This window comes from Heterocephalus glaber, unplaced genomic scaffold (assembly GCF_053883595.1).
Source record: "Heterocephalus glaber isolate CG9 unplaced genomic scaffold, H.glaber_assembly_v1.0 deba00001537, whole genome shotgun sequence".
NCBI classification, from domain to species: domain Eukaryota; kingdom Metazoa; phylum Chordata; class Mammalia; order Rodentia; family Bathyergidae; genus Heterocephalus; species Heterocephalus glaber.
This window is the reverse complement of record NW_028258332.1, coordinates 4,522,770-4,666,948: the sequence shown is the minus strand read 5'-3', so window position 1 is coordinate 4,666,948 and position 144,179 is coordinate 4,522,770. Positions and strand designations below refer to the sequence as shown.

The following is a 144,179-nucleotide window of genomic DNA, read 5'->3' as shown; positions in this document are numbered from 1 at the left end:
GTCAGTGACTTGATTCTTCAGAGACTGTTGTGGATGACACTGGCATGTGCTCACCCCTGAGACCAGGGCTCTCTGTGAACATACACCCACCACAGCGGTGCCGTCCACAGCAGCAGACAGGCCAGCACCTGCCCGAGTCCAGAACTGAAGAAAGAAGGAAACATCTGGTCTTGTCTTGCTTACTTTCCATCCCGCACTGGAATATGTCCTTCCCTTCCAGAAAGCCCATTTTTGTGAATGGGTGTCTGCAAAGAGCCAGCTTTGTAGGCACAATTTAAGCAAAAGGAGCAAAAGTGACCGTGGTGCACAAATCCACTAAATCAAAATCCTATATGATATCTGCTCGAATAATTAAACTCAAGAAACCCATAAGGAGGTGTCCAAATAATAGATTCGGCTAAACACAGACAGCAAAGTGCACAGATGGGAACCTTGCGAAGGAAACTGACCTCTTTGGTACTGAGTTTAAATGCAACCTCAGTGCACATAGCAACAGCCAAATAATCGACAAGAGAACAGTGATTTTAGGAAAAGGTGAGGATTACACACATAAAAGGCTGCTCGGACAGTTCTATCATGGAGGGCCAGACCCACCCACTCAAAGGGGAACGCCCTTTCCATTTTCTGAGCTGCTGTCGATAATAAATTACCCTGCTGAGGCATTCAACCAAGTAAAAACGTTCCATGGTGATAAAAATTATAAAATACTCCAGAACTAGGTAAGCAAGAGATAGGCGGGACTTTTCTGAAAAAAGCAAAGACTAAGCAAATGTTTCCTCCAGAAAATAAAGATTATGTGAATGTATGAAGCCTAGTGATAGGCAGGATAACCATTATGAAGTTATTTTTTTCTTTAAAATTAAAATTTCAATAGTATATTTTTATACCATCACAAAACAAGCTTGAGGGGTTTTTGGAAAAATATACAAAATAAATAATTAAGAAGACCCTGCAAGATTAATGAAGGAATTTTCCTTACTATATACTAATACTGAATGTAGAACTACACTAAACAGAGTGCAGTGGAACTAGCAAAACATCAAAGCAAGTTATTCATGAGAGACTCATTTAGGGTATTTTGGGTTTATATTTTCCATTTTTCTGTGACTTTTGTGTCACCAGGAAGTTCTGTCATAATTAGACTCAGACAACATTTTAAAAATAATAATCTCCATTTGCCTCTCTATCTGTATTTGTTTCACAGTTTGTATGTATTTTTTAATTCTTACAACACATCAATTTTATTTTTCTCTGTTGGTTTATTTTCATTCTTTCAAAAACATCTTCTTATCTTTAAAACATCTTTCCCTGACCCTCATACCAACCTCCAGCCCCCTCTCCCCTCAGCTGCATGTTTCTTCTAAAAAAGAACAAAAAGCAAGGGAAAGGACGGAGGGAAGGGAAAGGGGAAGAAAAGGAGTTCGGGTGTGTTATGTACACGTACCCACTCCACACAGGAAATGGAAACATTGTGTACCAAACACATGTACTATTATAATAAATTTTTTTAAAGTTGATCATCATCATCTCCAAACACTGGAGCCCATTCCCCCGGTCCCATTCCAACAGCTCTGCTGCCCATCGCTTGGCTGCACTGTCGTTACACTGCACGTGGGAGGCCACCAGTGACCCCACATGACTCCATCCGGGGGCTCCATCTCTGTCTTCATTTCCCTCCACCTCTCAGCAGCATCATCTGTGGTGACCAGTTCCTCTTCCTTGCAGCATTTCCCATCTGGACTTCTATGTGTCTTTACAACCTTTATTTTATCATTCAGTGTATTATTCAGGTCATTATAAAAAATGATCTCTTTCTCTGTATGTCTACCCATGATCCTATGAGTTCTAGAACAGAGCACAAATAACACCACCACTCCTTTTACTTCCAAAGATAAAGGTGTTATAAAAACTACTTGTGATATGTCTGGCATGGATTTGGAGTGCCATTAGGGGACAGAGGAAGATTATGCAATGTGCCTCTTGCCAGCATAGGAAAGAGCCAGAATTAAAATTAGTGATATGTCTAGCAAGCAGTACACCATGCACCATGATATATGATCAAGGTCTAAGATGGGTGGCAAGAATATTAAGTATATAATTATATCTCATTTTTGTAGTAAAGATATCTTTCATAAAATCGTAGAGTATCTGATTTGGAAGGGATAATGCATATCACCTAGAGCTGCTTAATTTTACCTGATCACTTCAACAGGTTTGATTGTATCACATGGAATTTATAATCCATTTTTATTGACAGTAACCCTTTGGTCTTTGGTCTGATGAGATGTTTCTTGGGTATGTATTATTATTGCTGTCATCTGGTTCTCTTTCTAGACTATACAAGCTGCTGCTTTTTATTGTGCCATATGTTGCAATTAAGCACATATCTCAATATATTTTAGTTGTGAATTACTCTTCTGAGTGAGAATGGAGAGAAATCCTACATCTTTGAGGAAACGGGAAGCATATTCTACTTACAGCAGTCAGAAAAGCTGTGTGGGAGATTTATGGATTATTTGCATTCCAAGCATAGAATCACATGAGACTCTCTTCTCCCAGGCACTTCTGGAAGATGATTAGCAAACACGACAGAGGAGACCAAAGGTCTTCCATCTCTGCATAGCATCTTCTTGGAGTTGTAAGCAACCAGGAAGTACTTCTTTGAAAAATAAGAATCCATATAATGTCCATGCATTCTGAATACCTCCTAGAAACGCCCGCTGTTTGGAATCAGGTGAAACAAACTTCATTAGTTCTCTCTAAGTGGAATAGCAATACCTGAGCTGGTGAAAGGGAAGTGCAGCTATCCAACCTCCTCTCACCTGTATTGTAGTCTACAGGGGTGGAGGCAGTCACAGCGGAGTTTCAGGCCATTCATAGTGTTGTGGAGACAGGTCAGGTAATGGGCAAGAATCCCTTGGCTTTAGAATATTTCTAAAAAGTATTGAGGAAGCTCATTAACATAGAATGATGCAGACCCCATAAAATTTATGGATAACAAGGTCAAACTTGGCCAATTCATCTCCTAGCATCTCACTGGTACATAAATAGAAATAGCCAGAGGTTTGGTGAAAAACTTCCATATGTTGAAACTCAAGGGAAGCAAAGAAATAGCCTGACTCTTTGCAGCGATGTTGGTTCACTGCTATGCCCTGCTGTGGATTTTGGTGGGTGTCGGGTAAAGACTTTGGCTGTTGGACAGCACTGTGCAATGACAGTTTTGCCTGCTGTGTGACAGCCAAGTACCCTCGCTCACCGGGTGGCCATGCACCCAGCTCTCAGCATGGCAGGAAAGGCACCTGGTGCCCTGTGGTGGGTTTGGCCCCCATCCAGGTCCACCTATGAGCAGGGAAGCAATGTTACAAAGCATAACAGTTTGCTGTCAGGTGTATTAAACTTGAATCAATGAACAAATTACCTTAATAAACCACTCCACTGAGCAGAGCTTCAAAGCTTGTGTCCAGTGTTTAATAAAATAAAGGATAAAAACAACAACAAAACCATTCTCTGTAGAACATTTTATGCATTACTTTGAATGATTCCAACTTGCAGCCAGGGTAATCTAATATCGGGCCACTGAGATCTCTCTGCATGGTGGTCCACCCTCACTCGGCAGGGGGTACTTCTTGGCCCAAACTCATGCTGCAGAGCCTGTTTCTTTTCCTACCTTTAATAAAACTTTGCTACCATTTAAAAAAGAATGGGATACCAATGAATCCATCAGTGAATGGGTACCCTGGGGACAAGCCCAGGGTCTGGGCTATGCTGGACAGTGGACACCAGGGAAGACATGAGAGGTACTGTCCCAGTGCCCGGACTCACACCAGCTGGGGACTGGGGACTGGGCGCTTTTCTTCTCTAACCTCCATTACTTCATCTGCACAGTGAGGTTAGCCAGACTGGCTACTGTACACAGATACTACTACAATTAAACCAGTCAATCTGATAATAAATCCTTAGAAGAGTTTGTTGTGCTAGTACTGATGATGACAGAGTTGAAGAAGGGAAACAACAATAATACAAAAAAGTCCCAGAGGAGGGAAGATGAATGTTGCCTGGGAGCATTAGCAGGACCTTCTTCCTGCTTCCCCTTTAGTCAAAGCTCCTCTCACAGAGAAGAAATGAAGATCAGAAGTCTGCAAAGATAATGAGCATGATGAAAAGGTGATTTGTAAGAAACAAAATGTGTATGTTGGTGTTTAAAGCAGTGTGTGTGTGTGTGTGTGTGTGTGTGTGTGTGTGTGTGTAGCTGAACAGTGTGGGGTACGGAGCGGATGGGGAGTCGTACAGTCAAAAGAGCATACAGCTATGTACGTATATCGGCAAAATGTGATGTGATCCAGATATTAACTGAAACCATCAAGACTTTGAGAAGAAGGTGAATTTTCTGGAAAGTCTAATGACTTCCACAGGATTTTGGCCCATTGCCCTGCACTAAATGTTTTCATGAAGATATTTTAGTCTAAATTCCTACTCATCCCCATTCTCCCTTCTTAGTCCTGTCCTTCTTATCCTTCCTGTTAGAAAAATCAGTAACAACAACCATCCTTTATAGATCAAATGAGACATGAAGCTAACCTCTTCTGCCTTGGTTTATCCAAAATCCTCAAACACAGATAAAGTAAAGAGAACTCCTACAAAGATGTTGCAGAATGATCCCATAAGAGAATAACTGCAGCTGTAAAACAATGGGATGATATTTTACAAGAGAAGTATTCATGCAGAATTCAGAATTAACGAGGAGCTTTTTAAAAATGAGAGTTGCACAGCTGCAGCAGGAATTCGGAGGACCAAGAGCAAGAGAAGAGGTGACGTGGCAGGCAGCTGGCTGAGAAGGCCAAAGCAAGCTCCCAGCACACCAGGTAGAAAGGATGTGACAAAGGAATGCAGAGCAGCAAAACACTCGAAAATAAGATGACTAATTTGTTAAGTTTAGAATCTAAAAAATAGGATTTCTAAAAGGAAAAGAAAGGAATTGTCAAATAAATTGTATAAATATAATTTCATAAAATTAAAGAACAGTATTTCACAAGGGCTCACAAAATGTCCAAACCAATCCAAGAATTTTTTAAATGACACACACCTAGATTTAATCCCTTTGTGGCAAAGGAAAAATGAAAAGACACACCAAACCACATAACTGAAATTGCAGAACACCAGGGATCCTCAAACCTGAAAAGACAATCAGGAATCATGATAGTGGTAATTTTCTCAGTAGGAATATTGTCAGACGTCAGTGGATATAATCTTCAAATACTACTAATGAAGTAACAAGGCAATCTGTAAGTACAGTGCCTGCTCTTTAAATTAGCTGCTCCTCCACCATCCACTCAGCTCCTGGCCATGCTCTAGTTGTGCCACCACCTACAAAATTCACACAGTGCAAGTGTGCTCTTGGTAAACTGGCACTGAAGAGCTGTGTAAATGAGAAAAACAAGAACTCGATTGCTGATTCGAACAGTAAGGAAAATTGTTTGCTTGTTTTATTTAGCAAACTTCCAATAACTAAAAACAACAGTGTGGATGAATATCGATTAAGTGATGAAATTCTTTCTGTATTTCAGTTATTTTTAAAAAATCAGTCTATGCCTCCTAAGCAAAAGGAAGATCGAATGTAAAGACTTACGTGTAAAGATCAATGCATGATTTTCAGATATGTCAGTGACTGTAATCAGTATAATTCTGTTCATTTTATTTAGTTGATACACAATTAATGTACACATTCTGATGAGTCTGGGCCTAGCCATGTGCCCACGATACCATAACCACAACCAAGTGCTAAGTACTTCCTGTGCCTCCAAAGGTTTTCTTGTGAGTGGGTTGTTTGTTTGTTTTGTGATTTTCTGGTTGCTTAGTTGGTAAGATCATTTAGCGTGAGCTCTTTCCTTGACATTAAAAATGCTCAGTAATGTACTCTTAACTATGAGCACTATGGTATACAACGGCTGTCTAGAACTTATTCATCATGCATAACAGAAACTTTATACTCATTAAAGAACAGTTCTTCATTTCTCCTTTCCTTCAAACTAGCATTTGAAAGCACAAAGTTAGGAGACATTGTCCGATTGATAGTTAAAATAAAAACTTAAAAGCTCTGTATGAATGATCAACTTATCCATAGACAATAATAGAGCCATCTCTAGAATATCAAATACTCAGATTTTTTAGACAAGAAATTTCTTTGGTATGATTTGTACTCAGCATGTTCAGATTATAAAACTCCTTCTCATCTGAAAACTGGAAGTAATACTAGTGAAAAATATTGAGAATCCAGGGTTAAACATTGTATCAAATAGTTTTTCTCACATCAAAAAGATGCTTTCAAGATGATGACAGCAATGAGAAAAATGAGAAAAATGTCCTTGTTTTCATTAGAAACCTAGTTCCCAGGACTATATTTTCAATCTGTAAGGAAAGTGTTAACATTTTAACAAAATTGAATCTGTTCTAATTTAAAATATGAAGACTAACAATCATTTCACCCTTTGTGTAATTGGAGCCTTGGATTTAAACAAAAGTATACAAAGTATGCTTGACACAATCTATTAGAATTTTAACCCCATGTTTGTTAGGACAAAGGACAATATTCCAGCCTTTCTCTCACATACTGCCAAACACTTTTACCCCCACCTACTCTGGACCAGCGACCATGGAATGTGGCCGTGACTTATCATGAGGGGTCTTGGGAAGGACAGAAGTAAATAGAAGTGCAGCAGTTGGCTTGGGCGAAGGGAGAGTTTTGTGTTCTGAATTTTCTGAGTTTTTACCAAGTGGCTGATGCTCTGTGTTGCACTTACAAGTGTCTGGGAGTTTCAAGCAAGCACGGCCTCTGGGCCACAGAGGAAGAACGTTCTCCTGATGAATTCAGAAAGCCCTTTTCTGCTTGGAAACTGAAATTTCCACCAGAATGGGTAGAAATTCATTTCTCCAACCTCCTCCACTGATTTTCCTACTGGACTGAGCCTCATTAAATGGAGCCAAGACAGAAGCATCCCTAGTGGAAAGCGCAAAAGTTCTCCAATTAGGAGAAAATGGGGGCTGTGACCCACAGAATACCTCCTCGAGATTTGCTTTATTTCTTCTCTTAGATCAGGTTTAATGACTAGATACCAGTTTGCTGACTAAAATCTGGATTAATTTAGTTCAGGGAAGAAAAATTCCAGCATGGAGAAATTCACTGCTCATCACAACTGAACATGGGAATGGTTATTGTGCTAATTGCGTGATAATGACCAGAATACAACAGGAAACAGAGTTCAGGGTCAAAGGCCCAGGGATAATTGCGCTACCAGCCAGGATGGGGACAAGGACTCAGGTGGACCCTGAATTCTCCAGCAACTCCATAGATGTTACCGACAATTCCTGCTTTCCACTAAGTGGAAAGGCAGCTGAAAAACATGCATTAGAGTGCTGACTTGCAGGATCTCAGGAAGACTCTCATCTACTTAGATCTCAAAGAGAACCTAGGGGAGCTCATCAGCTGTCCCCAGTGTGCTTGGTGACCAATAAACACTTTTGTTTGTTACACAAAATGGAGTGAAAGTCTCAGACTCCACATAGCCCCATGCCAGGGATGAGACACTGAGCATCAGAACCCTGTTCAGCATCTGCTTCCTCTCTCGAGGTGTGCAATTGGGTCAGAAGAGGAATTGACCTGCATACTTCTTTTCCTTTCTCCACCAGTCATCACTAGGAGAGAAATTAGATACCTTCCCTAAACCCTCAGACAAATTAAAGGGCAGATTCAGTACTCAGTCAGTCATTTGGAAGGCAGAGCTGTAAAAGATGGGGTGTAGCTGCTCTGAGCAACGGATGCCAGGAAACAGACACAGGCAAAGGATTGTTAGGGCAGATGCCTCTGAAGGAGGAAAGAGGACCCAAGAGAGCCCTCCACCTGCAGCACAGGCTCATACCTGTGCCAAGAAGGGACGAAGGCAGGATGGGGAGAAAATGCCTCAGACTGTGGTGCAGACTGCAAAAGCCCTGCCCAGGCAGAGGCAGGGTCCTGGAACCAACTCCACCCAGGACTGGCTGGCTCTGCAGTTCCTACCACACTCGCCATCAGCCGGGGAAGCCCAAAGGGAGTGCAGGGGCCCAGGGCTTCCCGAGACAGTCAATCAGCCATGTCTGCAAAGCAGGTGGTCCAAAGGGGAGACTTAGTGGAATCCCAAAATGTCCAGTCTCCCCTCCCTCTCCTTAATTCACACCCCCCACCATGAGAGGCGTCTGGTGGTTTTACAGCTCAGCATCAATATCCCTGCATTCTGGTCATAGTACCCAGAGTTTCCCTGGAGAAACCACAAATATGTTCTGGTCCATCTGGCTGGGGTAAAAGTCACTCTCGGCTTCCCTCTCCCCATGCAGCTGTGCTTGGATGACCCAGGGGATGAGAACCTGACTGCCCACCCCCCAGTAGGGAGGAAGGATTCGAAAATCAGCCAGAGCCATGGCGGAGCTTGTGCTGCAGAGGCTGCAGTGCTCTCTCTGCTGGGTCATTGGCAGAACAAGAATAAGCCTGGAGCAGCTGGCTGCAAACCTGGCTTCACAAGGAAAAGGCCAAGAGGAAGAGAAGCCTAGATAGGAACTGGAGAAGACACAGGTAGAGCACTAGGATTGAGGCTGAGCCTCTTGATCTGGCTGTGCTTGAAGGCAGGACTTTATCCCCTTCCCCTGGGCCCCCAGATGCATTAGATTGGTGACGGTGGAAATATTATTAGACATCTAAAGCAGTAGCTTTTTCTCTCAGTGACTAATCTTCATGTTCTGATGTCTGAGGAAGATGAGCTCTAGCTCTGACTTGCCCTCTCTTGCTAACTCATTCAGTTAATGAGTCAATCCACCCCCTTTTCGGTTTAGATCCAATTTTCTGCCACTTGCCACATGAGCTTTGATTGATGCACTACATTCACCAACAGCTTTGAACCATATTCTGGTTCTTTTGAATCCATTCAAGAGTCTAATGTTGGACACTTTTTAAAACTCTATATGTTCATTATCCATTGAATTTGGGAGGTCTGATCTTTTTAAGTTCTTTATAGATTTGAGATAGTAGACCTTTGTCTGAGGAAGAGCCGGTGAAGATATTTTCCCTACATTGTGTGTTGTCTCTTCACACTGCTGGTGGTTTCTCTTGCTGTGCAGAAGCCTTTTAATAAGAAGAGATCCCACTTGTTGATTGTTTGTGCTAGTTCAGGGGCAACTGAGGTTTTGTTCATAAAATCTTTTCCTACACCAATGTCTTCAAGGGTTCTACCTAACCTCTGTTCCAACTGGTTCAGAGTTTCTATTTTAATATTTAGATCATTAAGCCATTTTGATTTTAGTTTAGTGCATGGTGAGAGATATAGGTCTAGTTTTAATCTTTGGCAAGTTGAAGTCCAATTTTTCCAGCACCATTTATTAAAGAGGCTATCTTTCCTCCAGTGAGGCTGTTTGGCTCCTTTATCGAAGATGAGATGGCTGAGTGTATCTGGCATTGTTTCTGCATCTTCTAATCTGTTCCACTGGTCCTCAGGTCTGTTTCTTTGCCAGCACCATGCTGTTTTTATCACAGTAGCTTTGTGGTATAGTTGCAGGTTGGGGACTGTGATACCCCCTGCCATGTCTCTGTTACCTAGAATTGCTTTTGCTATTCTGGGTCTCTTCTTCTTCCAAATGAATTTTTGGATTGTTTTCTCAAGGTCCGTGAAGTATGTTGTTGGGATCTCAATTGGAATTGCATTAAATCTATATAGCAGTTTTGGAAGTATGGCCATTTTCACTATATTAATCCTTCCTACCCAGGATCAGGGGATGTCTGTCCATAAAATTGATGACATAGAATTTGAGTTTGAGTTGTCATTGATCTCACTCAGAGCATAGAAACCACACCAGTTAGTGTAACACAGGATTTAATGTACAAACTCACTCACTAGGTATAAGGGTCTGCTAAGTAGGTAGCTGAAAACACAGAAAAAGAATCCTGAGCAACCCTGGAGGAAGCAGTGATCATGACTAGGGTGGAGGGGGAATGGGAGTTAAGAATTATTAAAACTTGGAATCCTGGCAAATTGTCTTATGGATTCATTTGTGTTGTTGCAAATGACAGGATGTCCTTCCTGTTGAAGGGTAAACAGCACTCCATTGTGTGTGAATCACATTTTGTTCATCCACTTATCTGTCGGTGGGCACCTAGGTTGCTAGGGATTGTGCTGCAATGGATGTGGAGGGTAGATATCCTTTCAGCAGGCTGACTCCATTTCCCTGGACATGTTCCTGGGGTGGGGGGGATGCTGAATCCCTTGGCAGTGCAGATTTGAATTCTTGAGGAACATCCATACCACTTTCCATATGGCTGTACTCGTGAACATCCACCAATAGTACACAATAGTTTCATTTCCTGCGCATCCCCACCAACATGTATCTTTTCTCTTTTTGATAATGGCCATTCTGACAGGTACAAAGTGACATCTCACCGTGGTTTTATTGTGTTTGGTGTTTGGGGGGTTTTTTGGTACCAGGGATCGAACACAGGTTCTTGCACCTGTGAGGCAGGTGGTGCGACCACTGAGCTAAATCCCTGGCCCAACACCATGGTTTTATTTTGCATTTCTGTGATGGTCGGTGATGATGACCATTTTTCACACATCTGCTGGCCATTTGTATGTTTTCCTTTGAGAAATATCTGTTTTGGCCCTTTGTACATTATGCTAAAAGAAATAAGCCAGACTCAAAAAGACAAACACATAATCTCACCTATATATAAAATCTGAAAAAGACAAACTCATAGAGTAGGAAGGCAGGTACAAGAGGCTGGGAGTGGGTGGGGAAAGATGTGGATAACACATACAAACTTTCAGTTAAACGCATAAGCATTCCTAATTTGTGGTACATAAAGGGAACTATAATCAATAATAATGCATTGTCTACTTTAAAATTGCTAAAAGAGTAGATTTTAAATGTTTTCACCACACAAATTAACAAATATGTCAGGTGGTGGATCTGTTAGTCAGCTTGACGTAATAATTCCACATTATAAGCATACATCAAAACATCATGCTGCAACCCCCAAATCTATACTATATCCCATTATTTTTGGCAAAGCTTTTTGAAACTTAGAGGAAGAACCTCACAAAAATGAAACTGAGACCCCAGATGAGAGGACCTGTGAACTTGGAGAAGGGGCCCCATGGACCTGGGGCCCAACCCTCTGGGGGAAAGAGCAGCTGCTAGTGGCCTTGAAGTCCCTGTACAATAAGGCTTACTCAACAAAGCTTGGGAGATGGCCATCAGCTGGACACCACTCTTTCTGGGGACAGATTACCACTGCTAGGCTGAAGACATGGGCTGAGTTGAAAATGGTAAGAATGAAACCAACAAATCGATATGAGTCCCATTTTCCTCTTCCCAGCTCAGGTTCTTCTCTAGAAAGTTCCATTGGTGTGGCTGACAAAGGCCCATCATGGCTTCCAGGGTGCAGAGCAGAAACTTGGCTTGGAACTGAGCATCCATGATTTCATACCCAGAACAGCACCAACCACCCTGAGACTCCAGCAATTCCAGGACAGAAATCAGGCACAGGAAAAAGATAAATGAGGATAGGGGAACCAGAGACCCTCAGGTATTGACATCCAGAAAAGTGACCTCATGCAGGACCATGCAGGAAAGCCCCAGCAAGACCATTTCATGCCATGCAATGCTTTTGTGTGTCTGGAGAAATAGATGTTGAGTTAGCAGAAACTTAAATCACTGCACAGGAAAAGAAGCAAAAACATTAGATATTTTATTAGTGTGAACTAATAATGCTCTGCTAGTAGGTTCAAAAATAAAGTGGAATGAGTATGCTCATCTTTTTTAAATAAAACAACATATATATTTAATTTTTTTAATCTTTAAGCCCCTGTTAACTCAAGCAGAATACAATAATGCATCACATCTCTTAGTTTATTGTTTTTGTATTCAATAAAAAGCCCGAAATAGAAGGGATTTCTCAATGTTTTGTTTTGTGTTGGGTACTTCAAAAGGTCCATTTACCATACTTCTGGAAGGCAGTCATGACAGAGCACAGCACACATGGGATTTGGTTGTTTAAATATCTAAGCCTGTGCTGTTCAGTCTAGAATGATTTTGTAAAAATCCAGCCAAATTTAGCAATTGAATTCTTGCTGATGGACTTCATTGGGGCTGAACTTTTGCTGTCAGTAACAGGACAACAATCAGGACACAATCTGCCACTCATGTGGATGAACTGGGTACCAAGTGGGGACCTCGTGCCAATGAATGCATGTTCACTCTGGGACCGGGGCTTGGAGCTGCTTCTGACTGAAGACCTGGTTAAAGTCCCTCCATAGCAGCCCCTGTCCCCTGGTTCTACAAATGCATGAGATCGGTGAAGGTAAAATATTAGACAACTAAAGCAATAACATTTCTGTTGATGACTAATTTTCCATGTTCAAGTATCTTTACAGAGACACTGAGCCACAACTTTAAGTCATACTCTTTTGGTAATTCAGGGACCCAGTTGTGGCTAGGACGGCAGTGATCTAAACACATTATCTGAAGAGCTCTGTTGACTTTCATTTCAATCACAGTAGGTGTCAAAAAATTGCTTTCCATGGTAGCCAGGAATTTGGTCTCTAAACACTGCAATTGTGTTTCAAAGAACATACAGGGTTAGGAACTTTACTCTAATCTCCTACTGCAGACAAACTGATAACACAGCTTCTTTCCTATAATGCTAAGACTGCTTGTTCAGAGCTATGGGGATGTTAAACTTATTTGCCTCCCAGTGTCTCAAGATATTGGAGTTTTCATTCTGATTTTCTCCAAGCTCAAATGTCATCTCTCGATTTAAAAATTGTAAGATTCCTTAGGATTTCAGCCGTGTTGCTGGAAAGTCAGTCAAATACATTCCGAAACAAAGAAATCATAACTTTGAATGCATCATTAACAACCAGAATCTATTCACTCCACATTTCAAATAGGACACTGAGCTAAATTCTGGAGACTCAAGTTACGTGACTCAGTTCCCACCACTGAAGACAAAACCATCCAGTTAATAACCTGAGATAAAATATTTCAGTCTTTAAAAAAGCCATAAACTCAGCCCAAGAGCTTCTGCGCTAACCAAAGGATGACATCTAGAAAAGGGTATCTTGGAAATAGATCTGCTCTCTGTCTTCAAAAATTCCCAACAGCTAGTTGCTGGAGTGGACGTTGAACAAGATGCATTTCCTGAGAAGACATTATCTTGTGACTTAAACACAAGGTCATCTTTATTGTATCAAATGATTACAAATTACCTGAGGGCAGAAATAGCAGAGTGAGTGGGAGATAGAGAGAGAGGGGAGGGAGGGACTTTTGGAGGAGGGTCCAGGAATGAAGGCAACTTGTCTCTAGCCACATACTCCTTGCTGTCTGGACTTCAGCATCATGAGAGTCTCCAATTTCTCCCATTGATCTGGAAATCTTCACCAAGATCCATGGGTTCTGTGATTTTTTTTTTTTGTCATTGTGGGCTTAGTGAGGGAAATAGACCTCAGAGCCTAAGAGAGAGAAAAGAAGAAAGATAAGCGACTACATATCGATGAACCCAATCACCACGCACAAGGTTACCCGCCGTTCCACATAGTATCTCCAGATGTCCGATCTCTACAGCCTGTGAATTCCTACATTCCTAAAGACAGGAATGTTATCACGGATTTCTTATGGCACACCAGCCATTCATTAGTATCATATGTCCACATTGGATCAAGTTCATTAAAGTTACAATCTAAAATCTAAATCTATAATCTAAATTGAGTTATAATCTTAAAATATGCCTTCTCTTAAATTTTGGGAAATGTCACTCTGGAAGCTTGTTCTTACCTGAAATCTTCCACAAAATGAGTTAACTTTATTCACTGGAGATGTGAAATGAAATCAGCTTCCGTGTTTGAGTCAGTGGCAGCCAGGCACTGAGAAAGCAAATCTGTAAGTGCATTGGTGATGTACTTATATTTTCTCTTCCTTGGCATTGCAACACTGGATGAACCAATTTAAGAAACTGTAGCTCTGTCCCAAACCATAAGTCATCAGTAACTTCTCAGTGTGCAACCTCTTTAGAAACTTAAACAGAGAAGAATCTGCTTCCCTGGAGATACTCACATGACTAGGGCTGGCCACAAAGTCCTTTTGGATCATGTGCAAATGGGAATGAAGCCATTTAGTCATGCTCAGCTGGACATCTCGTCAACCAAAAACCAGACTGAAACAGCTTCCACTTGAACCTCATCAGGAGGCCAGGCCCAGTAGCCCCAGCTGAAATACAGTGTTCCACTGCTTAGAAAACAACCTGTACTCCTCCCCTGACCTATTTTTGATGGGAAAAGAGTTAAAGACCAAATGTCACCAAGAGCATATGGAACAGGGCTGTCTTCCCAGCCACTTGTGTCTGGGTAGAGTTTAAGTGCCTTGTGCCATCCCTGTGGTCGCTTTCCATGCCTGTATGGGACTCTACACACCAACTTGCCCCCTTGTGTAACCCCAAACCAATCTTCCCTCTCCCGAAAGTCATGTGGCATGAGGATAGACTGTACATAGCTTGCAGAGTCAGAAAGTATTTGGTTTGAATCCTGGTCCATTTTCTCTCTAAGGTACTTTAGTAAAGTTGCTAATGCAATTGAACCTCAGCTTCTTCATGTGAAAAACAGAAACATCATCATTCCTTCCAGATGGATTTTGGACACTACATATACATATAGCACACAGAAAGAGGTGCTCAATAAATGCAGTCCAGCAGCTACTTACAAGGCACCTTCTATATCCTAAGCTCCCTGACAAATGCTTTCTCCTTGTTTGCTATCTTATTCCTCCAAATGAAATTTGGGAAATTATCTTTGTCCTGTGTTGGCTGATGAGAAATGGAAGGGAGACCCTACCCAGGTCCGAGTCACATGGAACATGCCAAATCAGCCCGCTGCAGACAGGCAGCCACCTGGTCCACACTACAAAGACACAGAGGACACTGGATCATCAGACCACGGTAATGAGTCCTGCTGCTCGAGGCCCAGAGGTAGGGGCTTCTGAGCCACCATCCCACTGCTCCTGGTCCAGAGGAAAGGGCTTCCTGGCCACCATCCATCCCCTCTCCCAGCCCAGAGGAAAGGGCTTTTGAGCCACCTTCTGTCCTGCTGCTCCTGGCCCAGAGGAAGGGGCTTCCAGGCCACCATCCCCTCCACCTCTCCCGGCCCACAGGGAGGGGCGTCTGAGCCACCATCCCACTGCTCCTGGACCAGAGGAAGGGGCTTCCTGGCCACCATCCCTCCAGCTGCTCCCAGCCCACAGGAAAGGGCTTTTGGACCAACATCCCTACCTCTGCTCCCAGCCCCTGTCCCACCTCTCCCAGCTCAGAGGAGGTAATCCGTGCAGCCACCAACAGCCCTCCCCCAGTCAAAATGAGAAAACATGGAAATAAGTCTCAAAACCAGACTTCCAGATCACCTGCAGCAACCCCAAAGGGAAATGAGATGGGACACTCTGATACTCAACCACCTGGACCCACTGAACTGGCAATAAAAGGGAATCTGGAAAAAATGAAATCAGAAATAATTTCTCAGGTAACAGGAGAAATTGTGCCCCTAGTGCAAGACATGATTAATAAATCTAGAGAGAAGCTCAGGAACGTGATGGAATGCCAACATAGGAAACAAATGGAATCCATAAAACAGGTGCAAATAGATTTCCAGGAAATGAAAAACTCCACTGAAAGTCTACACAGCAGAATGAGCCAATGTGAGGACAGAATTTCAGATATAGAAGATAAAATTGCAATTAGTGACCAGGAAAAGAAAAATTGCTTCAAAATTATAAGGGAACATGAGAAATCAATCCAGCAGCTGCTAGGTGATGCAAAGAAGAATAACATGAGACTGATTGGAGTCAATGAAGAAACAGGAGAGAATGCAAACGACACAAAAAAATCTCTTGACAGGAATAATGGCAGAAAACATCCCAAGCAGGAGAAAAGAGCTTGACATACAGATAAGTGAGGCATATAGGACTCCAAATAGCCTTGATCAAAAAAAATCTACACATAGGCATATAATTGTTAAGGTTCCAGAAACTCAACAGAAGAACAAAGTTCTACAAGCAGTTAGAGAAAAGAAACAAATCACATACAAAGGAAAGCCAATCAGAATCACAGCAGACTTCTCAACACAAACCATCAAGGCAAGAAGAGCTTGGAGGGACATATTCCAAGCCCTAAAAGAAAACAGCCTCCAACCCAGATTGATGTACCCTGCAAAACTACCTTTCAAAATGGATGGAGAAATAAGATACTTTCATGACAAAGAGCACCTTAGGAACTTCATGAATACCAAACCGGCACTCCAAAGAATTTTACACAATATCCTAGGAACAGACATTGAGGATCACAACCCCAGGAAGCAAAGCAGAATGAACCCATCTGGCATGACAAGAAATTAAATGTAAAGGGGGAGAACCCAACAAAAAGAAAAAGTCATGGCAATGACAAGTCAATACGTTTCAGTTAGAACCATCAATGTTAATGGTCTCAATTCACCAATCAAAAGAAATAGACTGGCAGAATGGGTCAAGAAGCAAAATCCAACAATATGCTGCATACAAGAAACACATTTAATTCAAAAGGAAACTCGTAGACGGAAAGTTAAAGGGTGGAAAACAATACTCCATGTGACAGGAACCCGAAAAAAAACAGGAGTAGCTATCCTCTTGGCAGATCAAGTAGATTTCAAACCAACACTGATTAAGAGAAACAAAGAAGGACACTACATCCTTGTAAAGGGAAGAATCCAAGAGGAAGAGATGACAATCATAAATATCTATGCACCAAACACTAGTGCACCCAACTATATAAAACAAATACTAACAGACATGAAAAGTCATATATGCACTAATACAATTGTAGTGGGGGACCTCAACACCCCACTGTCACAAATAGATAGATCAACTAGACAAAAAATAAGTAATGAAATACTAGAACTCAATCAAACTCTTGAACAAATGAACTTAACAGATGTTTACACAGTCTTCCACCCCACAAAATCAGAATACACATTCTTCTCAGCTGCACATGGGTCATTCTCAAAAATACACCACATACTCACACATAGAACATGTTTAAGTAAGTGAAAAGGAATTGAAGTTATCTCCTGTATATTATCAGACCATAGTGTGATGAAATTGGAGATCCATAGCAAAAGAAACTTGAAAAATTTCACAAACACATGGAAATTGAACAACACACTTCTGAATAACCAGTGGGTCACAGAGGAAATTAAAGAAGAAATCAGACAGTTCCTTCCATTAAATGACAATGCCAATACAACATATCAGAATCTATGGGACACAATGAAAGCAGTCTTACGAGGGAAATACATAGAGTGAATATGCATATTAGGAAAACACAGAGAGCCCAATTAAACAACCTTATGCTGAACCTCAAACTTCTAGAAAAAGAAGAACAGGACAACCCCAGAGCCCAAACAAGGGAGGAAATTATAAAGATCAGAGGAGAAATCAATGCAATGGAGACTAAGAGAATGATACAAAAAATCAATGAAGCCAAGACTTGGTTCTCCAAAAGAATCAACAAAATTGACAAACCCTTAGCCAACCTTGTCAGAAAAAGGAAAGAAAAGACCCAAATCCATGCAATTAGGAATGAAAAGGGTGAAATGACAACAGACCCAGCAGAAATCCAGAGGATCATCAATACCTACTTCCAGAACCTATACGCCAATAAGATGGACAACACAGAAGAAATGGACAGATTCCTAGATACATATGAATTGCCAAAGTTGAACCAAGAAGACCTAAAAATTCTGAACAACCCAATATCAACCAATGAAATGGAAAATGTAATTAAAAACTTATCAACTAAGAAAAGCCCAGGCCGTGATGGCTTCACTGCTGAATTCTACAAGACATTTAGAGAGGAACTGCTGCCACTACTGTTTAAACTCTTCAATGAAATTGAAAGGGAAGCAATACTCCCAAATTCATTCCTGGAAGCAAGCATCACCTTGATCCCCAAAGCAGAGAAAGACCCAACCGAAAAAGAGAATTACAGGCCAATCTCACTAATGAACATAGATGCAAAAATCCTTAATAAGATAATGGCAAACAGAATACAGAAGATCATCAAGAAGAGCATACACCCTGATCAAGTGGGATTCATCCCAGGGATGCAGGGATGGTTCGATATATGCAAATCAATCAATGTAATACACTATATCAATAGAGCCAAGGACAAAAACCATATGATTATCTCCACAGAAGCACAAAAAGCATTTGACAAAATATAACATGCATTTATGATAAAAACCCTACAAAAAATTGGAATAGATGGTCTCTACCTCAAACTGATAGAAGCCATCTATGAAAAGCCAACAGCCAATATCATACTGAATGGGCAAAAACTGAAATCCTTCCCACTAAAATCAGGAACAAGACAAGGATGTCCACTATCACCACTCTTGTTCAATGTAGTTCTGGAAACATTAGCCACGGCAATTAGACAAGAGAAAGAAATAAAAGGAATAAAGATTGGAAATGAAGAAGTCAAATTGTCATTTTTTGCAGATGACATGATACTCTATATAGAAGACCCCAAGAACTCCACCAAAAGTCTTCTAGACTTAATAAGCAAATTCAGTCAAGTAGCTGGATACAAGGTCAACACACAAAAATCAATAGCTTTCCTCTACACAAATGACAGACTCACTGAGAGAGAAATAGGGAAAATAATTCCTTTCACAATAGCATCCAAAAAACTGAAATACCTAGGAATCAACCTAACAAAAGAAATCAAAGACCTCTTCTCTGAAAACTATGGCACTCTGAAAAGAGAGATTGAAGATGATATCAGAAAATGGACAGACATCCCCTGCTCCTGGGCAGGAAGGATTAATATAGTGAAAATGGCCATACTTCCAAAACTGCTATATAGATTTAATGCAATTCCAATTGAGATCCCAGCAGCATACTTCATGGACCTTGAGAAAACAATCCAAAAATTCATTTGGAAGAAGAAGAGACCCAGAATAGCAAAAACAATTCTAGGTAACAGAGACATGGCAGGGGGTATCACAGTCCCCAACCTGCAACTATACCACAAAGCTACTGTGATAAAAACAGCATGGTACTGGCAAAGAAACAGACCTGAGGACCAGTGGAACAGATTAGAAGATGCAGAAACAATGCCAGACACACTCAGCCATCTCATCTTCGATAAAGGAGCCAAACAGCCTCACTGGAGGAAAGATAGCCTCTTTAATAAATGGTGCTGGAAAAATTGGACTTCAACTTGCCAAAGATTAAAACTAGACCTATATCTCTCACCATGCACTAAACTAAAATCAAAATAGATTAAAGATCTAAATATTAAAATAGAAACTCTGAACCAGTTGGAACAGCGGTTTGGTAGAACCCTTGAAGACATCAGTGTAGGACAAGATTTTATGAACAAAACCTCAGTTGCCCATGAACTAGCACAAACAATCAACAAGTGGGATCTCTTCTTATTAAAAGGCTTCTGCACAGCAAGAGAAACCACTAGCAGTGTGAAGAGACAACTCACAATGTGGGAAAAAAATCTTCACCTGCTCTTCCTCAGACAAAGGTCTACTATCTCAAATCTATAAAGAACTTAAAAAGATCAGACCTCCCAAATTTAAAGACCCAATCCGAAAATGGGCATCTGAAATGAACAGACATTTCTCAGACAAAGAAGTAGAAATAGCAAATAAATACATGAAAAAATGTTCAACATCACTGGTCATTTGAAAGATGCAAATGTAAACAACGCTGAGATTCCACTTCACCCCAGAAAGAATGGCTGCTATCATGAAATCAACCAATAACAAATGCTGGTGGGGCTATGGGGAAAGAGGGGCCCAGCTCCACTGCTGGTGGGAGTGTAGACTGGTGCAACCACTGTGGAAATCAGTATGGAGATACCTCAAAGAACTAGGACTGGAAGTCCCATTTGATCCCACTATTCCACTGCTGGGGATCTTCCTCCAAAGAATTAAAAGAATCATACCACAGTGATATATGTGCACCCATGTTCATAGCAGCACAGTTTGTGATAGCTAAAACTTGGAAACAGCCCAAATGTCCATCAAGTGGAGACTGGATAAAGAAAATGTGGTTTTTTTATAAAATGGAGTACTACTCAGCCATAAAAAATGAGAAATTAGAGACATTTATAGCTAAGTGGATGCACATTGAGGCAATACTCTTAAGTGAAATAAATAGGACACACATGTATGAATACCAAACAGTTTCTCTGGTGTGAGAAACTGAAAGTGTAAATAAGGACTAAATGTATAATAGGTAATGTGAAATAGGAAGAAAAGGGGCAAAGGGGAAGGAAGTGGGAGGGCTAGGGGAAAGGACAGAAGGGAATGGGATTAATATGAGAAAATGGAAAAATAGGAACAAAATGTTTGTAAATAGGGAGGACTGGAGGGGTTGAAGGGAGGGCTGGGCAAGGGTGAATAATAAGAACCAAGGGAGACTATGTAAAGGTGCAAATTTCCAATGATGAATGTCATTATATTGTATACCTAAAATGTACCCATGATTAGAATGAATAATCAATAATATAAAATAAGAAGAAAAGGTCCAAAGGGGTAGGGGTAGTGGGAGGGGCAGGGGAAAGGAAAGAAGGGAAAGGAAAGATGATGAGAAATGGAAAAAATGGAAATAAAGTCTTTGTAAATAGGGAAGGGTGGAGGGCGTGAAGGGAGGGCTAGGAATGAGGAAAAAATAAGAACCAAGATGCATTATGTAAAGGTACAATTCCCAATGAGAAATGCAATTGTGTTGTATCCCTACAATGTACCAATTAAAGAACTTAATAAAGTTAAAAAAAAGTGAAATGGAAGGGATTACAGCTCCAAAGTCACACATCTGGTGAAAGGAAAATCCTAACTGGAACCCCACACCCACCTCACAGGGACATGCTCCCTATGCTACACTCCGCAATCCTGCAACTCATCCTCTGGTTTTATAGAGAGCTGAGGGATTAAAGAAAGATTTTTGAACTTAGGGTTAAACTGGTTCTACTTCTAGATCATGTGTGTAAACTTAAAAAAGGCTTCTTCCTCTGGGGAAACTGCATTATAAGAAGAAATGTCTTAAGCGTGAACATCCTAGAATAAAAATGGAAGCTACATAGTCCACTGTGACCAAGCTTTGGATGTTGCAAAGTATCACTTCCACTGCATTCTGTTGGTCACAAGGGTCATGAGATTCCCTTCGTCTCAAATTCAGAGGGAGAGAAAAAATCATTCCACCTCTCAAAGGGAAGAGTATCAAAAATTGTGTGGCCACCTCTAGTCTCCATATCATCCTTTCTAATGAACATCCAAGTATGGCTGCCACAGTCTACTCAAAGATTATGTTTTTGCATAAATGACATAGATTTAGGATCCTTCAAAGGCTGCGAGGCCCCAGTTTTATTTGTGAGAATGAATGTCTACCATGCCCAGATCGTCCCTGCTGATGCCAGTAGGAATGGACCTGCTTTCTTGCTGGGAAGTCCATTCCTTCTAAGATGCTGCTCCCCTCCATAATCCCCATGTACTTCCAATACTTGCCATTTCCAATACACAGTGGGTCTGAGTCCCTTACTTGAGCCAACACTGAGCCTCAAGACACAGCTTCTAGGAGGAGATTCGGAGAGCACTGTCCATCCTTCAGATGGGCCCCAGGAGGAAAAGGAGAAAGGAGCTTAAGCATTTTGGGGCCTGTATAGGGATTACATATTAAACCAGCTCAAAGTCATCCTAAAAAGATTTAGTACCTATCATTTAAATATCAGACTTTCAATAAGGCCAACTTGGTCCAGATACAAGAAAGGAGCCATTGGAGAGCAGCATGCAGTTCCACCCACAGACAGAGACGGGAGCAGGGGTGTAGGCTCTCTGCAGGGCCTCAGGGAGGAGGAGCCTGTGATCAGGCTCTGGGATCAGGCTCTGGTGGGCGGAGGAATGCTCGTCTCAGGTGGGTTACTTGGATTCTGATGATTCTGCGATGAGACTGCAGATCTTGCATCCTAGAAACTTCTCAATCCTGACTCTTCCTCCCACAACAATTGGAACGGTGCTCATTTATACACCGGCTGGGCGGTTGTAAGAACTAAGAGTTAGCATGCATTAAAACACCTCAGGCCTGGCAAACGTCAGATTAATCTGCCTTTTACTGTCAGCCTGTTCTTTTGGCCACTGCCTGCCCCGTCCCTGGTACCACTGCCCTCTGTGGCCCGTTGAGTGCAGTGAACCCCTCCCAGGCTCACTCTGATCATAACCTTCCCTTCCACACATTTCTCCCATCCTGAATCCTCCAGCCCATCTGTCAAGTTGCTGCTGATCTCCATCATATCCACAATTCTTCTCATCAGAACCACTCAACACAGGTGACTTCGACTCATCCCATGGAAAATACGAAAGCCACAATGACCAATGCCAGGCAGGGCTGGGCACTTCCCTGGTGAGTGCACAGGTGTCCTTCCTAAATAACTGGATATCATTCTCAAATAATAAGAGATTCTCTCAAAATTCATGGTCAATACTGACATCATTTTTGGACAGACAGCAGTATCTTTACCTTTACAAAGTTACTGTAGAAATTAGTTCTACTTTTATAGAAACTGCAGCCATTAGGCATTTCCTGAACCGCACTGACTTGTACACAATATTCTAGTTTTGTTATTCATTCAACTGCTTCTACACAATCATGAGCATGCACTTTAAAACAGATGTGGTTTTAGTAATACATGTATCATCGTCCTATGCTCCCTCTGAATAGCTATGGCTTAATCAGTGCTTCCTAGCTTTTTATTTATTTATTTTTTATTTCATGCAGGCCTGCAGTTCCAGCACCTCCAGGAGAAAAGGGGAGCATATGAGTCTGTGTAAACACAAAGATTGGGAGTTGTGCTTTGGCAAATGCCCCCAGGTAGTGATGACCACATAAATGCATGTGTGTTGGACCCTGTGCCACCTACACAGGACACAGGCTCGCTGTGGGAAAGACAGCCACCCTTCAGGTGTGCTCAGTATCACTGCAGACACTTGCATGATCACAGCCAGGTGAAATAAACGAATGAAAAGCCTTAAAGGAGCTTACTACACAGCCCAGATCAGTCTACACAACAGGAGGGTGATGGGCGCCAGAAGTAGGAGGACTCAGGGAGGCTGCAGGCACAGAGGCGGGACTTGGCAAGATCTTAGACAGGAAAGGAAAACCCCAGTGAACACGGCGGGAAGATTCCAGGTGAAGATGGCAGCATTCATGAAGATGAGGAGGTGGAATTGCCATGACCTGAGACTTCTCTGTAGGACAGTGAAGAGGTACTTGGACAGATACTTGATGAGACTGTGAGGTTCCTTGGCAACATGCAAAGCATCTATCAATACAAGCCATTAAGGGCACTTTTCTTACAGTGTCAGAGGTGATAAGTTCTAGTGAGCACTGAAATTAACCCAAGAATGGTTCTCACCCCATCTTTTCCACCCTGTAGTGTATAATTCTACACAGACCACCACAGTCTCAGTCTCCATGGGCGTGTAAGGCTCTGCGTGGAGTGGGCCTTCTGTGTAGCATATTTTCCTTGATGCTTGGAGGTGCTAACTGATGCTATTGAGCCCTGATCCTGCTTCTTATACCATTGCTGTGTCTTTCATCTCCCACTGTGTCAGGCTGGGGTTTCAGGTACGGGGTGGAGGGACAGCGTCATTTGAAATCCCAGGGTTCTGTCTGCTCCCAGGTGTCCCGGCTGAGTTTCCACGCCTCACTCTGGGTCAGCATGAAGCCAGACTGACCTGTCCATGCTGGGAAGAGCACTAGGCATGAGCTGGACTCCTGAGGGCTCGTGGGCAGCTCACTGAGGGATTCGTTCAGCTGGGTGTCCGGGCTTTGCTGATGACTGGCGCACAAGTTCCTCCAGCTTCCTTTGGGATCCAGGAAGCTTAAGGAAACCAGCACACAGCCTGTGATACACTGTGGAAATAAATGGGCCAGGCAAATCAGAGCTGGATAGATAACAAACCTCTCCCCTGCTTTCATGGAGAAGTTCTCTATAAAACTGTACTAAACTGGAAATACAGAGGGCAGAAGACAGCCTTGACTTAGTAAGCAGTTATAGAATATAAAGTCTACCTTCTGTTACAAAATGCTTTGCTTTCCTGTGAAATGTAATTTGAGGTTTTTAAAAATCAAAGTTCACTCTAACAACTTTGAAACATTTTTTTCCAAATCTAGGAGTAATACCAACTTTCCTGTTTTAACTATATTCATTTAATAATATTTTGCCTCCCATATTGAGTTTTCTCAAAACATAACTCACTTGAATTTCTAAATATTTTAGTTTTTGAAATACTGTGAAAATTTTTCCTCAGCTTTCATAACAAGGAAAAGCTCGTGCCTTCTGACAGTTAATGGGAAAATGAGACAATGTAATGAGACAATGACAGCAAACTGACACCTGAACTTGACGTAAAGCGGTCACTCGATACCTCTACATGTATTAACACTGCCCGCAAACCCAGGCCCTTCAGCCTCCAGTGCTGGGCAAACCACACCTCTGCATCCAGAAGACTAGAATCTGACCTGCACCCCTCTCCTTGTACAAAAAACAACTCAAAATGGGTCAAAGACATGAGGATAAGACCTTAAACTCTGAAAACCCTAGATGAACATGTAGGGAAATCACATTGAGACATTGGTACAGTCACCTTGACATGAAGCCTAAAATGGACCAATGGGGCTACATTAAACTATCAGCTTCTGCAGGCAAAGGAGGGGATTAACAGAGAGAAAGGACAACCTACAGAACGGAGACAGTGCTGCCAGTTCCCCATCTGATGAAGGATCAGTATCAACAATACATAAAGAACTTACAAAACTAAGAAACAAGTAGTCTAATTTTTCAAATGGGTGAATGATCCGAATAAACACTTCTCAAACAAAGAAATACAAAGGGCCAACAAATATATTTAAAATGTTTAATCATTAGAAAGTTCAATCATTCAATCATTAGATCAGAGAAATGCAAATAAAAATTACAGTAAGATGTCATCTCAGTCTCGTTAGAATGGGTATTTTAAAAACCTAAGAAATGTTGGCAAAAACACGGGGAAAAGGGAACTCTTACACACTGTTGGTGGGAAGGTAAATTAGTACAGGCTCTATGGAAAACACTATGGAAGTTCCTCAGAAACTAAAAGCAGATCTATTACGTGATCTAACTATCCCATTTCTGGATACACAACTAAAAGTAGTGAGATCAGCATATCAAAGAGATGCCTGCATTCCACGTTTATTTCAGCATTACTCAAAATAGCTAAGAAAGGGTGACCATCAACAGATGAGTGCATAAAGAAAATATAGTATTGTACATATACACATGGAGTATTATTCAGCCATTAAAAAGATTTAAGCCCTATCATTTGCAGAAAAATCGATGAAACTGGAGAATATTATATTGAGTGAAATAAGCCAGACCAGACACAAAAAGACAAGTATAGCATGATCTCTCTCATATATAGAAGCTAAAATTTGAATGGTGATTAATAGAGGCTGAGAAGGAGGAAAGTTGGGGAGAAAAGTAGGTTGGATAACAGGTACCAAAAAAAGAATGAATGCGTTTTGGTTTCCAGACCACAGTGGGCTGACTTAGCTCACCGTGATCTGTGATGTTTTCATGAAGATCTGAAAGAGAAGAGCTCAAAGGCTCCAAACATAAAGAAATGACGTGGAGAAGGAGGTGCTAACTACTTTCATTTGCTCAATATATGATATATACATATACTGAAATCTCACACCGAACCATTAACATGTTCAACTGAGAGATGTTAATCAAAAAATTAAAGCAAATTAAAAAGAATGAGAAATTTTATCTTTATAGTCACGTATATCTTTCTGAGCCAACATTCGAAATACCTACGAAAGAAAATTTATGAGCTTATTCATGCAAAAAAATGACCATTTGCCTGAATTTTTCCGTGTGCATACTTTTAGCAAAATTTCACTCTGCCTTAAAACATTCTAAAGAGTTGTTCAATAATGATGCACATTTGAAAGTACCTTAAGGCACTGACCTATCGAATTTAGGGATGGGGGGAATTTTACTTATGCACAAGAATTCAGCACAGAATTTATAAGAACTCCAGCATTCTGGGATTGTACACCTGGCTCACTGCTCTTGGATTTTGTGAACAGAGCTGCAAGCCAGAGAGGTTAGGGGAGGTTTCACTAGAGGTGGGAGCAGGGCTGGAAGGGGTCAGGCCTGGAGGCTGCAGCTGAGAGAAACCCAGGGGAACACCTCCCACTGACCCTCCAGCCTCAGAGCTTGGTGCCCAGCGGGGACTCAGCACAGCACCTAGTGCTCCCTAACCAGCTGCACAGCCAGCATCCAGCAGAGCCCATTTACACTGGACTGAGTTCAGTCATTCAGAGGAAACGATGCCACAAAACATGAAACTCACTGTCTAGCAAAAAAGCAGATATTTCAAAAAGGAGATTCAACAGAGTAAATGGCAAACCGTTTGTGTTCCGGAGAATGCAAGGGAGAAGGCAGCATGGTGTCAAGTTGAGCTCTGCAGATGTTGGATAATTTTGGATCTCGTTTATTTACAGAGAAAACAAAGTGCGGCCCTGTTACAGTCAACAGGGGGTTATTTGAGGCCAGTAGCTATTTGCCTTGAGTAAACACATACACAGAGTGTGCATAAATACGGAGGCGAGGCCAAGGCAAAAGTAAAAACTCTCTGGCAACTGACCTGCTCAGGGAGAAGTGGGTGATCCCTAGATAAAACCCCCCTGAGCTAGCACCCCGCCTGGTGGGCAGAAACAGGAGCAGTTGCTGTGGACATGGAGCAGTGCCTGGACCCTTAGCCCAACAGGAAGCTGGCTGGCAAAAGCAGCTGTGTCACAGACACACACAGAGTAGTTTGTGAGGACCAGGGAGAAGCTGACCATTCACAGGTCTCAGCTACTGCTGCAGGGCCCAAGAGTCCGCATGGAGAGAGGCAGTGACCTTGTAAAGCTCATGACGCCCCAGAGGACCCACCGGACAGGTTCACAGCATTGCCAGCATCCACCGTGTGCCCCCACGCAGCCCTCCAAGCTGGGTACCTTTACATTTCATCTCTGCCCCTGACCCTGGCTGTGGAATTCATCCTCACTTTCAACACGGCCTTGAGCAGGTTAGCTAATGCTCAACTTCCTGGCAGGGACAGCATCTTCCCTTCCTTACAGAATTCCATAGAGGAGAAAATGAGCAAATGCACTAGCAGAGCTGGACAAACGCTGCAAAGAATGTAGATGGCAGCCTCTGTTTCTAGCTCGCAAATTCGCACCCCCTGGAAAGGAAAAAGCCTGGCCCTGGAGGTGACAGAGACAAGGAAAACCCTGAGTACACGGGCCTCACCCAGCTGACCACCCCCCAGCCCTCTGCACTGACCACTGTCCTCCCTCCCTGCCACCGTGTCCTGACAGGTGCCAGATGTCCAATTAAATATCAAAGAGCGGATGCCTTCCTCTGCCATTGTCTTACCTGCCGGTCTCTGTCCCCTCCATCCGCTCAAGAAAAGTGTCAGAAATGAGAAGAAGTGCTGAGAAACCAACCTGGCTCCCAGCTTCCAGAGACAGAGGCTGCCAGGCCTGGGTATTTTTCCTGAGCCCAACAGGAAAAGCAGGAAGAAAGATAAAGACAGAAGTGACCACCCGTAGGGCACGGCCTTTCTCTGTGGCCCTGGAGCTCCTGGTGTGGAGCCGACCCTGGGCTCAGCAGCAACTTCCCCTGGCAGGAAAAGACGGGTTGCGCTCAGTGCAGTCACGGACAGCCCTGTCCCCACGGCCCAGGCAGAGAAACAGCCTCAAGCCAGTGCCCTGGGAAGCATCGAGCCAGAGAGGGAAGATTCCAGCTTGGTGGCTCCAAACGCGTGCCTTTCTCTTTTTCAGTACTGGGGATGAACCCAAGGCTTTCACGTTGAGCTACATCCACACCCCACTTTAAAAAAAAAGAAATTTTTTTATTTTGAAACTAGGCGTGGTGGTGCATGCTTATAACCCCAACATTCAGGAGGGTGAGCTAGGAGCACTGCCGAGAGTTCAAGGTCAGCCTGAGCTACATAGTCAGGCTCTGTTTCAAATAAATAAATACGTTTTTAAATTTTGAGACAGGGTTTCACTACATTGCTGTTTCCCCAAGCTGGATTTGAACTTGCAATCTTCCTGCCTCGGCCTTGCAGAGACCCCCCACTGACCACTTCCTTTCATTCACCCTGCTCTCTTTCCCCCCTGCTGGCTACCCACTTCTGCAGGCTGGGCTCACAGTGCAGTCGGGCTGTTGAGTCTGAGGTCAAATTCCAGTCTCTAAGGCCAGGTAGAGGGAGGGTTCCAACACCATGAGAGAGCAGAGACCGGTTCATTCTGCCTCTGTTCCTCCCCCTTCCTTTTTCTCTCTTCTCTTTTTCCCTACCCCAGTGAATCTCCTCTTCCAAAGGACTGTCCTCTGCCTAGTGCACACAGGACACAGGGCTGGAAATGCTGAGTTGGGTCAGGAAGACCAAAGGGCTGTGCAGGTGGACAGCAGCACTTTCCTAGGTTTTTATCACAGATAAAACCCTGAATAGAAGCATATGTTGTATTCAGGGAGGGAGGGAGAGAGGGAGACAAATGATGGAAGAGAGCAGGAAAGAAAAGGCAAAGGAAAAGAAAAGAGAAGAGGAAATGAAGGGAAAAGGAAGAGAGGAAGGGGAAGAGAAGGCAATTAAAAGAGAACCCTATGGTGTCCTGGGCAAGATTTTTTATTTAGCGCTTACAAAATTTCTAGCACACGGTTAAGAATTTCAAAAAAGAGCAAATGTGGGCATGGCCAGGAAGCACCAGGCAGAGTAGCCCCCAGGTCTGTGGATGCTAGGCTGCACCCACCCAGAAGAGCGCTCGGTGCACGTCAGACAATCAGTGTCTGTTAGCGAGTGAGCATCGTCGCAGTAGCATCGTCTCACACAAATTCTTGCAGGAACAGAGAGAGCCAAGTCTCAGAAGTCCTTTAAAAATACCTCACAGCTATTTCATCTTCCCGCATCCCAGGTGCAACGCCAACAAGCACAGTTGGAACAAATAGGTCAATAAAACCAAGCCAGATGGCCAGCCATTAATTTTGCTGCCTCTCTGAAGCTGTTGCAGATTTATCTTTTAAAGTCTTGCACTAATCAGACTGTGAATTCCCTTGGAGCTCTTCGGTGCCTTGGTAAGTGAGTCAGAGCCGTGATTTCTGAGATGCTGAACCGCGTTAGTCACCATAGACGTCCCTCATCCTGTGAGAGGTCATGAAAAGTCTGCTAGCTTCAAAACATCGTCCCAACGGCAGAAAGCCAGGGACTTGGGGTCCTCCTGCGACGCTGTCTTCTTTCATTCATCTTGACCCGTCTCACCTGAAAGGTGTGGCCTGAAAGTGTGTGGCCGTTAGTGTGCGATGCCCTGGGGCTAGCTCTGTAAAGGGGATGAGCTTGTGGCCAGGTGGGGTGGGAAGCTCACACCTAGACCTCCCGGGACTGCCCTGCACTGCCTCGGAGCACACAGCGATGGTGGAGAACATGCAACTGAGGGGATGAGGGGACAGGACCAAGGACAGACACCGTCATAGACCAGGAGAGAGGCAGGAACTCAAGGGGATGTGGAGCCTGGCCCGGCCTTGCTGACCTCTGGCTCTGAAGGCACACAGAGACAGCGCCGTCTACAGTGCCAAGGGGACCAAAGGCAAACTCAGCTGGAGCTCACTGGGGTCAGATTCTACCTCCCAGGAAGGAAGGAACAGAGCCAGGGGAGACGCAGGCTGGCTCATGGGAGCTGCTTACCCAGGGAGGCAGGAGGAAGCAGACCTGGAGGCACAGGAGCCCAAGGCTGCCCGGGGAGCTCAGGGACTTCTGCAGCGGGCTGTGGATGCAGCTGGTCCTGAAGCATGAGCCCTGGAACCAAGCAGAGGAGGCCTCGGTGTGACTGGGAGGACCAGCTCTGAGGGGAGAGGGGTGGGACAACGTGGAGCGAGAGGATGAAGGTCAACAGCAGCGGTGGGAGGCACAGATGCTGAGAGCGATACCTGATAGATTCAACGGTCAGGAAGTACGATGACCCCACGGGGAACAAAAACAACTTAAATATTTGAAAAGTGGCTTTAAAATGAGGATTATTTTTTTGCAACTCAGAGATTAAAATAAGAAACGGCATCCATGTTTTTTAAAAAAGACATCCTGAAACAAAACCAATAATACCTACTTTTTAAAGGGTCAATGAAAAATTCTGGAGAACTGGACACGGGAGACATTGCCTAGGATGCACAAGGCCTGGGTGCAAGGCCCAGGACTGCACAAAATAAATAAACGCATTAGCAGACAACACATTTTAAAGACCTAGAAGACTTTTTAAAGTTTATCCAGAATATGAAACAGACATAAAAAGTTTAAATATGAAAATATGGAGAGAAAATATGCGCTCTCAAATCTCAATATTAAAAAAACTCATTAAAAACTGGAGAAACTTTTCCAACAAATATACGGATGAAAAATAACCACATTAGTCATTAGAGACATACAATTTAAAACCTCAAGAAATCATTAAACATTTGTTAGAAGTGCTAGTGTTTAATACTGAAAAATAATTTTAAACGGACAATGCACTGCTGGCAAGGATGTCAAACAAGTGGAATTCTCATATCTAGGTCGTAAAATGTAAAAGAACCACAATACCTTGGGAAAAGTTTGGCGGTTTCTCATAAAGTGAAGCGTGCACTCACCTTACAGAGCAGTAGCCCATGTCTAGCTATCTACGCGAGTGAAATAAAAACTGATGTTCACAATAAGGTGCATAAAACGACCCAAATGATTGTACGAATGGGTAAACATATGTTGGGCCCTCCCCAAAATTGAAAACTACTCAAAAACAAAATGAAGTAACCACTAATACATGCAAGTCCTGTGGGTGAATCTCAGGCGTTATGCTAAGTGACAGAAACAAAATGCAAGACACTGTGGACTACAGCTCTCCATTTACAGACTTTCAAGGGAGACGACAGAAAAGACCAAACTACAGGGAAATTAAGGGGACCGGGGATGCTGGGCTTGGGGCTGGGCAGAGCGCTGAGGAACAGGGCCTGACAATGCATTTTGGGTGAACCCCGGATATCCAAACTACAGCATCAGCTGTAAGACTCTACATGTTTATACACACCGACCACACTGTGGGTAAATAGTACTCAAGCAATCATTTAATTTAGAAGTACTTTTCTATTTTATGAAAAAATAAAATTAGTATAAAATAATAAAAGAATAATAATAGTTAATACACTGTGTTTTGTATCTTCAAAGTAGTTACACAGAGACAAAAAGATTTTTACAAAGAAGAAACATAATAGCACAAAATTTTCTTTTCAATGAACTAAGAGAAACTAGCAGTATGAGTGAAATAAACTAGCATATTTATTAAACTATTTTTGTTAAGTGGAATCAGGAATTTTGGGGATTATTTGAACTTCTATTTCCTATTTATCTGTCTTCTATTTTGCTCCTTATTTGTTTCTCATATAAGAGAAAGCATGTAATATTTAAGCTTGTGTGTCTGATTTGTTTCACTGACCATTATGTTCTCAAGTTGCATCCAGTTACCTATGAATACCTCAAATACATCTTTCTTTGTGGCACAGTGGTACTCCATTGTGTATAAATACCACACTTTCCTTATCCATTCATCTGTTGATGGACACATAGGCCACTTCCATGTCTAGCTATTATAAAGTGTGCTGCTATAAATATGGATATGCCTGTGTCCCTAAAATATGATGATTTTAACTCTTTGGGGAACATACCCAGAGGGGAATAGCTGGGTCAAATAGAATTTCTAGTTTTAGTTTTTGAGCAATCTCCACACTGATTTCCATAGTGGTTGCACTAGTTTACATGCACACTGACAATGTAGAAGGGTTCCTTTCTCCCCACATTCTCATCAGCATTTGTAATTGTTAGATTTCTTGATGATGGCCATTTTTCCTGGGGTAAGATAGTATCTCATTGTATTTTTAATTTGCATTTCTCTAATAATCAGTGACATTAAACATTTTTTTACATATTTATTGGTCATTAGTATTTATTTTTCTGAGAAGTGTCTATTAATTTTGGTTGCCATTTTTCGTCTTTTATGTTGGGAAGTCTAAGACTTTCTGAACAGAACCCCAATAGCACAAGAAATAATACTGAGAACCAACAAATAGAATTATATCACATCGCAATGCTTCTGCACAGTGAAGGAAACAACCAACAGAGTAAAGAGACAGAATGGGGAAACCATCTTTCCCAGCTACTCCTTGGACAGAGTTCCAACATCTAAAATATATAAAGAACTCAAAACATTAATTAAAAGATCTTGGAGCTTTTCTTACTTTGGGGTATAAACCCGAAAGAACACATGTTCCTACATCTGAGCATGTATGAGCAAACTCCCTAAGAAGCATAAATAATTGACTTGGGGACAGAGTTTGAAGATAGGAATTTCCAAGTCCAAAGACAAGTTCCTATGGGAAGGCCATGGGAGGCAGAGCCAGAAGCAACAAGGTCGGGGAGGACAGAGGCAGTGACTCTTCTGTTGGATATCGAATAGGAAAGATGCTAGAGAGGACACAGTCTCCTTGGGCTGGCCTGCACTTGGAAAACGCAGCAGAAGGATCTGTAATAATTGCTCAGTGGCTCAAAGAAGGAAAGTGAGGGAATGGAATTAATAGGAGAAAATGAAACAATAGAAACAAAGTCTTTGTAAATAGAGAGGGATGGAGGGGTTGAGGGGAGGGCAGGGGAAGGGGAAATAATAAGAACCGAGAGTGATTATGTAAAGGTGCAAATTTCCATTGATGAATGTCATTGTATTATATACCTAAAATGCACCAATAAAATTATTTTTTTTAAAAAAGAAGGAAAGTGAATCTAAGAGAGTCTAAAGGGTCCCATGCTGGTTCCTCTTCATAATAAGCTTAAATCAATTAAATTCCAGAAATACTGTGAGGTTTGATTGGGAGCCAGCTCTGCGGAGAATCCCATGCATGCTTGGTTTCCCTCCAGAAGTCGCCCAGCTAGTTGCAAGCTCTCAAGAAACTGCATCCTTTGCAGACCTGGCCCGCTGGCTGGTTGCCCCAGGAGTGACCCAAGAACAGAGCGACCAAACACATCACCACCCTGGATCGAGGTGACTTATACTCGCTCACAGGGCCCAACGCTTCCTGTGAGCATACTCCTTAAACTGGTTCAAACTACATGCCTTTCTTAGAAGCAGGAAGAGTACATATAACAGGTATTACCTAGGAGATAGAATGCAAGAATGCCTCCCAATAAAGTTGGGTTGCTCTGAGAATCTCAGCAAATATGTAAGGAAGTCCTGCAAGGTCGTTGGTACTGGGCAAAAAGATGTGCTTCCAAGTAGGCGAAAGGCCCTGTCATGGTCTCTCCTCCATCCTCTCAGGCCCGTCTCTGGTGATCAGAATGTGTTACCAGAGCCCGTTCTGTACGTATTTTAGAATGCCACGAGCATGTCCACCCGGAAACCAGCACACAGGGTTTACAGCATGTTACTCATAATTGCCTGAACTGGACACACCCAAGATGCCCGTAGGAGGAGAATGGAAAAATGAACTGTGGTATTTCCAGACAATGGAGTGCTAGTGCTAAAAAGAAAAAGACATTGAGTCATGAAAACACAGGGAGGAACCTTCTGTGCCTATCATTAAATGAAAGAAATCAACCTACAAAGCCCGCACACTGTGGAGATTCCAACTTCATGACACACAAAAAATACGCACAATGGAGATGGCACAAAATCTGTGGGTGGCAGCAGTGGAGGGGCAGGTGGAGCACTGGGGGCCAGGGGGTAGTGAACTACTCTGCTTGGTACTGTGACAGTGATACATCTCCGTGTACTTTTGTGCAAACCCACAGCATGTCGGGCCCCAAGACTGACCCCTGACAGAGCTCAGCCTCCAGGTGACAAGGATGGATCAGTGCAGCTTCCTCAGCTATGGTGAAGGCGCACTCCTGGGGAGGCGGTGTGGGAGTGGGGAGGCCATGCATGTGTGGGCCAGCATTTACGGAAAATCCCTTTGCCCTTTATAGGATTTTTCTGTGAACTTAAAATTTCTTAAAAATACATTCATGTATATATGAAGACCCAAGCATTGAACCAGAGAAACTGAATGGTCCTCAGGGAGCAGTGAAATAATTACAGATAAAAAATAAGGAAAAAGACTTCATATTTTGTACTGATCATTTAATAAAGCTAAACTCTCTAAGTCCATACACAGAAACCAGCAATTCTGTATGTAATAGGTGACTTTTGCCACTAAAAGTCTATTAATGTTAGTGAGAGAGAGCATTTCTCATTTCTGTGCAAAACAAGTATGGAAAAGAACCTCTTACTAAAATATTCACAAAAAGTACTTTACTAAAGTGGAAGATATTAAAGAATTTTAAAATATACAATATAAATGAAAATGGGAAAGTCACTTTGTAGCCCACCAGGTACTGACTTCTTTGCAAAGTGTGAAAAGGAAGCAGGAGAACAAAAATCTTAATAGCAAATATTCTTTATTAACTGGAAACTTGTGGGGTTGCAATCATACAGCGTGAGTCTTCCTTTCTTTTTGGCACTTATTTCCATTTAGATGAAGCAACAGGAACTAGAGAAGATCAGCAAACCAGATCGCTTCCTAAATTACCCATACATTATCAAGTATTGGGTGATGAGAACACAGAGCGACAGTCAGGGCAGAGCTGAAGGTCATGGGAATGCAGGGCTACTGCTGATGCTAGTGGATCTGACCAGGATGGGAAGCAGACCAAAACGCCAAACCACCTAAAAAACACCAAAACACTGGACTCAAGGTGAGCATTCCCGAACTCCGCATGGCCCTGATAGGACACACAGCTGCTCGCTGGCCTCTGAGAAATGCCTGGGTCCCACCAGAATTTCTCTGGGGTGAATCCTGCTCTGAAATTCCATCGTGTGTCCGCAGATGGATGTCATAGACTCCAAGTTAGACCCGGAAATGTAAGTTAGTATGACAGAAGTTGTTTCTGGGTTTCCACAAAGTTTATTTATTATGTATCTTCCGGATATGTACAAAGAAAGAGAGAGGAGAGAGAAAGGAAGGAAAGCGAAAGTGGGAGAGAAGTGAGGAAAGGAAGTAAGAAAAAAGAAAGGGAGAGAGAGAGAGATTTATTTCAGAAGCACCACCTTTCTGCTAAAGTGTACCGCATATGTTATTTCCATGTTTGTGACATTGTGGTGAGAATCACCCAACACATACACACCTGGGCTGAAGTGGCCTCTAAATTTGCTTCATTCTCATTTCTGAGCAGAATTTGCAGTGAAACCAGCAAAAGAAATGGCATGTGTGAAAACCTAGCAAGTGTTGCACGTGGCCCCACCAGACCAGCAGTGGGGACTTGTACCAGGTGCCAAAGCCCACCAAGTTGAAGACAACAGAAACCCAACTGCTCACCTGTCCACAGACCACCTGCCACATCTGCAGGTTAAAAGTAGGGATGTCCTCCAGGGTAGGCTGGGCTGTCCAACCTCATGCCCACCCCAGTCATGGGGGAAGAGAGTGAGGGGATCATCACCATGTGTGGATGCTCTGCATGCTTCTGTTCCCCATCTTTCTTCTTTGCACAGCAGCCCACATACCTTCTGCCTTCTCGGGTTTCTCATAAATTTTATTTCATTTTCTTACCAAGGTTTTCTGTTCTTTACCCTCTTCCTCTGGCTCCTGGATGAGTGTCTGAGGGGGAAGCCATGATCCAAGCTTAGTTATCTTTATCCATAATTAACATGAATAATCTCTGGGAAAACTGGGTAAATACTGACACTCACAGTGAAAATAATAATGAAAATACTAGTGGTAATTTAACAACCATCATTTAAGCTGTAGAACAAATGAGTTGTTTGATCAAATACAAACACACCCACCTACTGAGTTGCCAATAACCTGTGCTGGCACCCGAATGGCAGTGGGCACCACGATGACATCTCTGAGGATGACTTCCCTACATTTACCCCAGGGCATCTGCAGGAGTGGCATTTTGTCACTCAGAGAGTGAGAACATAAACATCGCTGTAGTCTGCTAGGTCTGCGAAAGTGTGCCTCATTCTAGCAAGATTCCAAATTGCCGTATTTCTGTCGATAATAGCTTTATTTCTCTCTTCAAATTTTTTTTAAATGAGAAGAGAAAATACAAGGGCTCAAAACACTGAAACATGGAAGCCCTGCTGAAGGGCATGGCATGCCTAGAGGTCTGGGGACTTGTACACTCCATGGAAACTGAGTCTGGCTCTTAAGTGGGCTTTGGGACTCTCCAGAAGAGGTCTTGGGCATGCGGTTAAGCACTTCTTGAACTCTAGTGTGTTGAAAGTGTTTGTGACATAAACATTATAGCAGTGACAGTAACAGTGTGATTCTCTAGTTGCAATAGATTGCTTTTCAACTTTCTATAGATAATGAATACAGTAAAAGTAACTTTCTACATCCTTTTCTCACTTTCTATTATGCCATGAAATTTTTTCCATTTGCAGATCTCATGGTTATCTTTTCCATCTTGCTTAATATTCAGTCAAATAAATGTACTGCATTTTGCTTTCCAATTCCACATTTTGGTTTATGTTTTGTTTTTAGCATTTTAATAGCATTGGAAGATCACTTTTTGCTATTATTTTCTCTATTCTCTTGAATTCATCCCTAAGAATGTACAGGTAGGTTTTGCTGGAAACACTCAATTTTGTTCCATAAAGAATCAACCAATTTACACTGCCAGTAGCAATGATGGAAATAGATTTACTAATATTTCATTAGAATTCATCATTAGTCACTTTTAACTTCAGACAAATTAATAAGGGCAAAATAGTTTGCAAACCACTTCCTAAATCTAGAAGTTATGACCTATTCTGAGTCAGACACAGAGAGAGAAAGATGTTGCAGAGAATTTACTCTTCTTGAGCTTCTGGACACATCTGTAAAAGCTGACCCAAATAGGTCATCTTGCTGCATCTTGTTCCAAAGATACGGACTCAGCTCAGAAGTCTGATCGGCTTCTGGACTTATAGGCTAGAATTTGAAGCAGAGACATTTCATGAGAATAATTTCAAATCCCGTCACCTTACCTTCATGAATGCCAGTGCTAGTGCCGTCCTTCCAGGGGCCCTTCTACCTTGGGGAGCCCATTTCTCTTGTCCTGTTAAAAGCCAGTTGCTTTTAAAGATTGGTTTGGAGTCTCAAGTGTTGAGTCTTTTATAATTCCACAAGAGGGGATGATTTAAAAACAAAAAGCATTTGCCTGGGAGATTACCATCAAGCTGCCCACTGAGAAGAAGAATGTACCTACCTGGGCCTAGAGATTCACCTGCCACCCACCAAGCAGTGAACCACAGTGCTGGGACCACCACTGCTATTATTTGAACATTATGTAACTCTTAAATGGAAAACACAGCAGTGCATGTGAATTCCTCCAAATCTCAACTCATCCCTAAAATGCTAGGAATACATGGATGTGAAATGTAGAACTGTTACACTATGCTTTGTTGTACTTCTGAAATCATAGTAATGTAGATACGAGAACCACTGGCTCTACTCCCTACAGAGACCTTAGTATTGGCCACCTTCCTGGTTATCAATTTAAGCAAATTAGAAGCCCATCACTGACGCCACTTCTACATCATCAGTCCTGGTCAACCAGTGTTACAGCTTGTGTCTAGCTGTTCCCCCAAAGCCTCATGCAATCATAGGTGGCCAGGGATTTTCACAGGTAGCTGGATCTAGAGTGTGTGATGCTGGGATGTGTGCCTACTAAATTAGTCCACTGATTGGGTTTGTCACAGTGCTGAGTCTGGATAATGGGAAGGCCCACCCTGGGTGTGAGTGCTACCCACCCTAAGGACAGGTAGCCTGGTTGGAACATAGGGGACAGAAAGAGGGATGATATCATCACTTGCTGCTTCGTTACTTCACTGCTTGCTGCCTTGCTGCCTTCTTCCTTCTGCCTGCCATGAACTGTTTCTCCTCTCTGCTGCCCCTCTGCCAGGCCACACGGCCTTGGAACCAGCCAACTATGGACTGAAACCTCTACAAATTGTGAGCTGAAATAAACCTTTCCTCCTTTAATTTTGGGTGTTGGGTATTTAGTCTCAGCAAGAAGAAAAGAGTAATTAAGACAACCAGGAAAAGGCTGTAAATAGGGTACGGACTTTGTCCAGCTCCACAGAGCTTCCTCTGGCCCTTTCCCTTCCCTCTCAGACCTGCTCCTTCCTCTCTTGACAGAGCTCTGTAGGAACCAAAGGTCATATGTCGTTTAAGACTCTACTAAACTTATTTACTTGAAGACGCAAAGCCTGGGGTGGAATGTACATGGAAAGAAGGGAAATCTGAAATCTGATGCTTTGAAGTTGGGGCCCAGTTCAACAGCATCTTAGCAGAAAGAGGCTTTGTCAGGCATTCAACTTACCTGGGTGTCTACATGAAAAATACTGCCCATCTGTGGCCCTGGTTACTGTTTGGAGCAAGTAATAAAATATAAAAGTACTTTGTAAATTGAAAGTCTTCGCGGTTTTCATGATCATCGTAACCAACACCTGCTAGCATGCACTCCCAGGAACAGTCTGAATTCTCTGGTAAAAGGAAGGGCTCTGCAGGCTGCCTGGGTTCCAGCTCTACCCCCGCCACTCGCTGCCACTTTGGGTAGTGAGTGAACCCATCATGCCTCAGTCCCCCCATCTAATAGATGGAGATCATGAGAATTCTTACCTCCTTATCATCACCAAGATCGAGTCATTTAAATAAGCTGGCATGACAGCAGACAGGTTGATATAAATCTAATGATCTATCTATACATGTCCTCTATTATCATTATTACTCCTTTTATTGGATTTCAGGCATTTCTGTAGGAAAGATTCACCTGGACTTTGGGCTATCTTTAGAAAACTCCAGTCATGTCCCATAAAAGTTCCTACTCTGCCTTATTAAGATGACATGGCAAGAAAATTGCATGTCATCCTTAATCACAGGTTATTATGAAAATAGTTCTTGTAGAAAGGAAGGAAATTGCTGTACTACAGTAGTAACCAAGAAACACCAGCTGATCTCCACGGTTCTCGCTGTCTGTCTGCAGCAGAACGTCTCTGAGAGGGGGGATGCGTCAGCAGTCGTGGAGGTGTGGGGACAACAGGTGTACAGAACATTGCTTTCCCACGGCGGACACATCATCACCCAGAGGCCAGCTTGGTCTGCAGGGTCTCTCCAGGGACACATGGCCAGGCTGTCACCCCAAACCGAAGCAGACAGTTCACCACCTCCTGACCCCTCTCTTCCTGCCTTTCCTCCAGAGGTGGCTGGCAGCATTCCCTCCACACAACCTGCCGAGACCTCACCTTGTCCCACTGTCCATCCCTTTACATATGAGAGCCAGCATATGCTGCATAGGCATGAATCCCCCAGCCCTCACCTTCCCTCTTGTAGAGTTTTTCGCCCCTTCTCTGCACAGCGGCTGTTTCTGAACCTGTCACCCCTTCTCATCTGCAAAAGCAACCTCTGGGACGTGTTTCACTCCCAAGCTCAGCATCACACGCGGCAGGTAGCAGATGCTCAGTGAATACTCAACAAGTGAATTGAGCCAAGGGCCTCTTGCTGGAAGCGATGCAAACATAGTTTGGCTTTTTCTTGCCTGATGCTTGACCCTCAAACTTGAATGCTCCATGTCAGGCACACCACGAAATTCACCACTACAGCACCTGTTCAGGCCCATGTTCTTCACTTTCCAACACAAAATCTTTAAAAACCAACCACCTCTCTGAACTCCGGCCAGTGTCTGTTGTTCTGAGAGCAGACGATATTTGGGTGGAAGAAGACATTTTCTGGGAGAGACATGATCCAGCAGGATATGCAGTTAACAGGCTGTTGGATTTCCAGACAGATCCAAGAAAACTCAGGACCCTGGAGAGACCACAGCAAAAGTGTCTGTTGCGCTGGTTCCACAGACACCATATGCTTGTTTCAGAGAGGAAAAGCGATGATAATGAGCACAGGAACTTTGCAGATGGAATGAGGGAGCACAAGACAGGCCTCATCCAACGTGCCCTGAATTCTTAGATCACTTAGAATCACTGATGGCTGTGTCTAAGGCGAACAAGCACAGAAAATTTACTTTCAGTTTAGGCAGCTGAGCTATGGGAGAGCACCTCTGCTGTCCCTTGCACAACGCACACCAGGTACCATGTTCTCCCTGACATATACCCAGCTAATAACCTAGTTCTCCAGAGAGAAGATGAGTCTGGCTTCACACATTGTTTGTTAGCTTAAAGGTTCTAGGGGCTCAAGGAAATGCTTTCTAATCTAAGGCACAGTGCCCGAAGGTCACAATAGCAACAAAAATCAAACCTGGCAAAATGGCTCAAAGGGACTAGTCTTCTGCCAAGAGTGTGCTCATCTCTCTCTTCCAGGGAAGGATGCATACTACACTGAGATGGTTTTGTGGGCTCAGTTCTCCGCAATGCTACAAAAATTCTCAAACAACCCTGTGAGTTGACAACACAAATGCTGCACATCACTTCCGGGGAGGCAAGCAGACAGGGTTCGGGACAAATTTTATGTCAGCTTCTGTGTTTCTTCCAGGGAGAAGGTCGGGAGTGTCCTGAGATTTTCATATTTTGTGATCCAAAAGCAGCTTGGGAATTGTTGCTCTGAAAGTAACGTTGGTCAAACTAAATTGAGGAATAGCAAACTGATGGAGGGACACTGAGCAAAGGTGGGAAGCCGGAGTAATTGGGAAGGAGGCCACACACTGCCTCCCTGAGAAGCGAGGAGGAGAGAGAGTCTGCCGGTGACAGACAGCCGGAGACGGGTCCTTCCACAGCAGCACGCAAACCAGGGCTGCCTAGTCTCAGCAATAGGCAGCTGTGGAAATTCTCTGCATTTCAGTCATTCTGGAAAACACTGCAGGTGTGGAGGCTGGAGAGCAGAGCCTGCCTACGTGTTTGCCCCAGACCTCGCCTCTGGGCAAACTCCCAGCCCCCAGCCCAGTTTGACCAATGCCAACCTCATTCCACCAATGGTGACTTTTTCTCATTTTTTATAAACCTTTCTGTAAAATGTATCTTTGTCATGGGCCTCCTAAGTCACTCCCACCCACTTATCTTTGAAATAAGAGGGGGAAAAGTGAAAAGGAAAAGTGAACGTCTACGCCAAACTTAAAATGATTGAAAAAGACGGTGACAAATTGCACACAGCAAGCTTCCACCAGGGACCAGACAGAGGCTGCCGCTGTCCACTGTCCACTCACGAGACCCAGGGCCTCTCCGAGCCCCAGGCTTCTCCCAGCCACTCCCAGGACCTCTAGAGAATGTCAGAGTGGGTGGAAACCAAGTCCCAGAGCAGGAGATGCTGCAGCTCCTCCTGCTTTGTTTGGAGGTCTGCAGGGTGACGAATCAGGGCTGAGTCCTGGAGATCAGAAAATGCTCCTCCATGGAAGCCCCCGGCAGGAGACCGACAGAGCAGGCCAGTTGTGGGCTGCACCAGTTGTGTCAGCACTGTGCTCTTGGGGAAAAGCAGGCGACAGTGGCTGAGCTCAGGCTCATCAGTAGGTCCCCGATACAGCACAGCCATGTGACATAGCGTGCTGTGAGTCCCCTCATTCCCCCACCAAGGCGTGGAGATGGGGAAGCCAGCTGCTCTGTCATCTGTGTCTGCCTCCTTCCCAGGCCCTACCACCTGCCCTGCTCTGCAAGGGACGATTCTGAAGCCCCAAGTCATTTTCAAGCAATCTTCCACCAGCCACACTGTTAGAAAGACAACCTTCTGCCTAACCTAACAAGAGGTCCAATGGCATCTCTGAAGATGCTGAGAGGGTAATGCGTGCTTGGATGATAAAGACGCCAGACTGGGCTAAGAGTCTACTTCTGTTTGGATCCAGTTTGTGGACTGGATTCACAAATCCTCAGATTTCTTCACTTTTGATATTTTTAAGAGCCAAAGAAGTGCAAACATAGTAAAAAAAAAAAAAAAAAAAAAAAAGGAGGAGGAGGAGAAGAGGAGGAGGAGGAAGAGGAAGAGGATGAAGAGGAAGAGGAGGAGGAAGAAGAAGGAGGAGGAGGAGGAGGAAGGGAGAAAGGGAGAAAGGAAGAAAGGAAATGAACTGTGAAAATCTGAATGGTAACAAGAGGAAATGCCAGCCTCTTTCTTCCTGACAGAGGGCACCGTCATGCTGTGGTACAGGGCGGCTTTCTGCTGTGCCAGGCTGGTGACTTGATGGCCCTCGGTACTGACCTAAGAACCCGAGTCCTCACCTGCCAGAGAAACAGTGGCAAATCAAAGGACATCCTGGAGTAGGAGAGGCAGACATCAAAGTAAACATTTGTGACACGGTGTGAAAATAATGCAAATTCCTGTCAAAGGAGAACCACTGTGGGAGCAGAAATGACTGTCTTGGGGAAGGGAAAATCCTGTCTGCAGAGGGATAACTATTCTACCAAGAGCACCCTCTGACAGACAGGAGTCCCAAGCAAGACAAAATGCCCGTGGTAGAGAGCTGCTTACAGGAAGAGAAACTGCGGGTGGGAAGGGGTCTGGAGGACAGCAGGACTGCCCATGGGAGCAGAGCGTGACGTGACCCAGCCCGAGGCCCCCTGAGCATCTTTCCCGTCTGCTCCCAGTGTCCGGTGCACCCTGAGCACAGAGGGGTCCCTGCAGCTGGGGCAGCTTCGACATCAGAATGGAGGGAGCCCCTCCAATGCCCTCTCGCTCCCCTGACCTCTGCAAGCAGCCAGTCTGGGGTTCACGGGAGCCTGAGGCCATGTCCCTCCAGTGTGATTGTGCAACAGCCAGGGGACAGGGAAGCACGGGGCTCAGGAAGAGTCTGGTCACAGAGCAGGGGTTGAATCAACACCCTTCAGTTTGAGTGTCCCTGTCACCCAGTCGGGGAGAGCCGAGAGCGTGGGGCGGCCCCATAGCTACAGACCATGCTGGACGGTGAGACGCATCTTCAGACAGCAGGACCTGCCCTCCCCTGCCACCACACCCAGCTCCAGCTTTGATTTCCTGTTATCCTGAGACACATTGCAAGCAAAGTCCTGCCCGGAACTGTGGACACTCGCTGTGGTGGTTCCCACGAAGGTCCCTTTTGTGTGGTGTCTCGGGGCATCAAACACACAGCATGGCTGCCTTGGCTGTGACTGTAGAATGCTGTCCTCATACCTCAGGAGAAGGATGCCTCTCCACGGTGACGGAACGACCACTGTGCCAACCCAGGCACGCAACACACAGTGCATCCCACCTGTGCTGCCTCCCTGAGAGGCTGTGACTTGTCCCTGGCTGCTCCAGGGAAGACTGATGCTGCTGCTGATGCTGCAGACGTGGGCACAGGACCCACCTGGGGATCCAGGGCTGGGTCCCTGGGCACTGAACCCACGGGACGGATCTGCCCCTGCCACCTTGAGCGGCCATTGCCCGAGTTGCCCCTTGCTGCTGGTTTTCTCCCATCTGTACCTCTCATTGCTGGGCAGAAGCCAGAGCTGAGGCACTGCAATTAAGGGGAAGTCGATCAACACAGCCTGGTGCCTGGTAGAGACCGATCCCCTGGGGCTCTCTGGTGGGGGGCCTCCAGCCTGGGGCGCCAGCCTGGCCACACTGAAAAGGGGGCAGAGGCAGAGTGTGGGGGAAGAGATGGCTCCACTGCACTTGGACACCGCCTCATGCTGCCTTCAAACTTGATCTTAGCCAAAAGGCCGAGAAGCGATACCTCATGCTGTCTTTAAACCCAAATGTACTGGCGCTCACTGAACTCAAGCATCTGTGTTTGAGAAAACTAAAGCACGTGTGTGGTCACTCTCGGTTAGGAAATTTTAACATTACAGAATGTCCTTTTCTTTAAGTGTTTTCTGTGGTCACTGATAAGAAAATGGTAGCTGTTCCTGCCTGATAATTTTTACACTGTGTTGTGCCTTGGGGAAGGAGGTATGTGACTAGCTCTACCCCAAATAGTGAGTGTTCGAGCCTGTGTAAATAATTGCTTACCACTTATTAACCACTCGTAAACAGCCTCAGCCCCAAGACACACGCACATGCACCCCACACAGACATGTGCTCAGCCATCCCAAGCCACTGAGCCCCGCACACACTTCTGTAGTAAAAATGTTCTTGTTCCGTAGCAACCGATATAAAACCTCCTCCCAACTTTGAGAGTCTTTGTTAACAGAGACACCGTGTTGTGACTGCTAGGCAAAAAATTCCACTTCAGAGACAATGTGAGCTGAAGTTTGGAGGATCTGAGTACTTTAATGGACTCAGTGAAGACATATAGTCTCTCCTGTGAGGTATTTTGAAATAGTAAATGCATATCTCTAAATGTTCTCATCTGAAAAACACAAGATTGTCACCCATAGCAAGACCAAGAGGACCTCAGCCTCGATGACAATGTTTCCTACAGCACGAAGATGCCCAGGCTGCGTGGTACAGTGGGACTGATGATGACAGACATAGTGCACCAGCTCAGGACCTGGCACCACATCCTGCCCATGATTGGGGAGCTCCTTGTTCCCCAGGGGCAGCCCCTCCAGCCACCCTCCTATGCTCTAGCTCTGTCCTCTTGAACCTCTGGTTCCCAGCCCTGGCCCACGATCAGCTCCATCCAGTCCCCAGGATTCTCCACTGTGTCCCCTACACCAGCCCCTGATGCTGAGGCCAGGTCTCGCTTGGCTACAGAGAATGGCTGTCCCTTGTGACATGTCCTCCAATGTCACCTATTGCGATGAGGTCTCTTCTTCACTTTCCAAGGCAGATGTGACCAGTCTGTGGCCACGGAAGCCACTTTGGAGAAGGAAACGACCCTCCAGGATGTTGGTGCCCATGGGGCAGGGTGGCAGCCACCCCACCACCCTCTTGTCGCAGCTTACTCCACCCCACCTCTCCTACACCCTGTTTGCAAAAGCATCTTACATGTTTACCCTAGACCGATCAGGAGATAAAGGAGTGGCCCCAGTATCAAGACCCCCCAAACAGTGCACCAGACACTCAGATGCAGCTGCAGGTCTCTATGCCCCCTCTTCATATCCTCCAGGTAGATAGATTTCCCCACAGCGTGGACTGTGTTCACCACCCAGCACTGCAGGCTGAAGTGCTTAATTTCACCTCAGCCCCTCCGGCGCCCTCTTTCCAGATCGTCCCTCCTTGCAGAGCTCTAGGTCCGCTGACACCAACCTCAGCTCTGGCTCTTCCCCAAGGGGCATCTCCCCCATCGGGGTAACAGCGTCATCTGTACGTGTGTCTGGGGAGTCAGTCCTGGAAATCACCCTCGTGGGTAACACACCATCCAAATGGCCACCTGCTGCGATTCCACGGCCATGAAGAGAAGCTGTCCAGCACCCTGTGAACTGCTCCCCTCCTCTGAGGACTGGTGGAAGCCCTGCCACCCGAAGCTGGCCTGTGTGTCCTCACAGCTGCAGCATGTGTTCAATGATGACATGGGCCATCCTCACGACACGGGGCACTGTGGCACTCTTGGGGGCCAGCTCCGCTCCTCCATGGTGTGGCGGTCACATGAGGCAGTGGCACTGCCAACATCCCTTTCCCTGCTGAGGGAAGACAGGCAGAGACCCTCCCAGGCCAGCCCCCGCTGCATGAGCAGAAGGAGCCACTGTGGCCTCACCTCGCAGGTTGGCCTGGTGGAGCTGGGCTGTCAGCTGCAGCATCCAGAGCATCAGTGGCAGGGTGGTGACTGCTGCTGGTTTCCTTTAGCTTGGAGATATTTTTATTTTGTCTAACACATGCTCTGATAAAAATAACAGCAAATCATGAGCTAGAGAAAACCAACAATAACTAATTCCACCTAAGATTCTAAAAATCTCGTGGATTCATTTTTTCATTCCTAGTGATGAGCAGTCCCTAACTAACAATGATCTTTCAGCCCTGTGATGTTGTGAAGTGGCATACATTCAGGAGAAACCGTACCTCCAGCCTTGGACTTTGATCCTCTCCAGGGTTAGCAATGTGTGGTGTGACATTTGGTCTCCTGTGGTCGGCCTGCAGCTGTGAGGGGACACAAGTGATGCTCTGCAGGCAGTGATGTTGGTGGCCAGGAGCTGGGTGTACTAAATGCATATTTGACTTAGCACCTCTTCAACTTGCAGTGGTTCATCAGGCTCCATCATTAGTCAAGGAGGACCTGTTTCCTTTGAAGCAAATGTCTACTTTGGGTCCTGCTGTCTGCTCTACAGATGTCCTATCCACGGTCTCAGCTGAGTTCTCCATCACTCGGGCCAGGTGAGGGACAAGTACCAGCCAAAGGAGTAGCTGGCAGAGCCCAGCAAAGTGGCCTTGGCTCGCAAAGTGGGTGTGGTTAAGCCTGGGAGTGGCACGATACTGGGACCTCTTGTGAGTGATAGGTCTGGCTTGTCCCATCCGTGGGCAGCTAAGTCCTCAGAATACTGTTCCTTTCTGTTCTTCTTCTTTTTATGATTCCAGAATCATCTCTAAATCCCTGTGTCCACATGCTTTTATATGCCATGTCCCATTTCATCCCTTTCTAGTGATGTTGGAAAGAAAGTACAAAAGTATAATAGTCTCCACTTATGCAAGACCGACATTTCAAGACACCCAGTGCTGCCTGAAATCACAGGTACTACTACATGCAGGCTGTTTTTCCTATGCATATATACCTATGATAAGGCTTAACGACAATGACTAATCCTAAAATAGAACTGGTGTAACAATATACTGTAATTAAAGTTACAAGGCATGGTAGTATTGAAAACTATGCGGAATACTGCCATAAAAATAAACTTGAGGTATTCATAGGTAAATTGATTCAATTCAAGACCATAATATTAAGCAAAATATTAAGTGAAATAATTCAGACACCCAAGCTTAAATAGAGCATGGCTTCTCTTATATGAGAAGTGAAAGAGAGAGAGAGACAGAGAGACAGTGACAGAGAAAGGGGGAAGCAAAACAGAAGATAAAGAGGAAATACAGAGATCTTTTTTTTCAAATGGATGAAGGACCAAGAGATGGAGTAGGGAGGGAGGGAAGGGAACGTGGATGGGAAAAAAAGAATCAAAGTAGAAAATACAGAAAATAGAGCTTTTTCAAAAGGGAAGAGGATGAAGAGTTGGAAGGAACAGGGAGTGAGGGGAAGAGTAGGGAATAAAAAAGAAGCAAGAGAAAAAGAGAATTAAGATGTATTATACACATGTGCCCACGATGATTGTAAGCATTGTGTATTGCAAACATATAGTAATAAAATTTTTAAAAGAAAAAACAGAAAATTACCAATTCTTGAAAAAGCTTAGTGCAGTACACATTACCATTCATTCCCTTCAAAATCCTCTCCATAGCATCACATACAATTATCCCATCCTTCTCTCCACTTTCTAACACAGCTCTGGAGGCCCTCTTTCATTAAGGATCTTTAGTTGCCCTGTCATGGATGCCTGAAAGCTCTGAATTGATTCAAACATTTGCCTTTTGTGGTCATTTTGACTTTGAGGAAGAGCCAAAATATGTATGGTGCCATATTTGGTAAATAAGGAGGATGAGGACACACTGTTGCATTTTTACAAGCCTGCCTTTCTGTTGGATGGCACTCAGAAGCAGTATTCACCAAATTTTTTATCACACCTCATAAAAACACTCATGAAGACTTCTGGGACCTTAACAGTGAGTGGTGAACGGCAGAGAAACAGCCTTTCCAAGATTTGGTAGTCAGACCCTAGAATATAGCAACATGAGGAAGAGAAGAAGGAGGGAAATGGTTGCTGGGACCCAGCAAAAATCTGAAGCAAGAATTGAAGCCCAAGGGGAGAGAAGGAGAGGGACCTCAGTGAAAAAGAAGGAGGTGGAAAGTGGGGCTTTCTCCCTCAGCCCTGGCTTGCTGCATGGGAGGGGCGGCTCAAACCTGCAGGTGCACAGCGACTACTGGCAACCCCAGAGTCCTCCACGGAGAAACACAACAGTGGAACAGAGCAGTGGATGCAGTGCACTGCAGGGACTACTGAGTTATTCAGGGTCAGTAGTAGGCTATTGGCCTACTACTTCTACCCCAGTAGAAGGCTTTGCCCCATAACCATCTTGGAGTAGGGTTAACTGAGCTTGGAACTTGGGACAGCTGCAGGCTGGCTCCATCTAGTGGTTCCCAGTGTTGGGATGAGGCAGGATGTGTCAGAGTTCAAGCCAGCAGGAGGCACAAGGAATGCTCCAGGCTGAACAAATCCAGTTCCAGCCTCACAGTCAGAAACCAGCCTGAACTTAAGTGGAACTAAAGGTGCAGGTTTGCTGGTATTATCTACTACCTCTCTGTGAATCTATGACTGGCTTGCTGGGATTAATCAACATGGATCTGGGCTCTGTCTGCCCATTCTGTCTACCAGTGAGGGCAGAGATATGCCCTGAAGTGAACATTATTTTTTTCTTCTTTTCTTTTTCTTTTTCTTTTTTTTTTTTTTTTTTTTGGTTTTTGGGGGCTTTTTTGTTTCTTTTTCTTGATTGTTTTTGTTTTTATATGAATGTAAACAGTTTCTAGTTTTTTATTGATATTGTTCTGTTCTGTTCTTGTTTTTATTTCTTCCTTCTCTCTTTGCCTCCTATCTTCTTCATCAGTTTCCCAAAGTTCATATAATCTTCCTTTGCCCTCCAGCCTCGCTTCTGATGTTTTTCTCTTCTTATATTTCTCTATTTTTCCCCTTACCCCTTTTTAAATTTTCTTCCCTGAGGGTCAAATCATATCAAGGGCACATTTACTGTATAAAATTTTCTGGTTTGTTTTAGATTTTATTATATAACCACAAATCTAGTTCATACATTTAAAGGTGGCAAATTAATAGTTACCACAGCTTGTCTTTTTCTAAGCTATTGTTATTACTGATTGTACTGTTTTAGCCAAGATGAGATAATTGTTCTAATCAGTTGTTCTTCCTGGAATGCCAAGACTGAGATTGCCTGAGGGTCATAAATAATACTATAGCCCAGTACCAAAGAAGCAGGAGCTAGACCAAATAGTCAGCAACTTCACATCCCAAATAAATTGAAGAGATAGGACCTTGCAAAATACTTAAAACCCCAGACCACTAACATCTGGAAGACATCTCTGAGAAGTAGAACTATAGGTCAATCTCACTAACGAGCATAGACACAAAAATCCTTAATAAGATACTGGCAAACAGTGCAACAAATCATCAAGAATATTGTACACCATGACCAAGTAGGATTCATCCCAGGGATATAGGGATGGTTCAATATATGCAAATCAATAAATGTAATACACCATATTGACAGAGCCAAGGACAAAAACCATATGATCATCTCAATAGATGCAGAAAAAGCACTTGAAATAGTCCAGCACTCATTCATGACAAAAACCCTACAGAAAATTGGAATGGATGATCTTTATCGCAATCTAGTAAAAGCCATTTTTGACAAAGCAACACCCAGCATCATACTAAATGGACAAAAATTGAAAGCTTTCGTTCTAAAATCAGGAACAAGACAAGGATGTCCACTATCACTTCTTACTTAATATAGTTCTGGAAACACTAGCCAGAGCAATTAGACAAGAGACAGTAATAAAAGGAATAAGGATAGGAAAGACAGAAGTTAAATTATTATTATTATTTGCAGATGACATGATACTCAACATAAAAGCCCCAAAAACTCTACTAAAAGACATTTAGATTTAATAACCAAATTCAGTAGCATAGCTGGATACAAAGTCAACACTTAAAAATCAATAGCATTCCTGTACACAAATAACAAACTTACTGAGAGAAAAATTAGGGAAATAACATCTTTCACAATAGTATCCAAAAAAGGAAACACCTTGGAATCAATCTAACAAAGGAAGTAAAAGACCATTGCATTGAAAACTATGCTGCTCTAAAAAGAGAGATCAAAGAGGATATCAGAAAATGGAAAGATATCCCTTGTTCTTGGGTAGGAAGAACCAATACAGTGAAAATGGCCATACATCCAAAATTGTTAGACAGATTTAATACAATCCTGATCAAAATACCAGTACCATATCTCATAGAATTAGAGAAAACAATCCTAAAATTCATTTGGGAGCAGAAGAGACCTAGAATAGTAAAAGCAATTCTGAGCAACAAAGGCAAGGCAGGGGGCATCACAATCCCTGACTTCAAAATATGTTACAAATCTACTGTGATAAAAACAACATGGTACTGGCAAAAAAAAAAAATAGACCCAAGGATCAATGGAATGGATTAGAAGATGCAGAGAGAACTCCAAACACACTCAGGCACCTATCTTTGATGAAGGGCCCAAATACCTTCACTGGAAGAAAGATAGCCTCTTTAATAAATGGTGCTGGGAAAACTGGCTTTCCTCATGATAAAGATTAAAACTAGACCCCTATCTTTCAACATAAAATAAACTAAAATCAAAATGGATCAAAGATCTAAATATTAAAACAGACACACTTAATTTGCTGGAAGATAGAATAGGTAGAACTCTTGAAGACATTGGTTTAGGCAAAGACTTTTTGAATGAAACCCCGATCACACAGGAAATATCATAAAGAATCAACAACTTATTAAAAAGCTTTTGCACACCAAAAGAAACAACCAGTAGAGTGAAGAGACTAACCATAATGCTGGAAAAAAATTTTGCCAGCTGTTCCTCAGACAAAGGACTAATATCTAGAATATATAAAGAACTCAAAAAACATCAGGTCTCCCAAAATTTAAAGAACCAATCCAAAAATGGATATCTGAAATGAAGAGCCACTTCTCAGATGAAGAAGTAGAAATGGCAAATAAATATATGAAAAAATGTTCAATGTCACTGGTCATTCGAGACATGCAAATTAAAACAGCACTGAGACTCCATCTCACTCCAGAAAGAATGGCTAATGTCAAGAAATCAACCAGTAACAAATTCTGGCGGGGCTGTGGGGAAAAAGGAACCCTGCTCCACTGTTGGTGGGAGTGCAGACTGGTGCAACCACTACGGAAATCAGTGTAGAGATTCCTCAAAAAACTAAAACCTGAGGTTCCGTGACCCAGGTATTCCCCTTCTTGGTAAGAATTTAAAGCATCATGCCACAGCAATTTATGCACATCCATGTTTATAGTTTGAATTGCTAAATCTTGGAAACAGCCCAAATGCCCAAACTACTCTATTGTCAAGGGGGATAAGCTTGAGTCATTTCTAGCTAAATGGATGCACCCTGAGACCATACTCTAATATGAAATAAATTGGACACATATGTTCAAATATCTCATGGTTTCTCTGGTGTGAGAAATCAAAAGTGTAAATAAGGACCAAAATGTATAATACATACTGAGAAATGAGCAGAAAATGTTCAAATAGGAAGGGAAACGAGGGAGGGAGGGATAAAAGAAGAAAGGGAGAAGAAAAAAGAGAATAGAAGGAAAAAATAGAAGCAAAGCTTTTGTAAATAAGGAAGAGTTGAAAAGAGGGGAGGAGAAGGGGAAAAAAGAAGCAAGCTGTATCATCTACAGGTACAAATTCCCAGCAATGAATGTTAACATTAGGTATATCTAAAAAGCACCAATAAAAACTTAGTAAAAATAAAAAAGACACTTATGAAAGAGGACTTCCAGAACTGCTTCCAAAAGTGGGGATAACAGTGGGGTATGTGTGTTTGAAGGGAGGAGGGTATTTTGAGTGGGATTAATGGCAATGTGATGTGTCTTTTACTGTAATAAATATTTTAATTAAATATTTCTTGTATATTTTGATCCCACTGTGTGTGTGAATGCGTTTACACTCTCTAAAATCTTGCAGCAGTGCATTCACCCTTATTCTTGATGGCCTTGGGCAACCGATGCCACAGAAAGCAAATCCAGGTAAGTAAAATCAAAAGCCAGCAGAAGACACCGATAATACTTCCACATGTCTCTTCTCCTCATGGTTATAGTTCTAAAGTTCATGTGATATTTAACATGATATGCAAATTTAGGACCACAGAATAATAGCTCATAAATGTTGCCAGCTGTAGACTTATATGTGTGGTTTGTAAGTTTCTTTTTCCTGCTGGTATGTTGCAGATATTACCCACACCGATGGCTGCAGCCCAGAAAATAAGTTTTCTGCAAGCAGAAAAATGTCTTAGTTTTTCTCTTACAAAATTTATTTTAATAAACCCTCCAAGATTGGATTAAGGAAAGAGGACTAAATAAATAATAAATTTCTAAGGGACACACTACTTCTGCAAGGAAGAGACTGCTTCTAGTAAGATACAGGGTGGACTCTGCTTCTGCCTGCATCAGACGAGGTCAGTGATATCCAAATATTCACCCAGCCTTGTTTTGTCTTTAGTAGGCCGAATCAGGTCGTTTTATTTTTAAGTATCTTATATTTTTAAGTATTCACCCTTCGTTTCAAATTCGGTAGACTGGGGAAGAGGGAGAATGCCTCAAATAGATTCGTTTATGGGTGAAATGTAAAGCTCTGTTAGAACCTTCACAGGGCTCAGCGGAGGAACCAGCTAGGTTATAATTTAACCACATTCAGATGAAAAGCAAACAATGGCCCTTAAAGAACAAGGTCTCCTGTTTTAGCCTCCTCGTCTCCTTGAAAAGTGTGACTCACAGGCAGGGACTTCCTACGTGGACTCTGGAAAGGAACACAGCCACTTTACGTTGCTGTCTCTCTCTTACTCCCCCAGATCAATAAGCAAAACAGTGTTTCCTTTGCCGTGTTTGATTGTTGCGGGGAAAGAGGGCCCATGGTATGGAAAAGGGGTGCCATACATTAGAAAGGTGGGTTCACTTTTGAGAGAAAAAGGCTGTTTCCTGAGGACATCACATTGCAGACAAACAAGTACTTCCGTGGGGCTCTCCCCAATCCCCTGCCAATGACGGACAATCCAAATGCCCACCTGCCCTCCTCCCGTCCCTGCCGCCCCAGAACAAGGGCACTCCTCTGCCTTTGGGCCTCGGGGGCCAGCACCCCAAGGACCCAGCTGCACAGCCATGCGGCCCTAACACAAAATGCCATGTGGCTGGAGACAGAAGTTCCAGAACAGGGAGCTGTGGTGGCTGAACAGCCCTGAGCTTGAAGTTAATGTCGCTGACTCAAAGTGGTCACGATGACAAAACCGATGTTAAATAGCAGTACATGTGGTGTTATCTATAACCACCGTAAACAGTTCTTTCAAACAGGCCACGGTGAAAGGCCAGCCTCTCAGGCAAAGTGAGAAAGTTTACCAACACTGACAAGGTAACCCGGAAATGACCCGCCCTCCTCCGAGAAAGGCGCTGCCTTTGTGAAAACAGCACATCTCCTGCCAGCGCAACAAAAAGAGCATGAAGGAGACATCAAACCGACAGCAATAAAAATGAATAAACAAGACAGTTTTCTAATAAGGTTTTGCTCCCCTGAGAGCCATCAGAGCTTTCAGCATTTCTCAAGATGACAAATCTTTTTCCCCTTAATTAGCTCTTCTGCAGACAAACTGCCCCAAACAGATGGCTATAAAGCCAGCTCCATACATCTTTTTGCAAAAAAATAAATTGAAGGAACAATAGCAGCAGTAAGACTTGAGCCTATTAAATTGCTTTAGATTTTATTTCAAGTTGAACTGGTATTTTATTCTCTAACCTCAAAACATTTGCATAACCTCCCACATCAGAAAGAAGCCGAGTTGAAAAATGTGCTTGTTCGCAGCTAATGCCTACTGCCTTCCGTGATGGCCCCTGTTTTGCAAAAGCCATGGGGTCAACACTTAGCATTTGGTTTCCTAGTTTTTCTGTTTAGCTGATTCTACTACAAAAGAATCAGGGCTCTTCTTTCTAAGCATTCATCGATAATAGTTTTCTGCAACTTGATATCCAGCAATTTACCCTATTTACTTGTAAGAAGTCAGATAATTATTTCAAAGTATATCATAATATTCAATGTGATGATCTAGTCTCAGCCAGAAGGTTATAGAACAGAGATTGCTTTAAATAAGTGGATGCTTCAGAGAACCCTGTGTCTAGTGGCGGTTTCCATGCAGTGCTGATGGCAGACATCCAGGACAGGTGACCAGCAGCCAGGCACCGTGAACCGGACTGCATGTGCATAGACTCAGGACGTTCACCCCAGTCCTGATGCGTGGGTGACCTTATACCCCCACACTCACCACTAAAACGGGGCCACTGCAGCTCCTGCTCAGGGTCACAAGGCCAGGAAGTGGGAGCAGGTCTGGAGGCCTGCAGTCTCACTTTTTTTCCTTAAATTCCTTTATTGGTACATTTTAGGTATACAACATGTTTACATTTATCACAGGGTGCTTGTACCTGGACATGATGTATCTTGGTTCTTATTTTTTCCCCATTCCCTGTGCACCCTTCACCCCCTCCACCCTTCCCTATTTACACAGACTTCGTTTCCATTTCTTTTCTTTTCTTATAACTTTTTCTTTCCCTTCTTTCCTTTCCCCTTCCCCTCCCACTACCCCTACCCCTTTGGAGCTATTCCCCTACTGGGTATCTTCCCAAAACCATTAAAATAATCATACCACAGCGATATATGTGCACCCATGTTTATAGCAGCACAGTTTGCAATAGCTAAGGTTTGGAAACAGCCAAAGTGCCCATCAACTGGAGACTGGATAAAGAAAATGTGGGTTTTTTATAAAATGGAGTACTACTCAGCCATAAAGAAAGAGAAACTACAGACATTTATAGCTAAATGGATGCACACTGAGGCCATCCTCTTAAGTGAAATAAATAGGACACATATGTGTAAATACCGAATAGTTTCTCCAGTGTGAGAAACTGAAAGTGTAAATAAAGGTTAAAATGAATAATTGATAATTTGAAATAGGAGGAAAAGGCTCAAGGTCTGACTTTGAATGGCTCTGGACCTCCCCTGGGCCACCTGTGTCAGTAAAAGCCAGGCTCTGGATGCGCTGTCCAGAGGACAGAGGGACAGCCTGCAGGTTCCAGAACCTTCCACGACTTACTCAGGGCCCTGACATCCACTAAGGCTTTTGCCTCCTAGAGGTATTTGTTTTCATTATATGATACATCACAATACAATATGTAATAACAGAATATGCACTATTCTATAATGGATGTTATATACTACATATATACAGCACATTACATTATAACAAAAAATGTATTTTATTTTATGAACATAATGTATAGACTGTATAAATATAACTCATTATATTTATTTTTGGTTGTGCTCCAACATGATCAAAGAAAACCCTCATTTACTTACTACTTCAAAAGTGCTGATACAGAACGAGAAACTAGAGACATTTATAGCTAAATGGATGCACACTGAGGCCATCCTCTTAAGTGAAATAATAGGACACACACGTGTAAACACCGAATAGTTTCTCCAATGTGAGAAACTGAAAGTGTAAATAAGGATTAAAATGATTAAGATGAATAATTGGTATTTTGAAATAGGAAGAAAAGGTCCAAAGGTACAGGGGTGAAGGGAGGGGAAGGGGAAAGGGAAGAAAGGAAAGAAAAAATTATGAGAAAAGGAAAAAATGGAAACGAAGTCTATGTAAATAGGGAAGGGTGGCAGGGGTGAAAGGCACACAGGTAATGGGGAAAAAATAAGAACCAAGATACATCATGTCCAGGTACAAGCACCCAATGATAAATGTAAACATATTGTATACCTAAAATGTACCAGTAAAAGAATTTTTTTAAAAAGTGCTGGTTAAGATTTTTCCATTTGTTTAATTGTTTTTCTTCCACCATAAAAGATCAGATTATTAGCATCATACCTCTGCTCAAAGTATCTATGATTTCACTTAGCTTTATTCTAGACCATGCTCTGTAAAATATTTTCGTGGGCTGGTGTGCAGCTCAGGGGCAAAGTCTCCAACCAGGATGCACGTACCCTTGGGTTCACCTCCAGCACAGGAGAAACGAGGTCATCCAGACCCGTGAGTGCCTCATGTGGGAACCCTGAGTTTGCCCAAGGACAGCCCTGGATCTCCCCACCTGCTTCCTTGGCCCCCCAGCTGTGTCCTGGAGGTGATGTTTGATGCACAGGACGGGGATGGTACCATTGCTGACTCTTCTGAAACAACAGTCAGGAAGCCCCGGTGCATCTCCCCTCTGAGCTCCCGGGTCCGCTGCTCTTTACACAGCCACTTGTGCAGCTGCTGCTACAGTCGGTGAGGAGCAGAGGGGTGCGCTGGGCCGTCCTCCGCTCCCCTACAAGGCCTTCTGATTGTCCGTGCTGTGGAGGGCCCGTGAGTCCGCCTCACTGGAGGCCAGTGTGGAAAGATGCCCTCGGCTTTATTAAACCGAACACCAGGCCTGCCCTGCGCTACTCCCACCACCTGCTCAGGGTCCCTGGGCTATAGCCCAGCCCCTGGAGCCCTGAGCATCAGCTGGCAAAGGCCCCAGGTGAGTTTGCCCTGCTCTACCCAACGGGGCTGTGCCAAACTCCCCTGCTCCAACTTGCCCGCTGGCCACATCTGTCCAAGTGCAGGCTGGGATCCTGGGGCTCCATGGGGCCCCTCCCAGATCTTCTTCCCTGCTAGACTCCAGGGTGCAGTGTCCCTGTGGCCAGTGAGGATGCCTCCCCAGGGCCAGGCTTGCTCCCCAGAAATCCCGCCAGTGCTCAGGGCTGAGGCGGTTTGGACGAAAAGAGTTCCTTTGCTAATCTCTGCGCTGGGTGCTCATGCTAGCCCCAGGACCCTTGCACGCAGTCGTGGCTAGCTTGAAAAACAGCTGTCTATACTACTCTGACTGTCAGGAGTCCAAACCTGAGACACTATGTCCCCCAGACATGTGATGTTGTCCTGTGTCAATCAATAACTCCAAAGTAAATGTTTGAGAAGACAGAAATGTTAACTTTCCTGATTTGGTCATTACGCGCTGTGTACAGGCATGTATTCAATTATCACACTGTACTTCATGAATGTGTACAATTAAAATAATCATAAAAATAATAAAATGCCAAAAGAGGAAAACCTAGAGATCAGCATCCTTCCCAATGCTGCCTCGGTTTCCAAGAAGTTCTGAGTCGGCGCTGTCGTCTGAGGGTAGAAACTGCACCACCCTGTATTTGTGATGTCCTCCTCACTGCCAGTCCTGGCACATGACCTTGAACTCACCCTCCTGACTCAGCTTCCCTTCTTGGTTCTCATCAACAGCCTCAAAGAGCTGGGGAGGGGTCGAGTAGAGAAAGGGAAGGGAAACATTTACAGTGGTCTGAGACCGAAAGCTCTTTCAGGGCTCAGGAGTGAATTGCAGTCTGCACCACACGGCCCAGTTGATTTTCGTGGCAGGGCAGAGCCTGAGGGAGTTTGAGACTGAAATGAGCACAGCAGGTCCGAATGGCAGCCCTTCCTTCCCTCTGGAGAAAAGAGCAAGACCCGGGGCTCCTCTGGGGAAGGCCTGCGGCGGGCGGCCTGAGGGTTGATTTCCCTGGCTCTGACCCTGCAGCTGGCTCCTCACTTATGTCTTCATCCATCCACTCGGTGCTCTTACTATTTATGTCTTCAATCGGGAAGAGAAAGTGCTAGCAGACTTTGGAACAGAACCCTGGAGGAGCATGGCGAATGGGTGTAGACAGGGATTTCGACTGCACAACAGAAGCCGGCCAGAAACAACCAAGGAGGAAGCAGAGGCTGTGTGAATGGAGCAGGGACTGAAGGCAGGAGGCCCCTGAGCTCCGCACTCTGAGCCCCAGGCCCCAGGCCCACAGCGGAAAGCTCTGCCTTCACCATCTTGCAGTTTTTTTAGGAGCCACTGGCCCTGCCTTTCCACCCTCACCAGGCCTCAGAAAGCATGCAGCAGGTCCTGAAGATCTGAGAGAGGGGGAAAAGCCCGAGGGTGGGGAGAGCCAGCCCTTGGGCAGCTTCCTTCCTTCCTAGGCACTTGGGTAATGGGGCCGGGGGCATCCGAGAGCCTCTCTCCCACAGCCGGCCTTCTGCTCCCTGAAACCGACCCCGGGCTCCGGCTGCCCAGCCCGGAAAAGGCCGCCCCGCAGCTGGTGGGCTGTGAGCGGCAGGCCCTGTCCCCCTCCCCAGGCCAGGCCCTCGGCCTGCAGCAGGGCAGACAAGGGGAAATCGGGTCCTCCCCCTAACACGCTCCCTCTCTGTGCCCACTCACCCCTAGATGCCCCACTGCTGCAGCTAGAGGCGTCCTCAGCGTTGTCCTCACCCAGCACCCCAGGCCTCCCTCGAGGCAGCGTTTCCCCCTTTCAGGGTCCCCTCATCGGCTGCACACTGCTGGGGCCTCTCACTTGCCTCTCGCCCTCTCTTTCTGAACTTCAGCTTCTCCCTCTCTTCTGTAACCTCTTGCAGGAGGCAACAGGCAAACCCGCTTGCTCTCATTTCCGCCAAGACGCACATCTACAATCCACAAGCGCTGGTCCCTGACAACTTCCTCAGGCCTCCCTGCTCTCCAAACCCCAAAGCTGTGGATTGGACATGTGCTGCCTGTGTCTTCCCCGTGGCTCCTTTTGTGCGGAATTCTCTCCCCACAGACATCACTTGGCTACTTCTCCTGCTTTCTGCAGACCCTGCCCAGGAATCACCTTGTCTCCCGGGTGTGGTGGCTCGCACTTGTGGTCTCAGATTCGGGAGGCTGAGGCAGGAGGATCATCAGGGCCAGCCTGGGCTACATAGTGAGTTCAAGACCACTCTGAACTACATACTGAGACTGTCTCAAAAAACAACAAGAATAACAATGCAAAAGAATCACCTTGTCCAACTGTGTGTCTACAGCCAGGATTCAAACTCGATTCTGACTCCAAAGCCAAAGAGGAGAGACCAAACCAAGGCACTGGGCAGCTGAGCAGTCCTTGCCTGCCTCCTTTTCTGCCTGCCTCAGCAGTCTCTTTGTCTATTAGATCATATTGTCCAGCAAGTATCATCCTCCAGCTAGGGGTGGGGGTCAGTGGTAGAGTGTTTGTCCAGCATGCACAATGCCCCGAGCTCCATGCTCAGCACTGCAGATGATCATGATGGTGCTGATGATGATGGTGGTGAAGATGATAAAGATAGTGCTGGTCAGACTGAAGCAGAACCAAACCCAAAACAGCCTAGCCCGGTATGGTCCAGCCAACCCACAGACCCTTAGGGAGGAAAAATCATTTGCTCTTGTAAGCTACAGCAACGGCCAGCTAGTATACTCTACCATGTGTGCATGGACCCGGCAAAGAACAAAATACCAGGTGTGATCAAAAAGAACTGTAAATGTTTAAACATTTTTAATTTATTGTAATAAAAGGCACATTGGCATTAATCCCCCTCAAAATACTCCCTCTTGCTTTGAACACACTTATCCCATGTCCTCCCCGCTTCCTGAGGCAGTTCTGTAAGTCCCTTTTTGTGTCTCGTTGCACTGACCTGACTGCCTTAATGTCCTTATTCAAGTCCAAAAAAATTACCTTTTTCCATCTTTGGGGAAGAGCCAGAAGTCACACAGGGCCAGATCTGTTGAACAGGGCAGATGAGGACACACAGCCGTGTTTTCCTGAGCTGCTGTGGACAGCACTTGGCAGCAGCATTCACCGTATTTTTGGTCACACCTAGGAAGAGGACTTCCAGAGCTGCTTCAGAAAGCGGCAAGAACGAAGGGTCAAGGTGTGCCAAGCAAGCAGAGTGTTGTGGAGGATAAACGGCAACGTGTCTTTTCTGTACCAATTTTTAAATTTAAACATTCTCTGTGTATTTAGATCACACCTTCGACACCCAGGAGGCCTCTTTTAAGAGGATGACAAAGAGAAAATGCAAAGGTCCTAGGGCATGACGGAGTGGATTAAGTCAACTCTAGTTAAATCTGTGTTTATGGACAAAAGCTTCCAAATCTGCTTTCTAAAAACTGCAAAGGCTCTCTAAGCTGCGACCGGACAGGAGAGACAAGCAGCTTGGAGCTCCGCCGTGGTCCCGGGGCCACGCCCACGCCACGGTGAGGTCCGCTTAGCCCGGCGGACGCCTCCAAGGTCCATTCACCCTCCCCACGCCTCTGGCCTTCTGGCTTTTCTGCTACCTGATCCCACACTACAGAGGCACAGGAGGGTTTTTTTTCGGTACCAGGGATCAAACTCAGGACCTTGTGCTTGCGAAGCAGGAACGGCACCGCTGAGCTAAATCCCCAGCCTTTCAATCTTCATTTTAATGCATACATTTTTATCTCCAGGCTAAATGTGATATATAAAATGTGGTTTTGAATTTGCCCATAAATTGTTATTTATTTCATAATTAATTTAAGGTTAATTCAATAGTAGGAAACACTTACCTAATGTAAGTCAGATTTGTCTTTTTTGATATGTATTGCCGATGTTATTAAAGACCAATACATTTAACTGAGAAGATAAGCTTGAATTGTAATATACTGATATGAGTAATGTATTTTACGACAATAACATTTTTATTTTGTATTATGGAAAAATATGCCATGAAAAATCATTTTCAAAATTTTAAGGATTCTTGTTACATGGTACTATGGATGTAGTTTTAAAATTAAGAGAGAGAGAAAGCAAGATTGATTGGACCAATCTAACAAGATGAGATTCTTAACACCCTTTAAGTCACCTTGTTTCTGACTTGTATGCTATTTTTTTCCCCCATTAACTTTATTGGTACATTTCTGGTATAAAATACAGTTACATTCATCATTGGGATCTTGTACCATTACATGAGTCTCTTGGTTCTTATTTGTTTTCCCCTTCCCTTGCCCTCCCTTCACCCCCTCCACCCTTCCCTATTTGCAAAGACTTTGTTTCCATTTTTTTTCCTCTTCTCATATTTTTTCCTTTCCCTTTTTTCCCTTCTCCTACCCCTCCCACTTCCCCTGCTCTTTTAGACCTTTTCTTCCTGTTACATAATATCAGTTATACATTTTTTAAATTACAATATTAAGACCTAGGAGACATTACCACAGATTTTACAGAATTTAAAAGGATATAGAAAGCATATTACAAAAATCTTTTTTGAAATTAATTGGACAACTTCTAAGAAGTACCTTGGAAGACAAATTAATGAACCTAACTCTGGAGGAAATATAAAATTTGAATAGCACCTATTAAAGAAAGTATATTCCTAGCTTGAAAACCTACCTATATGACAACAGCAGGCTCATAAACATTTTAACTGATAAATTATATCAAACAATTAAAGCAGAAAAAAGAAGGAACATTTCTTCCCTCATTTTAGGAACTCAACATTGTGCTAATCCTAAAACTGGATAAAGATAATAGAAGAAAAAAGTATGAACATAGATAGAAATTTGTTTAACGAAACAACTATTAGAAGTCAGATCTGGCAGGATGTAGAAAGTGGTTTTGTTATAGGGATGGCAGTGTTAATTCAGCATTGGAAGATCCACCCCCAAAAGTCATCATTTTAACAGAGGAAAGGTAAAAGCCATATGATCCTGTCACTAGTTGGAGAAAAAGTATTGGACCAAATTCTACAGCTGTTCATGGTAAAAGCTATCAGGAGACTAGAAGTAGAACAGAACCTTCTCAACAGATCAAAGACATGTACTCCATACTTCCAGCGAGAATGCCTTATATGAATGGAGAAGATACAATGCTTTCTCTTTAAGGTGGGGTACAAGGGCAGATATGCTCACTCTTTATCTGCCCATTAAACTTTGAAACCTAGTCCCCATCAAAACAGTCTGGCAATAAAATGACACAACTAGGATAGGATTGGCATGGCAGAAGCAAAATCTTTATATGTAGATGAAATGATCATCTACAGAGAAAATACTAAGAAATCTCTAGGAGCCCCTAGAACTTGTACTTGAATTTAGCAGGATTAGAAAACACAAGGTATATATAAAAATTCAGGTCTGTGTACACTTGCTGTAAATGAAGAATTGGATATTGAAATTTAAAAGTTATGTAGGAGTGCAAAGGACATAGAAAAGTTAAAAACAAAAACAAAAACAAAAATAGTGTTAGAAGATGTTTAGTACCTAATTTTAAGACTTCTTCTAAAGCTACAGTAATCAAGGCAGTGTTGGTGTAAGGAAAGACATATAGATCATTGGAATAAAACAGAGAATCTAGAAATAGAACCACACATCTTTGGTCCACTGAGTTTTGAAAGATTATTTAACATTATCATTTTATGGAATATAAACTCAATTCAAGAGCCGAGGAAGAGATAGTGTTTTCAGCAAACGACACTAGAACACCTGGTATCCATATATAAAAAATTAACCTCAACCATTTTTTTCCATACATGAAAATAACTTGAAGGGGTCTATGAACTTAAATAAGAAAGCCTAAAAGTAAAAAACTTTAAGAAGAAATTATAAGGGAAAATATTTATGAATTCAGGGTAGGCAAGAACTACCTAGGATACAACAGACATGATGTATAAAAGAAAAAAATTGATAAATGAGATTCCATCTAAATTTAGAACTTTAAATGACATCATTAAAATGAAAAGTAGTCCTTAAACAGATCATATTTACAATGCATATGACCTATGACCAGGATATATAAAGAATTCTTAGAACTCATTAATAGACAACCCAATTAAAATGTATACATAAGAAAATGGTAAATAGCCAGTATAGCACAAGGAATGGTGTACAACTCTAGAATCAGAAAAATACTAATCAGTACAATAATAAGATTGAATTATACACTTATTAGGGAGATGAAGTCAAAAGTTTTAAAAGCCTTGTCATGACTTTTTCTTTTTGTTGGATTCTCCCCCTTTGCATTTAATTTGCCACGCCCAATGGATTCATTCTGCTGTTTCCTGGGGTTGTGATCCACATTGTCTTTTCCTAGGGTATTGTCTAAAATTTTTTGGAGTGCTGGTTTACTATTCATGAAGTTCCTGAGGTGCTCTGTATCATGAAAGTGTCTTATTTCTCCATCAATTTTGAAAGATAATTTTGCAGGGTACATCAATCTGGATTGGAGGCTGTTTTCCTTTAGGGCATGAAATATATCACTCCAAGCTCTTCTTGCCTTGAGGGTTTGCATTGAGAAGTCTGCTGTGATTCTGATGGGCTTTCCTTTGTACGTGATTTGTTTCTTTTCTCTCACTGCTTGTAGAACTTTGTTCTTCTGTTGGATTTCTGGAATCCTAACTATTATATGCCTATGTGCAGATTTTTTTTTCATTAAGGCTAGCTGGAGTCCTATATGCCTCACTTATCTGTATGTCAAGTTCTTTTCCCCTGCTTGGGAAGTTTTCTACCATCATTTCTGTGAACAGTTTTTTTACGTCATCTGCACTCTCTCCTCTTTCTTCATTGACTCCAATCAGTCTTATGTTATTCTTTGCCTCATCTAGCAGCTGCTGGATTGATTTCTCATGTTCCCTTATAATTTTGAAGCAATTTTTCTTTTCCTGGTCACTAATTGCAATCTTATCTTCTATATCTGAAATTCTGTCCTCACATTGGTTCATTCTGCTGTGTAGACTTTCGATGGAGTTTTTAATCTCTTGGAAATCTGTTTGTATCTGTCTTATGGTTTCCATTTGTTTCCTATGTTGAGATTCCATCATGTTCCTCAGATCCTCTATTTTTTTAATCTGTGTCCTCTCTAGATTTATTAATCATGTCTTGCACTAGGGGCACAATTTCTCCTGTTATCTGAGTAATTATTTCTGATTTCATTTTTCCCAGGTCCTCTTTTGTTGCCAGTTCAGAGAGTCCAGGTGGTTGAGTATTAGATTGTTCCATCTTGTTTCCCTTTGGGGTTGCTGTAGGTGATCTGGAAGTCTGTTTTTGAGGCTTGTTTATGTGTCTTCTCATTTCCGTAGGGGGGTGGTGCTTCTGGTGCCCACACAGCTCACCTTCTCTGCCCTAGGAGCTTGGGATGGCAGCAGGGGAGCTTCCTTCCGGTGCTGGGACCAGCTGAGCTTCTCTGCCCTAGGAGCCTGGGATGGAGGCAGGGAGCTTCCTTCTGGGTACTGGGACCAGCTGAGCTTCTCTGCCCTAGGAGCCTGGGATGGAGGCAGGGAGTTTCCTTTCAGGTGCTGGGACCAGCTCACCTTCTCTGCCCTAGGAGCCTAGGATGGCAGCGGGGGAGCTTCCTTCCAGGTGCTAGGACTGGCTGAGCTTCTCTGCCCTAGGATCCTGGGATGGAGGTGGGGAAGCATAGGAGATTATAAAGACCCTTGTCCTGAACACCACAAGATAGAGCAGAAGTTAGTAACAGAAAGAGGGCTTCACAGGCTCAATGAAAACTGAAGCTCAGCAAAAAAGTAAAGAGAATCTCTACAATAAAGGCACATCAGACCACTGTACTTGGCCTGCTGCTGGCTTGCTGAGACTCATTGACTTGTATATGCACACGGATTCCTACGTTGCCTACTGTGACAGCAGAGACATGCCCTGAAGGAGGCCCATAATTTCTATTGCTATTTGCAAAAAAGAAAAAAAATTTTTTCTCTTATTTTTCATTCTTAATTTTTACTTTTTTTCTACTCTATAAAGTTTTGCTTTTCTTTCTTTTCTTTCTTTTATATTTTCTTTCTTTCCCTCTCACTCATTCTCTCACTGTCCCACATTGCTCCTCATCTCCCCATTTGTTCCTTTCTGCACTGAATTTGGATATCTCCCTTATTGTTTTTTTTCTTCTCTTTTTCCTTCTCTTGATTATCATTAGGTTTGAAGGAAAGTAAATTTGGTATCTAGCCTCCCTGTTGCTGTTAGGTGATTCTATTCACATCTTTGTTCTTTCATTCTGCCTTTCTCTGTTGCCTTTAACAACTTCTTAGAGTTTGTGTGATCTTTCTGTGTCTTCTGGCCTCATCGCTAATCTTACCTGTTCTTTCTACCTGTCCCTCCCTCACCAACTCCTTTTAACTCCCCACCCTGAAGGGGAAAGATCCTATATTGAAGAGTTTATTCATTATAAACATGTTGGGTTGGTCCTTGGTTTTAATTTAACTCACATAGTTAAAAGTGATAGATGAATAACTACAACAAATTGTCATTTTCTAAGTTGTGCTTGATGCTATGGTATTGCTGACTAAGTCATTTGGGCTAACATGTTGTGATTGATCTAACTAGTTTTCCTTCTGAGTATAAGAAAAATAAAATAGCTTCAGAGTCATTAGAGTCTCACAACCCAAACACAAGCTATATCTGGAAGACACCTCTGAAAAGCAATCATTCCACAAGGGTTTTAAACACAAGCAACAAAGATACCTGCATTAAGCAATATCAACCCAGGAATTGAACCAAGACCAAAAAAAAAAAGGGAAGACACTTAAGCAAGGCACAAACACAGGCTTCCACACCAGAAAAAGGAAATTCTGGGGGAAATGAGGTAGAAAAGTCTGATAAGTAACCACTTGGCACCCTGAACTGATAGCACAGGAAGTAACAAAGCAGATGCATGAGGCTCTAGAAAATTTCAAAACAGAAATAATCTCCCAGATAAATACAGATATGGTGAGCCGAGTGAAAGACATGATTAGAAGCTCTAGAGCAGAAACAGATAAGAAAATAGATGAGCTCAGAAACATGCTGGAAGCCATGAATTCCCAGGATAAGAGAAAAATGGAAAATATGATCACCCAACATAAGAAAGAAATGGAATCCATAAAACAGATTCAAACAGATATTCAGGGGATTAAAAACTCCACTGAAAGCATGCAGAGCAGACTAAGAGAATCTGAAGACTGAATATCAGATATAGAAGACAGGATTGCAGTTAAGGACCATGAAAACAGAGATTTCTTAAAGATAGTAAGGGACCATGAGAAATCAATCCAACAGCTGCTAGATGATGCAAAGAAGAATAACATAAGACTCATAGGAGTCCATGAAAAAACAGTAAAAAATACAACTGACAAAAAAACCTGTTCACAGAATTAATAGTAGAAAACTTCCCAGACAGAGGTAGAGAACTGGACATACAGATAAGTGAGAAATATAGAACTCCAACTAGCCATGACCAAAAAAAATCTACACCTAAACATATAATAGTCAAGATCCCAGAAACCCAATAGTAAAACAAAATTCTACAGGCAGTTAGAGAAAAGAAACAAATCACTTACAAAGGAAAGCCCATCAGAATCATGGCAGATTTCTCAACACAAACTCTCAAATCAAGGAGCACCTGGAGTGAAGTGTTTCAAGCCCTAAAAGAAAATAACTTCCAACCTAGACTGTTGTATCTAGCAAAATTATCTTTCAAAATCAATAGGGAAATTAGATACTTCCATGACAAAGAATACCTGAGAAATTTCGTGAACACCAAACCAGCACTCCAAACAATTTTAAGCAATATAATAGATAAAGACAATGAAGGTCACAACTCCATGAGGCCCAGCAGAGAGAAGACACCACACAAGGTAAGACACTAAAGCGAAAGGGGGGAAAATAAGAAATAAAAGAGCCAATGAGAGTAAAACATCATGACAAGGATGAGTCAATATCTGTCAATTGTAGCTATCAATGTTAATGGCCTCAATTCACCAATCAAAAGAAATAGACTGACAGAATGGATTAAGAAGCAAAACCCAGCAATATGCTGTATACAAGAAACACACCTAACTCAAAAGGAAATCCATAGACTGAAAGTAAAAAGATGGAAAGCAGTTCTCCACATGACAGGAACCCAGAAAAAAGCAGGCGTAGCAATCTTATTTGCAGACAAATTAGATTTCAAACTAAAACTAATTAAGAGAGACAAAGATGGTCACTACATCCTTGTGAAAGGAACAATCCAAGAGGAAAAGATGACAATCCTAAATATATATGCACCAAATACAAATGCCCCCAACTATACAAAACAAATATTAATGGACATGAAAAACCAAATAAGCACTAATACAATTGTAGTGGGGGAACTCAAACCCCTCTATCACAAATAGACAGATCAACTAGAAAAAAAATTAACAATGAAATTCTATAACTGAACCAAGCTATTGAACAAATGGATTTAATAGATGTTTACAGAGTGTTTCACCCCACAACATCAGAATACACATTGTTTTCAGCTATGCACAGGTCATTCTCATAATAGATCACATGCTAGCTCATAAGACATATCTAAGTAAATGTAAAAGAATCTAAGTTATCCCCTGTATATTATCAGACCATAGTGCAATACAATTGGAAATCAATAACATGAGAAACCACAAAACTCCCACAAACACATGGAAATTGAACAACACCCTCCGGAACAATCAATGGGTGACAGAGGAAATTAAAGAAGAAACTAGACAGTTTCTACAAGTAAATGATAATGCCAGTACAACATACAGAAACCTGTGGGACACACTGAAAGCAGTTCTATGCAGGAAATTCATAGCAGTGAATGCCCATATTAGAACAACAGAGAGAACTCAGTTAAATAGCCTAATGCAGAACCTCAAGCTCCTAGAAAAAGAAGAGCATAACAAACCCAAAGCTCATACAAAAATGTAAATTATAAAGATCTGAGCAGAAATCAATGCAATGGAAACTAAGAGAACAATAGAAAAAATCAATGAATCAAAGAGTTGGTTTTTTGAAAGACGAAATAAAATTGATAAACCTTTAGCCAACCTTATCAAAAAAAAAGGAAAGAAAAGGCTCAAATCTATGCAATTAAGAATGAAAAAGGGGAAGCCAAAACAAATCCAGCAGAAATCCAGAGAATCATCAATACCTACTTTGAGAACCTTTACCCTAATAAAATGGAAAACACAGAAGAAATGGACAGATTCCTAGATACATACAAATTGCCAAAATTGAATGAGGAAGATATAGAAATTCTAAACACCCCAATAACAATGAGTGAAATAGAAAATGTAATAAAAAGTTTACCATCAAAGAAATGTCCAGGTCCTGAAGGGTTCACTGCTGAATTCTACAAGACATTTAAAGAAGAACTATTGCCATTACTCTTTAAACTCATCAAGGAAATTGAAAGGGGAGCAATGCTTCCAAATTCATTCCTGGAAGCAAGTGTTACTTTGATCCCAAAACCAGGGAAAGACACAACCCAAAAAGAGAACTACAAACCAATCTCCTTAATGAACATAGATGCAAAAATCCTCAACAAGATACTGGCAAACAGAATACAGAGTGTCATAAAGAAGATCATACACCCTGACCAAGTTGGATTTATCCCAGGGATGCAAGGATGGTTCAACATCTGTAAATCAATAAATGTAACACACTATATTAACAGAGTCAAGGACAAAAACCATATGATCATCTCAATAGATGCAGAAAAGGCATTTGACAAAATCCAACACCCATTCATGATAAAAATGCTACAGAAAATTGAAATAGAAGATCTTTATCTCAACCTGATTAAGGCTGTCTATGAAAATCCAACAGCTAACATCATATTAAATGGTCAAAAACTGAAAATTTGCATGCTAAAATCAGGAACAAGACAAGGATGCCCACTGTCACCACACCTGTTCAATATCATTCTGGAAACATTAGCCATAGCAATTAGACAAGAGAAAGAAATAAAATGAATAAAGATAGGAAAGGAAGAAGTGAAACTGTCATTATTTGCTGATGATATAATACTTTACATAGAAAACTCAAAAAACTCCATCAAAAGTCATCTAGACCTAATTGACAGATTCAGTAGAGTAGCTGGATACAAAGTCAACACTCAAAAGGCAATAGCCTTCTTATATGCAAATAGCAGACCCATTGATAGAGAAATTCAGGAAGTAACTCCTTTTACAATAGCATCTAAAAAAATGAAATATTGAGGAATCAACCTAACAGGAAGCAAAAGACCTCTACACTGAAAACTATAGCACTCCGAAGAAGGAGATTGAAGAGAATATAAGAAAACGGAAAGATATCCCTTGTTCTTGGGTAGGAAGAACCAATATAGTAAAAATGCCCATACTTCCAAAACTACTATATAGATTCAAAGCAATGCCAATTGAAATTCCAACAATATACTTCACAGAACTAGAGAAAATAATACAAAAATTCATTTGGAAGCAGAAGAAACCTAGAATAGCAAAAGCAATTCTAGGCAACAGAGACATGGCTGTGGGTATCACAATCCCCAACTTGAAACTATACTACAAAGCTACTGTGATAAAAACAGCATGGTACTGGCAAAGAAACAGACCTGAAGATCAGTGGAATAGATTAGAAGATGCAGAAACAACTCCAGACATACTCAGCCACCTCATCTTTGACAAAGGAGCCAGCCACCCTCATTGGAGGAAAGATAGCCTATTTAATAAATGGTGTTGGAAAAACTTGATTTCAACCTGTCAGAGATTAAAACTAGACTCATACCTATCACCATGCACTAAACCAAGATCAAAGTGGATTAAATATCTAAATATTAAGTCAGAAACACTAAACTTGCTGGAAGATAAGTTAGGTAGAGCTCTTGATGACATTGTCATAGGAAAAGACTTTATGAACAAATCTTCAATAGCACAGGAGCTAGCACAAAGAATCAACAACTGGGATCTCATCATATTAAAAAGCTTCTGCACTGCAAGAGGAACTACCAACAGAGCTAAGAGACAACCTAAAATGTGGGAAGAATTATTTAGCAGCTGTAGCTCAGACAAAGGACTACTATCAAGAATATATAAAGAACTGAAAAAAAATCAGACCCCCCCAAATTCAAGGACCCAGTTCCAAAATGGGCATCCAAAATGAACAGACATTTCTCAAAGAAGTAAAAATAGCAAATAAATATATGAAAAAATGTTCAACATCACTGGTCATTCAAGAGATGCAGATAAAAACAACACTGAGATTCCACCTCACCCCACAAAGAACAGCTGCTATCAAGAAATCAACCAATAAAAAATGCTGATGGGGGTGTGGAGAGAAAAGAACCCTTCTCCATTGCTGGTGGGAGTGCAGACTGGTGCAAACACTGTGGAAATCAGTATGGCGATAACCTCAAAGAACTAGGACTGGAAGTCCCATTTGACCCAGCTATTCCCCTGCTGGGTATCTTCCCCCAAGAATTAAAAGAATCATACCACAGCGATATATGTGCACCTATGTTTATAGCGGCACAATTTGTAATAGCTAAAGCTTGGAAACAGCCCAAGTGCCCATCGACTGGAAACTGGATAAAGAAGATATGGGTTTTTTTATAAAATGGAGTACTACTCAGCCATAAAGAATGAGAAACTAGAGACATTTATAGCTAACTGGATGCATATTGAGGCCATAGTCTTAAGTGAAATAAATAGGACACACAAGTGTAAATACCGAATAGTTTCTCCAGTGTGAGAAATTGAAAGTGTAAATAAGGATGAAAATGATTAAATGAATAATTGATAATTTGAAATAAGGAAAGGTCCAATGGTTTAGGGATGGTGGGAGGGGAAGGGGAAAGGGAAGAAGGGAAAGGAAAAATTATGAGACAAAAAAAATGAATCAAACTCTGTGTAAATAGGGAAGGGTGGAGGGGGTGAAGGGTGCACAGGTAATGGGAGAAAAAATAAGAACTAAGATGCATCATGTTCTGGTACAAACACCCAATGATAAATGTAAATGTATTTTATACCTAAAATGTACCAATAAATATATATATATAAATATTAACTTTTAAATAAGCAAAAAAAAACTACAAAGGCTTACTGGTTCCTGAACCCTCTTCTGAAGCTGGCAGACCCTGTACTACCCTTCACCTGTGCTTTCTTAGGGAGGAGCCCCCTGGGAGGGCCACACCTGGCCCTTCACCCCACTCCAGCCAGGCGAGTGGCAGTGCACTCTCTCTGGGTGAAGTAGTCAGCAGAGCCTGGTCAGGACGGAATGGTACCTTCCATGCCGTCATTCTTTACAAATGGCGTGAACCAACCCACTCCTCAGCATCCCGGAAGGGCCTTTCCTGACTAGATGAGTGGATTCCAAGTAAAGGGTATGGAAGCAAGCATGCTTCCTTACAGGCTTCACTGCATTTTGCTCTCCACCAAAATAATGTAGGACAATATTCATGAAGTTTGGTGTCCAGTGCTTAACACCTATTTTCTTTCTCAGCTGATTCCTAGTTCAGACAGGAGAGAAAAGGATTTTCACTATTGACCCTTAAAACTTCATGCTAAAATACTTGCTGTAGCACAGTTTAGAGTGATATAAACCTCATGTAATGAAGAGAAGAAATTACTGAGCTGAGATTTGAGATTAATCTGATGTTAGCGAGAGCTGCCAGGTGCAGGGACAGTGTGGAGGTCTCCTGCTTAGAGACCCTTCACGTGGGATGTGAAAGGTGTGAACTGGGCTAAGTAAGCTCTAGAAGATGATGTAAACAACTAAATTAGTGGCAGATTTGTCCCTTCATGTTAGAACAATGATCAACGCTAGCATAACTAATGGTTTGGACCTGGAAGAGAACTGTTGACAACTCTTGAATATTAATGAGGCTGAACTCCTGCCAGAAATAAAAACTCACTGCCATTCATACCCACTCAGAGCATTCTGATCTCTCTTGCTGAGAGGTCTACTGGCAGGAAGAACCATGGGAGCTTCCCGAGCTGGCACACGAAAGCAGTTGATAATTGAGGTGGTAGGGACCTTAATTAATGAATTGCTAGTTGTGACTCCCAATTTTCCAGGCTTGCTCCACAGCTCCCATCTCACACAATGTACAGCAGCCCTGGCAGAACGAGGGCTTTGAAAAGAGGGGGTCTCCAGTTTGAAAGCATCTCCTAACAAGACCTTGCTGGAGTACCTCACACCGCCTCTGCAGAGAGGCTCACACTACAGGGCCTCAACCTTCACGCCCTGTGGAACCCACTGTTAGTCCCCTAGGTGTCGTACAGGTAATGAAAAGGTGAATAAAACTTTACGAAGTGATGATAAATTGTTCCCCCACTTGTATTTGTCATACATAAATACCAAGTCCCTGATCTATGTAAAAAACATTTAAGTATCAAATTACTGTAATCCTAGCAGCCATGAAATCAAATTTTCATACGGTCCATGGTTCCATCAGAGTAAAAGTGTTTTCGTTCATGGAAAACATGATTAAATTTTTCAAAACCCCCTTCACTATGGTCTCTGACCCTAGGAGTCTGTGGGCCAATTAGTATCCACTGATGTAACAATTCCTACAACTGGACACCCTACCAAGGTCCCAAGTCACACAGAACACGCCGAATCAGCCCACTGTAGACAGGCAGGTCTGCGCACTCCTATCGAGGTCCCGAGTCACACTGAACACCCCAAATCAGACCGTGCCCTGGCAACAATCCATCAGACCCCCCCCCCACGCCGCTCCTCTGTACAGCCACCTGGTTCCACACAACAAAGATGCAGAGGACACCAGACCACCAAACCACAGTACTGAGTCCCGCTGCTCCCAGCCCAGAGGTAGGGGCTTCTGAGCCACCGTCCCACTGCTCCTGGTCCAGAGGAAAGGGCTTCCCGGCCACCATCTCTCCTACTGCTCCCAGCCCAGAGGAAAGGGCTTTTGGGCCACCTTCTGTCCTGCTGCTCCTGGTCCAGAGGAAGGGGCTTCCAGGCCACCATCCCTCCCACTGCTCCCGGGCCTGAGGTAGGGGCTTCTGAGCCACAATCCCACTGCTCCTGGACCAGAGGAAGGGGCTTCCCAGCCACCATACCTCCCACTGTTCCCAGCCCACAGGAAAGGGCTTTTGGGCCAACATCCCTACCGCTGCTCCCAGCCCCTGTCCCATCTCTCCCAGCTCAGAGGAGGTAATCCGTGCAGCCACCAACAGCCCTCCCCCAGTCAAAATGAGAAAACATGTAAATAAGTCTCAAAACAAGACTTCTAGATCACCTACAACAACCCCAAAGGGAAATGAGATGGAACACTCTGATACTCAACCACCTGGGCCCACTGAACTGGCAACAAAAGGGGATCTGGAAAAAATGAAATCAGAAATAATTTCCCAGATAACAGGAGAAATTGTGCCCCTAGTGCAAGACATGATTAATGAATCTAGAGAGGAGCTCAGGAACGTGATGGAATGCCAACAGAGGAAACAAATGGAATCCATAAAACAGATGCAAATAGACTTCCAGGAGATGAAAAACTCCACTGAAAGTCTACACAGCAGAATGACCCAATGTGAGGACAGAATTTCAGATATAGAAGATAAGATTGCAATTAGGGACCAGGAAAAGAAAAATTGCTTTAAAATTATAAGGAAACATGAGAAATCAATCCAGCAGCTGCTAGATGATGCAAAGAAGAATAACATAAGACTGATTGGAGTCAATGAAGAAAGAGGAGAGAGTGCAGATGACATAAAAAATTTCTTCACAGAAATAATGGGAGAAAAGTTCCCAACCAGGGGAAAAGAGCCTGACATACAGATAAGTGAGGCATATAGGACTCCAAATAGCCTTGATCAAAAGAAATCTACACATAGGCATATAATTGTTAAGATTCCAGAAACTCAACAGAAGAACAAAGTTCTACAAGCAGTTAGAGAAAAGAAACACATCACATACAAAGGAAAGCCAATCAGAATCACAGCAGACTTCTCAACACAAACCATCAAGGCAAGAAGAGTGTGGAGTGACATATTCCAAGCCCTAAAAGAAAACAGCCTCCAACCCAGGTTGATGTACCCTGCAAAACTATCTTTCAAAATGGATGGAGAAATAAGATACTTTCATGACAAAGAGCACCTTAGGAACTTCGTGAATACCAAACCAGCACTCCAAAGAATTTTACACAATACCCTAGGAACAGACATTGAGGATCACAACTCCAGGAAGCAAAGCAGAATGAACCCATCTGGCATGACAAGAAAGTAAATGGAAAGGGGGAGAACCCAACAAAAAGAAAAAGTCATGGCAATGACAAGTCAATATATTTCAGTTAGAACCATCAATGTTAATGGTCTCAATTCACCAATCAAAAGAAATAGACTGGCAGAATGGGTCAAGAAGCAAAATCCAACAATATGCTGCATACAAGAAACACACTTAATTCAAAAGGAAACTCATAGACTGAAAGTTAAAGGGTGGAAAACAATTCTCCATGTGACAGGAACCCGAAAAAAAACAGGAGTAGCTATCCTCTTGGCAGATCAAGTAGATTTCAAACCAACACTGATGAAGAGAGACAAAGAAGGACACTACATCCTTGTAAAGGGAAGAATCCAAGAGGAAGAGATGGCAATCATAAATATCTATGCAGCAAATGCTAGTGCACCCAACTATATAAAACAAATACTAACAGACATGAAAAGTCATATATGCACTAATACAATTCCACTGGGGGACCACAACACCCCACTGTCACAAATAGGTAGATCAACTAGACTAAAAATAAGTAATGAAATACTAGAACTCAATTGAACTCTTGAACAAATGAACTTAACAGATGTTTACAGAGTCTTCCACCCCACAAAATCAGAATATACATTCTTCTCAGCTGCACATGGGTCATTCTCAAAAATACACCACATACTCACACATAGAACATGTTTAAGTAAGTGAAAAGGAATTGAAGTTATCCCCTGTATATTATCAGACCATAGTGTGATGAAATTGGAGATCCATAGCAAAAGAAACTGGAAAAATTTCATAAACATGTGGAAATTGAACAACACACTTCTGAATAACCAGTGGAACACAGAGGAAATTAAAGAAGAAATCAGACCGTTCCTTCCATTAAATGACAATGCCAATACAACATATCAGAATCTATGGGACACAATGAAAGCAGTCTTATGAGGGAAATTCATAGCAGTGAATACGCATATTAGGAAAACATAATGAGCCCAATTAAACAACTAAGAACAGGACAACCCCAGAGTTCAAACAAGGGAGGAAATTATAAAGATCAGAGGAGAAATCAATGCAATGGAGACTAAGAGAATGATACAAAAAATCAATGAAGCCAAGAGTTGGTTCTCCAAAAGAATCAACAAAATTGACAAACTCTTAGCCAACCTTGTCAGAAAAAGGAAAGAAAAGGCCCAAATCCATGCAATTAGGAATGAAAAGGGTGAAATTACAACAGACCCAGCAGAAATCCAGAGGATCATCAATACCTACTTCCAGAACCTATACGCCAATAAGATGGACAACACAGAAGAAATGGACAGATTCCTAGATACATATGAATTACCAAAGTTGAACCAAGAAGATCTAAAAATTCTGAACAACCCAATATCAACCAATGAAATTGAAAATGTAATTAAAAACTTACCAACTAAGAAAAGCCCGGGCCCTGATGGCTTCACTGCTGAATTCTACAAGACATTTAGAGAGGAACTGCTGCCACTACTGTTTAAACTCTTCAATGAAATTGAAAGGGAAGCAATACTCCCAAATTCATTCCTAGAAGCAAGCATCACCTTGAACCCCAAAGCAGAGAAAGACCCAACCGAAAAAGAGAACTATAGGTCAATCTCACTAATGAACATAGATGCAAAAATCCTTAAAAAGATACTGGCAAACAGAATGCAGAAGATCATCAAGAAGATCATATACCCTGATCAAGTGGGATTCATCCCAAGGATGCAGGGATGGTTCAATATATGCAAATCAACCAATGTAATACACTATATCAATAGAGCCAAGGACAAAAACCATATGATTATCTCCACAGACGCACAAAAAGCACTTGACAAAATCTAACATGCATTTATGATAAAAACCCTACAAAAAATTGGAATAGATGGTCTCTACCTCAAACTGATAGAAACCATCTATGAAAAACCAACAGCCAATATCATACTGAATGGGCAAAAACTGAAATCCTTCACACTAAAATCAAGAACAAGACAAGGATGTCCACTATCACCACTCTTGTTCAATATAGTTCTGGAAACATTAGCCACAGCAATTAGACAAGAGAAAGAAATAAAAGGAATAAAGATTGGAAATGAAGAAGTCAAATTGTCATTTTTTGCAGATGACATGATACTCTATATAGAAGACCCCAAGAACTCCACCAAAAGTCTTCTAGACTTAATAAGCAAATTCAGTCAAGTAGCTGGATACAAGGTCAACACACAAAAATCAATAGCTTTCCTCTACACAAATGACAGACTCACTGAGAGAGAAATAGGGAAAATAATTCCTTTCACAATAGCATCCAAAAAACTGAAATACCTAGAAATCATCCTAACAAAAGAAATCAAAGACCTCTTCTCTGAAAACTATGGCACTCTGAAAAGAGAGATTGAAGATGATATCAGAAAATGGACAGACATCCCCTGCTCCTGGGCAGGAAGGATTAATATAGTGAAAATGGCCATACTTCCAAAACTGCTATATAGATTGAATGCAATTCCAATTGAGATCCCAGCAGCATACTTCATGGACCTTGATAAAACAATCCAAAAATTCTTTTGGAAGAAGTAGAGACCCAGAATAGCAAAAGCAATTCTAGGTAACAGAGACATGGCAGGGGGTATCACAGTCCCCAAGCTGCAACTATACTACAAAGATACTGTGATAAAAACAGCATGGTACTGGCAAAGAAACAGACCTGAGGACCAGTGGAACAGATTAGAAGAGGTAGAAACAACTCCAGACACATTCAGCCATCTCATCTTTGATAAAGGAGCCAAACAGCCTCACTGGAGGAAAGATAGCCTCTTTAATAAATGGTGCTGGAAAAATTGGACTTCAACTTGCCAAAGATTAAAACTAGACCTATATCTCTCACCATGCACTAAACTAAAATCAAAATGGATTAAAGATCTAAATATTAAAATAGAAACTCTGAACCAGTTGGAACAGAGGTTAGGTAGAACCCTTGAAGACATCAGTGTAGGAAAAGATTTTATGAACAAAACCTCAGTTGCCCATGAACTAGCACAAACAATCAACAAGTGGGATCTCTTCTTATTAAAAGGCTTCTGCACAGCAAGAGAAACCACCAGCGGTGTGAAGAGACAACCCACAATGTGGGAAAAAATCTTCACCTGCTCTTCCTCAGACAAAGGTCTACTATCTCAAATCTATAAAGAACTTAAAAAGATCAGACCTCCCAAATTTAAAGTCCCAATCTGAAAATGGGCATCTGAAATGAACAGACATTTCTCATACAAAGAAGTAAAAATAGCAAATAAATACATGAAAAAATGTTCAACATCACTGGTCATTCGAGAGATGCAAATGAAAACAATGCTGAGATTCCACTTCACTCCAGAAAGAACAGCTGCTATCATGAAATCAACCAATAACAAGTGCTGGCGGGGCTGTGGGGAAAGAGGAACCCTGCTCCACTGCTGGTGGAAGTGTAGACTGGTGCAAGCACTGTGAAAATCAGTATGGAGATACCTCAAAGAACTAGGACTGGAAGTCCCATTTGACCCTGCTATTCCACTGCTGGGAATCTTCCCCAAAGAATTAAAAGAATCATACCACAGTGATATATGTGCACCCATGTTCATAGCAGCACAGTTTGTGATAGCTAAAACTTGGAAACAGCCCAAATGCCCATCAACTGGAGACTGGATAAAGAAAATGTGGTTATTTTTATAAAATGGAGTACTACTCAGCCATAAAAAATGAGAAATTAGAGACATTTATAGCTAAGTGGATGCACATTGAGGCAATACTCTTAAGTGAAATAAATAGGACACACATGTATAAATACTGAATAGTTTCTCTGGTGTGAGAAACTGAAAGTGTAAATAAGGACTAAAATGTATAATAGGTAATGTGAAATAGGAAGAAAAGGGGCAAAGGGGAAGGAAGTGGGAGGGCTAGGGGAAAGGATAGAAGGGAATGGGATTAATATAAGAAAATGGAAAAATAGGAACAAAATCTTTGTAAATAGGGAGAAATGGAGGGGTTGAAGGGAGGGCTGGGCAAGGGTGAAAAATAAGAACCATGAGAGACTATGTAAAGGTGCAAATTTCCAATGATGAATGTTATTATATTATATACCTAAAATGTACCCATGATTAGAATGAATAATCGATAATGCAAAATAGGAAGAAAAGGTCCAAAGGGGTAGGGGTAGTGGGAGGGGCAGGGGAAAGGAAAGAAGGGAAAGGAAAGATGATGAGAAATGGAAAAAATGGAAATAAAGTCTTTGTAAATAGGGAAGGGTGGAGGGGGTAAAGGGAGGGCTAGGAATGGGGAAAAAATGAGAACCAAGATGCATTATGTAAAGGTACAGTTCCCAATGAGAAATGTAATTGTGTTGTATACCTACAATGTACCAATGAAAGAATTTAATAAAAAAAAAAAAAAAAAAAAGAATTCCTGCAACTCAGATCCAGTCTGAACAGAGCTGGGAAGGCAAAGATTAAAATGTGTCATGTGCAGTCAGCCTCTGGCTTCAGGAGAAGACACCTATCACTATGTAAAGTTTCCAGAATGGGGCAAACTAAACAAATCTTACTCACTAAACTGAGTTCCTTTATACTCCCAATGGTCACCTTGGAAAATTACAAGCAGGTAGTGAAGGAATAGACCAGAGAGATGGAGGTTAATGGAAACCAAAATAGGGAAACTGCTCAACGAGTGAACTTAAGTGAGAATCCACACCTCTGGGGGTGCAGGGATTAGCGGGTGACTCAGCAAACCTGGGAAGGGGGTGTGAGAAGAAAAAGCAGCTCCAGTCTTCCTTGGACCTCTAGTGGGGATTCCACAAATCACACCATTCAGTGAGTTAATTCTCTCATAATCCCATACTAGTAATCAATTGACGATAAATAATCAAACATGTTCCCAGTGGATTTGATAACCAGGAGGCTCTGTGTAGATGAAAAGGATGGTGAAGGGGGGTTCTTCGTTCATGGGGGGAAAAGTGAGGAGGCCGGGATGCTTTTCGTCCCTTTGTACTACATTACTGAAAACTAAATTCTGAAAAGAAGAGAGGGAAACAGGGAGAATGAAAAGAGAGAGGTGAGATTCTGTTGTTGGGAGTGTAAATCGAAATAATTGTAAGACTTGATCTAGTAAGCCTATTTTTAGGAATATCTCTGAAGGAAAAAATCATAAATCTTAACAGAGCCTTTAAATCTCTTAACTATAACACTAAGGGATTAGTTAGTAAAGGTTTACAGTGCAGCAGATGAGAACTTCTATTTCAAAGAACATATGGTGAAACTTTTAGGAAATTCAAAGGGACAGAACTAGGAACATTATTTTAGCTGTGAAGATAATACGGATTTTAATGGAAAATATAGTAGTAATGATAAAATTATCAGTGGTTCTTATCTCTCTCCGTGTGGTTTTCTGTATTTTTCCAAATATTAGCCAGTGAATAAACACTACTCTCCCTGTTACATATGTGGGAGAATTCTAAGATGGTTATCAAGATTCTCTATCCTTGTGCCTAGGGTTGTGGATGCAATAGGTACTATGCCTATCATTATGTCATGTAGGTAGCAAAGGATACTTTGCAGATGTAATTAAGGTTACTAATGAATTGACTTTGAGTTACTTGGGAAAAACTTTTTACAATTAGGTCTAATCTACTCACATGAGCCCTACCAAAAGAATTTGACCTAGCTGGTGGTAGAAGGAGAACACAGAGAATATGGAAGGAAAAGGTTTCTATGAATGGCTGCTGTCTTTGAAGATGGAGGTGCATTAGCCAAGTTTTTAGTTTTCTGATGTTTTCACATCTGAGGTTTGGTGGCCCCAAAGAGTCTATTCCTCCTAGGGCTGACCAGTTCCTAATGAAGCAAACATCCTGCCTAGAGGAAAACTTGTAAATGAAAACTAACTAATCCAGAACCCATAGCCCAAGCACACTCCAGCCCATTGTGCATCTGCCTTAACCATCCCAGGGTCAGTACCAGATACCGAGGGTAGCCTCCATGCCCAGAGCCTCCTGAAGTTATTCAAAGCAGCCAATCTGAAGCCAACACCCTGCCTCACCTGCTCCTTCTGATGGAAATCACAGTAAATGGCCCTGCCCATACTTCTGACCAGCCATGGTGCTTCTGTGTGCTCCCGGTGCTGCAGCCAGCCCACTCCACTGAGAGCAAAACACTTTCTTCCTGTCGGCCAGCTTCTGAATGGTTGGCATCACCCAATCTCAAATTTCCATTAATACAATAGACCTCTGGCCCCCGTCTCATTATGTAAAATGTATTTAGTCCATTTCTAAGAATTGCCAAAGTCCTAACAGTTCCAGCATTGCTGAAAAGTTCAAGTTCAAAGTCACCTATGAGACTCAAGGTAAACTCTTTGCTGTGAGGCTTGGTGAAAATCAAAAAGAAAGTTAAATACTTTTATCATACAATACTACAATGTAAACATTCCCATTCTAAAAGGAAAGAATAGGGAGATAGAAAAGAATTGGACTAAAGCAAGACCAAAACCCAGCAGGGCAAACATTAAATCCTATAGTTTTATGCCTGGTAACTGGGGCAGGACAGCAGAGGTGAACTCCAAGAGCTTTGGCGGCCTCACCCCTATATCCTTGCCAGTGGCCACCCACATGGTCCCTCTCTCCAACTGGCTCCATTTATTGTCTCTGGCCTCCCTTGGTAGATGCTCTGGCTTTGGGCATCTTTAACTTTCTGGGGTTTCCACTGCACCTTTGTTTTTATTCTCATATATTTATGCATCATCCACTTGGGGGTACATTGTCTCCCTTCCAAGCTTTCATTTGAAATCTGAGTGGAAGCCTCCAGACCTTGCAATTTTTGTATTTTTTTCATGCCTGCAAACCTAGCACCTCGTGGATGAGGCCAAGGTCTGCTCTAGCTAAAGCAGTGGTCTGGTCCCCTTGGACAATGGCTGCAGTGGCCTCAGAATGCCTGAATACTTGAATTTGGGGAAACACTTTCCTAGACATCCCTGAATAAGTAAGCTACCCTAAGGCTCTCTTTCCAGAGCAAAGTCTTTTAATAGTGTTATGCTTTTATATCCTCAAGCCTGTGAAAGATGGAGTCTGGCCAATACCTGAGATCTTCATTATGAAGCCATCTTTATGATTGTCTTGGTACAATGTACTTGAGTATTTTAATGCTAATCTTTTTAGCAACTATGCTCTCCTTGGCCCCAGCTTTGCAGACACTTCCTTTTTGGTGAAACTGAACTTTTAAAATCATTTACCTCTGTCTTTTCCTCTGATATTCACTGTAAATTTGACTAAAAGTGGTCAGCAGTATCCATACCACAGTACCCATTGAGCTGCCTTGAAATTTCTTCCACCAGATCAATTAGTCCACTACCTTTAAATTTAGCCTCACACGAAGTCTTAGGATATGGACAAAATGTAAACAAATTCCTTGTCATAATGAAATATGCATGCCTCCTATTTGAGTTTTGATTATAGTCCTGATTTCTATCTGAATTTTCAGGAGTGTGGCCTTTACTGCCCACATTCTTATCAGCATATGGTTTTTTTGAGCTCTGACAAGAATTGTCCATCAAGCTCTGCTAACATCATTTTAAAGCTTTTTCTGACTAATCTCCAACACTTTTAAAACTCCTCCTGAAGATCAGTTTTAAAGACTTTTAAACCACATATTTAAGTGCAGTCACAGAAACAACCCTACTCTCAGTAACAATTTTCTGTATTGGTCATGATCCTGATACTGGGACAAAATACCCAACATCTGCAACTTAAAAAAAGAGAAGCATAATTTGACTCATAGTTTTGGCCCATGGTTGGCTACTTTGAAAGAAAAATGGCATGATGGAAGAGCATAGTGGAGAAAAGCTCCTCATCTCATGGCAGTGAAGAAGTAGGAAGAGAAGGGAGGATCTGGGGGCAAAATACACCCCTCCAGGTCAGGCCTCTGGTGACCTACCTCCAACAGGCATCACCTCTTAATCATACATTTAACTATGAACTTACCAGTTGATTAATCCTTAGGGTGTTTTACTCAAAAGCCCCGTCTCTTAACACATAAGGCTTTTGGGGACCATTTTAGATCTAAACCATAAGAATTATATTTCAGAACAGGGCCACCTACAAGACTTAGCAAACAGCCTCTATCTAGTACCTGAGGGAAACTGTGGAGCTGAGAGGACCCCCTGACCAAATACCCAACTTTGGTCCAGCAACTACAAGGAATCAAATTGACCAGCAACCTGAAAGACCCCAGTGACCTTCATGCAGCTCCAGATAAGAGTCTTGTAGGGTCAACTCCTTGATTCCAGCTCTGTGAGACCCTGCACAGAGAACCCTGCCTAGCCTGTGTCAGGGAGCTGGGAGGTGATAATTGGCTATTGGTTTAAACCACTTAGTTTAGGTATTGCGCTGCATAGAAAACTAATAAAAATCTATAAAGACCATATTGCTCATTCATTTCTGATATGTAGACTGCTTTTAATTTCCTTCCATCTGGATAAATGACATCATCTTGTTTCTGTTTTCAGCACATGAGAAGCATTTTCATTCTGGCTTCTGATAGAATCTGAAGTTAGAAGCAACAAGTCACCAAAGCTCTGAGCACAGGTCAGCCTCCTGCAGCTGGTGCATTATGGGGCTACAGCCAGCTGCAATTGCCTGTGGGGTTCTTGGATCAGGAGCGTTCACCTCCTACAATTGCTGTGCCAGGTGGAAATATGAGGAGGCTCTGATTGAATGATCTCAACTCATTGTCCCAGGTCAGACTTAGAGGAACACAGCATGCTCCACACACCACAGGGCCCTTCAACGTACCAAGCCTGTCTTTCAGAGCTCTGTGTGTGGCTCTTGGCTGCTACAGAGCCCCATGTTCTGCTGCGATTGCTGCGGGGTGCATCACTCTGCAGGTGGCCCGGCATCCTGGCCGGATATGCCCAATGTGCCAGCCTATACTCCGGACAGAGAACAGAAGGACTAGAGCTGAAACCCCCCCTCTAACAACCTGCACTCACTTCCCTGAGCCTGAAAGGCCCATCTGGGCCGGGGAACCCAAGCTCCAATGGCCTCAGATCTGCTGGGGCAGGGACAATGGGACATGGAGCCCCAGGGGTGTGCAGTCTCACAGCCACACCGCATTGCCTGTGCTGCTTTCTTCACAGCTTGTTCTTTGCTGGGAGGAGTGAGTTGGAGGTCATGTAATTAGAGAACAGCCAAAAGCAGAGATCAGGGTCTAAGAAGTGCGTGAAATCCATAAAGGGTCCATTGACCACTGAGGTCACAGTGACAGTGATCACACAGTCTTCGCACAGCTGCACAGTGGCCTCGCTGCCTGGCTCATCATGTGGGACCGGCCTTCCAGATATCAACCCTGGGTGGCTACACTATCCCAAACTTTCAAAGTGTAAGGAAGGAAAAATATTATTCTTTTACAAATAAAAATGTTCTGTTCTCAAATAACCAAATCAATTCTTCATCAATAACTGCAAAACTACAATTCAATCTCAAAATTTCATTTCAGCTTTATCAAGTATTTTTGTCTGGCAAGAACTAAAGTTAACCAGAGAGGGCACAAGAAGACACAGTCAGATCTCGCCACGCACACGTTGTCGGCTATCCTGTCTCACGGAAGTCCTGACTCCGCCCTCTAAGGCCCTGTGAACTTGGCTCCTATCAGCTCCCAGACTTCATCTCCACTCCCTCGCTCTCTGCTTCAGTGAAATGATTCATCAAGTGCCTGCCTCTGGCCTGCACAGCCTCTGCCCTAGCTTGGAGTGCTCTTCCCAGCCCCGCACAGGGTCCTCGCCCTTCGCTCCTTCGAGGCCCCACTCCGTGGTCGCTTTCTCTGGGGCTTCCCAAGGTACCCTGCCTGACACTGTGCCCTGCTGCTGCTGCCCTCGCTTCCCTTCCCCGTTCAGGATGGGGAAGGGGGGCTGGAGGGTCACAGGTGCAGAGGGGCGTGGATCTGACTGGTGCCATCTGACGCCAGTCACTGACCCTGAAGTGGTCCCTCCCCCGGGCCTTGGGCCCCTGGAGCTCTGACCTCCCCTCCCCTCCTGGCCCCATCCCACCCACCCGGCCGCAAGGAACGCTTTCCCCAGGTCTTCAGGGAGACCCCTTCCTCCCAGAGCAAGGCACCATGGGAACGGGACCTTGCTGTCCGATGCTGCGTCCCCAGTGCCCGGCTCAGCAAGGCTGCCTGGCTCAGTGAGCACTGAGAACTCAGTGGCCCGGAGCTGGGGAGGAAGCTCCGGTGAAGACACCACAGGAAACATGCGCGTCCTCACCCCAGGGCAAGAAGGACCGCCTGGCCAGAGCTGCCCCAGGCTTGGTGACACGCAGACACAGGGACCAGACGCTCCCTCGAAGAGCCCTTGGGGAAGTGTGGACACTTGACCCCCAGGAGCGCTTAGAAGCCACACGCAATTTTAATCCCAGAAGGGTCCCGTGGCCCTCGAAGAAGCTGACGCACTAGTACTTGGAGGTAGAGGTGGCAACAGCCCAACAATGTGTCTTTCTTGCTCGTCTGTTGGTAACAGAATCCTTACTTTCCTGGCACAGCAGTATTCCCAGCTCAAAGACTACATTTCCCATCACCCCTTGCAACAAGGCCTGGCCACAGGACTGAGCCGTGCTCCGAATATGGAAGATTTCAGGGACATTTTCTTAAAAAGGGTTGATAAAATTGAGACTAGCATCCTTCTCCCCTTCTCCCTATTCCCCTTCTTGCTGTACAGCATATAGAGTTGATGGCTGGCACTGTAGCAGCCTCTTGGACCATGAGTTGCTCTTGGTGGTAAGAGCCACATACTGACTGTGGCCAAGCAGTGGTCCTTGAAGTCCTCCAGGCTCCACCGTTATGGCTGAGGTCACTGTTGTGTGAGGGCTTTCTGTGAAGTGCTGTCAGTATCTCCAGCCAAGGGTCACCATGAACACACCTGTGGCCAAACAGGTTATTTGTTACTCTTACAGCAGGGGACCATGATCATCTCGGGAGGAGGGTGCGGCAAAGTATTTGGTCTTTGCGTCTAGTGAAATTTGACGCTGCAGAAACATGAATTGAAAGAATAAAATACCATTAGCACATAATGCAGCTCTTTCATAGCTGACAAATTAAAATTATTTTTTATCTTAACGAGAGTTAATAAATTGCTAGTGTTGCTCAGTCTGCTGGTCAGATTTTAAAACCCTGTTTTGTTCTAACATATACATTTTTTAAATGTTACATTACTTGAAGTTCTTCATTTGAACATAACCAAAATTCAGATTTTGATAGATCAGTGGATGTGACTCAATTAGTGCCAACTGGGATTAGATGAAGTTTATTTCGTTTTTTTCTGCATAGAACAATCCACACTGGCTCTGAGTTACACTAGGAAAAAGTCATAATTGGGTGATACTTGAAGTAGTTTGGGCATGCACTAAGGAATCTATTTTGAGTTCATCTTTTATAGGTGAAATATAATTGCTTTGTACCTGAGGCAAAAATCCAATGGGGAAAAAACAGGCTGCTGTGTAACTGTCACCTACTATAAATGCCACAGAATGAAAAAAATCAAATTGGCCCAAAGTGTGAGGGAAAAACAATATTCAAATCTAAATTGGCTTAACTATTAAAGGAAACAAGGACAATCGCTAGAGGTGGCCAGAAAGAAATCACTGTGCTTTGAATGGTTTCCAGTGCACTGGATTTTTTTTAATCTGTTTTCAATAGGATTCTGGGAATGTCCTAGGAGGCCACAACACAAGCTACACAATGCAGTGACTGCTCAGAAACAGTCGGCCACACAAGCATCCATCCATTTATTCAACAAATATTTACTGGCCATACGGAATGGACTTGCTCTGTGCCAAGAAGCTAAAGATGAAGACCTTGATGTCAGGGAGTTTACAATCTTCTGGAAAAGAAAAATAAATTTACTCCAAAAAATTATTCAAACTTCTACACTGCTGGTGGGAATATAAATTAGTACAACCACTGTGGAAATTAACATGGACTTTGCCCAAAAGAATAAAAACAAAACTACCATGTGATCCAAGGATACCACTCCTTGTACCCCTATAGCCAAAAGAACCTGAGCCCACCTACCTCGGGGACACATGCGTGTCATGTTTGTTGCAGCACAGTGTACAGTAGCCCCAACATGGCGTGACCCTGAGTGCCCATCAAAAGATGAATAGTGAAAATGTCGTATATTATACAGTGGAGTATTATTCGGCCATAAAGAGAATGAAATGTTGTCAATTGCAGAGAATTGAATGGATCTAGATGATCATGTTGAGCAAAATAAACCAAACTCCGAGAGGCAAACATGATATCTTCTCCCTGTGATATATAGAATCTTAAAAAAATGACAAGAAAGTGGAAGGGAGGCTATTATTAGACAAGAGGAACAGAAGAAGGGGGAAGATGGGTGACAGTGGCAGTACAAGGCCAAATGCATTATGCGCATGAAGCCCCCCAAAATATTTGAAACTAGGAGGGGCCGAGGCAAGGGAGCCTGGGCAGGGGAACAAATAAAATGTGTTATGTTATCTGCAAGTTTGCCAGGGTGAAATCTGTACAACCAGATTTTAATCTGCATAGCCAGTATGCACTAAGAAGAAACGTGGGAGGGAAAACTAAAAAGAAATAGGAAAAACAAGTGTGCAGAGAGCAGTGACAGCAGTGTGAAAGGGCAGGAGCCGGGGACACCTGGCCAGCCACACTCCGAGGCTGCCGGGCCTGCAGTCTCAGGAACCCCCAGGTGCAGGGGGTGAAAGTCTTTCTGTGCACAGACCCGGGCATCCGGGGAAGCATGAGGGAAGGAAGCCACTTCCAGCACACAGGCAACCATCGAGTGGCAAAGTGGGATGCAGCATGAGAGGAAGGCTGAAGACTGGGGAGGGTGGGTCTGCACAGGGAGCAGAGCCTGGACATGCCCCTTGCCACCTGTGCGAGGGGAGCCACAATCTCCTTGGTTCTCACAGTCTCCCTGCATCTGGTTTCTATTCCTCTGCATGAGTCCTGGGGTCTTGCAGGGATAGAGGATGGAAGAGTATATGCTGCTGCCCCAGTGGTGATGGACTCCATGGGGCTCTCTCTGGCCAATAGAAGTGGACAGAATTTGTGGTAGCCAGTTCCAGACAACACCTTCAAGAGGCATCTCACGTTCTCATTACTCCCATCTACTCTAGTCATCTTGATAGCAAGTAGATTCTAACCCCAACTGCAGTTTAGAGCCCAGCCCAGCAGTCTTGCAGCCTGAACCACAGTCAACCAACAGTCAAGTGAATATCAGAACAAAGGCTTGTCACTGCAAAGCACTATATTTGGGGATGTTTGTTACTGAGTATTACTGTGACATTAGCTGACTAATACATACCATATTAATAAACTTAAATGTCATTCTGAAGCAGATGGAGAGTCCCACTGAAAGATTCTAGTAGAAGAAGAACCAGAGAGGATTGACATTTTAGAAAATTCTTATCTGGCATTTGTGGAATGATTGTGATACAGAAAGAAAAGAATTGGAGCAGGGAAATTAAGAGGCTACTGGATAAGAAGCTGAACTGTGGCAATGGCACCAGAGGTGAAGAAGGGACAAGCTCAAGAGCTCCTGAGAAGGTGACATGGAGAACCCTCTTTGGGATGAGTATATCAGTCAGAGCTCACTAGAGGAACAGATTTAGTATAAAATGTATATAAGATTATATACAGGATTTGCTATGTAAGCTTAAAATGGCTGCCTACAGACTCGGTGGGAGAAAGAATGCAAAATGCCAATCTGTGTGCTGGAGAACCCAAGGATCCAGTCCAACATCAAAGGTCTGGAGCTCACTGCAGTGCCAGTGATGTGAGTCTCTGTTGCAAAGTGTGTTGGAGGGCTGAAGAGTCAGCACTGGAAATCTGAAGGAAATGGAGACAAACATCCAGAAACAATGGTGAAGACCAGAGCTGCTCCAAAGAAGCAAAAGGGAAGACTTCCTTCTTTCCCTTTTTATTCCCATGTCTGGGGTGGGTCTCCCCTCCTCAATTTGCTGGCCTACCTGTCAATCATCCAAAACATCCAAAGCTTTACTAATCTGCTAGTCAGTTCTTACTCTAGTCAAGCTGACATAACACAGTGAACAATCACAATGAGAGAATGAAGAGAGTTTTGGAGAACTCCTATTTTCTGGCTCCACGGCATTCCCTAACTGAGGGAATCTTAAGGAGAGTTTTAGAGGGGAACAAAATGATTCCGTTTGAATCCACTGCATCTGAGGTTCTGGAGTCCACCTTGATGGAATGACCACTCTGATCAAGAGCGCAGCATAATGATCTGCACTGGACCAGAGGCTAGGGAAGCTCTGCCAGAACTTGGGCAGTACTGATACTGACCAAAAGACCAGGGAGACGTGCAGCATGAAAACGAGAATGGGTTACTGAGAATGGAAAACAGGGGCTCCCTGATGAAAAATAAAAGCCAAAGTACAAGGAAAAGATTACAAAAAGAGAAAAACAAAGCCATGACTGCAAAAAGTGCTGCAAAAGTTGGGAGTTCAGAGCCCCTAGAGTATCATGGATCATGGAACTGGTGGTGGAAAGAACATCTCATAAAAACACCAGCACGCTGACCTGGGCTCAGCGTCTTCCTGGAGAGAGAGCCGGAAGAAGGAACAGGAAGAATGGGAAGTGATGCTTCTGCTCCTAACATGCAGTCTGGGGCTGAGAGCTGAGGGCCTAGCAGGGACAGCAAGACCAGAAAGACAGATTGTGAGTTCTTTGCATCACAGCAATGGTCAAAGCCATAAAAAGTGATGAAGGGCCAGAGGGAACTGGAGAAAGGAAGAGAACAGGATGGATGACAGTTAGGTGTAAGACTATGACACATGATCTAAACTCTCAAAGGAGGCAGAGTCATCAGTGAGCTGTCACAGAAGCAAACCTGGGGGAGGTGCATCTGAGAGCTAGAGCAGATGCTACCATCAGGCTGAGCAGAATTAAAGACCTGTGACCTGCAGCAGCTGCATTGCAGAGTTCCAATGGCACAGAGGGAACAAAGCCAGATTTTTCTGTGAGGAATGAAAAGAAATGGGGCCCTGGAGGAGGATCGTGCGTTTGTTCTTCGCAGAACTGTGGTCAGGAGAGAAGTGAGTATGGCAGGCTGGGAACATTCTCTGCAATAAAGAGATGCCGCCATCTTTGTCACTGGAAGAAGGGCCATGGGACAGAGGAAGTGGCTTCTGATGCAGGAAGAGCCACAGAGGAAGTTGGCAGAGTGAGACAGAGCCCCAGATGGAGCACAAGGCTCAGGCACAAAACAGACCTGCTCTGGAAGGTGGGGAGGAAGAAAGAAGCCTGAATAAGAATGCAAGTACGTGGAGGCCAGGTACCTGGAGGCCAGGGAGGACCTGGTGTTGAGCTCACAGGGCTGTCTGACCTTTTGGTGGGTGCATAGCAGAGACAGACTTGATAACTTGGGCAAGGAGGAAGCACTTAGGGTTAGAAGCTGCTTAAAAACGGATCGTGGAAAGTCCTAGGGTGTTGGCTGTCAGCTGAGGTGAGGTAATTTCTCTTCTTTCCACAGGACCAGTTACAGGGTCATGATTTCTTAAGACAAAACAAACAGCAAAAGGTGTGCATTCATGCAGGGAAATAAAAATAGAGCACAAGGTCAACTCTTTGCCAGTGAGAGCACTGACCAGAAAAAGGCTGGTGTCAGCAGTACTAACACTCATCTGGCAGCGGCTGGCTAGAGGGGCAGCTCAGTGTCCCGAGGGAGCTGTAGGGCTGAGCGCCTCCTTCAGTTTGTCATGACACGCTCAAAACAAGCTCTGGAGGAAAGCAGGAAGAAGATGGGAAAATGTGAAAGCAGAGGTCCGGATGCAGAAAACGTCACGTTTGGAAAGAGCCAATTAACAACGGTACAAGAGGAAGAACTTGCCTTTAGGAGAGGAGGTCGAGACTGTAGCCTTAGACATGAAAGATTGTAAGTGACGGCCGAGCCCTGTGTGTGCAGAAGGAAGGCGCCAGAGGACAGGGTCACTGGAGCTGGGAAGGGCTCAGTCAGGGCCCACTGGTGGCCACCATCCCCAGGTCACCCAAAGGGGCACGTTTCCCTTGGGGTGGCCCAAGGAAAGGCAAGTGAATGTCTCAGGGTTCACAAAATGCAGACTAGGAAACAGGTGCAGACTAGGAATGGGTTGGGAAATGCACGTCCTCCATCTAATCACAAGGAAATGTCAGGCAATCTCATAATTGAGGGCGTTTTTAAAGTACCTGACCAGTACTCTAGAAAGTGCCAAGAGCGTCTCTGATGAGGAGAGACTGGGCTGTCAGCTGAAGACACCAAGGAGCAGGACAGCTGTGTGCAGGGTGGACCGCAGGCCGTCCCGGAACAGGGAGGACACCAGTAGAAAAACCACGGAATCCAGCAAGGTCTGGAGCTGAGCCCCCAGGGCAGCTTCTTCGTTTTGGTCGTTGCTGGAGGTTGCACAAGAGGGAAGCAGGGCGACAGCGTGTGTGCTGTCCGTGCAACCTCACTGCCAATCGCGTTGTTTAAAATTTAACTGAAAAACAGGAGATGAGTGTCAAGTGTACGTGTCATAGAGAAATGCAGGCGCCTCTGGCCCTTCTCTTCCTAAAGGAGCTCGTTCAGGTCCACGCCGAAGCCTCCGATGCAGGCCATTGCAGACAGGCCCCGGCAGCATCAGCTCGGGCTCCCCTCCAGAAACGTCAGGGAGGCCTGCTCTGGAGACTCCTCCACACCTCCCGCCTCTGCCACGCTTCACAACTGCGCCCTGGAGAGGAGCGGCCCACCATCGCCGGCCTCCAGGAGGGAGGAAGAGGCCATGAGCCAAGCACGCAGGCCGGAAAAGCAAGCGGGATTTCTGGGTAGGGAACACAGCCATGACCTCAACGGAATTTACTGTGGAATTAACAGTAACTACCAACAGCCTAAATAAAACACCGTCGGAGACTTTTTTTTTGTACCGGGGATCAAACTCGGGTCCTTGCGCTTACCCTGCAGGCAGCAAAACCACCGAGCTAAATCGCCAGCCCAACCAGTGGGGAGTTTTAAACATCTTCTTAAACAATTCCTGGGTAAATGAATATATAAAAGTTAATTTTTAGAATGGCTGCCATTTTCATTAGGGCCATAGCCCTGCCAAACTGGGGTGTAGGAGCAGTGCTGTATTTAAAAGCAAATTTCATTTATATAAATGCTTTCTTTCCCCCTTTTTCATGACTATATGTGTGTGATACACAATAAATACACTCACCATGGGAAATGGGTGTACTTACATATTGCATCTTAGTTCTTTATATTCCCCCTTTCCCTCCTCTCTCTCCTGCCTCTCCCCTGCCCCAAATTCCTCTTCCCATTTCCAAAAGATATGAACTAAACAATTACTTTTGAAATTTCCTAAACTTACAAAAGTGGAATAGTGCAGTTTTCCCCAAAGAAAGCAGGAGGAAGAAAATAAATCAAAATTTAATGAAAGAAGAAATATAATTGCTAAACTAATCCAAAAACAGATTTTAATAACAGCTGGAAATAATTTAGAAATAAGACTTTTAAAGTTCTTTGTATAAGAACATGCTGATTAAATTTAAAATTTCAGAACAATTGATGGCTTTCCAGGAAATTTTAAATCATCTAAATCTGCTTGAGGAAAGATAGAAAATATTTGTCTCCAAAAATTACTTTCAAAAATAGACCACAAATCTAATACCCAGCTCTTGATTTCTAATATCATTCTACAATAAAAAGGAACCAGTTCTCCTCAGACAAATGGCTAATCCTAGGACAACGTGCACCTGGAGCATTTTATACTGACAGAAAACAAGAGAATGCTCAAAAAAAAAGAAAGAAAACCCACAAAGTCAAAAGGACATAGAGCCAACTGAAAATGCTTTCAGTAGCCAGAACTGGAACAATAGGAGCAACAAAATACAGTCATATTTTGAATCAGAGCCCAAAATATAAAATCAATATCCAGGAGTCCACACTGATATAAATAAATGGGGATGAGGAGGCAAGTATCCCACATGAAGCATGTAGCTACTCTGCCCTCAAGGGGACAGAGCATAACTTTCACCCCAGAAGTCTGGACTCCCCTGGGTGACTTTCTCTCTGAGTCCTGCGGACGGGTGCAGTTTCACAATGCAGACACCCAGCTGGCACCACTTGAGCCAGGTGAGAAGGTCAGCATCAACAGTGATGCACTGTATTCATAGTACAGACTGTGATACAATGTGATAAAAATGTTGTTTGCCTCTGGTTCCTTCTTCCAGGCACAAAACTCCAGTCCAGTCATGAGAGAACCCTCAGGTGAATCTGTACAGAGAGACAGACATTCAACAAAATCCCCAACCAGTTCTCCTTGAAACTGCCAAGGTTATCAGAAAAAGGGGAAATCTGAGTAGCTGTGATGGTCAAAAAGAGCCTAAGGGATCCTGGATGGGAATATGGAATGAAAGGGGCCACTGGGTGTTATGATTGGGATCCAAAATACATATTCTGAGGGCCGGGGATTTAGCTCAGTGGTTCCACCGCCTGCCTCGAAAGCGCAAGGTTCCGAATTCGATCCCTGGTACGAAAAAAAAAAAAAAAAAATACCTATTCTGAAGAAAGGCTCATTGTGTTGAAGGTGTGGTTGCTGGTAAGAGCTTGAAAGTGATTGTATCAGGAGAGCTCTTACTTTACCATTTGATTGATCTACTGATGAGATCATAATTTGCTAGCATTAGTACAGGTGAGCTAGACTTAATTGGGTCTCGTTGAGGGAGTGGGTCATGGGAGCGTGTCCTCGGGCACCCTATCTGGTGCCTGGTCCCTTCTTTTCTGGCTCTGCTTCCCAGCTGCCATGAGGTGAGCAGCTTTTTGCTACCACACCCTTCCGCCATGAAGTTTCAGCCTCACCACAGTTCAAAAAGTAATGGAGCCAGCCAGCCATGGACTGAACCCTCTGAGATCAGGAGCCAAAATAAACATTTCCTCCTTTAGATTGCTTTTCTCGAAAATTTGGTCACAACAATGAAAAGCTGGCTAAAACCTTAGATAAAAACTGAAGAGATCTAAATCAAGAATGAAATTTAGCTAATGGAAGGTATTAATGCTGGTTCATTAATTGTAACAAATGTACCATTCTAATGGGAGCTGTCAACATTGAAGGAAACCAGGTGTGGGATCCATGGGAATACTGTTATCTTTGTAACTCTTCTGTAAATCCAAAACTGTTGCAAAACACAAAATTGATTTTGAAAAAGATCACAAGTTAATATTAATAAATTTCTAAGTAATTTTGTTATAGCATCAAGGAATGATCATTAATGGCATGTTAGAGAGCACAGAAAAGTACAAGAAAATTTATTCCTTATAATTATTTAATATAAACTAATACCCACATTTGACAGAGACAAATACATGTAAGATAGGCAGACAGCTGGATCCTAAAATATTTGCAAATTGGATTAAACAGTGCATTAAAAGGAAAATGCAGGGCTGGGGATTTAGCTCAGTGGTTCTGTCGCCTGCCTCGCAAGCGCAAGGTCCCGAGTTCAATCCCTGGTACCAAAAAAAATGCATATTAAAAGAAAAATTCATTCCAACAAAATATAATGTGCAATTTAATATTAAAATATCTATTGTTAAAATAATAACTTCTCACTTCAAAAAATCAAATACAACAAAGTTTAAATATGCTTGAAAGGTCTTTGATGTGTTTTAACACTTATTACAGATGAAAATTCTAAACAACACGGAAATTTTGGGCAGAGGATTTAGCTCAGCGGTTTCGCTATCTGCTGCGCAAGCACAAGGACCCAAGTTCAATCCCTGGTACCAAAAAAAAAAGAATTTGTCACTTAACAACACAGAAATTTTAAAATTTGGTTAACATGATAAAGAATATCTATCTCAAATCAATAGGCAGCCTACCTAAAACTCAAGCAGTGTTCTCAAAGAAGTTAGTCATAAGACCATGGTGACCTGAAAATTCTCGAGCATTTACCGTGCTTCTGGAAACTGAACATAAGATATTATGTGGCACGGACCAGGCGTGCTGGTGCACACCTGTAATCCCAGCACTCAGAGAGGCTGAGAGACTGAAAGTTCAGGCCCAGCCTGAGTAAGGGCTGGGGATGCAGCTTAGTGCAAAGGCCCTGGGTTCAATCTGGCAGAGAGCGTGGCAAAGAAGGGAGGGAGGAAGAGAGGAAGAGCGGGAGAGAGGGAGGGAGGGAGGGGAGACTATTGAGGTGGCCAGAGAGGCTCAAGGGCCATGAAAGAGGAGCTCAGTATGAGTTAGGAAAAGATCCAAGACCCGGGGGAACGCCAGGAGGGAATCCCAAATGACCGGGACGGCAGAAATGTCAACGGTGGTGAGCAGGGAGCTGCTGAGCTGTGCCGCTGCCCTCTGGACTACCCAGAGCTTACCAGGGTGTCTGCGACCACACGCATGAGTCACTGAAGAGAACAACATACTGAACCCTAAACACGCCTTGCACCGCACCCAGCTTTGAGGCACACACACGCCTACACTTTGGCCACTTCGACCTGAAGGTGCAGGTCTTCAGAAGAAGAGCGAAACCAGCCTCGGAGGGAATCTCAGTCTCTGCCCCATGGGCCCCTTGGGTGGAGGAAGAGCAACAGAACCAGGCAGACAGCTCTGGCTGCGAGGACCTGGGCTGTAAGTCCAGTAACTGCAGCCCCCAGTGACCGGGTCTTGGCTGGCAAGCTCGAGAAATCTGGTTTGTCAAAACCGTATTTGCAAAAAGAAAAATGCTCTGGTCAACACCGTACCCAAAGTCAAGTAACAAAAGTGAGGCCCTTTGTTCTTCACTGTGAGTAATACTTGCTTAATTCCAAATTCAAAGTGTTGAAAAATAGCTGTTGAACCATTAATACACTTACTGTAGAAAAGAAGAATCAAAGGAGACAACAAACATGATGTGGGGTTTGTGAGTCTCCTGTGTAATCACTAACTTTGAACTGCTTTCCTAAAATGCAGCCAAAATCAGTACTAATAATTGCTGTGCACACACACGCATGCACACGCACGCGTGCATAAAATCCACTGCTTGGAATCTGAAACCTTGGACTTTGGCTCCGGATCTACAAAATCATCTGTTTGTGCCTCAGGTTTTAATCATTTACAGGTAAAACTAATATTTAAAAACTCATAAGTGAATAACATGTAGAATTTAAGACTTGACTCAAGTTTGAGATACTTGGATTCAAATTCCTCAGATTAAGTCACTTACCTCTCTGATCCTGATTTTTTTCATATTCTCAAGCCGAGAATGTGTGTAAATGTAGCTCAGAGCTCAACACAGTCTACCTTTGTGTAGCTGGGAAACACAATGCCACCAGCCCGCCTCTTCCTCCCAGCAGAGCAATAATGGTATGAAACTCCAGAAGAAAAGTATTTTGAGCCATTGTTAGAAGCAGAAAAAGGACATACGTATGAGGTAATTGTTATATAGAGCCCAAATATCCACACTAGTAGCCAAGCTTTCTGCAAAGAAAGTGAAATTTCTATCCAACTCGTGTCTATAGTATTGTAAGATGTAAATCTTTTATCTAAATTTAATTTTGTTGGAGAACAAACTGACTTCTTTCAGATGAAGAAATGCAATCATTTGAAGTGCAATCATTTTTCCCAAAAACGGAAGAGTAAAGAGGGCAAACTGAAGCAGATGCGAGCTGCATCACATGCCTCGGGCCTGCAACCCCCACCTCATCCAGAGGCACTGCGGAGGTGGGGGCTGAAGAGAGAGGCAGGGACAGACCCCCCTGGGCCAGCACCTTGCTCACCTGCACAAGGACACCTGTGTTCTTGGGGCTGTGCAAACTGGGGTTTGTAAAGTGGGGTTTGAGCTGGCATAGAAAAATTTAAAGCACTGCTTGACAGCAAAGCTGGAGGTGACAGGAAACAGAACCAAAGGACCTGCCTGACCGGGCCACCAAGGAGAACAGGAGCCTTTGGACCTCAAGTACTGGGGACCCTACAACAAGGGCAGAAGGCCAGAAACACCACGGCTGGAGACTTTGGTTCAATCAAAAAGAGGCTTAGAAAGGAGCGTGGATTTCTGAAAAGAAGAGGAAGAACACAGTCGTAGCAAAAGAGAGGAAGAGAATCAGCTGGCCATGCATGTGCGGATTTACTCCTGGGCCCTGCATCCTGCTGTCTTCATCCACGTGTCTGTTTTCATGCCAAGACCGTGCTGTCCTGATTACCTGGCTCATAGATTTTGAACTCAGGAAGTCTGATGTCACCAGTTTTTGTTTATATTTGGTCATTTGGCTGTTTGCTTGTTTTTTGCTCAAATTGCTTTGGTGATTTGAGGACTTTTATGGTTTCATAGGAATTTTAGGATTGTTTATTTCCCATTTCTGTGAATAATCACATTGGAATTTTGGTATGGATTGCATTGAATCTGTAGATGGCAAACTGATTTTCAACTAAGATGCTAAGAAGGAAGAAGACAGTCTCTTCAGGAAATGGTCCTGGGAAAACTGGATATCTACATGCAGAATGATAAAATTAGAATCTGATCTCATACCATTTATAAAATCAACCCAAAATGGATTAAAAATGTCACAGTAAGAAATGAAGTTATAAAACTTCCAAACAATGACATAGGAGAAATAGAACCAACATTGGTCTGGGTAAAGGTTTATTAGATATGATCCCAGAAGCAAGGGCAATAAAAGTGAAACTAGACAAATAGAAGGCATCAAACCAAAATCATCTGCACAACAAAGGAAACAACAGATTACAGTGACAATCCCAGAGATTGGGAAAAGAATTGCAAAGCATATATCTGATAAGCTGCTAATACCCAAAATAGACAAGGAATTCAACTCAATATCCAGAAAATAAACAACCCAATCAAAATGGGCAAAACAGGTAATGAGACAGTTCTGAGAAGAAGATAAAAATGACAACAGATACACAAAATCACTCCTCTTCCCTGACCATCAGGGAAATGGAATCTCACACCTGTTTGGGGGCCTTGAGCAAGAAGATGAAAGATAATGCGGATAAGGATGTGGACAAAAGAAACTCTTGGCAGCAGTTGGTGAGAATGGAAATTAACATAGCTATTGTGGCCAGGTGCATGGAGATTCCTCAGAGAACTTCAACTAGAACACCTGTATGATCTAGTAAACCCAGTCCTGGGCATCGATCTGAAGGAACTGAAATCAGTATGCCGAGGAAATATCTACACTCCCATGCTCATGGGAGTATGACTCACAATAGCTATGATGAGTAGTCAACCTAAGTTGATGAATCAGTTAAGAAGAAAGAAAATGGGAGATATATAGATAGATAGATAGATAGATAGATACACACACACGCACACGCAGTATGTAGAGAAAATACAGTGTAATACACACACACACTCACACACAATACATGTATCCATGGAAAATCATTTAGCCTGCAAAAGACTGACATCCTGTCACTTGTGACAACATGGATGAAAGCAGAGGACATTCTGTTAAATGAAACCAGCCAGACACAAGAAGACAAGCACTGTACTGCTCTTACTTACCTGTGGAGATTTTAGAAGTTGAACTCGTAGGAACGGAGCAGGTGGTGTTTCCCAGGGGCTGAGGGAAAGGGGGAAGCTGAGCACAGGGTGTACAGTTCCAGTCAGCGAAAGAAGCTTTCTTAGTAAGCGTTCCTGACTTACTGCACAGAGTGGTGACCAGGACAAAGAGCAATGCACTGTACTTTTCAAAATTGCTAGAACAGTAGCTTTTAAATGTTTTCACCATAGAAAGATAAGTGTGCCGGGTGATGAACTTGTTCATTTTCTTGATTTAATCATTCTGCAGTGTAAACATATAGCAAAACAATACATGGAACTCTTTACATACATACAGTTACAATCTGTCAATTGAAGACAACATTTTTAAAGTTTTTTTAGAAGAAAGGAAGAGAGAACGAGAGCGGGAGAAAGCAGGGCAGCAAGGGGGCCGGGAGCATACCTTTTGTGCGGGGAGAAAATGTTTGTGGAAACCTGGGAATGGAGTAAGAGCTGGGGCCCCAGGTCAACCCCACATCTTTGAGCACAAGAAACCTGTAGAGCAAAGTAAGTGACCGCCACATGCTCCTGTCACCTCTGGACACTGTGTTTCCAGTGTGGGTCTTTGCACACAAGTCCTGCACAGTGACCCACATCTGGGACCTCACTGGAGGCCCGGGGCGTCAGCCCCTGGCACTCCCGCCAGCTCTAGTCAGAGTGGAGCGGAGGGGCCTCCGGGTTGCCCTCACGGTGTAAGCTGGATGCCTGCCCAGGCTGCTCTGCACAATCTTGTCTAGCCTTCCTGTTAGGTGTGCACACCATTTAGCTTTTCCATGATATTTGTGGCCCAAATCAAGGTAGAAGACGGCAAAGCCTCTGTAGTAGGAATGAAAGGAAGGGTAGAAGGCAGCGAAATGTCTGTTGTGGTCTGAGTGAGCCCACAAATGTTCAGAATACCTAACCAAAGCACAGTGGGGCCCTCTAACAATTTCTGCTTTTTCCTCAAAACTGGTCATCAACAAATATGTCTTTTTCAAAGCATGATGTAAACTCACTGTGGGGAACGAAAGCACTGTTGAGCCCACTGTCTCTCCCAGACCGAGATAAAATGACTAACTCTTTGTTGGGTTCATCTGCCAGTGCCGGCACTGGTTACCTTCTGCACAGCTGGGTCCCCCTCTCCCACCACAGCCCAGCATGCTGGTTTGCTCTTCTGCCTGCCGCCCCTGGAACATGAGAAGGTGGGGTGCTAAGTCCATCCTAGGGGCCACCCTCAGCCAGTCCGCGACCCGGAAGACCACAGCCCCACAGCCAGGACTGGGGCAGGTGCTCATGACCTGCAGAAAGAAAGACAGCCACCTGCCCCGCACCCTGAGACTTCAAGTATGAAGTTAGCAACACCTCAAATTGGCAACAAAAAGACAACAATAATATATGTGCATGCACACACACACACACACACACACACACACACACACCTACACCTACACCTACACCTACACCGTGAGTCTGACATAGGACAATCTTGCCGTCATCAGAGGAGTCAGAACTCAGCGTGGCCATAGCAAATGTTCTTGCACCGCCAGTCAAAAGTAGGATTCGAGCGGCTGCCTGGTTGCAGCAGCCTGGGCTGGTTGGCAATCAGTCATCAGAACTGGGTCAGCTCAGCTCAGCCAAGAGCACTGCGCCAGCCAAGCTGCCAGCCATAGTGCAGAGTCTGGAAGTGGGGCGGCCCCGGGGCAGGGACAGCGGAGCCACGAGCAGTCAGCAGTCCCCAGGGAGAATCAGGGTGGGCAAAGAGATGCTTCCAGCTTGGAGACTCCTAGAACCAAGATGAACTCCCTGCACCACTGCTGCTATACCCGCAATTCACTTCCCAATTTTTCTGCAAAACAGAATAAAACTGAAAGCAAGAGGCCTGTGCTAGATCCTGAAGGAGCTACTTGCATGTTGCAAGAAGGCAGCAAGGTTAGCAGCACTTCACAACCCGAGCAGAGCCAGAGAGCAGGCTTCACACACACACACACACACACACACAGCACACTCATACACAGTGACAGGTACACACATACCTAGGCACATGCAGACACACTCCCTCACACACGTGCAAGCACGCATACCCTCGGGCGTGTACACACATATCCATATGCACAAGTGTCCACCCCTATGTATCCACATGCACTAACATAAGCATAGCCATGTGTACACACTCACATACACTCACATACGTAACCCCAGGCACACACACACCCAAGGCTGGGCAGCACATTTGCATACTTATGCACAAACACACTCACACAAGCCCACACACAGAATGCTGACACACTCACATCTCCCTCACTCCGGTGCTTTCCGAGTGCCAGGGCGTGAGCCAGCCTCCTGCAGACCAATCAGAGTCTGACACGAACTCAGAAACCCGACTTCTCAGCAGCCTCCCCGTGAGTCTGGATGGATTTGCAGACAACTGGCAGCTGCTGGGATCAGAGGGAAATGAAGTCGGAAGTGAGCAGCGAAGCAGGGAGAGAACTCAGGGGCCAGTGCTCCCCGCCAGACCAGGGCAGTACCCTCCTCAGGAGCCCACAGCCTCTTACCCGCTGCAGGCACATACTGAGTGCCATCTGTGCACCAGGCACTGTGAGAGGCACAAGCAACACAGCTCCACCTGTGTCGCTCAAGGAAACAGGTGTGGCTGAAGGAGATGACATCCAGGAAGCCACTTGTCCTCCAAGGAGGAGCACACACCCCGCTGGCAAGCGGCTCTGCTTTTGGCATCCCCTCTCCTTCCACCCTGGAACATGCTCAGTAGCATCTTAAGAACAGGAAGAAGAAAGCTAATCTGAGGACAGATTGGCAGAAGGACCAAGGAGCTGGCCAGGCACCTCCCTCCAGCCTTCGTGGTACAGGAGGAACATGCCACCCTCTGGCTGAGGGTGACATTCGGCGATCTGCCTCATGAATCCAGTTGGCCCTGAGAGCTGCAGGACACAGATGACTGCACAAAAGGCATTCAGTACCTCTGCCCATGGCCACACACAGCCAGATGGACAGAGACTGAGATGCCAAATACAGAGGAAGTGTCCATTCTGCTAGGAGGGAAAGTTGCCCCCACCAGCATGGCAAGGGTCCAGTGGAACCAGCCTGCCAGCCACCAAGTGAGTGACTGAGTCATCAGAGTCATGCCCCTTGGACATGCTCTGAGAGCTTACACAGAAGGGTAGGAACACACTTGCTCTATCAGAGAAGATCCAGGAGTCGAGGGGGGCAGGGGGACAAGACACAGGGCGCAAGCTCTCCCACTGCGTGTGAAAACTGCTCTCAGCACCACGGAGGAGTCCGCACAGCACGTGGGTTGGTTCCACTCTGGCATCTCAGGCCGGAGACCAAGCACCTCGAAGACAGAGGTGCCACCCTGTGCTCCCTTCTTGTCGGTGCCGCTGGCATCCCTCTGAGAAAACCCCAGGTCTTCCCTTGGCTGTTTCTCAGCAGTCTTTACAGCTGCCCCGGGTTCACATGAGAAGCCTGAGAACCCTGGGAAATCCCAGCTGGGAGAAGGCGCTCAGAGACGTTCTGGTCCACTCTGTCCCTGTTGTTTCTGGTGTGACTGCTTCAGATGAAAACGCAACCATAAGCACCCACCCAGGGGCAACATTTTCTTAATTTCACGATCTGTATCAGGGGCAGGAAGGGGGTGAGAGCATAGAAGAAACCCATCCATAAAGCCCAGAGCTCCGGGCATAAACCATCGGTTCCAATGTGACGCGCTCCGTGCAAGCCTCGAGCCAGCAGGCATCAGCAGAGACTCAGGCCTGGGATGTGAGGCCTCCCACCTGGGCCATGGCCAGCTGTGCACATCAGAAGCCTCCCAGAGGAAAGACACATGAGCTGCACACTGACCAAGGGTCTTTCTGCCTTTTTTCCAGCTGATTGAACAGCGTCCCCCCAATGGGGCAGGGCAGGTCCTCTTGGAGTCCATTGACTCTAATGCCCACCTTTGCTAGAAATGGCCTCTCAAGCATATCCAGAAATAATGCTTTCCTAGCTCTCGAGGCTTCTTTTTACCCAGTCAAGCCATCAGATGAAAGTCCCCATCATGCTGTCCCAGGGTCTTAGGGCTGCCGGGGAAAGGCATCACAAACTCAGTGGTCTAAACTTTCACATCAAATCAGATATTGATTACACGTATTGTAACATTAACAGAGCAGATCTGTTTCCTCACTTCACAACTCACGTTAGCTTTGTACCGAGAAAGGATGATTCATTTCCCCCTCATTCTCAAGACTAACAGGAGACGGTTCATCTTCAACCTCTTTAGTACAGAGGAGCTCCTTTATTTACTTCCATATTTTTCTCAGCAGTGCTTATCTGGAGATGTGTTTCCAGGACATTTTTTCCTGAGGCGCTATTTTTCCACATGCAATCTTCCACATCTGCTTCAGTCTTGTCTCTTTCCCATTCTTCAGTTTTCTGAAAGAAAAAAAAGTTCTGAATTCTGGGAAGTGTTATCCAAAGAGAAAAATACTTTTGATTGTCTGTTTACTTGGTTTAGGGAAATAGAAGTGTGCAAGATGCAGACAGCCCTGGTCAGCACTTGGCGGGCTCCACCTGACCCCTCACCTGGGTCTGCTGGCTGAGCCAGCTGCGGAGCTGCTTGAGGCCCTGTGAGCACAGCCCGGCCAGCTCCGTCACCACTCGCTGGTTCCATCTACGGAAGTGACAACTGATTTGCCCTGCAAATTTCACTTGTAAAACTATCCTGATTACCAACATATACAGGAAACTTTTGCAGCTCTCTAGTCCCCACACATTAACACATCAACTTTCACATTTATGAGGTTAAAAAAAAATGGAAGCTAAGAGGAGACTGTGTTTATATCATTGTAACATGCGTGTGGCAAGGACAGGGCAGAACTGCTGACATCTTGCCACAGATTGCCTCTGATGCTGGACATAGAACTGTAGGACTTAATGTTTGCCCTGCTGGATTCTGGACTTGCTTTGGTCCCATTCCTTTGTATCTCCCTATTTATAATGGAATGGAAATGTTTATCTTGTGCCGCTGAATGTTGGAAGTGTTTAACTTTCTTTTCTTTGTACAGGGGCTTGCAACTAAGAGTTTGCCTTCAATCTCAGAGGAATCCTCGGACTTGGACTTTTCACCAATGCTGAGACTGTTAGGACTTTGGCAACTCCTAGAGATGAACTAAATGTCTTTTGCATAAAGGGATATGCATGGGTTATGGGGGGCCCAGGGACAAAATGTTATGGCTTCTGTCTAGATAGTTGTCCCCACAAGCCTCATGCATTCATAGAGGGAGGCTTTTCAGAGGTGGCTGGATCTAGAGTGTGTGATGCTGGGATCAAGGGTGTGTGATTACTAAATCAGCCCACTGATTGGTTTTACCTAGTTCTGGCTAGGATTAAGCGTGTGAGTCCTACGCCTGCCCTAAGACAGGTAGTCTGCCTAAAATACAAGGGACAGAAAGAGAGCTAATGTGTTCTCACCTGCCTGCCTGCTGTGGACTGTTTCTCCTCTCCAACACCCCTCTGCCATGTGCCACCCTGCCTTGGAGCCAGCTGACTATGGGCTAAAACCTCTACAAACTGCAAGCCAAATAAACCTTTCCTCCTTTTAAAAAATAAATAACATAACAAAAATCCATTCTCTCATGATTAAGGAGGCCAGAAGTCCAAAATGGTGGGTCAGTGGGGCCAAGCTCTCTCTGAGGCTCTGGGGCAGCATGGTTCCTCGCCTCTTCCTGGGTCACAGTGTTGCTGGAAATCCTTGGTGATCCTTGGCTTGTGGCTGCATCACTCCCATCTCTGCCTCCATCTTCACACCTTCACCTCACAACTTCTCCTTGGCATCTCCATGTCAAAATCTGTCTCCTCTTATAACACATCAGGCACTGGATTAGGCTCCCTTCCCCAGTTTGCCCTCATCTTAACTGGACTACATCTGTAAGAACCGACTTCAAAATAAGGTCACACTTGAAGGATCCAGGTTAGGATTTAACACCTTTTTGGAGGACTCAACTGAACCCTCCACAGACATGGAATAAAGGAGTTGGGAAGTCCCTCTCTCCTCTCCTTTAGCCCTTTTTACTCTTGGAGAAGCATTTTGAGTAGTGAGACTTGGAGAGAGATGGATGCTTTATTATGAGGACAAGTATGAATTTAAGGATTTTAGTGGATCAGGACCTTACCCAGGGAAATAAGGAAGCCAGCTGGCAAACTCTGGAGCTTTATGCTCTGAGATAAAAGAGTTCAAGGGTCCTTGAAGTTCCCTTCTTGGCAGCTTGATCTGGGGGAGAAGCCAGTCTAGAAAGGCTGGTTCTTCCTTCCTAGGCACTGTGACCACACAGCCTGAACAGGAGGACATGAGTTCTGTCCTCCAGCGCCATTCATTGGCCTCTGGTGGTCCTTATGCTCCCCAATCAAGAAGGTAAGGGGCCAAGAAGACAGAGGGCCTCCAGTGCTTCTAGGGCACTGCCATAATTGGGGTGTGCTGAGGGGGACAGAGGCATTGAACTCACAAACCAATTGTTCATAATTTCTATCTCCAAAAATCTAACTTGCTAAGCAATTGGTGCCAATTGTCTTACCTTCATGTGAAGTTTTCTTTGTATGCTGCTTTCATGTCCATGCACAATTACAAATTTGACAAAATTTACAGATGGGAGTCCAAGTGTGGGAGCACCATAAACTATACAATAGCAAATTGCTGATCATCCCCTCTACAGAGGTTCTGCCCTAAACTCGTCATTTCTTCCATTTCCATTTATAAGTTTCAAGACCTAGACTGTTGCACTTTTTTCCTCAAAATGTTGCCAGATTCCAAGCCATGTTAATCGATCTTTCCCCTCCACGATCTCCTTTGTATCAAAGAAATCAGTATTTGATGGACAGTGGTGATAGTGATTCTGTGTCGCTTCTTAACAAGCTCGAAGATAGACTGCATTGTACATGTATTTGTAAGATGCTCAGTACTTACCTGACACCAATAACTGGCCGACATACCCTTACTAATTGAGTGAACAATAACCCATTTAAAAAGAAAGGAAGTCGGGAATCTTGGGGAATCCAGTCTCCCCAGAAAAGCTCAGGAGGGAACAGGAATGGATTCTGGCCAACTGCCTTGCCAGCCCTCATGTAGAAAAAGCAGGAAGAGTTCACTTAGCCTGGGGAAGGACCAATGCAGGGTGCGAATCAAGGGCTGAAGTGAGTCTCGGTGGCACAGTGTCTGGTTAGTATGTGTGAGGGCCAGGGTCCATACCAGAAAAAAGCTATTTTGGTACATGTAGGGGTGGTACACAAAATTATACGCTAGTTATTTATCAAGCTCCAAGGTGGGTTATATAATTAGAACCCTCTTAATAAGATGCAAGAGGCATTATCCAATTTTCGAGATTCATTATCATGTGCCTCAAATGTCAATAATGGCAATATTAAATATAACATATTGAGAATAAATCTGGGTTTCTTATCAAAATGATAGAGAAAGTCCAGATCTTGTTTTATGCTATTCAAAACTAAAGAGAGAACAGTATCAACCTGTAAATGATGTTTGCTTCTGTGGAGGTAAAAGATTTTGTGCAATATGTGTTCTGTCAAGCATGCATTCCCAAATGAGTAATTCATTTGTTTTACAAAGCTGAACTCACAAGTGTTTAGTGTCTCGTTATTTATAGGTATAATTGATTAAAGTTGAATCAGATTATTATGCAAGCAGGTTACAGTGTAAAGAAACATAACATAAAGAGACAGTAACTATTTCAGCCCCAGTATTTGGGAACTAAACGAGCATCACAGGCCATCTCCTCTGCTATGCAGCCTCTGTGTCTTACTTCATTGTCAACATCACTCTTGGAAATGATGGAAAGAAGTAAAGCAAGGAATCAAACTTCAATTAGGGCCTTGAACATAAAGTTGTTCCATAAATGAGGGTGCAGGAGAACAAAAAGGTGAAGATGGTGGTTTAAATTATAGTGCTTATAAACTTGCAAATTGCAAACCTATATGACTATACATATTTTGTTTTGCAGGCCTACTGGAAAAAAGAAAATGATTTTATGCAAAGAAATTAGCCTCATACTCTATTTACAACCATCATGAAATAAGAAAACTTAAACCCAGGAGATATAAATGACAGATAAATGCATTGGACTATAGAAAGCAAAATAAATAAATAAATTCTGTGACTTAAAAATAATCCAATCATGGGGCTGGAGGTATAGCTCAGTCATACAGCATTTGCCTGGCATAAACAAGGTGTGACCCTTAGAACTGAAAAAATCGAACTTTATAAATGAAACTAGAAAAAAAAATGCAACACAAGACATAGACAAGTCCTTATCTTCTTAACACACAATGAGATCTGATCAACCAATTCCTTGAGAGAAGCCAGTCTCTCCCCGTCTAGCTGTTTCTCTCCACCCCGACTTTGCACCCCGACCATGAAGTTACCTCTCACTGCCTCATGAAAAGCAGCGCCCACGCCTTCCCCTGGCTCTGGGCCTGCTTCAGTTAGCAGAACGCGAATCCTGAGGCTGGGCCACACTCCTGCCTGATGCTTTTAGAACATCGGCTGTCAGGCACCCCCTCAGAAGCCGCCCCGTTTTGAGAAGCCTGAGCGCCATTGCAGAGGGGCCAAGGAAGCCTCTCTGCTCCCTCATCCCAGCTGAGACCTTCCCCAGGGGTCCCCAGGACCGACAGCCAAGCAAAGAAGCTTCTGGGAGCTCCAATCCCTGATCTAAGTTACTTTCGGCCCACAAGTCTTACTAGCCAGGAGCTGATGCTCTCAGAAGCAGGAGTATCCCACTCTGGCCCGCCCAGCTCGGGACTGCAGTCCTCAGCAGGACAAGCTGCCAGCTTCCCACCACTGAGCTGGGGCTGTTTGTTACACAGCAGTGAGACACGGTGCAGATGCCCAGTGAGTCGCGAGGCCTCCATGCCTCCTCCGTCTGCCTGCATCACCTCCCTGGGGGCCCTCAGGACTCTGGCCACCCCCAAGGTCTCTTCATAAGCACCAGCCCCTCTGGGGGTCCCTCTATCCCACTCCACACCCACCCTCCTGCGCGCTAACTCCCTTCAGAGAACTGGCCAGCATCTTGTGGGCTGTGCTTGTTAATGATTTATTTTCCCTTTCTCTGTCTCCTCCGACAAAAGCATCAGCTCCATGAAGTCAGGGGACTTGAAACAGAGTTGAGCACACTGTAGCTGCTCAGCTAACAACAGAAACACACACACACACGTGAGTGAACAAACCTCATTTACAACATCAGTGACCTACACAGTTTTATCCACCACATCACAAAAGTCTAACGTTTTGGTACTGCACCATGTGGGTGAGCCTGTGGGCATGGGGAAAGACCGCTGAGGAGAGTGCAAACTGGCACCAGTTCTGCAGAGAATGGTTTGGCAATGGGACCTGAGACTTGAATGCTCACGACATGGTCCCAGCAAACCTATTTCTAAGAATGCGTCCTGCAGAAAAGCTCTTTCGTGTGCAAGGTGGCCTCTCTGGATGGAATGCATGGCAGCCAATGTTTGCATGAGCAAATGATCCAAGGTCCAACTGCTCTTCAGGAGGACACCTGTGGAGTAAATGTTGGTATTTTCCTGATAAGGAATATATATGGGGCAGCAGAGGGTGTGACACTTCTATGCTTACACAAACCCGTGTGGAATGAGGTCCAGGATGCATTGTTAGGAAGTAGTGCAAGGCTCGGAACAGTATGTATGCAGTGCCACCAGCTTAGTCATGAGAGGAAGAATGTCTGTGGGCGGATACAGGGGAAATAAGTACAGGTGTGGCCACTCCTGGCCTTGGGGACTCAGAGGCTGGTGGCCAGAGGGAAGAGGACACTTCTCATCACACTGACCGATCTAAATGTTTGCAATGTTGGGCCAATGTGTGCCTTTAGTTTCCACCGAAATGTTAGAAGAAAATATGCCTATATTTTTAAACAAAACTCAGAAGCTAGAAATATGTTTCCTTAAATCTCTCCCATAAAGCACAGCCACCTGAGTTTGTAATTCCTTTCTGCTCTCCTCAGTGGCAGACAAATAACAGACTGAACACAGTGCCAACGTTGTATGGACATTTGGGAAGAGAGGAGGCCTTTGTCTGTGTCTCCAGAGACACATGAGAGACGCTCCACAAATGCTCACAGCCATCCTAACCAATGCCAGAGACTCACTGATCCATAAAATGAGCAATAAATGTGTCAGTGAAATTTGTAGCCACAGATGTAGCTCGCAAAACTGCAGGAAACTTTCCCACTACTGGACACTATGTAACATGTAGGCATCGCACCTACCTATGGCTACTTTAAATAGATGGGGCCGGGCAAGGAGAAGCCAGAATCCTATATATTTTCATGTATATTGCTTTTAGAGGTTTTCCTTATCAACACTGTTAAGCTGAATAAGAAAGAAACTTTTAAAATGTATTATATTCAAGACTTTCTTGATCTATAAACTCACATAAATGCATTTAAAAGTAAAGGTATAGGGCCGGGGATTTAGCTCAGTGGTTCTTCCACCTTCCTCACAAGCACAAGGTCCCTAGTTCAATCCCCTGTACCAAAAAAACAAAAAAAGAGTAAAGATATAAACTTCTAGGAGGAAATAAGATATGTGGCAATAAAACTAGGATGTCTTTATCTTTTTCGGAAATGCCTTAGTCCTTTTCCTATCACAGGGACACAATACCTGACACCACAACTTCGTGGAGAAGAGGTTTATTTGGGCTCACGGTTTTTAGAGGTTCAGTCCGTAGGCAGCTGACCCACAGCAAGAGTGGGATGGTGGAAGGACCTAGCCCAAGAAAGCTGTTCATATCACGGAGGCCAGGAAGCAGAGAGGGAAGGGAGGACGCAAAGAGGGACTAGGCCCTTCAGGCCACACCCCTCTGACCCACCTGTAAGGAGGCCTCACTGCTAACAGCAAGTCAGCTACAGTGTCACTGAGATCCAGTCACCTTCCTAAAGCCCTGCCTCTGCACGCATGAGACTCTTGATCTAAATTATTTGATCTAATTGCTCTTGATCTAAATCATAAGAAACCTTCAGGGGGGTGGTTAGATAGGTAATGAGCATCACTCATGCAAATATTTTTAATCAATGACTAAGCAAAATTTTTAGGTCAAAAAAGTAAAATCCACACAGCAAAGAAGTCCAAAACCTCATCCTTGAGCAAGGTGTCCCGTGACACTGAGGAAAAGACACTGTTCCCTGGGCTGGCATTGTCCCCAAGCAGATCACAGCTCAGAGAGGAAGTGAGATCCCACATGGCCACCTGTTGCCCAGGCTCAATGTGCTCAAAGCGAAGGAGCAGCAACTGACGTGGGGTGGTTCGTCCAGCCACCTCCCTGGAGACCAGTGCTGGCTTGTGCCACAGTGAGGATCGAGAAACAGGTCCAGACAGGGCTGGGAAGCAGATGGGGTAGGAGAAGATGGATGAGGACAGTGCAGCCAACTTAGAACACTCCTGATTTCAAATCCTAGGGACTTGCACAACAGCCAACAGAGCATTGAATAGTACCCCCCAAAAGGTAGCCCCAAGTCCTAAACCCCGATATCTGTGAAAGTGACCAATCTGGGAATAGGACATTGCAGATGAAATGAAGACCCTCAGAATGAGATGATTTTGAACTTGGCACGTACCCTAAATCTGATGACTCATCCTTAGGGAAGGAGAGGGAGAACCATACACAGAAACACGAGGTGAAGCCCCTGTGAAATTAGGGCTGGAAATGAGTCATGCGACCCTGAGCCTTGAAATGCTAAGGTCTGGCAGAAGAAGCCACTAGAAGCTTGGAGAAAGGCAAGGGGCAGATTCTCCCTCAGAACCTCTAGAAGGATCCCACCCTACAGAACTGTGAGGAATCAATGTCTTGCTGCTTTAAGCCACCAGTCCATGCTAATTTGATACAGCCACCACAATAAACTGCCCTTCTTTGCTGACTTTGACACCCTTGGCCTCACCCCCTGGACCTACACTGAGAAGAGGCTCAGGAAACATTGAATAAAGGAGCAGGATGGATTGGAGTGAGTGACTCTGAGACTGGGTCAAGGGAAGGAGGGGAAAGGTCTCAGTGGCCTTCTCGGAGCTGGCCCTGCAGGCCTCTGAGAGGAGTTAAGGGATTGAAGGGAGCCAGTAATGGACTAGTGGGAAGCTCCCATGGCAATGGTGAGCAGGCTGGAACGGCCATGGCCAGGCCGAGGTCAGGACGCAGGTGGGAAGATGCAGAGCATGGCAATGGCAGCTAGCATAGACACAAGAGACCCTAAAGTAAAGTGAGTGCCATCTTAGCTACTTTTCTCATTGCTGAGACCAAATACCTGACACCCAGAGTTAAGGGAGGAAAGGTTTATCTGGCTCACAGTGTGTAGAGGTTTCAGTCCATAATCAGCTGGGTGGCATGGCAGAGAAGAAACAGTCCATGGCAGGGCAGACAGGAGGCAGCAAGCAGTATAGCCACCCTCTTTCTTTCCCTTATATCCCATCCAGACTATACACCCTTAGGGCAGGTAGCACTCACTCTCAGGGTGGGCCTTCCCATTATCCACTCCCAGAACTATGCCAAACCAATAAGTGGACTGATTTAGTAGCCACACAGCCTTGATTCTAGCATCACACACTCCAGATCCAGCCACCTCTGAAAAGCCCCACCTGTGACTGCACCAGGCTTGGGGGGCCATCGCAACACAAGCCATGCCAAGTGCTCTGGAGCCAGCCAGATAACACAAGGCAGAGGGAGGGGCAAAGGCTCAGCTTGGCAAGTCAAGCAAGAAGCTGTACTTTGAGAGGACTTGACCAGGTTTCAAAAAAACCAAAATCAAGGACCAGGGATTTAGCTCAGTGGTGCCGATGCCCACCTTGAAAGCACAAGGTACTGAGTTCAGTCCCCGGTACGAAAAAGAAAAAAGAAAAAAATGAAATCAAGGCCACAGCAACATGAGCTGGATTTGGGGAGTTCTGATCCCAGTGTGCTGGCATAGAGAAAAGGAAAATGCGTGAAGAGGAAAAGGCCACCCAAGATGGTGCACTGCAGTCAGCATCACAGCCCCTGGCCACTGCTAGATGGGCTGTAGACACTCGCTGGAGCTGGGAAGGCAGGGGTTTCCTGCGCCCTCCCCCCCCCCCCCCCCCGCATCTTACTGGTCAGTTTCCTCAGGGGACACTGGCTTCCCACAGGCTGGTTACACCACAGCTTGATTCCCGGAAGCCAGCAGACTTGGGTCTAGGGAGCCGGGCTTGCTTAGATCCAGGAAGTGGCCAAAGGAGCAGCATACCCAGACCAGAAGGCTGGGATTCGCGCTCACCCCCCAGTGAGACAGAGGAGGGAGAAACAGCTGGGGACAGCTATGCTGGCCTCAGCTAGGGCGCTCCACAGGCAGCCCCAGGGCCATGACCCAGGGAGGCCGAGGAAGTCTAAGGAAGCCACCCGGAGCTGCTGGGACAAGAGAAACCAGGCAGGGGGCTCCCTCTCCCATCTTCCTTCCTTAATGCTTCAGGCTCCATGGGTAACTTGCTGGGTTAACCACACAGAGGAAAGCCAGACTCAGCTCCTGAGTCTGCTGATAGGACATGCAGGGACTTGTATGCAGGCGAGCGTTCCATTGCACTAACCAGGGGCTTGCTGTCTCCTGTGGGCACCGCGCATACTGGCTCATTCAGTAGCCTTCACAATTGCCTGGGGTAAAACTGCTTCTGTCCCCACTTTACAGAGGGGGAACTGAGGCACAGAGAGGTCGCCTGAGTGCAAGGCTGTCACCCTCCCCACCCGCTGTGCCGGTTCGCTGCTCCCTGTGAACTTTGTGTGAAGGGCATCCATATTGCATTCGCTTCCGAGCAGTGAAGAGAGGCTGAAGCGAGCACTGAGTGGCCGGCCCTCTCGTGTGGCCTGAGACAGTCTGTTTGCATTTTAATTCAAGGTCCACGAAACAAGCACGTGCACGAGCTCCGACGGCGGAGCCCGGGGCCCATGGGTCCTGGCCTGAGCTCGCTGTCCCCACTCACAGACAGCGAGGTCCAGTCCTGAACCTGGGGTCAGGCCACTTGGACGGACAGTGGCACTGCCACTTCCGGCCCACACCTGCAGATGCACCCTGAATCTCGGATGCAAACCGCAGTGTGGATGCAGCTAGCTGCCCCTTAGATGCTGAGCCCTGGGTGGACTGAGCAGAAAGTGCTCAGGACAGAGCTGGGCGCGGTTCCAATGGGGAGCATCTGGCGACTTCATCGTGCCGTCACCCTGAGAGACTCAGCCTCTGAGGGAGGCAGCATGGGGACCTGTTGCCTGCAACTCCACATCCTGACACTTGAAGCCCTCAGAGTCCCCACCTGCGGGACCTGCAGACACAGATCTGCCCTCAGCCATGCCACACAGCCCCCTGGGAGCTTAAGTTCCAAAATTTCCATAATAAAAAGCTTTGTCTTAGGACTTGAATTGAGAAGTTCCACCTCCACCTCGATTGTCTAAGTGGGTGTGACTGACAGAGAAGGACAAAGTCCCAAGAAGGGAAAGACACCCCCTTCCATGGCTCGCCTCCATCCAGCCCCGGACTCTGCACCCTAGTATCCACAGGGACTTCCCTGTGCTTCCTTGGGTCCCCAGCACATGGGGCTCTTGGGCCTTCCTGGGGTCTCCATGCCAGCTCTGCTCCTGAGGTCCTGGGAGTCTTGGAGTTGGTTTTGGCGGGGAGGCAGGAAAAGGCTGAATATCTCATTTTTAAATTTTTTATTAGTATGTATTTGCAATACAGAATAATCACATTCATCTTGGAGAACTGGAGATACATATGTGTATATTCCACTCCCCCTCCTGTCCTCAGATCCCCTTCCCATCTCCACAGTCAGCCTCCCTATTAATGACCACCTCTCTTCCATCTTGCAATAGACAAACCTAGGGGCCCATTCACACGAGAATGAATTTTAAAATGTGGTATACAGACATAATAGAGTACTACTCAGCCATAAACAAGGTTAATTTTGAGTGAACTGGAGGAAAATGGATGGAGTGTGAGACGATGCTAACTAAAATAAACCAGACACAGAAGTTTAAATATACATGGTCTGATATGAGAAACCCGAAATATAAATAATTTAAAGAGCAAAATAAGATTGACGGCAGGGAACAGCTGGAGGTCTCATCAGTTTCTTGGTGCAGACAGAACCCTCGAGCTGGCCAAGGCTGGCGCCCTCAGCTCCAGAGGCAGCCTGCTAACAGCTGTCACTCCCTGGGGAGGTTTTCTGTGCTCATCAACGCAATTCCTTCCGGCTGGCGAGTTGACAAACTAGTAAAACCGATCGAGGAAGTGGGAAGAGCTGGTGCTACCTTCAGCAAGGCTGGGCTGACAGGGTGCCCGGCCTGTGTGCAAAGCTTGCTCAGAAGACAGGAGACGCAGAAGGGCAACAAACGCCTGCTACCCAAGTCGGGCTGCGAGGCAGATGAAGTGCTGCCCAGCCGCACTTCCATCACTTTTTAAATGATTCGAGGATCATCTGGGAATTTATTTTTACAAAGATCAGCCAAATTCGGGGCATTTGTTTGCTTGCTTCCCGTAAGCACTGCAGACAAAGGACTGAAGGCAGGCAGCAGAGAGGGGAAAAGGAGTTTGGGAGGATCCACCAGGAGTTTGAACCAGGGCTGGGAGAGTCCTCCTTCTCCTGAGCCTTGAGTACTGCGAGACCCAGGATGCACAGGAGATCCTGCTGTACTCGCTTGTCACTTTAAGGAAGCAGCAGAATTTATCTTTGGTAGAAATATTTGTCTGTCCAGGTGCAGGGCATGTTGTTTTTGCCTAGGATAGAAACACGCTTAGAGGCCTTTTTGGTCGGGTAGCGATTAAGGACAGAGTATGTGTCCCCAAATCCGCCTGCTGAAGCCGAAACCCCAACGTGAGAGCGCTAGAGGGTGGGAGGGCTGATTAGATGGTGCGGCCTGGAGCCCTCTTGAGTCAGAGTCGTGCCCGATGGAAAGACGTGAGGCTCCTGCTCCTGTCTTAAGGGGACACAGTGAGAATCTGTCTGCAAGCCAAGGATGCCCCTCACCGCTGCCTAGTCTTGGCCTTGGACTTCTGGCTTCCAGCCCTGAGAGACACCAGCTTAGCCGCCTGGCCGGGGTGTGCCACTGCAGTGGCTGAAAAGGACTGAGAGAGCAATCATCAATTCGACTGGTTCAGGAAAGGAGAGGGCTTGGCGGAAGTTATCCTCCATACCGATGGACTGGGGCATTCTGAGGACCCTGTCTGGAGCCAGTTTAGTTGTATCCACTTCCTCCACTGAGGACAGGAAGAGACGCTGGGTATAAGAAGACATATTTGTCACCAGGCACCCTCCTGCGCCACCAGCAGAAGTGGATGAAGCGACAGGTCGGGAGTGAAGACCCTATGAGGTGTGCCCAGCAGCTCCGAGGAACAGGGGTTCTGGAAAGCCAGGATTTCACAAAGCTGCGGCTCTGCGCCCTCCCCAGGCCGGGGTGGTGTTTGGGAATGCCTCCGCCATCAGTGCTAGAGGCAGCTGTGACAGACAACACCCGAGGGTCACGCTTCCACTGCAGAAACCCAGTCCTCTGCAGCTAAAGGCACCAGCTCCCTGAGGCTGCCAAGTGCGCACCACCCGCCGAGCGGCTGAAGCAACAGAGACCTCCTCTCTCAAGGTCATGCAGGCCAGAAGGCCAAGATCGAGGTGTCCGCAGGCCACGCTGTCCCCAAAGGCTCCACGAAGGCTCCTTCTGCCTCTCAGAGCTTCCAGTGGCTCCTGGCACTCCCAAGCTCCTTTGCAACTACACCACGCCCAACTCCTCTCTCTACACAAGGTCTTCTCTGGTCTGCATCCTCTCTTCTAAGCAGGACACCCGTGCTGGATTTCAGGCCCACCCAAGTGACCCAAAGTGATCTTCTCATCTCAAGGTCTTTAACCTAATTGCAACTCCGAAGGCCCCTTTTCCAAATATGGTCACATTCACAAGCCCCACATGCATGCCTCTCTTCTTTCCTTTTCCTAGGCTAAGCGCCATTCAACCCACCGCACTTATTAAGTAAGAGGGAGGTTTTAGAAATTATGAAGTGCTCACAGAATCACTGCGAAGGGTAATGAAACAGATTCCAGTACGAACATCCAAGAATAACTCCCAAAGCTACAGAAAACCAAGACAGCTGTGTCCCTTGCTGTCTCCACCCCTCCTCTGCCCTGGATGGGCCACACCAGCGAAGTGAAGGCCCTACTTCTCCCCAAAAGCTCAGAGTCCAAGCTGTGCCAGGGCAGAGCCTAAGTCACCTCCAGATCCCGTGTGCAACAGGCTTGGAGAGGCGTGGTCTTAGCTTCGAAGTCTGAGAAGAAGCTTGGAAAGCAGGGTGGGGGTCAGCACTCCCAGGACCCTCCCCACACCTGCGGCCACACCAGGCACAAAGCAACCAGGAGAAGCCACTGTGAGATCATGCCAAACAGCAGCCAGAAAGTACTTCTGAAACATGAAAACCACTCTCAGACTTTAGGGCGTGGAAGAATTAAGTGCATCTGAGGAGCAGGCTTCACCGCAGAGCCCCAGGCTTGGAATATGATCTGCCGGGTGAATGAATGAGTCCAGGAGAATCAGCTGCAGGAAGCAAAGCGAGCAAAGATTTAAAGCCCCTGTGACCTCCCAAGTCTGGCTGTGCCCACTCCCACCTGTGTTCTTGCCCTGGGTGCACACCTGAGCCGGTCGGTGGTTCACTGCTACACAGGAAGTCACGCTTGGATAGCGCGTGAGAGGATGCCAGAGAGGGTGAGGCATAGACTCAGGGGGAGGAGGGAAGGAGAGGCCCTGCTAATCCCGGGGTGTCCTTACTTCAGTATACCATGGAGCACTACTCTGCTGTACAGAACGGTAACCTTGAGTCATTTGTATGAAAATGGACGCACCTGAGGCCATAATGTTAAGTGAAATAAAGCAGACACAAGCTTTAATATCACATAGTTTCTCTTATATGAAAAACCCATAGCATAAATAAAGAGCAAAATAAGAAATAGATAATAGGAAACAGGGAGCTAGAACTTTTGCAAAGTGAAAGGGAACAGGCCAGGGATGTAGTTCAGTAGCACAGTGCCTGCCTGGCAAGCAGGAGGCCCTGAGTTCAATTCCTGTACAAAATAAAGAAGGAAGGGGACCAAGAGGTGGCAGTGAAGGAGGGGAAAGGGGTCCTACACAGCATGAAGATGCATTATGTACTTGCACCAGCTCCCACAACGAACGTGAACCTCAGGTATCACAAACGCGCAGAATAAAAAAGCAAGCCAGCAACAGAAAAGACACAGCCCACCCGTGTCTTCAGTGTTTGAATCCAGATGGAGCCAAACAAAAAGCAGCCCTCTGTGTTCCTCTGTCTCGCCTTTAAAGAAGTGTTTGAATCTCCAAACCAAGCCCCAGCTACTGAGAGAAAACACTCCGGGATCAAAACCCTCAAGATCTAAGTGCCCCATGGAAGTCACCTGAGTAGACACAGCTAGAACCCCCAGTCTTCTCCTCGGGTCCTCACCAGAGGCAGGAGGGAGGTGGAGATGGAAGGGAAGCTTGGTGGGTGGGGACTCACAGGGGAAACCTTCCAGGCTCCCTGGAGGATGAAGAGCTGCAAAGAGACGAGAGTGGACCAAAGTTAAGAACTATTTCCCCTCTTAAGTAAATTAATTTACTCAAACACATGTATGCAAATCAGGTCTCATGGACTATTATAAAGCTTGGAAATGCTTTAGTAAGTGTCCAGAGATGTCTCAAAACTTCTGGTTTTTATTTTCTAAAGGATGCACAATTATAAAAACAGATATCCTGGGCTTTGCACTCTTCCCCAGGAAATTCCAAATATGCGGGATTATTATTAAAGGAATCTTGTCTTGCACCTTCACGGTAAGTAAAATACAAGACTTTAATCATCACTTTAGTTTCCTAAAACTGGCATTTCCATGAAGCCACTGAGGAAAACTATATCAAGTGCTCACAAGGCCCCTCCCTGGTGACTGCGTTTCCAGCCTCCTCTGCCTCTTCCTGGCCTTCCCAGCCCGAGGATGGCATCGCTGCGCCACACGCAGATGGAGGATGCTGCCTCCTGTCACCATGGGCACCTGGAGCTCAGCCTGGACCTGCTGCTCACGGTCCCCAGCCCCAGTTGGCTTCCGGATGAGGCTGTTTTGAGGGTCAGCCCTGGGCTCCAGTCCCACCTGCTTCCAGCTGTGATCTTGGAGCAGCGGTGGGGGTCCAGAAGCCTCCATCCTGAGCGTTCCTGCGCCTGCCCTGCTGATCAGGAATCAGAACTCCTGCACAGCCAGCTGCTTCTGGGGGTCTCACACCCTCCTTGTCACCATCTCCCTAGTTGGCCTGCGTCTTGTTGAATGAATGAATGAGGGATGTCCTGGCTTCCAGACCCTTCTAGACTGTGACCTTCCCTTATGCCTCTCCAGTTTGACTCCAGCTCACAATTATCCCTCCTGGCCCTCAGTTTCTTCGACATTTAATCTGACACCTTGAGCATGCTTCTCTTTCCAACTGCATCACAAGTTGGTTATAAACCTCTCAAATACTAGCTCAGCCCCACTCCTTGGACCCAGAGAAGCTCAGACCGGAGACCTTACTAAGCGACGTCCAAGGGTGTGGCTGGGAGCCGCTCCTGGCCTCTCGTGTGTGCAGATTGGCGACAGGAGCCACCGTCTCTCTAGCGCTCTGAGGCCTGACTGGAGTGGTGCCAGCCCAGAAGGCAGAACGTGGATCCCAGACGCCCACCGGGGGCACTGCAAAGAGGGGGAGGCCCTGCCCCGCCCAGGAAATGCACTTCAGGGTTAGGGCTCCCTACCTGGTGCTCCCCCCCACAGCACCACCACCCAGCCTTTGCTCCTGGCACTTCTTCCCTCAGCATCCCCGTCCCTGCCAGTCCCTCTCCCGGGCCACTTCCCTCAAGGTCTAGTGATCCTCCACCTTCCGGAAGTGGCGCTCACTGACTGCAGGGATGACATGCCTGCAGGCCCCTCTGCCAGCAGGATTCGAACCCTGAAGACCCTCACACTCACGCCAGGCCCCAGGAAAGGCACCAGGAGAGCAGAGCCGAGCTTCCTGTCTGTGCCCGAGTCCTGGATAATTGCATCCCTTGGCTGAGAGGTAAAGATCACTCACTTCCTCCGTTGTCTCATCTTCCTGCTGAGTGATTTACACCAGCCCTGAGTCACTTCCCACTACCCAGCCTCGCAGTAGTGCTGCCCTCATGAATATGGAAAAGATTCAGCCTCTGGTCTAAGGAGAAGTGAGAAAGAGAAAGACTCAGTGGCACATTAGAGAGATGAATGAGCACTTAAGGCATGTCAATCTAGCTCCCCTAGTGCACTCCAGCCATCCTTCTGACCTGCAGCTGCATCAGGGGTCCTCTAAGTCTTGTTCTGCCTCAGCTTGCAACCTTCTCTCAACCCTAGTGTAACTCAGAGTGCTGTGAAACTCCCCTTGGAGAATACAAGGAAATGCAATTGAAACTCTTCTGCAGGAAGGTCTGAGAAATGGAAAGCTTCTGAATTAAACATAATGGAGAGACGCCTTGGCTCTGTCACCCAGGCGTCTGGGAGCCACATCTTTTCAAAGAAAAAAACCAAGATGCTGACAAGCTTTGAAGAATTTCCTAAGTGGCTTTTACTGAAAATATAGAGGAATGACCACACAAGCAAACTTATGTTTAATTCCAGAAAACACTAACGCCAAAGCCACCTGATGTGGCTCAGATACAGGTTGACAGAGTCTGTCCCCAAAGGCTCTTGCTCGGAACTGGTCCCCAGTGGAGCAGAGAGGGAAGGCTGGGGCCTGCAAGAGGCGAGGCCCGGGGAAGGGGTTGGACATCGGGGCCCCAGCCCTGGAAGGGGCTAAGGTAGTTCTGGAGCCCCGGTGAGCTCCTGAAGAGCAGGTTGTCGCAGGAAGAGCCAGCCTGGCCCCCGAATCCCTTGGGCTTCCTGTCTCACACGTGCTCTCGCCGGCCATGATGAGGCCACCGTGTTGAGGATGGAGCCAGAGGCTGAGCTGTTGGGGGCCTGTGAGCTGCACAAACAAGCCTTTCCTTTAGTAGTCCCAGCCCTGAGAACAGCCACAGGAAGTGAACTGATACACTTCCCCGGCAGCATATCTTCCTCCTCCTCCTCCTCCTCCTCCCTCCTCCTCCATCTTCTGCTTCCTCCTCTCCCATTCTCCTCCTTCTTCCTCCTGTTTTTCTTCTCCTCCTCCTTCCTCCCCCTCTCCACCAAACACTGTACAGTATATCGTCTCCTGCTTTTAACTATTCAGTCTCTCTCAACTCCACTTCCATTTGTTTCTGCTTCCTCCTCCTCTCTGCTTTCCCTGGAACCAGCCGCACAATTCCTGGGTCCCAGCGCAAAATGAAAATTTGACACTTCTTACTTAAAAATGTCTGAGACTCCCAGGACAACAGAGGGTCCTTGTGAGCAGAAGTCATGTGACACACAGGTCACAAGCCCAGGGGCCCGGGCCTGGGTGTCATTTCTTCTTCCCCATCTGCTGCGCCTGCTTAAGCAGACTTCTCTCAGCCTCCCACTCCACCCTGTGGCCCCTCAAGCCTCCACAAGAGGAGAAAACATAAATGGAGCTGACCTTGGGGTCTGAGAGGTCCCGAGATCAGCCTCAGCCTCCTGAGAGGACAGAGGTCATCGGCGGCTCCTCCCATGGCCCTGTGACACAGTCTCACTTTGTTGTTTGCAGCGCTGGGATCAAACACTGGCTTTGCACACCCTGAGCAAGCACTCTGCCCCAAGCTATTTCCCAGCCCAGACCTCTTCCATGTGCAGTGTTTCTGTCTGAGTTGCTGCATCTGTGGCTCACAGTGCTCTGAACACACTCCCGCTTTCCATGTGCCCTGCAGCACAGCTCCGCCGAATGGAAACTGAGGAACTGGCAGACACGCCACTCACCCGGCAGGCTGGATATTCGGCCCAAACCTCCCCAGGAGCTGTGGGCACACCTCTCTGCTTTTATCCCCAGGGTAAGGTCAGCCTGAGCCAAGCCCCAGATCCAAAGCCACATTTTAAACAAGGCCTTCATCTGTGCTGGGCATAGAGAGCTCAGTGCTAAAGCCACCTGGAAGATAAATGCACTCAGGCTCTCTGTTCCCAGCAGACTGAACTTTAAAATCCCCAGCACTAGCACTGCACGCACAGTAGCTGTGTGCCCCTGTTACAGCCCCCAGGCAAGGCAGCCACCGCAGGCCCCTGGTACTTCCCTCCCCCATAGGGCCCCTCTGGCTCTGCACCTCCTGCTAGGGTGGTAGGGGGCGGGAGAGGCAAGTATGAAAGGAAAAAAGGAGGAGGAAGACACTGACAGGGAGGAGCTGTCAGAGAGGTGACTCCCAGAGGATGCACAGGAGGAAACAGAGCCCTTCTCACATCAAAGGCTGCTCGCAAACACAGGGACCGAGGAGAGGACTCAGAAGTCTGAAGCTGGCGCAGCTCCGGGGGGTCAGGTGGAGGGGATGGGTGGCTCCGTGATGGCCCAGAGCTCAGAGCCACCTCTGGGTGGAGCCAGGTGCAGGGCCTCTGTTGCACAGTCCTGGAGAATGTGAGCCTTTCCCTCGGGTTCCTCGATAGCTGTTTCTCCATAACAAAACAAACCCTGCAAATCCAGAGAAAACAAGAGTGGGTTGCCACCAGCGTCCTGGGTCGTCTATTTCCATGAGAACAACAAAGAAGTGCCATTCTCTTTGAATAAGCTGCAGGGGGAATGTCTTTCTCTCTCATAAACATTTGCTGAAAACAGCCCAGGGCTGGTTGCAGGGAGGATGCAGAGGGGCTATTTTTCACTCACAAATGAGAGCAGCGGTATCTAAGTTTGGCCTCCCGCTCAATCTCCAGGAATGCAAGGGAAACTTCTTCCTGGTGTGGACCCCAGCAGCTCTGTGAAACACGCTCAGACACAACCAGCATGGGGAGGCTCGGGCTCTGGTCGTCGGTCCCCTTGTTCCATGTGTGTCCCAGGAGAGGTGGACGTCAGAGAGCCGCTGTGTGTGAAGATGCCCAGGCCACCCGTGGGAGGAGGTACAAAAGGGTTGGGAAACCCAAAGTCCTGGAAGAAAACTGGCAACAGCACCAGCGGGAAGTGAAACTGGGCCTTTAAAATGCTTTAGAGGAATGCCCTGGGGTGTGAATTTTTTAATTACTTTAAAAGAATATAAATAGATGGCATCACTAGAGCTAAAAGTAGTGAAAACCATTCTCCCCCCAAAAAGACAAAGGCAACCCCCCAAATTAGCAGTGGTCCAAAGGCACCATTCCTATGCCTTTTACAGCGAGATTCCTGCTTGGCTCCCTCCTGCTGCTGAGCAAGGCGCTCTCTGGGAGGAGGAAGATTCCAGTCCTGGCCACCCTATCACTACCTCAAGGGTAGGAGCAAGAATCAGAAGGAATTAAGAGATGCAGGGCAGCGTTTTGCAGCCTGACTCCATGCTGAGTTCCTCCCAGGATATGGGATCTTCTGACAGACAAGAGGGTACAGAGACACCAAGGAGTAACATTGCCCAAACAGTAGGACTGTGAGTCCTGACAGACTGGGCTCTTTCCAGGACAGTGAGGCTCCTGGGAGGATGGGGGTCTGATCTCAGCCCCGAGTGAAGGATTCTTCTTCCCGTGGTTAAAACACTTGAGTTCCCCAACCCCAGGGCTGCACTCCTGTAACACAACTTCCTGTGCGGACAGCTGCCGCTGGCCTTCCTCACACTGGCCTGTGGGAACCAGGGCGTGGACAGTGTTGTGGTCTAGATCTAGAATGTCCCCCAAAAGTCTCAAGTGTTCAAAGGTGGGGCTCTCAAAAGATGACTGAATTGGGTGCTGTGCTCATCTGTGGCTTCGTCCCGTGCTGAAAGCCTAGTTGGACGTGTTGTTAGCAGGTGGGGTCTGGTCGGAAGAGGTGGGTCACTTGGAGCATCCGGAAGGGTGGATTCTTGTCCCCAACTCCTCCTAATTCTCTCTGCTTCCTGCTTGCTGGGAGGTGAGCAGTTTTCCTCTGCCACATCCTTCCACCACGCTGTTTCTACCTTGCAGCCAGCCAACCAGGGGCTGAATCCCCTAAACTATGAGCCAAATAAACCTCTCTTTCTTTAGGTTGTGGGTATTGGGTATTGTGTCTCACCCGTGGGAAAGTGGCTAATACAGACAGACACAAAAAATACAACTTCTCTGGCAATTGTTATTACCTGAGCGATGATTTCCCAGGCATTTCTTATCTTCTACCAGTGTCCACGAATCAGGGATTAGCTAACATTTTGGCTTGCAAATAGGCTTGCAAGATCTTGGACCGTTCAGAGATGTTGCTACTGAATTTAAGCTACTGCGGCTGACAGTATTTCCTCAGATGTGTAAGTGATACTGCAAGATTCGTCCTTCAGGCAGAAGCCACGGGCAGCACTCCTTATTATGTTTGCTCCTCTCCCCTCTCAACACAAGAACAGGAGCTGAGATCTCCAGCGCTGCATGGCAGATGTGGTGAAGTGTGAAGGAACAGCGTCCAGCAACACCTTCGGAGCTCTGCCGGGTGCCCGTGCCTTTTTCACCTCCCGTCTCGACCGCTCCTCCTGGACTCCTGGACAGGGCTGTGCTAAGGAGCTCCGAGCCCAGCAGGCCCCTCTTACCCACGACCCAGAGACGACTTGCTCAAGTCACTTTCACTCTGATCTCCAACTGTGCAGCCCTCTGGTGCTGAAAGTGGAATGTGACAGGGAAATGCCTCAGAACAGGGAGCGCGTTCCTTGGTGTCGCTCTGTGCCCTCCATCCTTGATGCCACCACGTCCCAGAGCCCTGCACCCCTGGGCTGCCCACAGCAGTCAGCCTGGCTCCCGCCCAGGCTCTCTGTAGCCCGAGACCCTCCCCACGTGACACACGAGTGTTAGAGTGTGCGAGGCAGCTTCCACACTCCTCTGCAAGGACCCAAAAGCTCAGCACCCTGGAGACACGCGCACAGGTGACGGGATTTGGGTCAGGTGGGCTCTGGATGTCCTTCACAGTTGGAGGCCGAGACAGGACCCCGAGACGGGCGCCTCTGGGAGTCACACCCGAGGCACGGAGCAGGCGACTGTGCCCGCTGCCAGCACGCGCACAGGCAGGAAGGTCAGCTCTGCGCAGTGCGATAGGAAAGAGATTGTGGGGTGCACCAGCCGAAGGCAAAGCCTGACACCTACGTGGGGCTGTCGTTTGGGTGACATCTTCTCACCTGCCTCGCGCCCTGCTGCATCCACCCCTGCTGCTCACTTCCACGCTGCCACTTTACACGCCCGCGTGCTTCAGTGCTTGCAGAGGCCCAGGCCCGGCTACACGTGGGCAACCGAGTGGTGAATTCAGCAGGCTCCACCTCCTGAATGGGGGCGGAGCCCAGAGAGCCCTCAGCTTGCGCAGGGCAGGAACAAGAGCATGGGTGTTTGGAGATCAGCACTTACACTACTGGAGAAGAATAGAGAAGCGACGCTGACTCCAAATCACGAGTGAGGTTTCTAAAATGTACAATTCAGCAAACTCCTGTGCCACGACATATGGTTTTCCAGAGTGAGTCCTTTCCTGACCTCAGGTGCCGGAGCAGAGACACCTAGGAAACATTCTTAAAGCAAACATTCGCAGCTGTCTGTCCACAGGAAACCCAATCAAAAGCGGCACTTCTGTGTGACCGTGGATTTGCAGTATTGCGACATTGCAGCCAGGAATGCTCTGGCCGCAAGTAAGAGACAAGTTCCAGCAGCACTAACATTTGGGAACGAAAGTCAGTGGTGATGTCTGGGTTGAGTCTGCCGTTGAAAGCGAGCAGAACTGCAGTGTCGATTTCCTGGTTTTGAAGTGCGCTGTGGTTCTGTGAGGTCACACAGGAGGACAGGTGGGCAAAGGATACACAGAAGCGTCCTCTGCTAGCTTTGCAGCTTCTCATCAGTCTTCATCTCAAAATGGAAAGGATTTCCATGGATTTTGAAAGAACATCCTGTCCAAAACTGATGGCAAAATTTAATTGCCTTTTATTTTGCTCTGCATTTATAGTTTGTGTTTCTCATATAAGAGAAACCATGCAATATTTAAGCTTGCATGTCCGATTTATTTCACTGGACATTGGTCTTGAGTACATCTGTTTTCTTACAAATGACTCAAGTGCATCCTTCCTTACGGCACAGTAGTGCTTCATGGTGTGTAAGCACCACATTTTCTTTATTCACTCATCTATTAATGGACATATAGGCCACTTCCCAGGTTTCACTATTATGAACTGTGCTGCTATAAACATGGGTGTGCACAGATCACTGTGATACGACGTCTTTAACTCTTTAGGGAAGATACCTAGAAGGGGAATAGCTGGGTCAAGTGGAATTTCTAGTTGTAGATTTTGAGGAATCTCAACACTGATTTCCACGGTGGTCCTGCTACTTTTCACGCCCACGAACAGTGTAGAGGGGTTGCCTTTTCCCCACAGCCTGTCCAGCGTTTGTTCTTATTTGAGTTCTTGGTGAAGGCCATCCTTTCTGGGGTGAGAGGGACTCGCAGTGTTGTAATTTGCATTTCTCTAATGGCCAGTGATGTTGAGCTAATAGGAAGCAGAGAGATGGATCCTTCTCAAGTGGGAAGAGGACCAGGAGATGAGGGAAGGAGGGAGTGAGAGGGACAAAGGAAAGGGGAAGGCCACAAGAAAGAATGAAGTTGTGTTTTGACAGGTGCCAAGTCCACACAAGGAAGGTAAACATTACGCGCTGCAAACATGTGCTAATGAAAGGTAAAACACAATGTGCACATACATGAAAAATACATGATAGATTTTTAAAGTGACACAGGATGAAATTATTTCAAACACATTAGATTGCCAAAACTTCTAAAGTCAATCAGTGTCAAGGGCGGGTAGGAAAGCGACTAAAAATGCCATGGAAAAGGAAATTTAAGCTGCTGCTTCTTCCTCCTCCCCCTCTTCTACTTCTCCTCCTTCCCCTTCTTCCCCACCCGCTTCTTTCCCTTCCCTTTCCTCCCTCCTTCCCCCTCGGCCCCCTCCACCCTCCATCCCCCTCTTCTCTGTCCCTCGCTGTCCCCCTCCGTCCTCTCCCTTCCCTCTTGGTTTGCTGCTCTGAGGGAAGCCGGCTGCCATGTGGGAAGACTCAGTAGAGAGCCCTGCGGGTCCACACCAGGGCCATAGCTCACCAACCATGAAGTTCGGCCCCTGGCAGGCGGGTCCCCCAGCCAGGCCTGGCCCACCCCATGGCAGGATCCTGACTGAAAGCCCTTACAGCAGGGCAAGCCAGGATGCCCAGCTAAGCCACTGTGAAAGAGAAACGACAGCAGGAGGTCTTCAGTGTGGCCTAAGCCATGCACTAGGGGAACATGCAGTGCTGGGTAGCTTTCCAGGATCCTGGGCCGGAGCAGCTGAGGACAGTGGGGTCGAGATGCCTGCTGGGGGCCCTTCCTCCCTGAGACCCTCACGTTAGACCGACTGGGATGTCACTAACGCCGAGGAAGTGGATGAGGGGAGGGAGGAAAGAACGCACAGAATAAAAAGATAGGGGTTGTAGTCAGGGTTTAGGCAAGGGAATACATTAAATACAGGACACATAATTTATAGTATTATTTACCCAAAGAGTCAAATGCAAAGGAGTGCAAGAGATTAACCACCCACTAGGGGCCCAAGGAATCCAGTTGAGGGCCTGGATCCCAGCAGTTTCCCACACAAGTCCAGCTAAAAGCGTAGAGTCCAAGGCAATGGCCTTGAGTCCAGCCAGAGGCCCAGAGCGCACGGCGATGTCTCATGCTTGTCCGTATTGAGAATCTGCACCCAGAAGGCCCAAAGGCCAGTGGTGGAAGCCAGAAAACCTATGCTGGTGAGATGAAAGATTTGTGCCATCAGGCTGAGGGATCCACATTGGAGTCAGGAAGTCATGCTCACAGTGAAGATCAGAGCTCCCCTGACGAGAAAACAGCAGCCATTCCCAGCAACAGCGAGGCCCCGAGCTCCTCCTCTGTTGAGAACATCCTAGTTTGATCAGGAAAATCATTCGCAGCAAGTTTCTCCCAGAAAATCAACAGGCCAAGATCGTCCCCTCCAGTTCTCTTTTCATGGCTATTGGTAACAATCTTCAGGTGGTTTCGCCACGCCCAGACCATGCTGATTCAGTTCAGCTTGGTGGTATAAGTTGACCATTAGTCATTCCACTACAATAAGTAAATAATAAATTCAGGACGAAGATAATTTTTAAAAACTGAGCACCTCTCAGTCAGAATTTAAGTAGAACCATATGTTCCAGCTATTATTCCTTTCGGTGTGCTATGGAAATACTTCCCCTTAAGTAAGGTTAGTAACAATTTCTATATCTTGTCCATCCCTGCAGGATGTTTTGGTCATAAAAGATAAATATACTTGTGTTTTATTATGAGTGATTTGAGGACCAAGAACATGAAAGCTGCCTCCAAGTGAATGCCTGTGGGAGCAGTGTAGACCCTGGGCATGGCAGGTCACTGACATTTGTCCCCTCACTCTGCTGGAGTAATTTGCAAGTGCATAAAATAAAAAAAAAGTAAGAACCACTCTGTAAATTACAACACTTGAATTTCAACTTTATGAAAACACCAAGCACAGACCTATGGCAAAGTCTATTTATATAGAGCAGTGATGGCCGGGGATTTAGCTCAGTGGCTCCGCTACCTGCCTCACAAGAGCAAGGTCTCGAGTTTGATCCCCGGTAACAACAACAAAAAAAGCACACAGCAAACACAGGCAAATCTGGGGCTGAAGATCCGGGTGGGGCCACAAATTCACACAGTAAACACAACTTCAGATTCATGAGCACATAGACCAAAATTTCTTCATGAGAGAAAAAAATGACTTCCAAAGCCAAGTCAGGCAAATTATTTGATAATTAGAGTTATTAGAGTATTTGATACTATGGTATAATATAAAAGCAATTATTTGAAAGGGAGAAAATTTAAAGATCAACAAATAGCAAAGTGAAATAGTGAAAGTGCCTAAAAGCTGCTTTCTTCCATATACTGCCACTTCCAACTCCCGATGCCCAAGAGAAACGCATGCTTAAGGAGGTGCCTTCAGGAAAGACTCCGGAGCTTATTGTCAGGGTGTGCACACATTGAAGCTGGTCTGAAGCAGCCAGAGACAGTCCCCAGATGTCCCCAGAACCTCCAGGGCCAGAGCTGGGGAGCCCCTCCTGGGGCTCTGCAGGGAGAGTCTTTAATAATTAGCAACTGCGGCCAGGAGAAATCTATTAGGCTCGTGGTTTCCAAGCACAAATGACAAGCTATGAAAACCTCCAGCTCCCCAAACAAGGGATTAAAGATTCCTTTAATCCTTTTATCAGCCCTAATTAATAGTAGTTCTTGGCTTCATGACTTAAGTCTTAACGAATGGCAAATGGCGAAGCTTTGTTAGGTAGGAGGGTCAACGCGCTGCTGTCTAAACCCGGCCACAAAGCCAGCCTGCCTCTCTCCCCTGCTGCTCTGTGCTCAAACAAGGAGACCTGGCCCATCCAGGAGGGGCCCCTGCACCCTACTTCATCCTAACCCGCAGGGCTTCAGGACTGGGGTGACGCTGTGCTGTGAGCTGACGCTCAGTGTGTTCCCCACATACACAGAGCCCAGTGTTGCAGGAGAGAGCCAAACCATGACCAGACACATGGGGAAAAGAGCTAAATAAAGTCACTTGGGGTCACCCAGGCAACCAGAGCAGGCGGACGTCCTCAGGAGGGCGTCTAGGTCAGACTGCTGGGAGAGGAGAAGGCTGTCCTCAGTGGGGTTCTAGTTTGTTAGATAAGACAGGTGAGAGCCTGGGATTTAGCTCAGTGGCACCTGGCCTGCCTTGCAAGTGCAAGGTCCTGAGTTCGATCCCCAGTACTGCCAAAAAAAAAAAAAAAAAGAAAGAAAGAAAGAAAGAAATGAATATTTATTTTAAAAAACAGAGAGAGAGGTGAGCTCTGCTGTCCTAGATGTCACACTGCCCTTGTATGTCACAGCCAGAAAAAAGGAATTTGAGTGCTTCCTCTACAAACAAATGCTACGAGTTTGAGGAGACAGCTATCTTTATCCCCATTTGCACCTTATCTGTGTATTCCTGGATTGGAACACCACATAGTAACCATGAATCTGCACAAATTTTGAATGTCAATTTTGTTTTTAAAAAATTTTTAATGCCTCTAAAACGTGCTGCGTAGACTCCTCTAGGCAGAATAAATGGCACTCTAGTGGTTTTCAGCCACCAACAAACTCCCTGAACCATTTTTTTAGACATGAATTTAAGAAAGATCTCCCTACTTATTATCTATGCTAGATTTTGCTCTTTATTTATTTGGAGGGGGTTCTCATATAAGGGAAACCATGTGATATTTAAGGCTATGTGTCTGATTTATTTCACTTTATATTAGGGTCTCAAGATGCACCCATGTTCATGCAAATGACTGAAGTTTATGTCAGAGTAGTACTCCATGGTGTATAAATACCATTTTCTTTATCCATTCACCTGTTACTAGATCTTACTCACATGAGAAGGGGATTCAGAATTGAGGGGGAACAGGGAGGGGAGGTGTTAAAAAAAAAAGGATTAGGATCACATACATGTACCAGCTCTCCATACAAAACGTGATCATTTTGTAATGGAAATATGTACTGATAAAAATTAAAACTGGAAAAAACCATGAATTTAATTGCTTCAAATTTTCAATTATCTCTACTAATGCTGGTGAAGAGCCCCACAGATAATTCAAAATCAAAGATGCTAGAAGGCTGTTTGTATTTGGCCTGGAAAAGCAATTTGCAATCCATTGGCAGAGGCAAGGGGCCCGCCCTTGGGAGGGGTCAGCAGTGGAAGCCACTGTCCTGAGGCAGCATGAGGGGCGCCTGCAGTCCCTCCCTGCCCTTCCCAGCCCTTCTGGCCAGGCACCCTGGGGAGGAGCTGTGCCTCTGTAGGAACAAGACAGTGCATGCTGGATCAGCCCTGGAGGATGCTCAGGCCTGCCCAGCCCTGCACTAGCTTGAAAGCTGACCCCAGGTGATCTGGGTTTACCTGGGGCAAAGCAGGCACAGGCTCAGGTCCAGGTGCAGGAGGGGAGTGACTACCACCACAGGAAAAGCTCCTGTTTGTCCCCTTGATCTTTCTATGGGGCTGCTCAGCACTCACCTCCGCCCGGGGAGGGAGACGCAGCCACTTCCACCTGGCCTTGTCCGGCCAGTACCTTGTGTCTGGCCATTTGGGAGGCCTTCGGTACTTCCCAGGCAGGTGGGCAAGGTTAGAGCTCCCTGCGGAGAGTCCAGAGGTCTGGATTGCCTGGTTTTGCTCTTCGGGTTTCCAGGAGACAGCACCTCTGCTGTGCAGGGAGCAGCTGGGCAGACAGGGAGAGTGCACTGCAGCTGCAGCCTCAGGCCAAGGCCAGGGGGAGGAGCAGCCAAGAGGAGCCCTCGAGACTGAGGGTTTCCCGTGGGGTTCGAGCTCTGCCTCCTTCCAGGGCACAAGGGACCTCAGAGCAGGCTGAGGCAGGCAGGTCCGCTCACCTTGGCCCGCAGAACCCGGCCAGTCAGAACTCACTGACTCAGGCGCTCCTCCTTAGGGGCTCCCAGACCGCCTCTCCTCCATTCCTTTCCTCCTCACATCCCATCGGCTCCATCTTCACAGCACGTGCGGGACCTTCCTGCTTCTCAGCGTGCGCACACGGTCCGGGTCCATGCCGCCATTGTTCCCACCTCTCTCTGCCTGGGTCTCCCCACCACTGCTGCAGACGCTGCTCACACACAGACAGAGAGAGGCTGCTGCTCAGCTCCAAACCTGCTGGGGCTCCCATGCTCCCAGGGTGGTCAGTGCCCCTCTTGTGGGCACAGGTCCAGTGCACACACAGGCACACACATGTCCACGCACACATGCACAGGCATGCACAGGTGTACATATACACATTACCCAAATGTCCGTGTTCACATGCACAGCCACATTTGTTGTTTACATGCATGTGCTGGTCACATGCATGTTCACACACACATGCACATGTGCACACAGGTGTCTCTCACATGCACGTGTACTAACGTGCCCACTCACATAGGGTCACATGCACACACCTGCATATGCATGTGGAATTTCCATGCACAGCAGCGTGCAGACTCACACGTGTGCACACGCACACATGTTCATGCATACGTATATGCTCACATGTGTATGCACATGCCAACCTGCTGCCTCTGTGATCTGAGCTCCCTGTGTTCATTGCACACCCTCACACCGGCTCACTTACCTGCACGACACCAGCACTGTGCCCACCACAGACCCTTGCAAGTGCCTTTCCCTCACTGCTGCTGGGGATTTGCTTGCACAAGTCCTTTCCAGCCTCCACAGGGACCTGCTCTGACTCTTCCACACCTCCCACCCTTCCTTCACCTGCTCTTTCCCCCTTCCTGGTCCTGTTTACACTCCGCCTCCCCAGAGGAGAACACTGACCCCTTGGAGGACCAGGGATTTCCCCTGGACCCTCATTGCTGTGCCCCCAGCCCCCGCATGTGCTGAGGTACTGATTAAATTATTGCCCTGTTGCCCCATCTCCCTTTCAGCACCAGCTGTGGGGCTCTGGGCCCTGTGGAAGGCGCAGGGTGAAGCTTTGCCAGTAGGGGGCGCTGTGGAGAAGGCGCAGGAGGACGGGCTATCCCCTCTTGGCCAGCAAGGGGCAGTAACACGAGCCCAGGGGCCGCCCGGGACAGTTACCCACACACACACTTGAGCGGGTGGCTTCCCAGAAAATTTCCCCAGCACCCAGAAGTGGGTTCTTGCTCTCCACCCACACCGTGACTTCTCGGCAAACGTATTCCCCCAGAGAGCCCGGTCATCCCCCATCTAGTAAGCCCAGATCTCAGAGGGAGGGGCCACCCCCAAATGTGCTCCTTCCTGGGGGAACTTGCCTCGGTCTCGTGGGTCCAGGGCACTCCCTGGATGTGATTTGCCTGAGAGTTCTCTTCCCCCATTAGTAATCAGTCCAAGCTACCTTTCCTCAATACTAAATTTTCCCAAATTACTGTGTAGCTTCCGGCTTCTAACCAGACCCCACCTGATGGGCAAGGGCTTAGCCCATAATAGTTGCTCATTGTGTTTGTTTGAAAGACTGGGTTAACCGCTTCTGTTCATGTCACATCGTTACAACTAGAGGTTAGTAACACCGAATATTTCCTCTACTTTGTTTGCAAAGTGGGTCGGAGACAGTAGTTGCTGAGAAACTCCTCTGTGACTCATGTGATGTTGGAAGTGCCCCGAGAAAACTCTCCGATCTCTGGCATCCCCGTGGAGGTTGATATGTATTTGTAAATGTGGCAAAACACACAGTGTACCATCTCAACCTGTATCTGTCACCAGGACACAATACACAGCACTTACCGGACTTAAAGGGGGAGAGGCTTGATTTGGCTCACAGTTTCAGAGGATGGAGTTCAAGTTCGGCTGGCTCCAAAACAGAAAGGTCATGGGGGCCAGGTGTGGCAGAGCAAAGCTGCTTAGTGCATGGTAGCTGGGAGGCAGAGCAGCGGACAGACGGGGCCACGACCCGCCCAGACTCACCTACCAGGTGCTTCACTGTTCTCCTGTGCTCCTTAATATTTCGCTTGGCTGTTCAAGTTGACAGAGCATGATGAATCGTCACCACTTTAAGCGCACAGGTCAGTAGTGTTAAACAAGTTCAAACTGTTCTCTCTCTCCAGACATTTTCATCCAGACTGAAACTTCCCATTAAGCAGCTCATCTCCCCTCGCCTCGGCCCTGGAAAACACCATCCTGCCCTCCATGTCCATGAAAAGATCCACTCTGGGACTTCACCTAAGCAGGTCGCACAGTGTGTTTCTGTGACTGGCTTGTTTCACTGCAGCATGGTGACCTCAAGGTTCAGCCATCACGGAGTGTAGCGGACATCCCTCCTTCCTGAGCATGAATAATGCTCCACTGTATGGAGAGACACGTTTCAGTATCCACTCACCTGGCAGTGCTCACTGCTTCCGTATTTGGGCTGCTGTGCATGGTGGCCCTGTGAACGTGGGTGTACACCTGTGCACTTGGTATGTCGGCCTCCACTTTATATTGAGGAAACCAAAGCTTAGCAAAGTCAAGGAAATTCTCCCAAGTGAGACACCTCTGGGTGGCTGAGCTGATCTGCAACTCAGTTCAACATCCCATGCCATCTCCAGGGTCTGCAATGCGATCCCCAGCTAATGCCCATGGGCAGAAAGATGGAGCCCAGTTCCCTAAACTGCAGAAAGGCAGGCTGCACTCGCTGTCCTCACCACTGAGAAAAATGTCACCCAGAGTTTCAGAGGTACTGCCCAGCAGTAATGGCCAAAGCCCTCTTCAAATCACGAGCAAATGTAGCCATACAAAGTATTCAGAAATTTAAGGAAAGCCTGACCAGGGTGTCTTACAATCCTTCAGCAACGTGTTTGACACTGTCACTTGACAGGGACAACTTAATGGTCCCCAAGCACTTCAGATTCTCTCCAGGGCATTCTTGTTCAGGTCCTTCCTTCCGACTCATGTACAAAGAATTGCTCATGGCCAAAAGCTCCCAGCCTTGCCTAATGGCACCTGCGTCATCATGCCCTTACGTCAGGGGACCAGGAAATTGACTCGGAGACCTGGTGTACAATCGCTAATGAAATGTTAACTGCAGCCGTGAGTGCTCAGAGACAACAGAGCCCCTGGGGCTTCGGCAGTCTAAAACTGGAGTTCAGGGCACCCCATGAAGAAAGTCTCCTCGAAGCAGGAGATGCGCTGTCCCCGGGAGATGTGATGGGAGGAGGTCGCTTCTGGCAGCACCCTGGTCACAGGGAGTGGGGACACTTCCTGTCTCTCCAGGGATCTGAGAGGGTCCAGGCAGGACCCGGACAGCTCCGGAAGGCTGTTTTCAGTAGACTGGAGATAGGGAAGGGACCTGGAGAAGGGAAGCCGGAACCAAAAAGGATCAAGATGTGATGCTCCATGGATCAGTTCCCCAAAATGAATGTCATCATTGTGACTCACAAGCACATAATCCATTTTTAATGTAAAAGATGTATGTATATGTGTATATATATAGATATACAGAGAGAGAGAGAGAGAGAGAGAGAGAGAAAGAGAGAGAGAGATCCTTGGGGAGTCCAAACCAGCTAGGAAGAAAGTATTTTAAGTGACTTGTGCCAGGCCTTTGCTTACAGGGGCTCTAAAGACCATCAAATGTCACCTTTCCTCCACGGCAGGTAGGTGCAGCCACTGTAGAGCCTGAAACTGCCGATTAAACGTCCCCAAATATAATAAGCGAAGTTGGTGCCACGGACGGGCAAAGTGACTCACAGGAATGGGGCTGAAGGGGGAAACCACAGTGACCACGCTGCTTCTCAGATGTGTCATATCTGTCAGAACTGATTTCCTGAGTTCCTGATTCTTCCAATCCCACTTTCGCAGTGGCCAGTGGTGGGAGAGGCTCCAGCCCCCCACCTGTGACCACTGCCATCCATGTCAGGCCCAGGAAGTGCCAGACGCCCAGCATCTCCTGGCAGAGCTGCCAATGGGACTTCGAGCTCAGCAGGGTGGGAGTCCGGCCAGGGTTCCAGGGAGCTGAACCGGAGGTGGGGCAGCCTCTCCACACCTCTGCCAGCCTCACCGTGGGCAGCAGTGTCCAGGGTGGAGAAGGTGCCCTGCGGGCGGATCCCCGCCTGGAATGCGCCATCTGCACCTGGCCACCCAGGGGAACCAAGACCCTCTAGCACATGGGCCACTGGGCAGGATGACCCTGCTCGAGCATACCGGCAGGACCCGCACCGAGCAACCTTGGGGATGGGCTGACTGCCTGTCCCTCAGGAACCATGGGTCAGGGACAGGGCTCTCAGGAAATGGGCGCTGAGAGGGTGCCCGAGGGAACCCAGCCCCAAGGGGGCTGAGGAAGGAGGGACTTTGGCACCTTCCGGGCCAGATCATAGTGACACTGAGCATTTTCCAGTCCTTCAGAAACTTCCCACACAGACCACAGTGACCCGGCCTTGGGAGCCCCAGCAAGGGGCAGGTGGGAGGAGCAGTGGGCTGGGCTGCAGCGCAGCCTCGTCAAGGCGCCTCCATCAGAGGCACACAGGCGTGGGCACACACACATGAGCATGGCACACATCCACACGCGTGTGCTATGCCCACGTGCAGCTGTGCGTGTCCACACACCTGGGAACTCTCGTGCCCATGGGTGCACACAGGAACACACATGCACTGTCTCCGTCATTTATGTCTAGGGACCAAGGAGGGCTTACTGCACACTCCGCTTGCTGGCGTCCCTGGTGGGAGCAAAGGTTGTGCGTGTTTTCCCAGGGGGCTCCAGCAAGGTGCTGCGGGTCGCCCTGCTCAGCATCCCGTCCTGGGGTGACAGCCTCCTCCTTCTTTGGACCCCTCTCCCCAAGTAGGGAGCTCAGGGACCCCTGCGTGGACCCAGAACACACCCAGGCCACGCTTCAGGTGTCAGATCTGCTTTGGGTCATCGTTTTTACCATTCCACGCCGAACAACAATGGCCGGCCTCTCCCGGGACTCTTCAAAACAGCAAGACTGTGGCTGCCGGAGGCCTCTTCCCATCCTCTGCTCCCACCACACCCCCGGGCTACTGACCTCCAGGGACATCAATGGTCCCTTGGCCCCAAGCACCCCTGGGAAGGAGGTCTCTGCTCTGCCACACCAGTGGGGCCACCAAAACCGAATCCACACCTGCCCTCATCTGCCAGGAGGGAAACCACCGAAAATCCTCCACAGCCAGGCACTCCACACCTCCAGGAGCCGTCAGAGTCAGTCCTGCAACTCGGTAGCAGCCCTGGCCTGTTGCATGCTGGAGGTGGTGGCCCCTGCCCTGGCTGCATATCCCTGTCTATCACGTAAGACCAGGAAGACAAACTTTCTCAGCTGTCTTGCAGGGATTCTCATAAGCAGCCCAAGCCAGGTGGTAGTTTTAAGGGTCTAGAAAGCATTTCTAAGTCGAAAGCCTTCCCCGGTGTGATGAATGGCTTCATCTCAATGAAAGTGGTGCCCCTGCTTAGAACTTGGAGATACCCAGCAGCCCTGAGGCCAGTCTTAGCACAGGACACTCCCTCCTTCCTTCCAGGGCCTGGCATCTCCACCAAAGGACACCGGGTGGGGTGTCATTGTCCCCACAGCCTCTGATGATTCTCCTTCCCGGTCAACAGTTCCACAGCAACCCATGGAGACTTCCCAGATGCACCCAGCTCTTTCCAGCAGATGCGGGTTTTGGGAGCCCAGTCTCTTGGTCCTCTTAGGGTCAAGGTAGGCCTGGAGGACCACAGGGCCCTTCTCTGTGTGCTGCAGAAGGGCACATTCTGGGTCAGAGGCCCCCGGGAGCAGACAGAGGGCTCGCCACTGGCCTGCACGCATCTTCAACTCCAACTTCCATGATTGGTTTCATGAATGACAAAGACTCAGACACTCAGGGTTCATGACCCAGGCTCACTGGGCATCAGGAGGAGACAGGTGGCCACTGAGAGCCAGGCCAGCTACGGCCCCCAGGACCTCCAGAAAGAGGATGCGAGGATGCTTCCCACAGCAGAATGTCGAGAAGGACACAAGGGTGTGGGTGAAGAAGGAGTCTCCCCACACCCAAGGCCAGGGACAACAGCCCAAGGGGCGTGAAGACCACAAAAGTCACGCAGCCTGCCCTGTGGGGCATTTGTCACGGGTAGCAGGGCCTGGAGGCACACTCGGAATCTGTCCTGAGCCCCCAGCCATGGGTGAGCAGCTGTGCTCAGACCTCTGCTTCTCAGTATGAGTGGACACTGGGCGGTTTCTCTCTGTCATGCAGCAGTCAGCGAGGCACCTGGACCCAGCCCTCTGAGCCCCTGTGTCACCTGGACAGAGAGCCTGGGTCCCTCAATGCCCCTCTCCACCAGGAGAAGGCCAGGGCCTTTCTCATAGTCCGTCGCGATGGCTGGCTTCACACTGCCCCAGCTCCATCTGTCCTGCCGTTACCATGGTTACTGACCCTCAGCTACTCCATCCTCCCTTGCTGGACATGTGGCCAAGCCCAGACACACGCCTGAAGAGCTATGCTTGAGTGCTAGGCATCCTTCAGGAGGAGTCGGTACCAGAAGCACTCAGCAGAGCAGAATGACTTACGCACATTCTTGAGTGTTGGAAGATGTTTATCAGAACAACTTTAAAGGTGAGTTGGGTCCGCAGGATCATGTAGTACAGAGGTCAACACCCTGCAGCCCAGGGACCACACGTAACTGCCACGCAATTTAAATGACCCAGGAGCTAGGAAAGTTCTTACATTTTTAAATGGATTTTAAAAGTCAAAGAAAGACTAATCTTCTGTAACATGGAAAATCACTTGAAATTGAAACCAGAGTATCCACAAATAAAGTTTTATTGGTACACAGACACCCATTCGCTTACCTCTTGTCTCTGGCTGCTTTTGTGATGCAATAGGCACTGAGTAGCCACCAATACCGTGTGGTCCACAAGGCAGAAAATATTTACATCCTGGCCCTTTATAGAAAAAGTTTGCTGACCCCAATTTAGTTCTTTTGTAGCTCAACACTTAGTTTTCCTTTATTCATCTTTGTCAACTGAGAGAGCTTTGCAGACTTCAAAGGGCTAAAGGGCAAACTCAAGGGACACAGGTTTGAAAGTGAGAACTGTTTTTTTTAAAAAAAAGTTATCTAAGCAAACTCACGGTGCTCACTAATTTCAAATGAAAACTGATTTCCAGCACAAACCGGTGGGGAAGTGTTAAACCAGAAAATTTTCTGAGACAAAAACAACATGAAATGAAAGGCCTTCTGTCCTACATCTTCGCTTGCTGCAGACATCTGAGGTTCTCATCTCTCCCACCTGGTATATATATTCATGAACCCTCAGGAAAAAATAGGAACAAAAGCAAAACAGAAAAAATAAAAGCTGCCTTGGACGTGTTACATGATTTCAAGCTCAGTGTCTGTGAGGTTCTTTCTTTCTTTTCTTTCCAGTTTTATCTCCATGTATCACTCCTCTAACTGCATTTTTGTTTCCTTCTTTGAAAACATCCCTCGAGGAATCACGTAAGTCAAGACCAGCTTTTTATCTTGTGCAGATTTATGTAAAAAGAGCTCACTCACACGTGTTTCTACACGTGGCTCTCCGTGGGCTGCCTGCATGGCTGTGGGCTTGCGGAGCTGGGCAGACATGACAAAGGGCAAGCCTCACTTAGTCTTCCCGAGTCAGCCTCTGTTTCTGTCCGTGCCTGCAACCGAGGACACGGAGACTCAGCTCTCCCGTGATGAGAGAGAGGGCTCCCAGCCACAGATGTGGTGGCGACTCCACAGACCCAGGCTCCCTGTCCATCGAGGACCAGGAAGACGGATGCAGTGATGATGATTTCAGAGGTGGTACTGCTGTAATGCTTCCTCTTGTAGAAAGGAATCTGAAAGCCACACAGAGTTTACTGAATGCAGTTGTGATTGGTTCATCTTAGGCTCTGACCTGAGGTAATCCTCTCCCCACAAAGTCCCTGCAAGAGGTACTGTGTGTCAGAAAGCTGTCCTCTCCGTCACCCTCCTCATGGCCCCTAAAGGCCAAGCTCAAAGCGAGGCACCTCCCAGGTGCTCTCCAGCACCCTCTGCCCTCCGGCCTGTTCTATCAGGTACCTTCACTCCCCCCACCCCTTCATGGATTCCCATCACTTTCAGAACCTCCTGCCAAAACCCCTCCCATGGTATCACTTGAAGGACTAACCTCCAGCCATACAAAGGCTGATCAAAAATATGGCATGTTTTTCAATAATAAGATTGCATTACAGTAAAAGACACATTGCCCTGAGTCCCCCTCAAAATACTCCCCCTTACTTCGAACACACTTATGCCACCATTCCCGTCCTGGAAGCAGTTCTGGAGTCCTCTTTCAGGGCAACCAAAAATGCAGCGAAGGCTGCTACCAGGTGCCATCCAACAGAAGAGCAGGCTTGTAAAAATATGACAGTGCGTCCTCACGCACTTTATCCACCAGATCTGGCACCGTGTGATTCTGGCTCTTCCCCAAAGTCAAACTGACCATGAAAGGGAAATGTTTTGAATCATTCAGGACATTGAGGCAGCCACAAATGCACAACTGACAAAACTCACGAAAGAGGACTCCGGAACTGCTTCAGAAAGTGGCAAGAACGATGCGATGAGGGCACTTGAAGTGATGGAGAGTCTTCTGGGAGGATCAGGGCAGGGAGACTCCTCTGTCTTCCTCTTCTCCTCAGCATTCCCCACATCAGGAGGCCTCAGTGCCCTCGATGCTGTCAGCCCAGAGAGAGGGTGGGGTCGTGGTCCCATAGGCCAGGCCGCTGGCCGTGGAGGAGAGGGGCTCGAGGCTCAGACAGAAGCCGGCCGCTTAGGGCGGTGCTCTCCTGTGAGCAAAGGCAGAATCCCCTTGAGAAACGTGCGCAGAGAGGCCAAACCCGGCACCTCCCTGCGGGCGGAGCACAGGCAGCAGCGTCAGCCTCTGGCCCTGCAGTGTGCAGTGAGGCTAGGAAGCACCGGGACTGCCCTGCAGGGCACAGCCACACCGCCGGTGGGACGGGCTGTGCCGCCATCTGACAGGGAAGCAAGGACACGGGCACAGTCCCCTGGGCAGGGCCGCTGGTGAGGGAGCAGCACCCTGAGTCGGAACTTCAAATCTGGCTGGGCTTCCCACCGAGCTGGAGAGTCAGATGCCAAGGGCACAAGGAGGAAGGCGAGTGGGAGAGATCCCCGAACTGCGGGCTTAGTGGGCGGGAGAGACGCCGAGGGGACTGAGCACACTTCTGGGTGTGCGTGCCTGAGTCGTGGGGATGTGACACTGAGGGCCTCTTCCCTGCTCCCTCCTTACCAGGTCCCGAGAGTGGAGCAGCTCTGCTCCTGCAAGCCCTTCGGCCATGTGCACCTGCCTTGGAGCAGCCAACTGAACCCTCTGAATCCGTGAGCCAAACTAGACCTCTGCTCATCTAAGGTGCTGGTGTCAGGTGTTTTGTCCCAGCAATGGGAAAGCTGGCTGACAGAGTGAATTTCGATAACTCTGTCCTCTCCCTCTTACCCCTAATTCCCAGAGATCATGAAGGAACCCATCTTGAAAAGCAAAGAAATCCATTTGGCCAGTGATGTGGGAAAAAAGAAATCTTCCATGATGAAGCCACGGAGATTTTTTTGACTGCTGGAGACATCAGCACCTGTTTGTCACCCTAATACAAAAACTAGTCACTCGAAAGAGGGTACAAGCTTAGCATCCCTTACTCAAAATGCTTGGCTTCAGAAGTTCCCAGTTTTGAATATTTCCAGATTTTGGAACAGTACATGTAAATAATGAGGTATCTTCAGGTACCCGAAGGTAATTTTACAAGTATTTTTATTGTACTGTGTTTTGATTGCACCTCATCACCTGAGGTCAGGGGTGCACTTTCCTACTTGGAGCATCCTGCCAGTGCTCAAAAGCCCTGGGTCTGAGAGCATTTTAGATTTCAGGTTTCCAGATTGCAGATGCTCAGCCTGTATTTGATAGTCTCAAAAATTCATACAATCCAAAAGATATAGCATTTTTGTAGTAGTTGTGTAGCAAAAGGTTGAAAAATGATATTCAATGTAAGAAAAGTGGATTTGTGACATTAACTTGGAGCAAGATATTGGGTAAAACTTGCCACTTCATTCTTGGAGGGCAGGCCATGTGCCAGAGGACCTCGCATTTCCGGAGAACAATAGAGAAGTCAGCAGGGGGCCCTAGCTACAGAGGCCACCGAAGCAGTCACAAGGCAAGGTGTCTCTGGACAGAAGTGGTTGGAACAGCGGCAGGGTCCAGATTCCCAGCCTCCTGTGACTGGGGTGGGAAGAACTCACTGCAACAAATCATCGCTTAGAGGGAGGGGACCCGCTTGTATCAAATTGTTCATCAGCGAGAAAGGCGATATCCCGAGGTTACAGCTGAGCCCTGGGGTGCTCATTACAGCCACTGGAGTGACACACTCTGACACAGCTCCCCCTTACACCGTCCCAGCGTTTAGAAGGGACCAATCAGAGGTGAGAAAGCTAGAGGCGCACAGAGAGCAAGGCCTAGCTGTGGGCTGACAGGAAGTGGGGTAACCGTGTGCATGCACCTGGGAGAGTTCTCACGCTCCCAGAATCCGTCTCCAGCCCAATCCAGATCCAGGGGCCTGATTCTCAGGGCCTCCCACAGGTTCTCACAGGCAACTGGCAAAGGAAATGAGGGTGGCCAAGCAACTAATGAGATTCTGGCTTAAAACCCAAGACGATGGTCATGGTCAGGCCAGGGAGCAAGTGCACTGTCTTGAGGTGGAAACCGAAAGGTTGTGTTTCAGAAGAACGGGAATCAATCAGCAGAGCTGAGCAGGATGCCGTCCGGTCCCTCCGAAGGGCATTTCAGATGCGCAAGGATGGCACTCCCTCTGTGAGGGCTACTCATGTCATGGCCGTCCATTCAGGGGAAAGCAAAATCAGATGCCAGGGCATCACCAAAAGTAAATTCTAAACCATTTCAAAGGCAAGAAAAGAATACACAATCATTGTACAATTTTATGCGAGGGAGAGCTTTCTGCACCAGTCACGGAGCCCAGGAGTCAAAAGGAGACACTGACAGGTTTCTGATGTGAAAAATTTAAAACGTGTGTAACAATAAAATACCATAAACAAAGGGGATATTGGAAAAATGGAGAAAATATCTGTAAAAACACAGCAAGCTAATGATTAATAGCCAGGATGGCTGTTGAAAAATCACTTCCCACTCAAGAAGAAGAAAACAGACTTGGAGGGAAATGAGCAGTCTTACAAGCCAGCAGAATGTTCTTACCTAGGGAAGCTTTGAAGAGTCATTATTAATAGAAAAACAAACCAAAAAAGCCAGGCGTGGTAGTGTACACCTGTAATTCCAGCACTGGGGAAGCTGAGGTAGGAAGACTGCCACAAGTTCAAACCCAGCCTTGGCTACAGAGTGAATTCAAGGCCAGCCTAGCTACCTAGTGAGACCTTGTCTCAAAAATAAAGTACTGCAGAATAACGTGTAAAGGATGGTCCTAGTGAAACTTCAGAATTACGTGTATATGTGTGTGTCGTCCATGTGTGTAAGAATATGTTAAGAGTGTGTTACCAGTGAGTGTGAGGGCGTGCATTGAGTGTGTGCAATTGTGTGTTATGAGTGTGGCTGCACAAGTGTGGCATTTTAAGTGTGAGTGTGAGAGTGCACACGCAAGTGTGTGTGTGCACATGAAGAAATAGAAAAGGATCTGGAAGACAAGATTGTTCATCGTGGTTCCTTCTCGGGAAGAGGTCATTTGAAGGAGAAATAACAGTACCTGTTTTGGCCTAAGTGCACATATTGGTTCTTAATTACACGGATAATTGCTACATACGTATGCATAAGTATATATTTAATAGACTTTTAAAGCCTTTTTAGGTTCATAGAAAAATCATGAGTGTCTTTATGAGGTGTGATCAAAAACATGGTGAATGCTGCTGCTGAGTGCCATCTAATGGAAAGAAAGGCTCTTAAACATGTGACACTGTGTCTTCCTCCACCGTGTTCACTGGACTTGGAAGCTGACCCCTCCCCAAAGCCAATGACATGAAAGGTAAATGCTTTGAATCCATTCAGGACGCCATGTTTTTATCACACCTGGTGTGTTTGGATTTGTCTATGGACGCAAACACTTGCAAGCGAAGGCAGAGAAGCTTTCTGGGCTGGAGCAGTGCAGGTGAAGGCCAAAGATGAGTGCAGAGATGGTGGGAAGGAAGAACCTGTCTGTGCTGAGAAGTTCTGGCCCCAGAGAGGGAAGCAGGCGCAGATACAGCCTAAGTACAGCTTGGGTATCACCACAGGGCGGAAACTCCCACAGCAGAGGAAGAATCGCACTGTAGGGACACACTGCGAAACACACCCAGAACACGGGAGGCATTTCCTACAAGATGGAAGTCATTATAAGAGAAACAAAAAATAAGCAAAGGATGTAAATAAAAGGGAATGTTGGCACGCCTGGAAAAAGTACCCAGAATTTATGCATATCATATATGCTTGATGGACACCAATTAGCAATTAGCAAGGTTAATTTATTAAACCTTGATAAAATTCATCTTTTTTTATGTACTGGAAAAGAAGGCTTCTAAACCAATCATCCACTTGGGTTTCCTCCAGACTGCAAAACCCAAGTGTAAAACCATATTCATTTTTAAAAACCCTAATTAACCCCCAGAGACTCGGGGAGTACATTTGGCTGTGCACGGTGCTGGCAGCTTCTTAGAGCAGCGGGAACTGTTCTCTGAAACCCAAGCGGCACGGATCGGGAACAAGGGTAGGAGGCCACCAGGATGCCTTTCCCCTCCCAGAGGGATGAACCGGGCAGGTTTGTGTGTGGGGTGGAGTGGTCTCGGGAGACCACGGCACACCCACGGGCAACAGGGAGAGGGAGGAGGAGGCGGCCCTGCCCATGAGGCTCCAACGGGAAGCTGGGTCACTTGGGAAAGGGACAGCGGGGCCCTCACACAGCAGATCCGACACGCAGATGGAGGGAGAGAAGCCGACCCAGACACAGAGAGCAACAGCAACGGCGGACATCGGCAGCCTCCCCGGCAGAGACAGACGCGAGAGGCCCATGGGGTAGAAAACCGGAAGTGCAGAGGACTGTGGGATGGGCGCTGGGGACCCTGCCCCGGCCCTGGGGAGGGAGTCCCAGGCTTCTGTCTCCAGTCTCCCCTCTGAGCCCAACCAGAAGCCACATGGTCGGAACTGCCCCCCCCCCAGCAGAAAGCAGCCTGTGGATGGCTGGTGGGAGTCACAGCAGAGCGGGACACAACGCTCACCAGGACCTCATGACCGTGGAGCCTCACAAAGACCCAACACGTCCGGTTTGGTTGGTTTCCTGGGAGATGCAGCCATGGTCCATGTCAGACTGGGGAGGAAGAAACTCCTTTGAATGCATCCTCAGTAGGGAAGACAGTCCAGGAGACCACGGCCTGAAGTCCGATCCATGCTGTTGTTATGCAGGCACAAATGAAAAAGCGGCTCCTTTCTTTACCCGTGTCTGCCCCATGCCTTGCTAAATGTGACCAGCTGGTTATGTCCTTGCCACCAAACTAGGATCAGGAGTTCTGTGATCAGGGTGCATTGTCCAAGCCCTACATAGTCAGCCTTTTTCTCTTCACACAGCCTTTCAAATATGAGAGTGTTTTAAGGGCTGCACTTGGAGACATGGAGCTGCTTCTGTACGGCCACACTGCTTGCTGGGCCCTCTTGTGCTGTGTCACCAACCGGCAACTGCGAGGAGCCTGCACCTCGTGCCTCGCACGTGCAAGCTGCAGCTTGCATGTTGCAGGAAGGAGGCTCTTTTGGACGTCTGGTTCCACCCTCCAGCCCCTTGCTCTGCTCCCACCTAACAGGAAGCGCCATTCACAAGGCCTTCCCAGGACCGCCCTCCGGAGCCTGGGGTTGGCACTGTCACCACGCAGGGCCAGCCACGTGTCACGCATCAAAACAGACATAGCTGTGTTCAGGGTGGTCACTTTTCCTGTGCTGACAACAAAGTCTAAGGCCGGACTCTGGGAAAGTCTTGATTCCTTTCACCAAATTTTTTACAGCACATAGTGTTCAATCATTTAAAAGTATTTGTCACCTACTGTCATTTCGTGATGAGCAAAAAACTGCCCAAATGTCTTTGAGCAAAACATGCCTCTGCAATCCACGCTAGGAGCAAAACCCAGGACTTCCTGGCTACGAGTAGTCTACAGAGGTCAGGAAACAGCAATGGGTTTGTGTTATGTGTGCACACTTTGCTTCATCGAATTTCCCTCTGAAATGTTAGCATAAGTTATAAGGAGTGAGATGAAGTAGACAGGTTCCTATTGAAAGAAAATCCCATGTGAGTTATTTTGCAAATCAGAATCACTCTTTGATTTGTTTTGTTTAATATGTACTGTTGCAAGCACTCTGAACTAAGAGTGGACGATTCAAATTTAGAGAAGAATTTCAACTGCACTCTAACATTAATTTTTAAGACCACTGAACACAAAAATTATTCCCAGAATGTAAAAACAACAACTTAAATTTCTCCCATCCTTTATTATCAAACCAGCAACCTTTGCAGCCTTCTGGTTTGACTCAACCACCAAGCTGCCGTGGGATGGTGGCGACCCCTGGAGGCCAATATTGGGAACTGTCTGATCTGAAAGCCCATGAACAGAACCTCTCTGGTCTTTTTCGTTCCCTGTGACTACTCTCAAGGGACTTTCACCCCATAAGGCAACATTTTTCTCACTTTTATGGAAAATGCCTCCCTTTTCCTTTCTACTGTGCTTTCCAAAGAAAAGTGATTTTCCTTTCATTCCTACTTATGGTTGAAAATGTAAAAGTGACTGTGCTTAGAGCCTTATCAGAAACAAAGACCACTGAAATAAAGCAATGACATTCACTACCACCAAGTCCCTCTTGAGATCCCTTCCAGAAAAGCCACAAACTCCATCTCCTAAGCACCAGGAATCCAGCTTTCCAAAAGTCTGCTAAGGTGCTGGTGGCCTTGCTGGCTGATGCATTAGTTGGTTGCTCAGTTGTTCTGGACACAGTGTTTTCTAGCATCTCAAAGCTCCATGTGCTCAGTAGAAGAAAGTAAATTATACTGCAAATCAGCTGACCTGAGCCCTCGGCAGCTCTGCAAGAAGCTCCCCAGCCCCTCCCCAGCCTTCCTCGCTTTCAGCCACTCTCTGGGGCTCTCACCACTGAGCATGGCCTTGCAGCCCCCAAGGGGTGGCTCCTTACAGCTGCACCTCCAGAGGACACATCAGGAAGAGAACCAGAGGGTCTGCACCCTCTCCTGCGTGCTCAGAGGCCCCAAGTGAGGCTCAGGCTGTTGCCCCCTGTCCGGAGCTTGCTGCATGGGCAGGTCTAGCCCCAAGGGGCTGGGAAACGGGGACACCTTGTGGATATTCACTGTGCAGCCGATGTCTCTGACCTGCAGAAATACATTCCAAAAATATTTTATGTTTGATATTCGTAAGGGAGGGTGGATCTATCCACCAAAA

The 144,179-nt window shown here is 45.7% G+C and overlaps 3 long non-coding RNA genes across 10 annotated transcripts; all 3 read right to left on the bottom strand.

Moving 5' to 3' along the window:
* Positions 1-13,215: 13,215 nt before the first annotated feature.
* On the bottom strand, positions 13,216-26,752 carry LOC101717740 (uncharacterized). 2 transcript variants are annotated; one of them, XR_002395075.2, is made up of 4 exons: positions 26,499-26,752; positions 23,835-24,012; positions 14,125-14,277; positions 13,216-13,523 (listed from the first exon to the last, which is right to left on the bottom strand). It is a non-coding gene; the product is annotated as an uncharacterized LOC101717740 (long non-coding RNA). The 2 variants fall into 2 exon arrangements; XR_002395076.2 differs by having other exon boundaries at positions 13,217-13,523; positions 26,556-26,749.
* A 33,637-nt stretch (positions 26,753-60,389) lies between these two features.
* Positions 60,390-100,785, bottom strand: LOC101717515 (uncharacterized). Of its 7 annotated transcripts, none has more exons than XR_015442175.1 (6): positions 99,764-100,781; positions 97,197-99,646; positions 90,657-90,733; positions 89,913-90,202; positions 85,758-85,994; positions 60,390-84,712 (listed from the first exon to the last, which is right to left on the bottom strand). It is a non-coding gene; the product is annotated as an uncharacterized LOC101717515 (long non-coding RNA). The 7 variants fall into 7 exon arrangements; XR_015442177.1 differs by lacking the exon at positions 90,657-90,733 and having other exon boundaries at positions 97,197-97,476; positions 97,636-99,646; positions 99,764-100,780; XR_015442173.1 differs by having other exon boundaries at positions 89,913-90,733; positions 99,764-100,785.
* Positions 100,786-111,918: 11,133 nt separating this feature from the next.
* On the bottom strand, positions 111,919-117,312 carry LOC147824598 (uncharacterized). Its single transcript, XR_015442171.1, has 3 exons — positions 116,373-117,312; positions 115,650-115,786; positions 111,919-114,777 (listed from the first exon to the last, which is right to left on the bottom strand). It is a non-coding gene; the product is annotated as an uncharacterized LOC147824598 (long non-coding RNA).
* Between the last annotated feature and the right edge of the window lie 26,867 nt (positions 117,313-144,179).